This window comes from Taurulus bubalis (genome assembly GCF_910589615.1).
Source record: "Taurulus bubalis genome assembly, chromosome: 4".
Lineage (NCBI taxonomy): Eukaryota > Metazoa > Chordata > Actinopteri > Perciformes > Cottidae > Taurulus > Taurulus bubalis.
The window spans coordinates 23,743,776-23,887,954 of NC_136592.1; the positions used below are offsets into that span (position 1 = coordinate 23,743,776).

The window sequence follows — 144,179 nt, forward strand, 5'->3', positions numbered from 1 at the left end:
CGATGATTAAAGTTTCTCAATGTCTTGACGCACCTGACCTGATTTGCAAGTTAGTCAAACAGAAAGAATGAGATTCCTTGAGGGTGTGTTTGCTGTGAGAGGTTGTGTGATGACACTGTTGACAACATGGTATTTATCTTTTTCTGTTGTTTGTAAATTTCCTTTGACTCACTTTTGGGCAGGTCTAGAGAACAAAGCAGCAAAAGGACATGAATTTCCTCTTATATCAGACTCAAGGGACTTCAAAGACCAGAGCGGGGACTTTTCTGGAGCGGGGGAGCTTTTGCTTTGTCATCTAAAAGTTTTACAGCCCTTTTCAAACACAATGAAGAGGACAATTTTGTTCAGTGTTTTCCGAGAAATTCTGTGGTTATTTGGGACAAACAATCTTTTGTGTGGGCATGTTGATGCATTTTTCTTTTTTTATATATTCAGATTACTATCTGTGGTCACCAGGTTTGTGTAAATAGGTCCCATTTGAAGTGTGTTCTTTGTTACATTGGAACAGCAATTCTGACATAGATGAACAACCATAACATAATCAAATATATTTGGTAAACCTCAGTATGATATCAATTCTAATTAGTTACATTGTTTTTTGTGAACTCAGTGAAGCATTAATCTGTGAGAGGACTCACTTCACCACTAGAGGTCTATGCTTTCCTCTTAAACGCGGTGAGGTCAAAGAGTGGATAAGAGCCAGAAAAAGGGAACGAGGCTCAGAAATTGAAAAAAAAGAGCAAAATATCGTATTATTTTGTATGCACTTTGTTAGAACTTAATTGTGGTTAAAATGAGTTTGCACATCTGTCAGTTTTAGTAGCCGTACCTTTTTTTTAACTAACCTCAGGCAGGTTACAGTGAATGGGCCAGCAGATCTCTGTTTTCCTCAAGGTAATTTAGAGAGGTCACACGTCCTCCAGTGGGGATCGAACATGTGATCTGCCAGCGATGGTATCAACAACCAATCCTCTCTTTCACCAGCTGACATTAGGTGATGATGCTGCTGCTGATTCCCTTCTTGTCCTCTGATCCTGATCTCTGTGTTTCCTCAGGCCTTTCTGTGGGTTTTCTGTGTATCTTCCTACGTGTCTCCTTGTGTGTCTCCCTGTGTGTCTGTATCCATGTGTGTCTCCTGATTCTGTCGGTTTCTCTGTGTGTGTGTGTGTGTGGGGGGGGGGGGGGGGGCTTCTCCTGACCTCTGACAGCTGCCACACCTGAGTCGCATCATCTAATCAATTGCTCCAGGGTATAAACCCTGACTTTCCTCCCAGTCCTCGCCAGATGGTTCCGTCTTCGAACGTGAGCGGCGGTCTCAGGCCTTAGAAATGTTTGTGAAGTTTTGTGTTTTTTTGGTATCTGAGTTTAAGCTCTGTTTTCCTTGTGCTAAAATTAATCTCTGCCTGCCTGCCTGCTCGCTCTCAGCCGTCAAACCCAGCTCCTCGTTCCTGTCAATTCAGCCTCTGGACCAGCCCCAAGAACATTCACCTTCTGCCTATTGCCTACCAAACGTTATCTCCATTCTGAAAACCAAGTTTGCAATAAAACCTTTGACCAGAGTCGTGTACGCTGTGTTCTGGGTTCACACAAATACTGAACATAACAGTGCACTGACCTACAAGTTGTTTAAGTCCTGCAAAGCTCCTCTAATGTGTTTTTAGAAAACAAGTTTGACTTTCACACCAAATAGCAAGAACACATTTAATGTTTTTTTTTTTTTTATTCATGTTTAAAGGAGCATTGCACATATTGTACACATAAAAGGTCATTGAGTTGTGAGTACTTGGCCTGTGAAGACAGTTGTATTATGTCATCATTAGAGGTCATTTTTTGAAGTCTGAGAAAATGGCCCCTAATTATGTTTCAGGTTATTTTTACTTGGGCATAGTACGAACTTAGGGCGTTGGGAATTAAAGATGTGGGTTTAACAGGCACTTTGGGTTTAAGGAAAATATGCACTGCGGGAATTGTAGTATCCATGTTTTTAGAGCTTTGAAAAATATATAGATGGATATCTATTGAATGCTGACTATCTTTTGACCATTCTTTTTTATTAAGAATAAGACATAGTTTAGGGCAGTGATTCTCAACTGGTGGGACCCGTTTTCAGTGGGTCGCAGACTCACAGGCCTTTGCCTGAAAAAAAAAAAATGCCCCCAAAAAAATGTACCTTTTTTTTTTTTCATCCTGTGGTTTTATTTTTGAAGGGACTTTTGTATGCAGCAGAGTGTCATTACTTTGCCGGCTCTGGTTTCAACTTGTTTTGCACTTGTCCCTTCATGTTTTGAACAGCGTGTGCCAGGTTGGGCCAAACCATCCTGATTGGTGGGAGACTCTGGGTTTTCAATCGTTTTGGGTCTCAGAATTGAGAAGAATAATTGATTGCTGCTTAATTTTCTGTAAAGCACAATGTTTTTCAGTACTTACCTACTGATGAGGTAATCACAAGAAAACTTTTTAATTGCACTTTTTGTTTATTTTTGTGGAAAAGCTGCTCCTCAAGAAAGTGACTTGTTCCATAATAAAGTGTTTGTCATAGATTCAGTGAGTGTGTATTCTCAGTTAAAGTTAGATCGTGAGTCTTTTTTAAACTACTTTTTGTTTGTGCATGAAAGCTGTTGAGTTTGTTTAAAAATGGTCAACACGTTGGAAAGAGAGCTCGATGAGAAGATTGATACCAATCTGATATAATTACCCCCTGACCAAAACCACCAACGTGACTGATTACTAGTTAATTCACTTGTGTTGAGTTTTCCTGGAGGACAAAAAAATTAAAATACAGTCTGTCGAACCAAGAACAACATCAAAAGATAAATAGATGTGTGCATGTGTCGTCTTCTCTTCTTGTAACAGCTCTCTAACAGAACATATCTTCTTCATAAATCATGTGTTTGACACATTTTATCTCTCTCTCGTGTCCCGTCTGATTCAAGAAGCTGGAGATTTGGTCCAACAACAGCAGTAGACAAAAAGAACAAAGGCCAATTGAAGTAAATGAAGTACATTTCTCTAGATGTCCAATAAATAAGTTGATAGAATAACTACATAACTAACTTGAAGTGTGAGTGCAAATGGAGGCTAAAAGGGTGGGTAGTCTGTCTATTTTGTGTTTCTATGAGGAGTCAGAGGCATAAAACTGTATTTCTCCTCTTCTGGCTGCCAAAGTAATTCAACTGGAGTCACACCAAACCACCAGTAATATGTTTTCCTGGTCTGGAGAGCAGAATAGACTAGAGGGCATCTAATGAACCAGAAATGACAAATCACAGATTTTCCTGCTCATTTCAAAATGATTGTTGGCATGTTTATGCCTGGCGTGCATGTGGGCTAAATGGACGGGAAAGTAATAGCTTAATGCACCATTTGTGGCTAATTTTCCAGATCTGACCCACCCATGCATTTTCTGTCATTGCGGCAGTTTTCCAAAAAAAGCAAAACCTTTAGTTATTTTAGTTTTAGTAAATTTGAAGCATTATTCTGAAAGTAACTTGCCAGCAGGCAAATCATTCTTTTCCTTCACACGTTGAGAAATGACTCATGAGAGAAAATTATCATTACGACTGCCAACGACTGCCAACACAAAGCAACAAACCCATCTTTCCTTAAACTTTTTCGAAGTTCACGGGGAGGTTTTGTTTTCAGAAGAACGGCAAAATAATGTTTACAAGAAATCTTTAATAAAAGACAAGTGTTACACTCTTGAAGAGAAGATTGACACAGTTACATAATACACACACCATTGGTCTTATGTACAAACACATTATTCAAGCAAATCCCATACAAGCACATGTGTACACGTACACACACACACACACACACACACACACACACACACATACACAAAGAGAGAGAGAGAGAGAGAGAGAGAGAGAGAGAGAGAGAGAGAGAGAGAGAGAGACTGATAACTACTACTGAGTATCTTCCATATCCAACTATACCTAATGTATGTTTTTTTGGCCATTGGTACAGTACACTTTTGCACACAAAAGGGGTGACTGGGAATGCTATAATGCATACAACATGATACAGGCTGTCCCAGTGTGCAGCAATGATCCGCTGAGTGAAAAGAAAGTCTACAAAATAATCCCCTCGTTGAACCAAAGCAGCAGGATGTTACAGCCAGCTTCATGGAATTGGATGGAGAAGAAACAGGGCGACGAGAGCGAAAAGAAGGAGGAGGATGTGAGCGTTCAGGGGTGAGCAAGTGAAAAGAAAATGGAAGGAAGCAGGAGAGACCAGCAGGAGAAAGAGGAGAAAGAGCTAGAGGTGAAAGAGGTCAGGTGTGTAAGGTTAAAGCGTTCCCTCGTCCAGCAGTTTGTTGATGCCATTGCAGATCTTCCTCAGGGAGAGTCTGTACTCCTCTCTGTCCCCGTACAGCTCGGCCAGGAACTCCCCGTGGGCAAAATGATTGAAAACGTGGTCGATGCGTGCGTGCGAGCGAGCCGTCAGGTGCTGCTCGACCAGGTTGTGAAGGAGGTCCCTGCACTCCAGCAGGAGCTCTGACAGAATATTCCTGTCAAAGGTGTACTCCACCTCGTAGAACGACACCGCCGTCATAGCCGCCTGGTTCATCTTCTTCTTGAAGCGCTCCACCGTGTCCAGCTCGTCGGGGCTGAACTGGTGGTTGCGGTACAAGATGCCGATCTTCAGGGCGATCTTGATGACGTCCTTGATGATCTTGTGGGCCTCCTTCTTGCTCTTGGTGAACTCGCGGCTCGTCTTGTAGAGCTCGTCCAAGATCTCGCTGCTGGTGTCATCCGTCAGCATGTTGGCCACCACCATGGTAGCCATCTTGCTCAGGATCTTCTTCTGGGCCTGCAGGGCCAGGGAGCGAGAGTTGAAGCTCTCCTGTCCTGAAGAGAGAGATAAGAGGTCTAGGGTTAGTCCTGAAGGTCAGACATCCTCACTCCAACATAACCCTTTATAAAGAAACATTGGACTGAAAAAAAACAAAACAGTAAAATATTGATCCTGCTGATGTAGCTTGTCATGCACTGACTGTTTTAGATACTTGGTGGCAGCAGAACAAGCTGGAAACACAACACTGACATATTATTCACCCTTATGAAGTTGTTATGGTCAAGCAGACTTGTTGCCTTTCACATGTCAAGCAGAAACAGAGCAAATTGTGCATTTATTTGAAGTCTTGTTCGTTTCCTAGTCATTACATTTTTCGCTCTGTTTTGGCTTCAACCAACTCCTGAGGAAAATATTAAGCTCTTAAGCAGCTAAGCGCTCCATTGTGTTCACCAGATTGTCGCTAATTTTGTCCATTTGCTAGCATAGCCGATGCAAAACAAATGTGAATTCTGGCTGTAAGCAAATTTGTAATTCTGGAACTTTTCAAAGAGCATTTGGTAAATTAACAGATTGAGAGACAGCGTGATGTGGCTTTAAGAGAAACTGAATCGATTAAAGTTTTAGGAAATACAGAAGACCAGCAGTGATACTCAAATCCCAGCCCGCAGGGGTCCTGGGTGGCCTGCCGATCATTTTCTAAGTCACAATGAAAATAAATGGATTCACGATGGGATTTGTTTTATACTTTTAAAGTAAATAAGGTACCATAGTACATAAATAAATAAAATTATATTCATTTGGAAATAAATCATTTCAAAGAAAGAAGATGATTTAAAAATACTCCCCTGGCAAAGCTGAGTATCCCTGAACAAGGGATAAAGATAAAGCACTTGTGCTATAGCTCTTAGTACATGTTATTAAGATAATCCTTAACCACTGCTCTTAAACTTCTGTATGTTTACATGTAACAGCTGACATCCATCTGGACAAACAGGAAACTCTGTTGACCCATTGTAATAAAAATATGGGTCCTTCCCATCTCCGGTTTGCACGGACATTGCTTGTCCTTGCATTACCAATGATCTGTCCAAGAAGAAGTCAGATCTCATGTACAGATTTATTCTGAGGAAGACACTGACTTTTTCCTGTCTTCATTACACAAATCGCTGTTGTGTAACAAAATCATTGGAAGCCGTATTTAATGTGATCTCAGTAAATATGAAAGCAGAGCACCGGCGTAAAGTGCTCTCAGGGTTTTTCTTGGCATGAACAAAGACGCATCCTTGAATGTATTCCAAACTTGGACTTAAAGAACTGTAGCTGACTTCAAGTTTATTTGTCAGAAAACTATATTGTTCTTTGATTTTAAAGAAGTTACAGAACAGGGCTGCGTCCTTCCTGTCGGCTGACTATGGTACTAACGATGATCTGCTCTGGATAACATCAAACAGCGGCACAGCGATAAGAACCTCCTTGCACACTGTCTCTCCTCAGACTGATCACAGTTGTATACTGTGTCCCACTGCAGCCATGATTTATCATGAGGGAGAACATCAAAGGCTGCCTGTGTCATCATGCAGCGATTCCAGCAGCTTAACATGTGTCTGTGTGAATGTGAGGAGTGGGAGGGCGGAGAGGGTTTTATTTAGGTGCCACCCAGCTACAAATTACACAGACAACTCCTACTATGAATAAAGCCCAGGAAAGAGGCCTCACTTTTATCCTCTTGTTTCCTGGCCACTGTCAGCCTCGTCCTCCTCCACACGTATGTCCAGATAGAAAGAGAGAGTTTGTTCGCTGTTGGTATTGTTCCAACCAACGTTGAGGATTTTATTTTATTTGAATACTTTTCCACATTTTTTCAACAGCTTTGGAAATATGTACAGTTTTAGTCCGTGCCGGTAAAGCCATTTATATTGAATTGAGAAACAGAGAAAGAGGGAGAGAGAGAGAGAGAAAGAGAAAGAGAGAGAAGAAGAAGAAGACAAAGACGAAGATGGAGACAAAGACGGAGACAAAGACAGAGAGAGAGAGAGAGAGAGAAAGAGAGAGACAAAGACAGAGAGAGAGAGAGACACAGAATTAGAGAGAGAGATAGACAGAGATGGGGAGACAATAAAGACAGAGACAGTCAGACAGAGAGAGAGAGAGCGAGAGAGAGAGAGAAAGAGAGAGAAAGAGATTCAGAGATAGAGACAGACACAGTGAGGCAGAGAGTGGACGGAGGCGTCATTTCCCAGTGAGAGTTCAGCACATAACAGCAGATGAGCCCAAATTCAACAACACCTGCTTTGTTGTCCTTATAATTTGATCAAAACAGACAGCTATGGGAGCGTGCACAATTCACATCGTCATCTCCTGCGTGTGTGTCTATATATCGTATGTTTGTTATTTAGACACACACACAAGAGGTTGAACGCTCCACAACAACGGGGAGAAACCCTATCCGTGGCATTTCATGTGTGAATGTACAGAAGTGACATTTCATGTGTTGGTCTGAAGCTAAATGACATTTGGCGTACATATAATATGCCCATGACATTTATACAATAAGGCCAAAGTCTTTGTCTACAGTCATTTCAAAATACACAATATTTGATGTACTGCTCCTTTGTGCGGCTTCACTTCATGAGAGATTGGGTCAGTATGAAGATGTCAAACCTGCAGAAAAAAGTACAATCAAAGCCTTTGTTTCCTAGGAAAACAAGTTAAAAAGCAAACCAAAAGTGAATAAACTCCTGAATAAACGCTATCATTCCTTTTTTCCAGAATTGTATTTGAAGTGTTTTGGAAAACGAGCTGCAAACATGACACTGACATTTTCACACTTAGTTATCGCCAACATATTTGGCCAAATGGGTTTTCTGGTGACCTGGCGAATAGAAGTTTTCTCTTCTTCTAGCTCTGTTTTGGTCTCCACCAACTTCTGTCAGACATATATGGATCTTAAGCTGCTAAATGCTTCACTTTATCCACTTGCTGGCTGCCCGTCTGCCTTTTGGTTCTGGGCAGGTAGCTAAGAGTGGGTTTCATCCAAGCTTTTTCCTGTGAAAACAGCTGCTTGTAGCAGATGGAAACACGGTGGATGAGAGAAGTGAGACTGAACCAAAACCTTGAAGGTTAGGTCACAAAATCTAAATGACGAGCTGTAAGATGCTGAACATTTCTGTTGAGCTGAAGGAAATTGCAAAGTTTAAGGATGTGTTTCCCACAATGAGCAACTCCTTTTACATTTCTCATAGTCATTTAATCCATCGGTGATATACAAATAAAGCTTTAATTGAAATAGAATGACTGTAAGTAATCAAAAAGTACATGCACAGGTTTATACATTACTGTTCTCTGCTCTTTGTCATGTGGAAGGTTGCATTTTGCATTTAGGAAGGATGTGACACTATAATGTGACCACAACCAATATACAGCACTAAGCATAGCCTTCGATGACTCCATACAAATCCTGGACATTCTACAGTCAACAACATCTGGGAAAAAATAGGTTGTGTCTGATCCCTGCAGGCTGCTGTCCACCGACTGCTTTTAAAATACCAAATGTAAATGACCTGAGGTGTCAAATAGATAACATTCACAGACCGCAATACGGTGATTTCCATGATATTTGAAAAGCAACAGCAGGGCATATAACTGTGGCTCTCATTAGGCAGATCTGTGCCTCTCATCAACAGGCCCTCTTTGTCACTGTTATTTCCTGTTTCTCTGAAGCAGCTCTTTGTTCCAGCGAGCCTCTGATATTCACAAACCCAACTGGATAGATTTCTGAAACCCTGGCACACTGATAAAGGTGACAGCTTGCTCCATAAAGCCGGCCTTGTCAGACCAATGGTCGTGCAGACTATTTGGATTTGGTGAGACCAGTCATGTGAATTTCTCTTCCGTGCAATAAAGTAACCAAGATCTGTGATGCCCAATGCAAATATCAGTTTGACTAATTTGAATGAGTGCTGCATGAGAGGACGTGATTGGATCTTTTCTGTTGTTGGTGCAGAGCTAAAAGTAGACTAATTATTATCCTGCCACCCCGACACACGGCCTGGAGCCGGTTTCTGAGGACCAGCAGGGGGCCATCAAATCAGATGCCTTGACCCCTGTTTCAAGTTTGTTTGCACATCCCTGAGTGGCGAGGAATGTAAGCAAAAAGGAAAACTGAATTAGCGTGTGTGTGTGTGTGTGGGGGGGGAGGGTGGGGGTTGAAGAAATACCGTGAAGAATGGACACAAGGCTGTTTGAGGCATGAGTCAGAGTGCTGGGGAAGGCGGTGGGTGATTCAGAGTCTGGCTGGAGATTTGAGCAAATACAGAAAGTGAGCGTAGATGATTATAAAGAGCGCACATGGAGACAGTGAGAAGTCCACACACTCACATACAGCCTGTCACCCAGAAGCTGAGATGAGTGACATGCATGAGCCAGTGTCAGAACGAGTTAGAGAACAGCAGAGAGATGGTCAGAAAACTCTCCAGTGTTACTTATCGCTCTCTCCTGCCTGCTCATTATTTTCTCACTTGTCCTGATGTGTTAAATTTTCACAAAATAAAGTGAGTTATTCTGTGTAGCATGTGAGAATAAGTTACTGGAAACGAACTCGGAGCCGGAGCTGTCCACAGACGCAGGGCCAGAGTGCTTTTGGGAGTTGGTAAAGTTTACTTTTAACATCAGGATTAGTAAGGTGCTTGCTGCTCTCTGACCGTGGCTGTTGACTAGACAGTCTCTCTTTGTTCCGTCTGATGTTTTTAGAGCGCTGAGTCAACAGTTTCGCCTGCGCTGCGTCAGAACATACATACAGTGTGGAACATGGAGAACGGCCAAACCTGTCCTACTAAAGGTGGTACGCCGCAAAAAAAAATCTATCTGGGCCGATTTATTTTCATTTCAGTCAGACACTTATGTCAATGAAGAGGCCATTTACAGCAAATGACTCTACAGTACAGCGATCATAAAAACAAGGATTCATTCTAGAAAACTAATCCCCCCACTTCCAGGAATAATTTGACATTTTGGTAATTTTGCTGATTTAAATTATGGCGTATCTTGGAAAAACTACTTTTTTGCATGCCTCTACATTATTGTGTTTGTGGTGCGTTGAACTGTGACCTGATTTGCCCTGATTTTTGTTGTCGCAGATAATCACTGCGTCGACAACGGCTTGTACTAATGTGATGTCACAGAAATATGTCAAAGGACCACAAGCTCTAGCAGTGTATTGCTTGGTGGTAGCCTGTGTAAATCAAAAAATGTAACTTAGGTTTAGACAACAAAACCACTTAGTTTTTGAAGGAAAAACATTGTGGTTATATAGGCTACATACATAAATACATCTGGAACGATACTTTACAATAACTCAACAACACAAATATAGATCTCCTGCTGAAATCCTGTATGAGATCCACCTATCATTCACCCAACCCAATCTCAAAGAAATACATGAAATGACCAGGACTTTTCAGTGGCACAGGAGACCGATGTTCGTGTTTCAAAGTGTTGTTAAGTTTGGTTTTTAAGTTACGTTTGTGACGTGTTTACGTATCATACTTAGTTTACGTCTTCATCATAAGCCCAATCATGGTACTTTTTCCTAAACCTAAGTGGTTTGGTTGACTAAACCAAACACTAAAATGGTTTCTGTGGTGGCGGAAAATAATTTGACCTATTATGTGCCACCACCACGTAATATGTGTTCATTTCATGAGATCCCGTTGGACTGGAAACGGGGAGGCAGCAAGCCTAGCTCTGTGTGAAAGTAACAAAATCCGAAGGTAAAAATAAATACGCTTTCTTTGGAAGTTAGGTAAACTGACGCTGGACACTTAGCGATAAAACACAACACAAAATTAAATTACTCGCTAATCTGGACATTTTCCGCAGCGTGCAGGGCAGCTGGGCTGCGAGACGCGTGTCTTGAGGCTCGTGTTGGTCTCGTTCCAGGGAAACCAGAGGAATGAGCCACCAGCAGGCCGACTGGCCTTTACTGAGTCAACGCTGGAGGCACTTGTGGGCTTATCAGCTAGAACGCCGCAGAACACACCCGTCTGACTGAGGCATGTGAGTGTGTTGTGTGTCTTTCAGTGACTTTCAGTTTTTTGTGTTACGCTTCAGCAGAGAAATAACTTTAAAATAAACAAAGTACAGTCAGCCATCATCACAATTTAAGTTTGAAGTTGTCTGTCTCTGTCTGTCAGCCATGCGACAGTGTGGTGACCTGTCCATGGTGTGTGTGTGTGTGTGTGTGTGTGTGTGTGTGTGTGTGTGTATGTGTGTGTGTCCACACAACGTTAATAGGATGAAACTAAAAAGAAAGCTACGCGAGTAAATTGAATGAAAATAAAAATGTATACAAAATGTATCTAAATCATATCTAAAACAGCAACATGTATTCATATAACTACTGATAGCAAAACAAATTTAAATAAAAAATATCATGTATATAATATATGATGTTTATTATTTTTGGAAAATCTAAATAAAACTGCGTCAAACATGAAACTGAAATTGACAAGAAATTGAAAAAACTGAATTAACCCTCAGACCCTTCAGAGCAGGAAATACAACGCTCGATCAGTGCTTCCCTGTTTGTGGTTTTGAACAAAGAGGTTGCTAATGACAACATGCTCATGTTTAGTATTGGACAAAACCAGGTCACACTCCCTGCAGGTGCACGGGTGTTTATTTTCTTTCCAAGATAGACACGAAAACATATGTTCACCACACCTGCTCATGTGCTCACACAACAGACACAGGTGTTCATACGCAATCATTCTATTAATGTTGGATATTAGCACACACACTAAACACATGGCGTGTGATAAGAGGAGAGAAAAGGAAAAGGAAAAACATCTATTCGCCATACTGGCACTGCTTCCACTAAACATTATTAGTTTGCAAAGCCAAACATTAAAGGTTGCTGACAGACGACCTGGCTTAGAAAGATAAGAGAGGTTTAGAGTGTTTATAGTGAGTGACTAACAAAAAATGTCCTTGCAGACCCACTGTGCATTTACAGTCCATGTGCAAGCTATTACTTTAATGTATGTTATAACTGAATAGCCACTATATGCACCCTGAAATGAATGGTAGCCAGGCCAACCACTGCACCCTGTAAATGCAAAAATGCCAATAATTCTCCAGACATTTTTCTTTTCCGACATTTTATTTTATAAGTGGAACAGCAGTCCAGTTCTAATCCCCTTTTGCCTCATGCGTACTGGCTTTCCGCAGTAGTTGCATTCAAATATGACAGACTTTAACGTGCTCACACTGTTGCAAAAAGTCCAGGAAAAGCCCTCTGTAATAAAGTGTGTCATCCATCAGAACCAGACTGCCATTTCACAGAGCACAAACACAACACTAAGAATGTATCAACAGAAAGAAAATGTCAGGGAAAAGAGAAGTCAGAGTCGCACACAAAAGGTAACAGCTTGACTTCCTCTTCTTTTGCCTTGGCCTTCTGGGTTTCTTCTAGTGTTTCAATGAGGAGTTGCTGCAGACTCTCTCTGGCTGCATTTACGAAGCTCGAGGAAAACAATGGAGCAGGTCATTCAGCAGAATTAAAGAGGTTTTAATAGCCTGCAGGGTTAATGTTAAGCAAGCCTGAGAGGCCAGTGGACTGCAAAGGGTAAGAGAAGGAGTGTGTTGTGCCAGCTGGGACCAGAGCTCGACCAGCGGTGGTGGAAGAAGTATTTAGATGTTATTGCTGAAAGTTAATGCAAGAAACTTCGTGCGAACAAAAGTGGCAGTGTTTCAGAGCACCAGACTTCCTTTAGAAAACTTTTAATTTGACTGCACAAGTATAAAAGTATTAGCAACAAAAAGTATAATAAACCTGTCAGAGAAATGTAATTTCTACTCCTTGCAGTAGGAGTAGAAGTATAAATCAGCTTAACATGGGAATACTCAAGCACAAGTACATCATAATTGTGTGTATATGAACAGTACTTGAGTAAATGTACTTGTATATATATATATATGTGTATATATTTTACAGTGTCGTTCACACACACACACACACACACACAAACACACACACACACACACACACACACACACACACACACACACACACACACACACACACACACACACACACACACACACACACAAAGTGCGTAAAGATACATCTTGATGCAGGCCTTCATACGCAAAAAAGAAAAAAGCTGCTGTAGTATCCAGGCAGTTTAGTCTTTTCATGTCAATCCTCCACTTACTCTGGACCTGCAACATCTCCATTCTGGTGGTATGTTTGACCCCCACTGCTCTGTTTGGAAGATGACTCAAACACACCACCCCTGCTCACTGTCTGGTGTAATGCGTGTGTGTGTTTTTTGTATCAGATTCAGCTTCACGGGCCAAGTATGGACTTTTTTTGCATTTCTCTTGATGTATTTACACATAAATAGAAGTCACAGCTGGGAACAAAGAAAAACAAAGCTGGACAAATATAGGTAAAGAATAAACATATTATATAAATATACTGACCAAGCAAGTCAAGTCAAGTGTACAATGCATGTGTTCTCTAAGTTGCAAACAATGCAAATAATGCAAATAACTAAATACTGAATGGCTACACGTGGACTGTATAATTATGTGTGTGCCTGTTTACATGTCTATATACTATATATACAGCATGTAGGATTAATATTGACAGTGACATGATGTGTAGTTATTTAAAAATAAATTGTACATTAAAAACTGTAAAATTATAATCTATAAGGTCAGCAGTGGGTATTTTAGAGGGTTCTGAAAGTAACTGGATGTGATAAAGATTGTTTCCACTGAGAGAAAGAGAGTAAGATACAGTGCATTGATGTGCATTATTCATGACGTGTAAAATCTGACTGCGAGCCAGTTTCCAAAGGGCACTCTTGTGCTGCAAGAGGTCCTTCGCTGTGCTTTAACAGCTGCTCAGGATGTAGAGGGGCATTCACACCTTTAGGGTTAATAACTAACTCCCTTTTGAAACCTTAATGACTTTCATTTATGTGAAGTGGCAACAGAGTATAAAGTTCATTTCCTTTTGTAGATGTGGATCATTTAGTGTCTCTGGCTGAAACTGGAATGCACAGGTTACAACTAGCTTGTGCTTTACTGGAAGAAAGGGTAATAGCAGGAAATACAGATTAGTTTTCTTCTTCTTCACAGATCCCCAAGGCTTGTAAGAGGCACACTGCAAAATCTTTTTAGAATATATGACAAATGGACGTAGTTTTTTTGTCTGCTGTTAATGTTTTCTGCAGGTGTTACCTGCCTCTGCTTGAACCTATAGTTTGTGTTTGTCCCAAATTGGGAACTTGGATGAGGTGAGGCAGAAAATAAGCCACATCCTCGCAGAAAAACATAAGAGAAACATAAAGTTAAGTGCAAAACCATCTAAGAAAGCAAACACATGGATGTTAATATAGATTTGGATTAAAGCCGTATCCTTTGAGACAGCCTCACCGCAAGAGCGCCAATTGAACAAAACACGATACTTGAGCTGATAGATCTATTGGGCTGATACATAGGCCAATATTAGCTCATAGCAGATGTTTTGGTATCATGATATCATTTTATTTTAGCTGAGCTGAGTTTAACTGTAGCACAGAAAGGCCAAAGACACGTTTAAGGGAGGGTTTAGAAACGCTTTATCTGTAAGACATCCCACTCGGTTACAATTCTTCAATTACCAAAATGTATTGGATTTTTGTCAAAACTGTTTAAGTTACAGAATAAATATTGGCTGATATCAGATCTCTTTTAAAATCTCTCACATATTGACCTCCATTTAAAAGACCTAGTTATACACATGTTAATAGTTAATAAATAATATAATAGTTAATATATGTTGACGTTATATTGCATGTTCTGTTGATAATAATGTGGTGCAACGAGTACCATGCAAAGTAGGATTTACCTCTCTAGCTCTGATTTAAAAAAAAAGAGTGTGATCTTAAAGAGTCTGCGAGGTGTGAAAACTGATGGTGGAGCAGAAAAACTAAATCAAGTTGGCAATTGAGATTACTTTGGTCTGGATGAGATGTAACTTCTAACATGTTCCTGCCTGGTGGACTTGTGAGTGTGTCACTTCAAGTCAAAAATAAATATGCAGCTACCCCGTGTGTACAGGCTGAGTCCTTTACCACAGAGGCCGGGGTTTGAACCAGAATTTCCAATCAATTGGATTGTATCGCCCAATATCACAAATCACAGAGGGCTTTACAATCTCAACAACATACAACATTCTCCGCCCTCGCATCGGATATGGAAAAATTCCCTAGTGCAAAAAATGTCATGAACATAATCGAATTACAACATTAACTGTCAATCCAAGAAAATGCAAAAGCCCAACAAATACTCTTAAAAGAAAGATGGATTTAATTGAATGGAGCAGTCAAAACAAAGGCATAACAAGCAGTCTAAATAAAGGTGGAATACGATGACTCGGCCAGTAGGATGTGTTGGTCAGAATATATAGCAATGGGCAGCCAAACAAAATGGACAGTGGATAAAAATCACAAAAACAAACCTGTTGGGAGCGTTTTTCAATTAAAGCGAGTTGATGTACATTGACGTGACTGTAATGAGGAGGTCTGGTATACACTACGAGACTGAACCTACAAGTGTGTTTATCCTGGGACTGATCTAAGTGTCCCTAGTGTGACTAACAGTCCGGGGGAAAGCACTTAAGAGCCACTCTGAGGGACACGAGAACAGCCTTGTTTAACGCTCCATCTCTTTATTTGCCCCTCTCTGTCTCTTGGTTTAATGGCCATGTCCCTGTAGAGCTGAACCAATGAGATGAGGCGAAATGAAGCAGTGGCAGGAGATGTCTGATTGATTAACGTGCCGCTGGCTTGATTGCCTGTCGCAAGGATTGGGCAGGACGAGAGAGAGAGAGAGAGAAAGAGAGAGAGAGAGAGAGAGAGAGAGAGAGAGAGAGAGAGAGAGAGAGAGAGATATCAGTGATTTGACCTCCACCTTTATCTGTGTGCTTGGCTTTCTTCAAAGTCACTCCTCGTTACGAAGACCGGAGAAGCCGCTCGTGAACAGAGGATGAGAAGTGGTATCCAGGACATCCTGTTAAGGCCCTGTGAGATCCTCGCCCTCTGACCTCAAGCTAATGTCTTCGCCAGCTGTGGTTCGCTGACATCAGTCATTGTTTAAAAGCGAGTAAGGAGCCAGGCCACAGTTAGCTGGTGAGCCGGGCATGGGAACCAGCTGGAGGCTGTCTCCCCTCTCTGCTTCCCTCCTCGGGGAGCTTCTCTGGAAAGCTACTCCTCCAACGATCACAATCACCCACGTCAGGTGGGCGTGAATACATAAATGTCCACTGGTAGTTTCACAATGTAACACAAAATGTACAGCTCTAAACAGCGAGTGCTATTGAACTGCTTTGGCTCACAGGAAGTGATGCTTTTGACATGTTTTGTAAGAGACAACAGCAGTTTGGTTAGAATACATTGACGAGACACAGCAACTGCAAACAAAGACAAGAGTGCCAACTACAGCCAAGCTTTTCTGTGTAAATGTGAGACAGCACACAAAAAATGCAATTTGTTTTTTGTGATCGCGGTTTAATGCAGCCGAGTAGAAAAAAAAATCCTGTAGATAACCACCTCAATAATTTTTTTTGTATTCATAGAACACTCTATTTATAGAAAGTCGGGTACAAATGCGTGGTGTGTGTGTTTTTGTGTGAGCCATAATGATAGACTGTGAGACTGAGGCCTAATAAAAAACAGAGGAGGACAACATATTCAGGCGTTCCTTACTTTATCTGGCCAGGAAACCAGACAGAAGGTTCCCTCGGCTCTTTCCATCTGAAATAAAGAAACTAAGCTATTTACGGAGGAAGGAGGAAGGAGGAAGACGAGAGAAAGAGATGGCAATATATACACTTTCCTTTCTCACCATTCAGTCACTACTAATGAGCAGGAAAAAGTAGAAAAATGAGAGGAAGGAGGATATGTTTGCTTGAAAAAAAAGAGTGAAAGAAAAAAGGACGGAGGAGGTGTTAAAGAAAGAGAGGTGAAATCATACGTCCACATTTTGGTTGTCAAAATGCCTTTACGTCAGACACACAGACAACACAACATCAAAAAACATTGTCTCAGCCTCAATTTCCTTAACATCATCTGCAGCTGTATAAAGAGCCGTATATAGTGTGTGTCTTTGTCTTGCATTCATAAAGTCTCTCGTCTCTTTTTGTTTATCTCTTTCTCTCTCTGTTCATTTCTCATCAGATCTACACTGAGCCGAGCGTGAGTGGCAAGGAAGTAAGTCTTTTCCGGCTCTGGGTGAGTCGATCCTCTCATAGACCTCAGCCAAGTCTCAGCATGCCGTGGCATCATTTACAAAGAGACACACACACACACACACACACATACACACACACACACATGCACGCACACAACACACACATGCGCGATCATCCAGGTCTTGCCAGCTTTCCCCATAACTTTGGCCTCCTGGTTTGTTTACCAGTTCACCCACTATAACGGAGTAAAAGTGAGGCACTGGGAAGCTTTAAATCACTAGAGGCCCAGTCTGCTGTTGCCCTTATATAGAGCTGAAGCCCCGCCCCCTGCCCAGTGCTACCCTCTCTCACACTTGCATCCATAGCTTAGTGGTTTTAAATCACACGCAGAATCTTGAGTGGTACCAGACAGTAGAAATGTGGAATGTATCTTGATTGCTGACTTTTTTTTATAACTTAGCATTTGCTTTAATGAAATAATATTTCTTAATATAAGGAAACTCTATCTGCCATTGTGGCTTGTGACCTGGAATGCTTAATTGCCACAGGCTGCATTTACACGGTATTTGTCAGGTGGAAGGTGCGAGAGGGTGGACGCTGTGGATCGGGACAGTGCTCCTAGGAGTAACCGCCGTATGAAAGCAATGCAGTGCAGAGGCCATTTCATAGTCAGTGGGACGCACAAATAGGGACTAACATGCACATCTGTAAGCATAAATTATGAAAGCACAAAGAAGCTCAGATTACAACACACAGAGAGAGACAGCGTGACTTCTTTCTCTGCTCAGGGCGCTACTACGCCACTTGTTAGTTTTGCACCTTTAATACTGATTTTGTTGGCAGGCCACAACTACAGTTCCCATGAGAGTGTTTGACAGCATGCGAATGGTTCATTTGAATAATCACGGGGGATGATTTCACAGTGACGTTTTAAAAAAAAACAGTGGTAGAAGAAGTTGTTCAAATCCTCAAGTAACATTTGTACCTAAGTACAGCACTTGAGCAAATGTACTTGTATTTGAATTTGAGTCAGGACAGAAGACTTTCAGTGAGAAAACAACACAGTCATAAATGTTAGGGGAGCAAAGGTTAGTCAGGAGAAGGGGCGAGGCTTCAGATGCCCATGCTGCCTCAATTAAAAGGTTGCTGTCCCCTTTGATTTGAGTGATAAAATAGGATATACTTTGAGCTTTGGCCTTGAAGGCCCACACTGTGCATGATACGCTGTAGTGTAAAACCAAAGTGCTGCTCTCTTGGCTGCCAACCCACCACTAACTAATGACCAGGAAATAACTGTGGTACACACACACACACACACACACACACACACACACACACACACACACACACACACACACACATTTGTAGATTTGCTTCTGACTTTTAGTGACTGCATTCCTTCTCTCAACCTAACCCTGTGCACTACCAGCCAAAACCAAATCCTTCCATGAGTTAATTCAAATCATTCAAGCCTTCAAGGATAACGGAGTGTGGAAATAGCTGTTTCTCTCTTTTTGCCATTATTGCCCATGAAATGTCTAAACCCACAAACTGTATTGTCACATCTGTCTGTTCTGCTGCCTTCTACCTCCCAGAGGCAAACAGTTTAAAATCTACTCTAAAAGCAGCTTAATGTGACGTACTGCTACACTAACGGTTCAGATATACTATGCATGGGCATTACACTTTTTCCTTTCATCATCTCATAATGGTGATCTATAATCAGCACAGTTACTTCAGTTGTGCCAGAGTTAAGTGTGAAAAGCTTTTGTGTAATTGCCTCCCACTCTGCCTCATTTTCTGTTGCCTTTTTGGGGCATTGATTGTTACGGAGAGGAAAAGTCTCCATTTAACTTTAATGTTGAGGTTATAATAAGAATAGGTAGGTAAGTCAAAGTGCAGTGGCTTCCACTGAACCGTAAAGTCAAAGTTGAAACCAGAAACTATGCCCAAAATAAACTAATAATTTCCCCCAAAATGTCCTGCAAGAAATTACACAGATACAAGTTCCTGCAATAACAGAAGTGGGCTTAGTCACTGTGGAGTCCCTGAGTGGTTATTGGACTGAGTTTGGCATCTTGGTTTTTGGTCGTCGCCATCTTATTTTTCTGCAACCGGGCGTGACATGAGAAGGTGGAGCTAAGTACAACCTAACATTGAATAAGACATTTTTAGCAGACCCAAAACGTTTTGTCTTAGGTTTAGACTTCTATACAATTTGACTTCTTTTGGCAATCAAATGGGGTCGCCCCTGCTGGCCATTAGAAAGAATGTAAGTTCATGACACTTCCTCACTGGCTTCACTTTTCAGACCCGTAGGTTGCCGCCTGCCTGCATCACAGCTCCTGTGTGCACCACAGATCTAGATACCTGTAGCGGCTCACTGCTCCACCGACGCCCCTCCAGCCTTCCCTTAATACACAGTGGCCTCCCTCAAATAGCTCGCCTCTCACACCAGGCGTCACTAGCGACTGTTTGCTTTGCTTCAACTGGCCCTGCAGTGAAACCACAGCGTTCTCCTCCTCCTAAGTTTGTGTCTATGAGGCCTTGCCGAAATGCCTCTGCGGTCTAATTTTGTGTTTCAGTAATGGCTCCGCCGGGGTGAGACAATTCCCTCTCCAAATGTCCCACAGACACTAGGAAATGCCACAGTATTATTGTGTAAATAGAAGCATGTGCATACAAGGAAAAATGCCCACCGGCCAAAGACCTAGGTTTTCTTAGAGAATTTTAGGGTTTGTCTTTCGCTGCAGAGGAAATGAAAAAAAAATAAAACTTTCTCCTGAGTCGTCTTTTCCACTTACGGCTTTACTCCTGTTTCATTTTTTTTTTTCTCAGTTCATGTTACAATTTTCCAGAACCAGCTCCCGGTGTTTCGTGTGTGTGTGTGTGTGTGTGTGTGTGTGTGTGTGTGGAGGGAAAGGTTGCAGTAAGAACTCTCCATCTGTGGGCCAGATTAAAGGCAGAGGGAGAAAAAAAAGCAGGGATGCATGTGTTTGGAGACCAAGGGAATGAGCTAGAAGAGTGCGGGCATTTTCTCAGTGTGTGTGTGTGTGTGTGTGTGTGTGTGTGTGTGTGTGTGTGTGTGTGTGTGTGTGTGTGTGTGTGTGTGTGTTTGTGTGTATGGGAGTGTTACAGCGTACGCAGGGCTGGCCCACTCTGTCTGTCCCTCATGGGTAGAGCATGTGGCCCGTCTGCCAACATGGCAATCATGAGGCAGAAGCTCTCCTCTGATTGCAGGGTGCTCCTGGCCCGGTCTAATGCAGCACCGATCTTTGAAGTGTTTGTGGAAGTGTGGATTAGTGGCATTTAACACGACCACTACAATTATAGGGTTTGTTAGTATGTGACTGTGTGAGTGCTGCAGAAGATCACCTGGCCGAGAATTCAATTTCATCAAACAGCTGCAGCTTTTTTTGTTGACACAAACCACAGCAATAGCCCTCATGCCCTTATGGATCCCACAGCTGTTATTACAACAGCCAACTGTAGAAAATCTGAAGTCAACACAAATGGCTGGAAATATATCTTGGGACGGCAGATTGGGTGTTGGAGTGATTTGCATCAACATGATGATGAAGCCAAAAGTAGACCGTGGGAATGAATATTCAGCAACATAATGTCATAATAATATAATAACGAAAAACATTCAATTCAGAATCAGGAATGATCTTTGTTTAGTTAAATGAAAAGGTCTCTGTCGTGCACCCATCGTGTGTTGCGGACAACAGTCCACCAGCAGAACAGGTGTGTTGACAGCCAGATGCGCTTTGACTCATAATAAGGTGTGGTCATCTCCACTGCACCACAGGAAGGAAGCACAGGACTGCTGGATGAATCAGTTCGTGGCTACATGGCCAGTGGATGCTCATTGCATGACTGGATGATTATGGGAAAACTATGAGTCTTTGTGTGTGTATGTGTGTGTGTGTGTGTGTGTGTGTGTGTGTGTGTGTGTGTGTGTGTGTGTGTGTGTATGTGTGTGTGTGTGTGTGTGTGTGTGTGTGTGTGTGTGTGTGTGTGTGTGTGTATGTGTGTGTGTCTGAACCACAGTTATTTCCTGGTCATTCAGTTCAGTTCTTTTGTGATTTCAAGGATCAAAGTTTGATTATGTTGGCCAATAATAATCCAAGTCCAAGGACTTTTTTCTGTACAACAACCTACATTCACCTGAGAGAAAGCCCCTAGGAAGAGGAACAGATGATAACTTTCCCACTTGTTTAACGCGCTGCTCTTTGTTTCCCAGACACACTTTATCTAACTACATTTGAAGAGACGACTTTCAAGCTGTTCTCACTGTTTGTATCCATAACCTATGAAAAGTAATAATTCTATACTATTTAACGAATGCAATCAATTTGAATGTAATCCATGTAATGGTGAGCCAGGACATGTGACGTATACACAAAGTCTGAATAGGGAACGTGTCCTTATTTGGCAGATAACTTCTCATCGTCATTTTAATTTAAATCTTTTCCTAAACATAATCAAGTAGTTGTGTTGCCTAAACATTGCAAACACACTGGTCGCTCATGATTCTCAACATCATTCTATCTATTTCAGTTACCTAGCAACAATATTCTCCTTACTTAATCCAGTGTGTGCCAACCATTATATATTTTCTTGACTTCCCATGTTGAGAACACAGAGAACCTAGTTTCACTTGGAGGCAGCGTAACCTGCGGCTGAATGGACCAAGGTCAGGCATGTTCCCTGGGGCATTGTGGGAAATGGAGAACTGAAGAAAAATGTAAGATTAGTGATGGGAACATTGGCTTCAGCGAACATCACTAATTGCTAATAAAGACAGCATCTGACGCTGACTCTACGGGAACATTTCAGAATGTCAGTCTCACTCTCCACACTAAAAGTCATCAACAGCTCGAGGGCAAGAGAAGGCCACCTGAAACAAAATACATTCAATATTTCCGCAAAGGTTTTGTGCCAGAATACATTTTAAAGGCAGAGATCAATCACGCGTCCCTCATCCACAAATGCAGGAGGATTAAGGGTCATGTTTGTGTACGGAAACACTTTCAAAATACTTCTGTTTTCAAAACACATTTGCTCAGGGTTCGCTGGGGCACTTGACCTTATAAAATGAGCCAAACCTGTTTTTTTTTCGCTGACAGTTAGACAGACGAGTAGAAACTGCAGCACGGCCACAAAGCACGATGCATTTTGAGTATGAATCAGTTTCTCGCTGTCACCTTTCCCTTTTAACATTGCTTTGATGCCAAAAAGACCACAATAGTTTAATCCTCCTGTGTTACTTAGACTCTGTTACATTAAATTGCTGGAAGCTTTAGTGGATCACAGCATCTTTAGAAGAAGAAAAAAAGAACAATGTGTCCATGATTTCCCTCTGTCTCTGGAAGACAGTGAACATCTCTTCCACTAAAGTGAAATAAATAAAGCCTCTGTTTTATATGAGGGGTTGACGCTTTAACCTTGGACGGTCTGCGTAAAATCAGCAGACGATACAGATATATCATCGCCTACTTTCTGGCTCTCATATTAAAGGTTCCTCTATCTTTGCAGACAGACAGACGGACAAGGAGCCAGATGGACAGACAGATGGTCAGAGTTCAACAGAGCATCATCAACATACAAAGCCCTTCGTCGACAAATGAAGAGGCAAACAGCCACACCTTCCTCAAAATCATGACACGATCACTAAAAGATGCCACAAAATGCCCTCAAAGATATGATATGCCCTTCACTATGTATCTGCTTCCAGCACCCAGGGACAGTCCATACATGTGTAATTTGAAGCCTCAATCTGAGTTATTACAAGGACTATGAAAAAAATACTTGACTGACACATTTGATTCATGATCTTTGAACTCAAACTCAATCTCCAGAAGGCAGTTTTATCTCCTGGCTTCAATTCTCTAGTCTACAGGATCTCAGAAACACCCACTCGCCTGGAATACCGGGAAGTTGGGGACACTAAACTTCAAACGGTGAATAAAATCTTTGCCGTGCTTTCATTCACTCTGACACCATGAAACAACTTACAGTAAACTGGGAATCTAAACATGTTCATTCTCCCTGCTGGTGGTGAGATGCACCACAGAGAAGAAGAAGAAGAAGAGGAAGATTAAGAGGAAGAGGTGTCCAGGGAGACGGTGCTCTCTCTCTCTCTCTCTCTCTCTCTCTCTCTCTCTCTCTCTCTTTCTCTCTCTCTGTAGATGGATGTGTTGATGAGCGGGCTGGCTGCACGTGTCGGAGCTTGCCTGTTCCTGGTGGTGACTGAGCCGGCTTTCACCCGGACCCTCAACGGGGCTCGGGCCAGCCACCACCACCGTCACATCAGGGCTCACCGGCAGCTTGCCACTGATGCATCTCAGCAATGAGCCCCAGATAATGGACTGAAGTGACTCTTAAAAGTTGAAAATTGTGTTTGATTCTTGGTTTTGGACGGCATTGAAGAAGTATTCAGATGTGATCAGTGTAAGGATGGCTGCATTGTGAGAGATGGTACAGAGTTGAGCTCCTGGTGAGCAAATGTGTGCATGTTGAGGGTCCAGTACCTGAGAAAAAATTATGCAAGACATGCCCAAAGAACTCACTGACCCTCTGGATAAACTCATGCACTATGTGTAAAAGTCTGGTGACCACACCACGTTAGTCAACTGAAGCTGCAGTAAAGGTTGTGAGGCTTACCTGAAGACAGGTCTCCGTCACTCTGCTCTCCGGAGTCTGAATCCATTTTCCCCTGCAGGACACTCGGAGGCTGCAGAAGCTCAGATTCCTCTTTCTTCTTGTCCCCTTTCCTCTCAAGGGATCCTTCTGATTTCTTTACCCAGAGAGAAAAAAAATACTTAAAAAAAAAATACAATTTCTTGTTGTTTTTTTTGCTTTCTTCTCCTGATGAGCTCAACTTCCCCTCCCAGCCCGGATCACTGCAGCTGTGAGAGGAATGCTTTTGGACTGATTTGCTGATTCTCCTTTTTCCTTTTGCTCTCCTCTCTTCTCCAGACTCCCTCAGTTTCCCTCTTTCCTTCTCCTTCTCATCTACTTTCCCCGTGTCTGATGCTCCCTCCCCTTTCTCGCTCTCGGCCCGTCCCCCTCTCAGTTTCTCCCTCCCTTGTCCCTGCCACTTGGTCCCTCCTCCTCCTTCTCCTCCTTCTCCTCCTCCTCCTCTCAATCGGTGCTGTCACACTCAGCCTCTTCACGCTTTCTCCACTCAAACTCTTTCTCTACCTCTTTCTGTATGCTGTAAGTGCCGTCTCTTCCTCTCTCTCTCTGCCTCTCTCCCTCCCTCCCTCTCTCTGTCTATGGGTAAGAGTGCTGCCTGTGTTTGAGCAGAGCAATGGGAGAGACTCATTCATGGCAACTTGAAATTCATCTCCAGCAGGAAAAAATCCCATGAACCCCTTGTTACTGGCTGTTATAGAATCAGTCACTTACTGTCTGTGGCCGTGACATGAAGTCAGGCCAGGTTAATGTTCTACTTTCTGCAGTAATCACTGGAAAGAGCTGACAGGTTTTGGGGTCATTTAAATGGGAAAGGAAAGTCTTTGTTTGAGCAGTTTTAGATGATGATGCACATTAAGAAGAAAAATCCAACCTGCTTCAGTGGTCACTTCCATCCGTGTGTATTTAGATTGCTTTCTTTTCAACGCAAATATTTTCATTCGTTGCAGAGACTCGCTACTTGTTTGTAATAGATGTTAGAGGATGTTCCAGTATTTCATATTTGGTTGACAAACAGCAGCGTTTTTTTATTTTTTTTTATTACTTAGCTTATGAACGCCAACTCAGTGTTAGTGTGTCTTTGACTGAAGAGAGTTTTCAGGACACTTGCTGCTGTAAAAGGCAAATATATAACATGAAGAACTTTATGAGACTGTTACTTATCAGATTTAAGTCCTAATGATGGAAGACAATGGTTGGAGGCCCAATCTAGAAACTTTGGTGAACAAAAAAAAACGTATTTATAACTTATAACTTAAAATGCAAAGTTTGCATTTTTAATTTCCATAGTAAATTATTCCTATAAAGCATACAGAAGTACATCCATAGGTTGGCCAGAGACGTGACTAAATTAAGACAAACAAAGGTACAAAACACAGCACAGGAAGTGTGTCTAGGTATTTCTAGCACAGCTGTGTTTCATTTTCAGCAATCAATGTTGGCAACTCCAACAACAACAGATTCTTTGTTGACTCACCATTTTACACATTCAACAACCACGCAGAGAGAAATTCATTGTAGGAGGCAATATAACAGTTTCTCCACCCACCCACCGAAAAGTAGCAAGGCCCTTGTGTTTTGAGTTAAGGTTTTACTGGAACTCTCACTAGTCACACACATCTCTCTCTCTCTCTCTCCCTCTCTCACTCTCTCTCTCTCTCGGCTGAAAACAAGAAACACATAGAGGTATTCTGGGAAATACTGAAGGCCGATGAAATGTGTAAAACTATCTTTGAGTGGGTTTTTTATTCTAATCAACTGGACTTACCTCTTCCTCCAGTCTGTGAGACAGCATGGAGCCGTATGTGGGGGCAGGTGGGCGTGCAGTCGGTGGTCCGACAACAGTTCCAGGCGATATAATCCCAGGTGTGGAGCTGACTGTCGCTCAGCATGAACACTGGGCACCAGATGGCATGAGCCTGCCCGCCCACTGCCAAGGGCTCACTTATCTTTGACTCTGTGCATATTCACATGTGTACTCTCTTCTGCAATACTGCTGTGACAAAACAGATATGCCCATAATCGCAACAAGCTCAGCCACTTTGATCCGGGCAGTAAAGCTGTTTATTTCTCATACCGTGCATGAAAGTGAATACAACGTTACTGAGAACTCAAATATGATTTTAAAAACAGAATATTTTTTTAAAATCTTGAGCGCAGTTCAATGCATTGTGACCCCTTGAGTTTTATCTGAGCTTTGTGATGTGCCCACATCACAAAGGGCACATTTAGTTTGTGCGTCATTTTGCTTGTATAACTACAAGCTACTGTCAAATCTACTGTGTACCGCTGCGTGATCAGACAAGCCAACCACCACCACACTAATAGGAGACAATGACCGCTGCTGAAAGAAGGAGTCCCATCCAGTGGCACGATGTAAAAATACTCAAAATCATATAGTACAAGTATTATCAGCAAAATACTTCAACATCAAAAGTAGTTGTTAGCCAGAATGGCCCTATTTAGTGTGTTATACTAACAACACTAATAACAATGGTAATAACAATAATATACAATACTACTAATTATGATTACATAACAATAATATAAATATGAACACAAATGGGCGGTGGGAGGAAACCAGAGCTCCAATTATTTTGATCTGTTACATATTCAATAAACGTCTTCTCCGTTTACAGTATGTGGGAATATTAAATAGATGTGGTGCAATAAAGGTATAATATTTCCCTTTGATATTTAGTGGAGTAGAAGTAGTAAAGTAGTAAAGTAGCAACACATAGTGTGGTACGGCTGAACTGAGCCAGGGGGAGGAGACAAGGTTTTTTTCCGGAGTAATTTTTCAATTTGAGTAAAATTAACGGACAAATGTATTGTGCATAAAGTATTAAAGGTTGAGTAGAAGTATTAAGATAGTATTAAGTGTCGAAGTAGAATCAAATGTAAAAATAGTGTCTTCAAATTGTACTAAGAGAAAGTAAAGCTCCATCTTCAGCGAGCTGGGCGAATGCTTTTGGGAATGTTTCTAAATCCAGTCGAACACAAACTGTTGCTAACAGACAAATGGATGGGGAGAGAAAAGAAGATGTAAAGACTTACAGCTGTACCAAACTTAGCGGCCTCAAACCGAAACTTCCAGGCTGGCTGATGTTGAAAGCAGCCAGAAAAGGAGGACTGAAAGAAGAAGAAGCGCTTCCTGTGATGATGATGAGTGCCACCGCTGCCCTCTGATGTTCAATGGCACACAAATGAGCTGACGTTGCAAACTAGAAGGCTGAGAAGTGAGAGTTTCCCTGTGATCCGGTGCCTTTTACTGGCACAGAGCCCTCCCGTCTGGGCTTCTGCAGACGGACCGGCCTGATGAGGGAGATTCACGCTCGTTTCCATTATCATGATCAGATTATTATGGTTATTGAAAGCTCTGGAACATGCAGTTCATATGAGCCCACACACACACACAATAAAGCTAGCAAATGTCTCGCAGCATTACGGTGAAAACAGTGCCACGGCTAACTGTTGGATGTATCGACAATGTACCGACAATGTTGAGAGATGAGGTTATTGCCAGTATATGTTTCCATGGCAACCAGGGCTCTCTTTTAATGAAGCAGTGATCCAGCAGTGGACTGAAACAGAGACACAATATGGCCACTGGCATTTGAGCATTTGAGCCTGGCATAATGCGTGTGCGTGCCTGCATGCGTGCGTGTGTGCGTGCGTGTGTGCGTGCGTGTGTGCGTGCGTGCGTGCGTGCGTGTGTGCGTGTGTGTGTGTGTGTGCGTGTGAGCGGTAAACAGCATGGAATCAATCAGATTGTCAATCAGATCACGAAGCAGGACAGTCTAAACTTATTGCTGCGAGGCTCTTACATCTCAGTTATTTTAAAAGCTGTCTGGCGTTCTGGCTCAATAAATCTGTCATGGAGCAAGAGAAATAAATGGAACGAGAAGGAAAATGTACGTCATGTGACGAACAAAAGCCACAAATGAAGAACCCTGGACTTCCTTAAGAGTAGCAGCAGACTGAATATTTCAAAGAAGTTCATCAAATTCTGGGAGGAAAGCTGTACAGTGACGTACATTAAAATGCAGTTCTGTGTTGTGGATTTGCAATATTAATACTTAATTTGCATCTTTGAGGTGTCCTACCTTAGAGTGGTATAATTTCAAACTTTCAAAGACACTGGCATGATGAAACTGCTCTCGCTGTGACAGGCGCACAGGAGATCTTTCTACCAATAGCAGGCGATGCTGACACAGTTTGAAACCACAAGTATTATTCAAATCCCTTTTTAAAATATTTCCTGAACCATACACACACACACACACACACACACACACACACACACACACACACACACACACACACACACACACACACACACACACACACCACAGTCCCCAGCGGTAGACTTGAAGTGAAAGTTACCACACAGATCTATTTAGCAGATGCCCGGCATCCTGCAATTTAGAGCCTGAGGAATCATGATCACAGAATGTAACCTAATCTGTGTCCTAGAGCTCTGTACATTTCCTCCACCATGCATAGATAGATAGATAGATAGATAGATAGATAGATAGATAGGTAGATAGATAGATAGATAGATAGATAGATAGATAGATAGATAGATAGATAGATAGATAGATAGATAGATAGATAGATAGATAGATAGATAGATAGATAGATAGATAGGTAGATAGATAGATATTGATGGTGATTGAAATCGACAGTATTAGGTCGTTACACGAGGAGTGATAATTATGGCATATTTTCCCCCTGAAGCTGCTGTACACTGTAGTAAGTGTTAACAAATATGACAGATGTTGTTTCAGCCTTTGGCCATCCTCTCAGTTCAACTTTAACTCTCCTAACTCTCAATATAGAGGCATCAAGCTGAACAGAGGCGATGAAGAGCGTTGTGAAGATGAACGTTTTTCCTGAGCAATTTACAAGATGCATCTAACAAAGAGCAGTCAGAGCGATCGCCGTGTGCATGAGATGATTTGCATCCTGGTGGAATAAAACTGAGCTTAATGAGAATATATAGTGATTCATTTGCTTGATCCCAGAACAACTGCAAGGAACAGCCTGTGATAAACACACACACACACATACACATAAACACACACACACACACACACACACACACACACACACACACACACACACACACACACACACACACACACACACACACACACAGTGCTATTTACATGCACACACACAGACACACAGATGACATTTAAAAATATGACCAAGCTTCTCAATACAGTGCGCGCGCACACACACACACACACACACGCACACACACACACACACACACACACACACACACACACACACACACACACACACACACACACACACACACACACACACACACACACACACACAGAAGGAGAGACAGTAAACATGCAACATTACTGTTAGATTTAGGTCCTGAGCTGACCGGGTCTGTAGTGTGTAAACTCCTGCCTGAGGCTGTGGGTCACACACACATGCACACACGCTTACAGTTCACGGATACAGTAAGTAAACTTTGTTGAGCGGATGAAATGGTCTGTTGCTCAATTACAGATATTGGTGAGCATACCAAACTGTGTGTGTGTGTGTGTGTGTGTGTGTGTGTGTGTGTGTGTGTGTGTGTGTGTGTGTGTGTGTGTGTGTGTGTGTGTGTGTTGACATATTATCCTCATCTCAGTGTAATCAGCAAGCAGCTCCCAGGAGATGTTTCACTCTCTTGCATCACTGACAGCTGATGGTTGATCCCTTATCTACACGTATATTTCCTCTTACTTCCTTCCGAAAGGACCTTCATCTCTGTTCCTCTTCACACAATCAAACCAACATGTTTGCATGCGTGAGTGGTGCTGGTGCTCAGAGAGTGGAAGCAATACAAATTGAAACATCTGTCTGTGAAACCTCTTGCCACGTTTGCCCAGAGGCAGAGCAATTGAATATAATGTAATATAAATCGGTTGCTTTATTTAGACTGTGGCTCACTCAGATCGTTGTGTTATGTCTGATAGCGCCCTCTCCTGGTAAATAGTTGCAAATACAAAAAGAAAATGTGAGTGAGTTTACTCTTTGTACACAATTTAAAACAAAAATCTCTTTTCAGAATCAGAATCAGATTTATTTGCCAAGTATCTCTCTCTGGGAATTTGGCTTTGTGTTTTTCATTTCTCTTGATGTAAGAAAAAAGAACAAGGACAACAAAGCAAGACAAATATAGACAAAGAAAAGACAGGACCGTTATGTACACAAGTAGTGAAGAAAATAGTAGGTGTTTACATATTACAAAAGTAGGCCTATAAATAAAAAGCAAAAATGACCAACAATAGAATAAAAAACAAGATATGTGTTTTATATAGTGCAAAAAAGAAAGAAATTAATACTTGGTATACATGGACTGGATGATTATTTGCAGTGTGTGCATGTAAATATGTATGTATACTATATGTACAGTGTGTAGGATTTATATTGTGCATATATACATTATATGTATATAATCTCATGAAAAAAGAAGACAACATCATATTGGCACAATAATTTACATTTACTTCAGCATTAGCATGTTTAAACTTACATATCACAACATACATACAAGTTCAAGTAGAATACAATTTGTAATACATACCAAAATATAAAACATAGCTCTGTACAGTCATGCGATAATATAAACGTTATGGAGATCATATTTAAATGTGTGGCTACAACTAAAGGTCAGAGTCTCAGAGCGTCTGCCAGCTTCCTCTCTGTCTGGGTAGGAATCTCATGCTGAGATGTTCGGCCTCTTGCTGGTGCTCGACAGGCTGCTGGGAGAGGTTGTTGGTCTGTGGGAGGCAGTCCAGGGTCAAGCCCTCATGGGGGCAGACGGAGTACTGGGAGAGCAGCGTCACCAGGATGGATTTCATCATCACCATGGCGATGTGCTTGCCAACACAGGCGCGAGGGCCCGAACCGAACGGCTGGAAGTAACGACGAGGAGCCTGAGGAAGAACAGACGAGCGAGGACGTTAAAACAAGCTAAACATTTGGTTTCAAATCAAGTATTTGTCAATGTCATCAATATGTATGAACAAACGAAGAAAACAACCTTTGGAATTATTCTTAAAAGGTTTGACTCTCAAAACCCATTGGGACTTTGGGTATGGATGAGGTTTGATCAGATTCATCTGGCAGTGTAAATAGAAACAAGCAATCCGCAAGAGCTGTCTGATTCTGATTCGAATGTTGTTAAATCCTGATTGGTGCACAGAAGTATGTGATGTAATAATGTTCCCCTCCCACCTCAAACCAGTGAGAAAAGCAAAGAAGAAAAAGAGAAATGCATAAATCTAAAACATAAATTCTAATAAAAACATTTGAAACTAATAATTGTCTGTACACATCGCTCATAATAAGAAGCTGAATGAGAAAACAGGCTTTCAGGGTCTTTAAGAATTGATGTATTTGATTTATTCCCAGAGTTGCAGAAAAAACCTCAATTTGCTCCCAAAAATAAACTACTTACATTTTTCTCAAAGTTTTCCAGGCTGAATTCATTGGGTTTGAGGAAAAACTCCGTCCTGTGCATGCGGCCAGTGTTCAGGATAATATTTGTGCCCTTCGGTACCCTGTAGCCATCTATGACGTCATCGGACAGGGCTCGCCGCATGGTGAAGTCCACCACAGGGTGGAAGCGCAAGCATTCGTTGATGAAGCTCTCAAGCACCCGTAACCGCGGAAGGTCCCCGTTCTGCAGCGGCCTCTCTCCTGTCAAGAAACAACGGACGTAAGATACCATCACGCTTAAACACTTAACACATCTAGACGTGGCAGACGGCTCTTAATCATTACATTATTATCAGTACATTATCAGCCTTACCTACAACAGTGTCTATCTCATGGAGCAGCTTAAACTCCACATCTGGATTCTGTTTGAGGAGCAGCAGCATGAAGAAGAGGCTGATGGACAGAGTGTCTGGCGCTGCGATCACCATCTCCAACACACACTGCCTCACGTTTTCCGCAGACAGTTCACCATGGTTCTAAAAAAACACACACACACACAAGCTGATGTTAATACCGTACCGCAATTATTTCCCTATTAGAGGATTTCTGACATATAGGTTGGAGGAAGTGCTGAAAGTTTGAAAGAGGACCAAAGGAGAGTAGATTTTTCTTTGAAATAGAAAAAAACTAAATGGCAAAGATCACATTCTCAGACTGACCTGTGCAAATATGAGCTCTGCGGTGAAGTTGATGTTGTCCAGTTTATCCGCCTGCTCCACATCTCTCCTCTTCTGCTCCACGAGGCTCTCTATGGCATCTTGCAGCTCCTTGCTGTGAAACAACAGATGCATAACATTTAAAGAAAACATTTTAAACAAAGTCGATTGAAAAAGCACGAGTATATGCACAATATATATATATATAATATATACAATAATAGAGTGGCGGCTCGACTCACGCTGCTGTCTTGTGCCTTTGGTGAATCCAGGGAAATTTGAAGTAAACGTCTGGTTTGATCAGCACAGTCTGCCATGTGTCAAAATATTTCTGAATCTTCAGCAGCAGCTCTTTTTCTGGACACACAGGAATCAAAAACACTCAATCTTAACTGACCCAGGTCGTGACATATCTGATGTTGTTATTAACTTGCAAGACAACATTAATTAAGAGACGAATGAATGCTGACCATTGACGGGCACACCCAGAAAGAGTCTGTTGGAGATGTCGACCACGGTGCAGCGCAGCAAACTGAGAACATCCACACGACCCAAACCGTCCAGGTCGTCCAGGTGGGTCTGCGTGGAGGAGACGCTCACCTCCACCGTCTGCTGCAAGCCCGGACCTGTCAGGGCTGATATGAAAGAAAAAAAAAGAGGTTAAATCAAATATTTTGAATCTGCAATCACCGCACCAATCGGTTTGTCTGCAGGGCCGATTAAAGGCTGGAATGCTACCTTTGGTGTAGTAGGTGCGAATCTTTTTCCACAGAGTCACGTTGTTGTTAAATATGATGCCTCTCTCATTCATGCCGACACAGCTGAGTCCTTGCTTGCTCCCAAAACGTGAAGTATAATGTCCATTCTTCAGTACATGGTGCACCGCTGATGCCCTAAGAATAATAAGGGAACGGAAACAGATTATCAATTTGCACTCGTATTAATTGTGTGGTAACTTTATTCATCGGCATTAATGGAGACAACCGACCTGCTGAGTATGATGGTCTCCTCTCCATTGATCCAGACTCTGACGATGTCTCCATACTTGCTGTTGTAGTAGTTGCTGGCTGTGCCGATACCAGTCCAGATGAATCTCACATATGACAGAAGTGGGCCCAAGCCCAGACAGAAACTAGGACCTATAAATGAGAAAAACTGTGTGTTCAGCTTATTTGAAATTCAGTGATGAGTTCAAAAACAGTAACAGCATTGAACGAAGCTGCAAAGTGTCGAACCATTGAACCTACCCGGTGCAGACTTCTTGTCTGTGCGGTTCCACGCAGCCAGCAGCAGACAGACAAGCAGGATTAAGGTTCTGGTTGCCACGGAGAGGCCCGGCGATCCCACTGCGGTGGCGTTCGGGGACATGGAGACCAGGTCTGCTACTGTGGCGTCCAAACCTACAGGAGTCATCGTCCGGTCACAGGCAGAGATCAGATCCATAAGAAGGCTGGTTTTCATAAAACAGGTGCGACTGCACAAACCCAATGTTTGGCCCGAGTGACGAGAAGTGCCTCAACAATCGGAGCTTCCTCTTTATATGCAGTCTGAGCTGGTTGCGAGCCAGGTCAGGGTAATGCAAAAGCCACAACAGTGGAGGAAAATGGTAAACAATACACTCGTAACCTTGAGGCGGTGGATTTGCTCCTGTGTCCTTGAGCGTGCGGGACGCGGTTTGCTGGGTGCATGTTGTGGAGTCCGATCCAACGGGTTGGGTCGTACTTGACATTTTGGTGATAAGAAGTAAGTTTTGCTCCCTCTTTGAACATCAAAAGAATCTGACTGGACATGCTACAAAAGAGCACCTGGCCTATGAGATCAAGTGCAATGTTATTATTGTTAAAGCTTTATCTCTTTTGCAAACATTTTATTTTCATTTTTTTTTAGATAGACATACATACTTCATTGTGTCTATGAAAGGAAGAAGAAAGATACCATTTGTATATTCAGTGATTCAGTGTTAAAAGCATATTGTATACTGGAGTTTTTCATTACGATCAATTCAAATTACAGTATTTGTGATTACTTAGATTCCTCCATAAGACCACCAGTAGATGGTGAAGCAGAGCTGTGAGCCATCAAACCAGATTTTTAGATTTACTGCAACATGGAGTTATGAAAACAAAATCATATAACTGACTGTTATGAGAAGACTGTGATCAGAGGGGTGTCTCAAGGGGGGGGGGGGGGGGGGGTGCAGTACTAAAACACGTTTATAAAGCACATGTTTACTATTGATTACTTAATTTACAATTGAGGAATCCATCATTTATAAATGAAAATCCAATCATGAAATGCACAATAGTCAAGCTTATTAATCAGGAATAAAACATGTTTAAATGTGTTTATGAATTGCATACTAATGAATTACTAATGAGTGTTCATGTTGGAACAATGTTTTGTAAATGATGAATTAAGTGTTTAGTCATGCTTTACTAATGCTAAATAGTGTGTAGTTATTATAAAGTGTTACCGCCTTTTCTTAACATTTCTTACACATATCTGTGTCAATATATATTTACACACAGTTTTGGTGACAAATTAGTTTTCCCACTGGGGATTAATAAAGTTTTATAATCTAATCTACATGGTATATTAAGAGTTTCATACTGTTTGTTAACTTTATTAATTTAATAATATTGTTGTATTACTTTCTATGAACTATGAATTCTATGAACTATGTTTACAAACCTCGACTTCATTTTCAGCAAGTGATTATATATTTGATTTGATTTGATTTCGCAATTTGTAACAGAGCCAAATTCCGTTTGGCTTCTGCCTTTGTCCCATTTTCTCATTTTGCATAAAGGACTCTGTGAATTCACTCGCCGCCCACACTCGAGTCCAGGAATGCGCACAGTTCAAATGGCCGACTGTGTGCCGAAGCCCTGCCTCGATAGCGATGCCCTGTATGATGGCTTGGACCTAGATTGTTCTGCATGATTAAGCAGAATCATGTTTCTCCCAATAAACAGAAGTTAATGTAACCTTGTCTCTGTGCTCTGTGCTGTGGTCAACCACGTCTTTGTCTCCACCACATGTGTAGGGAGTTGTTCAGAAGTGAACAAACAAGATGGATAGAAAGCTGAAGCAAAGTGGTTAAATGTCACAACATGTATGATGTCTGGATTTATGAATTCCTCCTTGAAGTACGACATGCAGCAAAATGGATGTGAACTATGAGCTTCATTTTATGTGACCTGCCTGAACACCAGAGAAGAACTGATCACAGTTCAGATTTGAAGGGTCATTTTAAAGTTGAAGAGGAACCACCTCTCTCACGAGACACTGGTGATGTTTTACTCTGTACATCTTTGTATTCCTTTGCTTTCGTTGATGTTCTTGAGTATGACAATTTACTGATTTAATGAAAATTAATCCGTTCTATTATTCACAGTGATAAAAGTGTTAAGATGAACAAAAAAAGTTTCTTGGACGGAGAAAAGAGGAGGGTGGGCGGATGAAGCTTGAAGGGAGACGCGGCTGTCCTTGGCCTACAGCCGCAGGACGGACATGGACCTCTCAGCCTGGTGGTGAGAAGAGAGATAAGGCTTCCTCCTCCAGCAGCTGTGCCTCAGGAAGGAGGAAACAGAACCTCAAAAGATCAATGAGAGACGGAATCCGTGGGCATCATGTTTACACATCTGCACCTCAGGGGTCATTATAATAGAACCTCCCTTCATCCCAATCATTTCATTCCAGAGTTTGAATGTAAAATACTCATGAATCAAATATCCATGCAAGAAGTGGTTGCGTTCCTCTTCCTTTTTGTTCCCGGTTTAACTAACTGGTCGAGCCCACAGTGCAGTGGAGAAGAGGCAACAAAGGAGCAACCTCAGTCCTCTTAAGATTGTGTGTGTACAAATCTACACATCTGCTGGAGCAATAAGCTGTACAGCAGCTGGCCGTCAGTGACCCACAGCCTCAGGCAGGAGTTTACACACTACAGACCCGGTCAGCTCAGGACCTGAATCTAACAGTAATGTTGCATGTTTACTGTCTCTCCTTCTGTGTGTGTGTGTGTGTGTGTGTGTGTGTGTGTGTGTGTGTGTGTGTGTGTGTGTGTGTGTGTGTGTGTGTGTGTGTGTGTGTATGTGTGTGTAAAAGTAACATGAGGCAAACCATGGCTGCAAGAGCAAGTAGGTCAGCTATATATCTGGCACTGCTCCATGTCAGCAGAGAGGCATATTAACTGACTTATTGAAACAAACTGTATTGTTAGACTAAGTCCTTACTGAGGTGATTACAGAAAAGCTACACTAACACTTTAGTCAAAAGAGGCAGAGCAGCTCCCTTTCAAAGTGAAGAGTCCTTTAAAGTGGATTTCTTTCTCTCCCTCCTTCTCAGTGAAATGTCACTTTTCTGGCTGAGTTCAAAGCAGTGGAAATGGGTCATTGTTGCAGTTGGTGGATGGAAGCTGTGAGGATGTGACAGGGACGAGCGCCGGGGGAGAAATATAGGGAGGATACAGGAGCTGGGGAGGAGAGGACATGAGCCAACTTAATGCAAACTATATTGATGTTAATGCATTTTGATGCCATGGCTTTTTTCTACTTCTTCCATTTGATTGGTTCTGGTGTAGTAATACTAATAATAATATAAATATTCATAATAATAATAATAATAATGTTTAAATGTATGTCAACATCAATGACCAGTCAGTTTGTCTGGTGTAATGCATGCTGTCATGTGTTATGTATGTGAGTGCTTTTGTGCGTATATGTGCATGTGTGTGTGTGTGTGTGTGTGTGTGTGTGTGTGTGTGATGTCAGTCTGCCCACGGCGCTGCAGTAGAATGGGTTGTCCTGAATATAAATCAGGTGACTGAACAGGCGGGGGTTTCTTCCCAGACAAGCCCAGAAGATTGTGTAATGCCCACTCCTACATTACTGGTTTGCATGTGCACACACACACACACACACACACACACACACACACACACACACACACACACACACACACACACACACACACACAACCCCTTCTCTACTTGGCGAACAACACAACAAGCGCTTCACCAGTCTGCCCTCAGATAGACCACCCGGCTGGGCACTAAAGCTGACTGGACTCTATTTGGAGCTTTCAAATAATCTGGACAGGACCTTCAATTTTGGCTTTAGTTTGATTTGACTAGATTTGTGTGTGGCAGGACCTTCTTCCTTCCTGTTTGACCTCTTTTACATTCACTTCTGTGCTGGAATCTCATCCCCCTGTGAATGCTGAAGTCGGCGGGCGAGCCTCAGACAAGAGGAGGTGAAGTGGTGACCATGTGGATCCCGACCCCCAGCATGACTCTGCCTCAGCGTCTGGTGCTCTATGGGACGTGTGTCGTGGCGTTGATGAACTCTGTGGGCCTTCTGGTGCTCTTGGTCCAGCAGAATCAGCAACGCGTCTTGTTGGAGCAGACGGAGGCAAAGCTGACGGAGGTGGAGCAGAGCTCGGTGGTAGAGTTCCTCCAGGAGGTGCCGAGAGGAGCAGCGGGGCTGAGGGCGAGCGCTGGGGAACACCAGCAAAACCAGTATCAATACCAGTACTCCAGGAATAAGAGAAGTGAAGAGTTGGAGAAGGAGACGCAGCAGGAGATGCAGGAGCTCCACCAGGAGGAGGGACAGGAGCTCCATCAGCAGGAAGCCAGCCAGGAGGTGGGAGAGGAAGCAGAGAAGAAGATGAAGACGAAGCACAAGCACCGACACGGCCAGAGTTATCACAAAGCACACGTGCAGGATGACATGATGATGATGATGACTTACTCCATGGTCCCGGTGAGAGGAGATACCTGCTGCTGGATATGTATATGACAGACAAAGAGTGAGGGAGTGCTGGCAAATAGATTTATAAATATTCTTTATAAATAATAACATTATTTTGTCATTGCTGAGTAAATGCTGCATCATCAACTGGTTAAAATGGGTCCCGGGCCCTGTGACCATCAGGGAGTCTTAATGTTCCACGTCCAGCTTGCTCCTACTCCAGTATATTTGAGAGGGACATATTGTAAGTTGTATTTTACAATATTTGTTTGACAGCTATAGCTCGAGATTCTACATAGAAGACAGTTTAGGAAATATGACAGCATTTAACCTGTAAGCCCTAGCGTCCCCCAATCGGGGGACCCTTTTATATCAGAAAAATCAAGAAAAAATCATTGTATAAATCCCTCCCCCGCAAAAAAACAAACATGTTATGTATCAAATTAAACATAAAAATCAGGGCTACAATAATATATAATCCCGATGTACAACCTCTGAACACAACTCAAACAATAAATAGGATTAGGGGTTAGGGTTAGGGTTATTAGGGTTAGAGTAGCTAAATTATCAGGACAATAATATAACGATAATTATCCTGTAATGTAATATAATTAATTGGTATATAATATAATAGTGTATCATATAACACTTATCATGGACATTGAGCTGCATGAATATGTTTTCTTTTAATACATAAAGTATTTTTTGCTGTACATTTTGAGAGAGAGCGAGGGAGAGAGAGAGAGAGATAGAGAGAGAGAGAGAGAAAGAGAGAGCGAGAGAGATCACATGTAACAAAGGTCCCAAGGCTGAAATCGAACCCCCTTGGCACTCAGTGATGGAGTATTTATACAGTAGAGGTAACTGCTACTCTACTTTACTTTGTAAGGACCTGCATACTGATGGAATGAGGGGTCGATGGGTGCCCGATACTGTAATTGGTTAATCTGTTGCTAACTTTTATTGATTGGCAATATTTTAATCATATTTTGTTCTCTTTCTCTTCAGATCAAATTGTTGATCGACATTTGCAACAGCACCAAGGGAGTCTGCATCTCTGGTATGTCCGACTCATATACTTTTTAACAACCTACTCACATCCAAAATATCACTTTTCCTTGTCACAGTTCAAAAAATGCGCAATAGAAGCCAAAGGCACGACTCAGAAGGCCAAGAAGTAAGTGTAAGAGTCTAAACTGAAGAAAATGCAAGATCGGAAGACTGGAAATCGATGGCACGAGGCTCAAAGACAATGAACTGCTGTCTGCACGAGGGAGCTAATGAGGGAATGAGACCAGGTGAAGGGGTTAGAGCAGGTGAGGTGGTTATACTGGTCGAGGATTGGCTGGAGGGAAACGACAGCACAGTGAGAACAAAAACAAATGACAAGACACAATGAATGATCACCCAAATCATGACACATATTCATATTCACTCACATCCTAAAAACCTTCTGTTGCAGGACCGCCAGGACCGCCTGGTAAGTGAATTCTTCATTCTGCATCCACATTTAAAATCTAGCCATACTGTATGCCTCCATTGTGGTTAAGTGACCCGTATTCTTGCTGAATGTGTTTTCCATTCATACCCATGGTGAGGACTGGTTTTGTGTTACCGTAGGTTTGCCCGGTATGGACGGTCTTCCCGGCCACAATGGGACTGATGGCATCCATGGACTGAATGGACTGCCCGGGGCTGATGGGAAAAGAGGAAAAAAAGGTACGGAAAAATTGAGAGTCTATTCTGTTTCTACTCACCATCCATTTTTCTCAATGCCTCGAGCAACGCTGGCCATTTTAGTGAAGAGCTACGGGTACAATGCCACAGTCAAAGGGTTAAGTATAACCTGGGGTTAAGGATGCCAAAATACCAAGAAGCACACGCAGCCACTTAAAATCATGCATGCGCGCACGCACGCACACACACACGCACAAAAACTCAAAACATACCAACACACTGAGTTTCCTGATCCATCCGTGTATCATAATGACGTCTGATTTGATTCACACACTGAAACAGTTGCTTTTCTCTCACATTCTCAGCTGATATTATTCATCTCTGTGGTTTTGGGCCTCTGCTAATTGGACCGGAAAACTCCAACCCAGTATTCTCCCACTTCACTTCACTTCACTTCACTGTTCTCCTCCACAGCGGAGGGCATGGCTCATGGAAGTCAATGGAATTATTCATGGTTTTAACAATAGGGCAAAGTCTTTTGGGTTCATGAATGCGATCTTTGAACAATGTGTTGCCTGATTTCCTTCCTTCAGGTGAGAAAGGAGAACCGGGTGAACAAGGAGAGCGAGGAGAGGCTGGTCTGCCCGGAGAGAAGGGACAACCGTCCAACGACGTCATTATTGAAGGCAAGTCCAGCTTTACACTCACGGCTTTGTGACACTTGAACTGTTTTGCATCCCTAACTTTAAATTAAAATGATGTACAGATTTGCAAACACATTTTTCAAAATACCCAGATCTGGGACACCACTCAGAATACAATTACTTTCTTTTACATCCAGAGGGTTTAGATGTCGCCCTCTCCTCTTTGTACAGGTCCTCCTGGCCCTCCAGGTCCTCCTGGGCACCCAGGACCTCCTGGCCCTCAGGGGCCTTCCAGAACAAGGCACCACAGAGCCAACCTTCAGGCTGCTCATAGCCTGGGTAGGAGGCCTCTGTCGACCGTTATCAAACAAATACAAAGTTCATTCTCGACCTAGTTAATCTCACCATGTAGTTCTGGAGTTTTTTAACATTTCCCACAATCTACCAGTTTGCCAATTGGTCATATAAGTGTGTTTCTTTTTTTGAGCACTTTGAGGACTTCTCAAGTGAACCAAAACAAGTCATCCAAGCGTCTCACTACAACTCCATGAAAACTGTGTGGCTCCATCTGCCGAGGAAGATGGTGTGATATGATCAAAAGCTCCAGAACAGCTAATAAATGGTGAGAGCGGTCCTACGTGAACTGTCAGTGATTTCAAATGAAATTGTTTCTCACAGGGCTCTTACACGCAATTCCAAACGATGACACCTCATCTGTAAAGGATGCTGCAAAACTACACGAGAAGCCTGCTAAGAATAACGGTGCGTGTTCAGAGAAGTGTGTCAAATATGAGCCGTGTGGCAGAGCCTGTAAGCATCTGAGCTTGGTGTCATTTTGCCTCCCTTTTAGAGTGCCTGATTAAGTCTCTGATCAATCCCAGGAATGTGACGAAGATGGAGAGCACATTCGGCACGTGGATGAAAGACACCGCTCGGCTGAACGACGAGAGAATTTGGGTGGCAGAACACTTTTCTGGTAAATTGAACGTTGGATGTATGTTGGATTACAAAAGCTGTAATACACTAATTGACATTGTTCTCGTTCTTGCCCAGGTCGTGTGGTGAAGGAGTATCAAAGCATTACCTCGTTCCAGAACAGCAGCGTCAAAGTGGATGTTAGAAAGTTCTACCAAGGCTGCGGCCACACTGTTCACAACGGCTCCCTCTACTATCACATCGCCGGTACATCCAGCATCGCCAGGTGAGCCGGGAAAGAAAAAGACGGTGTGAAGCCGAGTTGGATGCTTTGCTATCGTTTCCCATTCCCTCTGGATAACAACTCTGTTTGTTCACAGATTTGACTTCCTCACCAAGAGGCTTCACACTCTCTCTATAGAGAACGCGTTGCACAACAACCTCGCCTACCTGCTCCACAACTCCAAAACCTACTTCAAACTGGCGGCAGACGAGAACGGCTTATGGCTGATCTTTGCCTCCAGCGTGGATGAGAGCATAACGGTGGCCCAGCTGGACCAGAAAACCTTCTCCGTCACCTCCTACGTAAACACCACCTACCCCCGCACCAAGGCCGGCAACGCCTTCATCGCCTGTGGGGTCCTGTACGTCACCGACACCAAGGACACCAGAGTCACTTTCGCTTTCGACCTGCTGAAGGGGAAGCCGGTCAATGTGACCTTTGACTTAAGGTCTCCAGGTGGCGTGCTGGCAATGCTCTCCTACAGCCCAATGGACAGACACCTGTATGTGTGGGACCACGGCTACGTCAGGCTCTACGTGGTCCACTTCCTCTCTGACGAGTGACGGCCTGATCACGTGCAGATATGACTGTTAAATAGTGAGAACTGGTGCTGACCAGTCGGCGCCCGACTGTTCGATCCCTCTCTGGGAACTGGTCATATTTAGTTTTTCGAGAGAGAAATATACACTTCAGTCTCAACTTTATCTTCCTGTAGAGCGTTCCTGTCAGAAATCAGTGCCTCTGACGAAAATCAGTTTTTGATCAATAATTATTGTCACATTGTTAGAAATAAATACTGCTGTATTTATATCCTTTTGTACATGTGAGATTTTGGTGTTACTAACGGTGTGAGTAAACTTTTTTTTTTTTTTAAATCATTTTGTATCAAACAGTTGTATCACACCTATTGAACTTCTAACTCTTACTTTTGTGGCCGTTTGTGTTGTAAGTTGTGACAGTGTTTATTGTATTTGCATGATATTTATGTATTTTCATATTGATGCACATGTTATCCCCCTCTGATGTTCTGTACACATAGGCTGTCCACCTGGCGTTTGTAATGAAGCAGCATGGTCCCTGCTGCTCGCTCATTCCTTCTCGACAGAACGTTACAAAAAACAACAGCGCCAAATCAGCCTGATGAAATAAAAAGAATTTATTCACTTTACAAAGGTAAAACTCTGACCATGACCTGTTCTCTCACACACCTCCAGGCTCAAGTGCCCTCGTAACATCTACCCATGGTATTGGCTTCTTTTGCATTACTTCATGCACACACACATACACACCAGACACCAGTAGGACCATTGTAAAACACTTAAGCTACATACAGTACACATAGTGGGTCGAAAGAGGGAGAGAAACACAAATCTCTTTAATAAATACCATACACACACTTAACAAAAGTTACAACTAATCCAGCTGGTATGATACAAACCAAAAATAAAGAAATGCTTTCATGTTTGTACAAGCTGTTGTGGTATTTCATATATATCAATATATATATATATATGTATATATATTTATATAATTTATATATTAAAACTATTTCAAACGTTTTACTACTAGGCCAAATAAAGCCAGACATTCATTTGTATATAACAGTTTCTTTTTCGATATCCTATTTATTTGAAATAAACTTTTAGTGTCTCCAGAATTTGAGTGCAAATATCTATTTCTTATGGATGAAACAGTAAAAACAACTAGCGAGGTAACACACACACTTACATACAGTAGACTGTGTTGCACGTCTCCCAGTTGGATACAGTAAAACCCCTCACATTCCTAAAATAAAAAGGCAATAAGTTAAATAGGAATGGTCAAGCAAAAAAATAAATAACACAACTAAATTAATTTAAAAACAAATTCAAGAATATCCTTGTGCAAAACCAGAAGTGAACCTTTGTGTTTCTGCTCTGGGAGGGTGGGCATTCGGGTTTGGACCAGACGGATGGAAACATTGAAATCACAGTCACAGGAGTAAAACACATCATCTTCCAAACGGGAATGTTCTAGCAGGGAGGTCGGCCACACAAACAGGCATTTGAGGGCAGGTGGGCGGGCGGGCGGGCAGATTGCAGACACAGCAGAGTGAACACACGCGCACACACACACCCTCGGGGAACCAGACCGAGCCGGATCAAGCCCGAACCAGGAGAGGGCCAGAGTGAGTGACGGGCAGCCAGTGAAGAGAGGGATGAGGGTCGGGGGGAGGAGAGCAATGCACCATCGACTCTTCCGTAAGGTCTGAGAAGAGCTGGGCAACAAGTCAGAGGGGGGTTTGGGGGCAAAACCATTGAAACAAAATGCAGATTCCAACAACTCGATTCACACCGGAAACCACTGACTTAATAACAAACCACAGTGCTGGTTACAGTAGATGCTAAGAGATTTCAGCTGTGGGCACAAAATGACGACAGTTACACACTTTTAAAATTTTTGCTTGAGCACTTTTACAGAGCACTATCAATAGACCTGTGATTGCACCGCGGAACGAGAACAGGACATGCATAGCTTCCCTATGGACACACTCTAGGAGTAGAGATTCTTCAATAAAATTACAATAAATTTAGCTTTAAAATCAAGTATGATACCTTTTTGCTTGTAACTTTGCCTTCAGCCTTTTTTGGGGGGAAAATGTTTGCAGCTCCGTTTTTCCCCATTTTGGATATGATTTACAACAACGGTAAACCCATAAACACTGCACACTCTGAAAGATGCCAAAATGCCTGGTGGTCTTTTGACTAACTCTTCCCCCATCAATTAAACTATTAATGCAGAGCAAGTGTAAGCTTTTTGTGTTTTTTCTTTCCGTCTTTTTCTTCTTTGGACCCTCAGAAGTGGAAGTAGGCGTTACAGGATGTCAACCAAGCTGCTGGGGAGATTGTAGCGGTCAGGGAGGACCCTCATCTTCAGGGTGCCGTCCGCTCCACAGGTGAAGATGCGGTTACCGGGCCGCGTTTCCACCTGCATGACACCAGCACCGATGTTGCGGAAGATGGACTGCTTGGTGTGCTCGGTGGTAAAAGAGTGCATGAGCCCGTGGCCGGCTAACTTCCACACCTGGAGACAGAGAAAGGAGAGAGAGAGAGAGATTGAGAGAGAGGATAAAACAGGTGTTAAGTTTCTTTTTTCCCTTTTTCAAACCAGCATACTGTTTTTTTTATAATTTGTTATTATGCGAAGCCACGCTGATTGTTCAAGTGCTGAATTAAATGAGTATTAAGAGGCCAGGGTAAGACTAAATCGTGTTTAGACAGCGAGTGTTTCAGATTACTTGCCGTTTATTTATTGATTCTATAATGTTTAATGTGTAAAGTGTCTTGAAAAGTGGTATAGCCTGCTAATCAAGTTTTCTTTGAAGTGTTTTTCAAACACTGGGGTAACATTCACCATCAAGTTCCACTTGTTTTTATCAATAATAGCAAACTAAATACTTGCAACAAACGCCCAGAAAGAACAAGAGTAATGCTTCTAATATTTGTTATACATTTTCATTAAACACTCTAAAACCAATAGCTTTTGTATTAGCAGAAAGACCAGAAATAACATTTAATTTGGTGAAAGCACATTGGTGAATCCGCTTGCATCTATCTAGAAATTAGTATGATAGATTAAAAGTAGATATGAGGGATGATTTTCAGATTTTATCAAGTAGGCCTGAACTTAGAATAAGACATTAATCCTCAGCGCACAATCAAAGTGACTGCAAATGTGTTGTGGCAGCTCAGTGAGCGAGTGAGTGATGGAGCAATGCGTCACCTTCATGTTGCCCTCTGCAGAGCCAGTGACGAAGAAGTCCTCGAAGGCATCCAGTGCAAGGGCCTTAATGGCTGAGTCATGGGCCTGGAAAGTGTGGAGCAGCTGCCTCTGGCGGATGTCGAACACGCACACAAAGCCCTTTCTGCCTCCGGTGATGAGCAGCTGCTGCTTGGAAGCGTACTGCAGCACAGTGGCCCCGTTCTCATGGCAGGGGAACGCTGAAGAGGTGGGTGGGAAAGAAATGAGGGATTGGATCACAACTTGATATACATCATTAAACTCGGCTTGTTTGATGCATTTTGGGATTTCTTACCGTGGACCATGGTATTGCTTGGTGAAATCAGAGTATCCCACAGGCAAACATTTCTGTCGACAAAGTAAACGATAAAGGACAACGTCAGTGAGTCGATGCCAAGAGAGGATGATTCGTGTCGGTTTAGTAGTGGTGTTGTTCTGTGCAAATGCTGACCTGTTATCATTGGACTGTCCGGCTGTGGCGATGAGGCTGGAGGAGGTGATGAAGGCAAAATCACCGCAGGTCTTAGTGTGGCACTGCCAACTCTGTAGGACAACAAACATCACATTATACATTTGACTGATTCATAGTTCAGTGTTTCATCTAATTGGTGTGTGTGTGTGTGTGTGTGTTGGGGTGGTGATGAAGGAGGTGAGGGAGGCGGGAGGAGACCTCACCAGGTAGGGTTTGGGGTTGGATGATGTCTGGTTGACCTGCCAGAGACTGAGGAAGCCCTCTCCGTCAGCAACTCCACACTGTAGCATAAGCACAGAGCAATCAGAGTAATCACACCGAATAGACAAAACACAGCCGCTGCTCTCTCTGTGCATGCGTGTGTGTGTGTGTGTGTGTGTGTGTGTGTACCTTATTGCCCTGGGAGTTGAAGTAGAGCCGGGTGACTCTTGCATTGCCTGCTTGTCTGAAGCAAATGAGCTGTTGAGGTCTGTTCCATTCAAACATTCTCACACTGCCGTCCTGAGCCCCTGTCATGTCTGACGCACCGAGAGAGAAAGAGGGACCCAGACAGGGAGAGAGGCAGACAGAAGGGAAGGGAGATAAAAAAAAAAGTAGGGAAAGTGAGAAGTTAATCAAAATGAAAAGATGAAATATGAAATACTGCTGATTGTACTCCTAAGCACAGGCTCTGCTGTGTAACCACTTACAATACTGATATATGGGATGGGATGTCATTCTCTTCACATTGTTCAGATTCCTCTTCATTATCTGGAAAAACAACATACCTTTATATTATGTAACGCATGATGTGCAGAGAATAAATTCTAGTTTTTAGGTTGAAAAACCCTAAAAAACTTTAATCTGTGATCTGTTCAGTTTATTGACAAATGCCTACTGGTGATTTTGGTAAATTGTCCAGAGGTTTGTCTTGTTTTAATATATCAAATACACTTCACTGCAAACTGGCGCAAAACAAAATCGTAAACATCTGAATAGTTTTCAACGACCACAATATCTCCCACACATTTCACAGAAATGAAGAGCCTGCGTTCAGCGTTTATGCCAGCGTGAACTTACTTAATTTTCTTTCTTTTGTAGCAACGTTTCTGTTATGATTTACCCAATTTAACCGGACCCCGCCGTACATTTAAGCAAGGCTCTTCGGTAATCCCCTGAACCTGCATGACACACTCTGTCCTGTCTTGCTTAGTGTATCACACACTACTGCCAACATTTATCAACACGGCTGGGACATGGAGAACCCTGGCTGCGTGTAAGAGTGACGCACATCTGTACCTTGGGTTACCGGCTGTGAGAGCTGCTGCTATCTGTGTTTATGTACGTCCATCTCTGCCATACATACACAAAGCCCCTCTCTGTATCAGCCTCCATAGACTCAGCAGGCCAGCTGTTTAGTCGGCACGACTCAGTTTGGCTTGACATTGATAAGAGTTAAAAATACAAACCTCTCCTGAAAATGTGCAGGGGCCCACAGGCTGCAGAATGAAATCTAAATAGTCAAGTTCCTTTTAAATTATAAAATCAGACATTTATGTCATGTTTAAATTTGGGTAAATAAAGCTAAAGCTTTACTGATGCATCTAATGCATGTTATAAAAAGAAAGACACTCTGCAGTCTTTCCTTTCATAAAGACTGCAGAGTTCTTTGAGGTCTATCGGCTTCAAAACGGAGCTTAGTTTCCCTCTCCTGGCTGTAACAGAGAACTGCATACTGCGCAGTGTGTATCTCTGTGTTCAAAGTGCATAAACTCGTACCACACTGGCTCCCATGCTGGTCTGCCCACTGCCGAGCCATGGCATGGTTGCAGAGACCGCCATCTGTGGTGGTGCAAAGGGGGCAGAGCTAGCCTGGGCAATGTTGGTATGAGAAGATCGATGGTCTATGTCGTCAGAGCTGCAAAACAAATCACAACCATAACCCGTCACTGAGAATGTTTTGTTGAGACGATTAAGACACGGACGATGCACAAAGTCTTAGTCAAGCTATTCACATATAAAACGTTTCAGTTACTGACCGGGTGTCTGCAGGCGACTTTTAAAATATATTTTTAATACCACATTTATTTTACAATCACAATGGCTAAATTATGAAAGTATGATGGAAAACCAGCCGGGACAATGTGTCTTATTATATTAATCTTCACCTAAATCACATTTTTCCATTACTTCCCGGCAGTATATAAAAGTAATCGCTGATATAATCAGTAGCATAGATGGATGAATCAATTACAAATGATGAATTCACTTCAATTAATTTAGTTTTTTGCAAAAAGGTTTTGCAGATACCCATTGTTAAAGGGCATCTGCCAATATCAAGTACTATCCAATAATTATATGTATTTGATAGGCTGTATTTCTGCAGATACCGATTCACTAAAATATGTATAGACTCTGAGGATCGGCTCGGGACATCCCTAGTTAGGGTTTTCCCTTTGGTTTTGAATGTTTGGAACAATAACATGCTACTTTTTGTATGTGTAATAAAAACCATCATGCCAAATATTGATCCGTAAATAAAAGCTAACTAACTTGAAATTGTGATTCAAATAGTTTCTTTGAGGACAGATAAATGTCACCACCTATGATTCTGAATCTCACCTCCGGGACTCCTTATCAAAGTCGTCCCCTATCCAGGTGTAGGGCTGCACAGCCACCAGAGAGGACACGTCCACTTCTTGGACATCATGAGTGGAGGCTAATACTATCTCGTTGGAGTTAGACTGAAAAAGGAGGGAAACAAGGCATCGAGGGACAAGGAGGGAGGAAAAGACAAGATTAAAAAAGATGGACTTGGCAGTCAGCTTCCTCTAATTTCCTAGAAAGTAAATGATAAGTAATTGCATATTCAGAGACAGGTTCCTAGAAAGGATTACATGATCTAGTACCATCTCAGAACGTTGTCTGTATCTGTGCCACACTATGTAGTTCTTTCCAGGAAAACACAATAATTAGGAAATGATAACTCATACAGACTTTTTATCACATCCTTACCTTATTGATGGCAAATGCCATTATTATATCAGACTCCTTATGAATGATTTTAGCCTTTCCTCCGGGGTAGCCCAGATCTGCCTCCACCTGGAGAAGAAAAACGATACATCAAGGTTCAAAGGTTAAAGCTACAGTAGGGGGGGCTTCAGGGCCAGTGATTGAAAATAAAATTGTTTAGAAACCTATTCTTCATAAATACAGTTTATGTTAACTTAATTTCCTTCTATGCCAAAAAATCCCACTTCTCGTGTTGATAGTGCAAAGTCCAACTACATTGATAAGTGGAGAGGAGTAATCACATGTGAAGGTCCACAATCAAATATTGACAATTCTATTATTCTATTGATTTTGTGATTCCCTGGTGGCAACACCCTCTATGATCAGCAAGCCTTTCACAGCCCCGACAGTGAGCATGCAAGTTAGTACGTCTACGTATGTGCCAACTCTATTAAGAGGAGATTTGTTTGTTTGCTTTTTAGGGCCAGCAGAATCAGTCCAGCTACGGAGGAGAAAGGAGTGAGAAACACAGGGACGCGTGTTACTGGTCCGGATCGGATGTGAGTGGATGCCATAGGTGTCTCAGTGAGACGGAAAGATAAGTTGTTAGATCTGAGGCTGAAAGCCTGATTTTATGCCAGAAATATTGCCAGAACAGTCACCATCATGCCAAGCTGAGGAGGAGGCGTGGGGTTGTATTTGGTACTTATTCATAGTTAGTGTATTTTTTGCAGGAGATGGTGGTCAGCAAGCCCCCAGTTTGGATGGGGGCAGCAGAAAAACACATTTCAGCCACTGAAAAGAAAGGCTTCAAAAAGTGTACCGTATATTTAGACTTTCACCGCTTTCACCGCTGTCCGATAACCCTTACCGACTGGGAACTGAAGCCGGCAAGCCTCGATCAGTTAGCGTTAAAGTGTGACTCTGGTGAATCTGAACTAACCAAAGTCAGACTAACTAACCGATGGCCGAGGTAGACCAACAACTCCTTTGTTCTGCAAGGTCAAACTATAATGTTTTGTCAATACAGTCATGTGGCTATGAAGAGAGCAAAGATGGATATAACTGCTTCAGTTCCTCGTCGGAAGTAAAACGGTGAAAGTATAAATAAAGCGTACACTTAAACTGTAATGTTGTTTTCGGTGTCTGGCAGTACATTGCTCAGCTTTATGCTGGTACTCATTTCTGTTTCTCCGAAATGGGGGCGTAGCCAAACGCCGTCTACTGCAGTTAGTAATACACAGAGTATGGATAAGTATCTAATACAACTCCACTCAAAAAAATCCAAAATATCGCTTTCCCCCAGTTTGCTACCTCTAACCACCTCATGCACACCGTGTGGTGCACGATACTTCTTTTAAAGTTAACTTGACTTTCACTCTCCTTCAAGCTTAGCTTTACAGTGACTCTCCCAAACAGACAGACGGACAGACATAGCTGGGGCCTTGGCCGGTACAGTAAATGATACTACCTTATAGGGACCGCTAGCTCCTGCTATGCAGTTTGGGTTTATACGGTCCATGTGGTTCTCTACAGACTTCACAACACACACAGAGGCAATATAGACACAGAACACACCACGACACAAAACACATGCACAAACACAGAAAAATAAAACATGAAATGAAAAGAAAATGTAAAATGGGTCGACAGGAACTTTGATGTACACTTGGTGATGCAATGCAAACAACTGGAAACACAGTCTGTCGCCTGAGCATGAAGCTACAGTCATGCAACAGGGTGAATGAAGATATGAGCTCTGGAGCTGCGCGCCACAGTTTCATTTGAAGTTCTCTAGTTAACTAGCGAGCAAATCTGGGATCAAAATCACTGGGACTTTAGTCTAATTTTGGACTGGCAGCTACGGTAGCAGTCAGTCATCAACGTGATAATAATGAATAGTTCCAGACATCGCAGAAGGCAGTGAACTGTCCCGTACGCGGTTCACAACGTCAAAGGAGGCCAGGCAATGATAATGACTACAACAAAAACACAGATAAACGCTGAGTGAGCATTTCTCTGTGTAATACAACAAAGTGATGGTTTTATTTACTTAGGTAGGACCTTGGTATCACGGCACAGTCAGACATCTATTGAGGCAAATGCTCAAAGCTTTTAAGGCCGATGATAAAGACCTTCTTCTGTCCTTGCTACTGCCGTGCACCTGATACTGTTCCTGATTTGAAGCTGTGCTTGCTGCCACTTTCTGTTATATATCTGATAAACGCCTCCATAAATCATCGTCTCCAATCTTAGCTGTCTTGGAAAGAAAAAGGCTATGTGGGAAGTGTGTACATTCTGTTTTCCATGCGTGTGGGCAACCCTCTGCACACATGCTCTGCAAAAATATAATGAAAGTGAAATTAAAATATATACTGAATGGGCCCATATATAAATTATGTCACCTGTAAGATTTAAATTCAAACAGGAAATGTACATTATTGTTTAGGTATTTCAACAAATAACACCTTAAATAATACACATTACTAGTCCTGTGTTTTAGTCACATACTTTTCATAGAAGCAGAAATATTTTATATATATATATATATTTTATATAGCATTATATTTGGGCCAATGCAGTGATTGTGTTGGGGAACGTGAAAACAATACAAAAGTAAAATTCAAACATTTTGGTTTAAACTAACATGAATAAGTAATTATAATTAATTAAGTTAAATAAAACAATATGTGTCTAATTATGATAGCTAATGAACACTAAACTGACTATTGCGATACACAGATATTGTGTTATGCATGTGGGCTGCTGACCTCACTCTGCTTCCTTTTCTTTGTAAAGATGTAACGTATCAAAGTCTCCTGAAGAACTTCCTGTTTGACCAGGAAATGCCAAAGACGTCGGGCTGGAAAGGACTGATGGTTCTTTGTCCTGAGAGAAAATGTATGGACAAAAATAAGTTGGTCAAATATGAGTACATCCACTAACGGGGTCTTATGTTCAATTCCATGATATACGATATGATCTTCTGCGACATGCGTGAGGGAAATTTGTTCTGTGTGAAACACATAATAAGCATTTTTGATATGGAAAGGGAACATAAAGCCCTTAAATGGTTTTAATATTATAGTTTTTCTTATTATCAAATGTATAAATATTTGTAGTGGACTTAAATAACTTGTGATAGCGGGTCGGTATACCAATATGAAATCAAATTAAACAAGTATTTAAATAATAAAAACAATATATAAATAAACACAGCAAACATTGCCAGACATTGCATTTTTTTTATTTCTTTTTATTCAAAACGTATCTTGAGATTCACTACTGTTGGCTAAAGGGCGTTTGGTGTTACTACTAAACAATGTACTTCTGTCAAGAGAAGACTCATATTTCTCAAAGTAAAATCGTTGCGAGGGTGAAATATTATTTTCGGAGCAGTGCACTTTAGAAAAGATCTGTTTGGGATCCTGAGCTATGAGTTAGTTTGTGTTAGTGTCTGCACTGCAGTGGTAGTATGTCTTAGTCATTAAATGTTAATGTTCGGAATGACCTGATTAATTCTGAATAATAAAACAAATGGAAATGTTGTGTGTGAGAGTGTCTCCATATTTTAGCATATGATTCGATACTCACTTGAAGGGTGTGTTGTCTGGCTCCAGCATGGCCTTGTGTCGGAGTATTGCTGGGCCACCTCCTGCGCTGAGGTCAGTGGGGAAAGTGTTGATGTAGTTGGGAGGCGGGCCGTCAAACTTGTTCATTCTGTCCAGCAGAAGCTGCTCCCAGTTCTCCAAAGTCTTCAACACAGCATGGCTGAGAGGGGAGATGACTGGCAGGTCTGTGACACAAACACATAAATACAGAGTAAATAATCTGTACAGGCAGCAGCATCACTCGTAAAAGGTTTGTTTATATAAATGATTTTCAACACAATAAAACAATTCAGTGAGTGTGAGTGTACCTGCGATGTCGAGGCCAGTGATGGGGAGGAAGTTCTTGACGTTGTGATGAGCCAGTTTCACCATCGCCAGGCGGATCAGAGCCCAGCTGCGTACCACACACAGACAGACATGCTGCAAGTTTAACTCACGCCTGAAGCAAAGACTTTGAATTAGTTATAAAAAAAATCAAATAAATAAGCGAGGGTGAGCACTACCTGTAGGAGTTGGGGTCAGAGTGCTCTGTTATCTGTGTGTCAGAAAGGAAGGCGTCGTCATCATCATCTTCATTATCCTCTGCACCGCTTTCGTCTGAGTCACACAGAGCATTGCTGTCCGACAGCGGCAGGAAGGGCTGAGAGGGCGGAAATAATGATGGAGGAGAAAAAGCAAATGAATAAGGCAGATAGGGAGAGATAACTTTTTAATGACCTGAAGCCTATGAGTCACAGATCTCAGTACTCGATTCAACATATGTGGGATTTAATGCATTACTTTGGCCACAAAGTAGTCCCACATGCTCAGCTCTGGGGGAATGAACTTCTCCCTGTATGCGGGTCTCTCTGTGGGCACAGGAGGGGGGGCGGCTGGCGTCTCCTTCACAGGGCGTCCAGGAACGAGCATTCTCATGTTGAACCTGCGTCTGTATCGGTCCACATCCTCTGCTGGGGTCTGAGGGGGAGCCACTGGGGGAGGGGGAGGAAAGCGAAGAGATGGTCCCTTTTAAAACACAATGAACTCTGCAGGCTGCTGCAAACTGACCTTATCAGTGTGCTGCAGTTTTGTCTAAATGACGAGGATGAGCTGAGACTCAGCACCACGTTAAAGCCAAAAGAAGGTCAAGAAGTAGAAAAGGAGGAAAACCCAACATCCTTGATGCAGCTGAATTATAAACTTTGAACATTAACCTTAATCCTGCCTAAAATGTGGTTCCAGTCTACAAAATATCTTCTACGACCTAGGAGACATTTAGCACACAAAAGAAAAGCGATACACTTGGAACAGAGACACAAATGCACACGCACACACACACACAAACATTGAGGATGAAAACACAGGGCAAGACACACCAGGCTGTGCACAAACCTGCCCCATTATCCTGGGTGACTATCTCTGGCATTGCACCAGACAAAACAAGACACAAACCAGAGTAGACAGTGCAGTTAGACACACGGATACTACACAGACCATTGCATAATTTAATCAGTGTATATTTGATGTAGTGCGGGGCACAGAGTACACAGAAAACACATCAAACAACGATGGCAAATTCAGTTGAGCAGTCATTTCTTGTACCCACAGCACTTGAGGGAGGCAAACACAATGATTTTGATGACTGCAACATGTTCATTTTGTTTTTAAATGAGTGTTAATTGGACCATGGTAAATGTGTAACATGTGCATATGATTGTGTGTTGAGACATGCATGTCATTTTGCAGGGGCACTCAAAAGGGCAGAGTTTTAACATTTGGCGTAGTGATTCCTATCAACCCGGCTGGCATTTAAGATCCCCCCTAACAAGCCCTTCAAAAGGCTCTTGGCTTTGCTGAGAGCTATCTCAGACTCTACACTGGTATTGAGTCTAAATGCCAGCCCATCTCATCCTCCACCGCAAATACAATGTGAGCACAGATTACTTTGGCCTAATGAATATGAATGAACAGTCAAGTTCAGTCATCAGACTCAGACTTAAACAGTACAGCTACTCGGGGAAATGGCTCACTTTCTACAAATCTAAAAAAGAAAATGTAATGCAGACAAACACCAGAATCAAGTCACACAACAGCTATCTATGATGTGGGTATTACCATGTAATGTGGGTCAATTCACATTCTCTTTTTAAACAGCTAAAAAGGGATAAAATAGATATAGATGTGCAGCTCCAGCTCGACAGTAGTTTTTTCAGTGTCTGACAACCTTTTAAGGTATACCTGGTTTAGTCTCAGATTTAGTCTGAGAGGGCGGCTCAGCCTTGGCCTCTGAACACTCCTTGCTAGGCCCAGCTGTTGCTTCGGTGGCACAATAGGAATGACACAATGAGATGAGCATAGAGGATGTCACAACATGTACATGCAATGCCGTACACACGCGCACACACACACACACACACACACACACACACACACACACACACACACACACACACACACACAGCTGTTAGCTTATCATAACACTGAACACCGATGACAATGTCTTCATAGCACTAGTGAGTGTTTTTGTTTGTTATGGGCATTCAGAAGTAGCTGCACGAGAGAGGGGTAAGTCAAGCATCTGCAACAATGCAAACCTGTACAATTACCATGCACTGCAATCCTGCAAACCAGCACTGCAATCCACCAGCCCAGTTACTCACAGCTGGTCTTAGTTGCTGGTGCCACAGTGCCAAACCCCTCTCCCCTTGAAACGGGAGGAGGGGGTCGTTTGGGGCACTGGGTTTCAGTGGGGATGGGAGTGGGATTTGGGGTGAGTCTGCTTTGCTCAGGTCTTCCTGCCTCTTGAGAGTCCTCTGGCCTGGCTGCCTCAAAGTCAGCTGGCACTGGGACACAAGGCAGAGGGCACACTCACACAAGACACCACACAGCAGCAGCATCTTAGGAGCATCAACTGGACAGGACTAAGTGTATGTCTATGTCAATATGTAGCCGGGCCTGAGGGATGGAAGCATTGCCTCAAGTTCAGAGATAAGTCAGGATGTGGAAAGTCAACAGATGAAGCCGAAGAGGACAACGACAAGAAAAGAGTGTAGGGACAGGGACATCAATGATGGTGATGATGGAAAGAAATGAATTAGTAATCAACAAAATAGAAACAAACTAATTATTCTACCTGGTGGGGCCTCGGGCCTCTTTGGCTTAATAACGACTTTGGCCCCTCCCCCAAAGACAGCGGCCCACATGCGGTTATTGAGGGGGTGTGCTGCCAGACGGAAGAGTTCATTGCTGCTGTGGGTGCCCAGGCCGTGAATGAGCAGTGCAAGATAAACAGCCATGACCCCTTCACACAGCAGCACGTTGAGCCTCGGCTGGTCCGCTTCTCTGGCAGACGTCAACAGAGAAATCAGGGACGACACACCTGCAGAGAGAGGACACACACGCACACACAACATGGCGTCAGAGATTAACCTTCCACAGCAGAATAAAACCCTATCTTTGCACAATACAAAACCAACCCATTTATGAAACATTTGCATGATGGCGTGATCAGTCTCCGTCTTTCTATTTCCTTCCCAGAGGACATGAAGCTCCTATTATAGAACACCATCTGCCTCTCTGCATAAACACAGACGGCCTGCTTAGCTCTGCCTCTCCTGCTGCTTTTCATATCTCTCTGAATCACGTCTTTGATGCTCACACATATGCCGTCTTCCTTTTCTATGCATTCTGCGAGGATTCTGGAATATGATCTAACTCAGCTTTAATCTCATTAAAACCATTATTGACAGTATTGAGACCAAAACGTTAATGAAGAGCCGTCCCCTGATAGCAAAGTTGTCCTTTCAGGAAAAAAGATGATATATATTTATAATTATCTGCCTTTAGTTAAGACTCTAACTCAATATAACCCCAAACATGCAGGTGGATTGTAAAGAAAGGACTTTGTTACCTGGCCACTGTGCAGGCGCGGAATTGGGAGTTATATGTTCTTCAATGCTTTCTGTGCGAAGTCGCTTCCTCTCGCTGAGCAGCAGGCCCTGGTACACCATCCCTGTAAACTGGTTGGCCTCTGTCTGGCTGCTGCAAAGCCAACAACAGAAAGGTAGACCGTAAGCCTAAACCATATAAGACATGTACAGTAGGTTCAACATTTTGGGTCATTGGCTTACTTTCCTAGAATGAAATAAGAAGATACATTTAAATATTTAATTTGTGTCTCCTGACTGAGCTCAAGTCAGTGTTTGGTTAGCTAAGCTTAGTATCAAGAGCAAATTATCCAGCATGTTTACGACTAATATAACTTACAATTATTTAGAAGGGGGGGGGGGACAAGCAGTGAGAGTGAAACAAACACACGTAAAAAAAAAAGCACTTATTGCTCTGTAAAGGCATTTTGGTTTTCAGGAAGGCAAATCAGATCTTGCAGAGACCGTTGGATCGAGGGCACAGTTACCTGTAGCTGTGGCTGTCACACAGTGCTTGATAGAGGCAAGCAGACAGAGATGCTGCTAGTGTGTGCAGAGCATTCACCTGAGGGTGAAAAACAGACACATTTAACTTATTATACAATTCAAACGTAACTGCAGATGACTGAAATAGGCTGTAGACTCTATACTAAGTGGCTTTTGGTTCTGACCCGATCATCGATGATGTCAGGATGCGGCGTGGTCTCCATGAGGGTGATGGTGTGGAGGATGTCGTGAATGTGGTTGCTGAGGTGGAGAACTGGATTGGCTATGACCGTCTTGGTGGGGGCAATGCATGCTGACAGCAGAGGCAGCGTAGTAGGCAGAGGCAGAGGAGACTGCAGCTGCTTAACCGTGGTCTCCTACGGAGCGACAAAGGAAGATGTGCATTTGTTTTTGCTGCAGAGAGATTGTTTCACATTCATTCAGTGGACGTGTGTTCGTGAGCGTGTATGTGTACCTGCTGGCTCTCCTGCAGAAGGAACAGAAGCTCCATGCGAACAGAGGTGACTCCTCCTCCCTTGGCTCCATGAAGGCTACAGTAGGACAGAAACACCCTCAGCAGGGCCTGGTTCTTCCTCAGCCACGCCTTGCGCCTCTCAGAGTGCTGTTGCTTGGCCTGAAGACGACGTCGCTCCATCTGGTGACGCTCGTAGGCCCCGGCGTCCGTGCGCTCCAGGGTGTCGTCTGATATGTCCACTGATGCCGTGCGGTCTCTCCAGCGCTCCACCTCTGAATCTTCCTCCTTCCCCTCCACCTTTGTGTGAACAAAATGTACGTTAAATAACAATGGTCCACAGAGAAGAAACATTCTTGTCTTGAAAGACATTTAGTAAAGCAAATACCTTGTAGTTGCAGATCGTATGCATGGCTGCTATCTCCTTCTCCAGCCAACTGTAGAGCTGAAAGCGGAGCTTCCCTCCATCCACCTCAAAGCCTGTGGCCAGCGTACGCAGCTCTGTCATCAGGATCTTCAGACAGGCGCGAAACTTCAGCTGCTCTGCTATCACGTCCACCTCTGACTCACTCTGAAATACACGAGAGAGAGTTACAGGAAAAGGGCCGACCTTACGGGAGCATTCCTGTGAAGCCTGGAGTGTTTTGGGATTTTCCACTTTCTACAGGCTTCCATGAATCAGTTCTGGATACAGACTTCACCAAAATATATATATATATATATATATATATATATATATATATATATATATATATGAAAATGTAATCATCATCAAAGTTCTGTTGTAAAAGGAATATATATATATATATATATATATATATATATATATATATATATATATATATATATATATATATATATATATATATATATATATATATATATATATATATGGTGGATAACAGTCGTCAGTGTCGGTCATATCTATTGAACTCTTACAGCAAGTCTCATCTCCTAACACATTTTAACCCACTTTGGCGGGTTTTCATACCAGTTCAGCTACTTGTCTGAAATGTTAAATCAAATGGGTTTCATTTGAATGCAAAACGTCTGGTTGTGAATCATATAATATAACTTCTGGTTGTGAATCATGTAATATAACTTCTGGTTGTGAATCATGTAATATAACTTCTGTTTGTGAATTATATAATGTAGTATAATATATTACATATCTCAGTTAAGTCAGCCTAGAAACGGTTCTAGGCCAATAATTGTCTTTACATGACATCAAAAGGACTGTCAGTGTGTTTGCTGTTCTGGTTCAGTCAAAACATTCCCATTTCCAATAACTTAGATATTACACAATTAAGTATTATTTAAAATACTTAATTATGTTTTAAGTATGTAAAATCATACTAAAAACATTACAGATGTATTATTCCTACCTGTGAGTCGTCTCTCTGCACTTTGGGGTCACCATTCTCAGGGCCTCCGTCTGCTTTGTTCTCAGCCTCTGGTTTCTTCATGGTCAGGCCATCATCATCATCATCATCATCATCCTCATCATCATCTTCCTTGTCCTGTTCCCAGTCCAGCTTCAGCTCGTCTTCTTCCAGCTTGACCAGAGGTTGGCTCCAGTCCAACCCACCCATACTATCGTTTCCTCCCCAGGCATGCACGGAGGCTGCAGGGGCGCCGCATTCGACGCCTCCCCGGGTGCCATTTTCCAGGGGTTTGCTCGAGTTTACTTTGGCTTTGGATGATGAGGAACCAGATTTCTTGGTAACTTTCGGAATCTTGGAGAGAACTTCCAGAGCCAGAACTGGGCAGCCCACCTACAGAAGATTTAAACACTTAATATATAACTAATATTTTCACTTTTGCTTTTGTGATTAACATTTTTGTGTCTGTAAAACAACTATAAAAGGAGCGCTAGATAGAGGAAAAAAAGCATTATCTTAAGAACTGGATTGGAGTGAGTGGTCATATTATTGATGAGCCCACCTTGAAGTGTGCATTGGCAGTGGTGAAGAACAGTTTCCGCTCTATGAGGTTGATCTCATCTGCGCCGCTCTTCTCGGCCGTGCGGCTCACAGTTGCCGCTGTGCCCTCTGGATTTCCAAAATGGCGACGGATGATCAAAGGGTGTGTCCTTAGGTAGTTATAGAAACTAAACACCACAGGGTTGCAAGCTTTCACGGCCACATCTAATACGGAGAGATGATGAAGAAAAGGAGAAAAAGGACAAAGCCTGTAAGCAGAGGTTTTTGGGGGATCATGCTGTGTAATACTGACACGTCTGCAACCAACTGACCAGGGTTTTCATCATCCTCTTTGGGGATTCGTTCCAACAGTGTGTCCAGAGCTCGCGTGTAATCCTTCATGATCCAGTATGATATGCTACGGAGGAATGGGTCGGGGTGAAGTCTGGAACAGTGGTAACCACTTCCGTCCCTTTTACAGCCCAGGACTTTCTCATGAAGGAGGCCTTGGCAGGTGGATGAATTCTCAAAGTCAGCCTCATACAGCCTTGCTACTATCATGGCTAACTGGATATCCTCCATCTTCTCTATCAACACCTACACATATAGAACAGCAAAGGAGAGGTGGGAGTCAGTCAAAACTGCAGTTTAGTAAGAAAATGTAAGTACGCAAACATAAAGTGCAGAAAATTAAGGCATTTTGAGGTTGTAATTTCCCTTGCAATCAATACACGGTGCTAAACAATACAAAACTCACGCTTCTTTTTCTTTTTGGGCTATCTGTATATTTTGACTATGCGGTATGAAAACCCTGGCCAAGGAAAAGCATGCAGGCTTTTTCCTGCATCTTATCACTGTAATTTAGACTTCTCTCATGTGATTAAAAGGCTGCAGAATATACAACTCTCCAAGCAACAGATATCTGCTATACAAGTGATGTAGTGATTGGACTCTCATACAAACACACTCTATATTGTATTTCCATAAAATAAGGCTATACCAAGTTTCCACTGTGAGGAAAATGACAATAGAGTGTTGGAGCAGACTCAACAGTAAAAAGCTGTGTCTGTGTTGAGTGTGTGTGTGTGTTGTTCACACCTCAATGGCATCTTTGAGTGATCCAGCCAGAAGGAAAAAGGCAGCGGACTGTTCAAAGCGCTGCTTCCCCAGCAGGGAGAAAGCATTTTTCAGAGCTGCCTTTCGCCAGCGGTCTTCAGTGAAGTTGTTCTTGAAGAACTGAGTCATCTTCTCATCATGCTGAGACCTGAGAGAATACAACCACACAGCTCAGACTCCCATAAAGGTTTTGTGAGAAACTTAACTGAAATGAAAACAGTAAGTACATTTTAAATAGTTACAATGTCCCACCTGAAGAGCCCCCACAGGACAGCTTTCTTCTTCATGGCCAAGAAGAACAGCGCAGCATCTAAAGGATCGTTGTGTCTCTGGAACGCAGCTTTACCGATCTGATTACACACAAATATCACGGTTATTAAATCAAGAATCCAAGTCTTTCCAAGTCACTGTTTTGCTGGAGTGATGTCAAGTACACATCAAAGACAACACAGAAATAAAAATATAACCCTCGCTGCAGATAGTCACATTGCAGTACAAAGACCTATGTCCATAAACTATTAGCTGTGCTCTTTACAATAACCCTAGATGCTTATCATTATAACTGTATACTTCCCATAGAAAATAAAATTCAGTTGGTTAGTACAGAGAACAATGCACATTTCCTGACACAATAACTGTCACACTGCCTTTGAATTTTGCAGTCGGGACAGGTTTGATGACTGAAATACAGGGGGTATATAAATAACAGGAACACCTGACCTGAAGGATCTATTTTTTGAATCTAACTAAAATCTTTTTAAATGTCTTTGTTTTGGTTCAACTGTGGTATTTCCAGAAGGTCGACCAACATTTCCCCAATGCAGAACATTCTGTAAATGGTCTAAAATATCATATTGAGCGATGGTATCCGATGGAGCCCTTATTTCCTTTTCTAGTTAATTGTTTGCATCACTGTACTAATGTTAGAAACTGTCAATTCTGTCTGAATATGTCCTAGTACCTTCTCTACAATTTTCCGCAGAGTGTTGATGTTGCGAATCCACCAACCCACTCCGACAGCTCTGAGCTCAGACCACTGTGGGTCGCCTCTCTGCATGGCTGGGATCATGTTCAGCAGCTCCTCTTCGGCCTCTGAGTGGAAGGCCCATGCAAAGTGGCATGTAGATAGGCCTGCCACAGAGAGAGAGAGAGTCACAGCCGAAGTTCATTGCCAAAGATCAAACGCACTTCTCATTACCACACAATATAGTGGTATTATTGTCATACAAAACAATGTTTTCTGTATGTTTCACAGCAGCAGTATAATTACCCTGGTGGAGCAGCTGCATGCGGTAGAGGGGGGGCAGGGAGGTGAGCAGGCAGGTGTGAAGACGCATGGCCAGCAGGTACCTCAGTCCACACTCGTCCAGAGCCTCGCCACCTGAATAAACACAGCACCAGGGAGCGGTCAGCTTTGTCGACGTTATTCCAGCGACCCCTTTACTAAAATAGCAGCCACAGAGCAAAGCCCTTTAAAACTCCAGTATCACTTGAGTTCATGCGTTCAGAGACTGTTTCTCTTGTCCCTGAACCTTCATACCCTCGCTGTGCTTACTTAGCCTTGGAACAACATGTCTTCCCCTCAAAAGACTAAATAAAAATGATGGAAAATTGGTGCGGTGTCTGTATATATACAGTTAAAGAGGAAAAGTATAAGCACTGTTGTTTATGTTAATAAAGATTTTATGGCTGGAGATTAACTATATCCATGAACACACAATCAAGAGAAATGATGCTTAGCGTTTATGTCTATAACCTTTAGTCAACTTGAGTATCTCCTACCACGGGTAACGGTTAATGGACTGGTAGACATTAAGGCCATTCTGCAGGTATGAGTGCATCCTGTATCTTATATACAAAGTACAAAGTAAAGCAATACTTTATTCATTCGCAAAGGAAATATTCTCTTGTCATTTGTCTCCTCCCTGACCGATCAGAGCGTTGGGACAGCTACAGAATCAAGACCGTGGAGGCGGTCCGTCTCTTGAAGTTAGGGACTAAAGGACACTTCAATGGGGAGGACTCTTGAACATGAAAGAACTCCAAAACATAAGGGCTTGGATTCCCACCGGTGACTGTCCACTGACCACATGGATGGGAGCATGAAAGTCAACAATTGAAAACGGCAAAATAGCTTAAAAACGAAACAATAAACAAAATTTAAAAGAGGTCAGTTAACGACTTTTGTTAGATCACTACTAAAAATTCTAAGAGTAAGAACTATTTTGCTAGTTGAAAAGGCATATAATACAACTGTGAGGAGAAGTAACCAAAAGATACTGTGGATGGTGAAGCCTATTTGAGTGCTGTGTTACAATATAAGGCATGAGTGTTGTGGTTTGACATTGTGTACATTAATCTGGTCATGACTTCTGTTCAAGGAATACAGACACAGCAGTCCCTACCCCCAGTATACCCTGGTGGTGCAGTAAGTTATATTTACTCTATGTTATAAAATATACTGTATCACAAATGTGATCGTGACCTATATACACCAACATATATGCTGACCTGTGTACTTCTGATCAGCGGAGCTGGTGACCTCAGCACTGGTGGTTGCAACAGTATCGGCCAAGGCCACCAAGAACATCTGCTCCAGTCTGGTCAGTCCTGGTAGGCTTGAGTGCATGAGGTGACTGGACAACACCTGGACACATCAGGATGACAGAGAGCAAAGAGAAACTCAGAACGACAGATAAAAAGGTTTTCAAACATGATGTCGTACTGATGGAATTTACAATGTAAGCCATTACTGTACATTTTGTTTTTATAGATATGTGCAGACTGGCCTATTATTACTATATTATTGCTCTATTTCCTCCCTTTTTATCCCCTTTTTCTTAACAACCTAATGGCAATTCAACTGAGGATTTAAAATATTATTCATTTTTGGATGTTACTGTAAATAGCCTACATTAATAGTGCAATTTTAGTTAAAAAAAAAAAAAATGTAATTAATAGTGCAATTTTCATAAAAAAAAAGGAACACTCTTCTAAAAAAAAACAAACCCAGCAATACCTGAGCATGCTCCGGGCCAAAGTAGGTCGGTCCATATTGAGAGAGGTTGATAACTCGAGACTTCTTCTCTGGTTTGTCGATGGCAAAGTTCAGAAAATCATCTGTGGTAACGGCTTGGACCTGTCAACACAGGAGAGGAGCCAAAAGGTATTAGTGGACAAAACCTCCAACAACAACATCAGAGCTCACTTAACTCTTCGTACCTGGAAGAGGTCAGAATACTGGTCCTCTCCTGACTTCTGGGTTCCATCACCGTCTGTCCCCTTGGCTCCCTTAGCGGCCTCTTCCGCTCCCTTGTACGACGTGTCTAGGTCAGCCAACATGAGGGAATACAGGGGCAAGGGAGGGATGGAGTTGATCTCTGTGTAGTCCCTGCCCCCATCGCGGCCGGCCACAATGGTGTCTTTTGCTGTGCTGCCGGTAACGCTGATAGTACGGGACAGATGTCTCCTGGCTCCGCCCTCACCTGCCTCCACATCCCTCACCACAGCGACTTCCCCGGCAATACACTTCACCAGGTGAGCGAGAATGGCCTGATAGAGAGAAGGTTAAAAAGCCCATGCAATAATGAGGATTAGATGTGCCAGATCACCACGTATCCCTGTTTATCTAGAGTAAACAGTGTCTCTTGGCATCCGTCCTTTTGGTTCGTCGAATCCAAAAAGGTTGGGTCTCATTGTACTTTAGTTAGTTACTAGATATTTTGATGTTGTTGTTGTTGTTAAATAAACAAATGAGAGCCTTAAATAATATTTGAGCATATTTTAGAATCACTGACGAGGCAGAAACAAGCTCACCTTGGCACGGCGAACCTTGCCCAGGTCCATGAGTTCCAACAGCTGAGTGGGATGGTACTGGGGTAAAGTCGGTGACAGAGAGTGAGCGGCTTCAAACAGCCCCCCCTCCTGAAGTCCCGCCGGGGCACGAAGGGCCTCATCCACTGCAACACTTCCTTCAAACATACTCTTAGACCTGGCTCTGCCCTCCAAAACCGAGGTGGAACCTGCGGTTTGACCACCAGCAATGTCTGCGGATGATAGGTTGCCATCCTCTCCCTCCCCGGGTTTCTTGTCCTGATGCCACTGGGCATACACGTGCATCTCACAGTCCATGCCCACCACCAGGATGCCATCCCTCACCCAGGACAGGGAGACCGGCAGACACGGCGTGCCGTCCACAGAGGACAGGAGGTCCACGGACCGAAGCAGGATCCAGCGTGAGCGGATGCCCTGTTTGATACTGCCCCCTAGAGGAAGGGTGATGACAGCCACCCCGTCCTTGCTGCTAGTCGGCTCATTGACCACGCCAGAGATACGGCCGTACATGAGAATGTTGGATCCCACTCCCACTGTGAGGATGTGAGATCCGTCCTCTTTTGACAGCCAGTCCAAGTGAACGTAGTGCTTAATGTTGGGGGAGCTGTGGTCTCTGGTCATGTACAGGTCAGACCTGGCATGGAGAAAATGATTAACTTAGCACACCCATACTGGTAAACATAAAGCGGCCGCCAGAATATGATTCAAACACACAAGCCCTGCTGACCTGCTGTACACAAAGAGGTTCGAGTCCACACTGACTCGTGGATCCAGAGTTGACGAGGGTCTGGTGAAGTCGTCCAGGTGGAGAGTTTGCTCCAAAACCCACTCTGAGCCACCAGTAGATTCACACTCATAGATGGACACATGCATGGAGAAGTCCTCTCCAGAACCCTGCAACTGAGGACAAGAAAAACATCAGATTTACGTTAAATCTGAAGACACTGTTGGCACTAGTCCAGCCAACCGGACATCCTGTAAATACAATACAACAGAGTGATGGAATAATACAAATACTGGTGCCCACACAGACCTCTATCCTGTATCACATCCTAAAGTGCACTGACAACCGAGGCTCATAACCCAGACTGCTGTTCATAAACCTCAACTCAGTTTCAGTTTAATGACATCAAGCCAAACACACTTTAAATACAGAGTAGCGACAGGATATGGAATTAGATCCTCAGATAGTCGGGTTTTTTTGGTTCCTTTTCACTAATGGCTAAGGACCGTTCGCTCAAATTGCAGTGTATAATGCGCTTTATCTTATCTACTTCCTCCATTACGTTAAATAAGTATTCACATACTAATATATAGAATTGTTATCTATTTTTGGAGGATCCAGGCTATGCCGCCAAATTGTGTTTCTTTTCTGCATTTACATTTAATACAATTGTCAAACTCAAGGTGATCGCCACAGTTAAATTAGGTTTTTGGTGGAATACATCGAAAACAAAGCCAAATTCTAATTTCCTACCTGCCCTTGTCGTGGCTTTTTAAAGGCCATGGCCAGCCTGCCGATGTAGGAGCACGACACCGCAACGGGCCGTCCAGACACACACACAGCACTGTTGTTGTCTTTCTCCTCATTCATCAGGGCCCAGGGCTCCCAGCGGTAAGAGCGGTTGTCCAGATCATCCTCGCTGTACCCGTCATCACCCTCCACAGCACAGCGCCAGAACCGCACGCGAGAGTCAGAGCAGGTAGTGACAATCAGATACGGAGCCAGGCACACAGGGTAGATAGAAGAGGAACTCAGATGACCTGGCAGAAAGAGGACGCAGTACACAAACAGAGACAATTTCAAGCATGTTTTGCATTTTCTTGCGTTAACCTGATTATTTGGTTTCTACAGAAAATATAGTAAAAAGATTTTCCAGGCACTCCTTCGAATCTGCCTGACCTGAATAAAGGTGTGACTCTGTCACCCAGTCAACATTGAGAAAAAAAGGGGTTTTACACATCCCTATTAATTTGGCAACAACAACATGGTGTGAGTCATATGTGTGCCAACTGTGCGCTCATCCCTACCTGCGGAGGGGGTGGCCCTGGTAACCTCCACCCCATGGGGCAGGTCGAGTCGCTTGCTGTACACCAGCTTGGAGCTGAGGATGAGTTTGCTGGCTGATTGCAAGTTGGCTGTAGAGGCTGACCGAGGCAGGGGCCTGATAGGTGAGGTCTCTGGAGATGAGTCAGCATTCACAGCTTGATTAGGAACCATCAGCTGGCTCTGGAAGCTGAAATCTGGGCTCTTCTCGTCTGGAGACAAAGACGCAGGAATATTAAAGCTGGCCTACGCCTCAGGAAAGGAAGGCTTCATATTTAAGATTCGTGCTTAAAAATGTCCAGTAAACTGCTCAGCTGTGTGTACCCTACACTTACCAACACACGCCTGCACAGATTTCAGGTGCAGGTGCCACATCTGCAGGACAGAGTTCATGTTGAGATCCTTTTCAATCACCACCAGGAAGAACTTCTCAGAGAACGGGGCAGGCTGGTAATCTGGATATAGTAAAATGACATTATTGTCTTCCAATGACAAAGCATCAGGAAGCCGATCGACACAAAATGTGACAGTGTGCAATACCTTCGCCACATGGAAAGGCCGGTGTGTATGCTTCTGGTTCTGTCTGAGGCTTGTAACCAAGAATGAAGTCCTCTTGGAAGACATGGAGCAGCTGGGTGTTGGCGCCACACTGGATGCACATGGAAAAAGCATCACGCAACAGGTTTGTCTATTGATTAGAAGGTTTCAGGATTCCAGACGCTGAATTTCTGTACACCACTGATCTGAGGTGGGTGTGAAAAACAGAGCAGCTGCTAACCTGATTTGTAATGACGTCCAACTCTATGATACATCCAGGTCTGGCAGTGGACTGCTGGCTGACAATGTTGAACACTTCGCCCACCAGTTTCTAAACGGACACAGACACACATGGAAATTGCTAATCTATCCATTTAGTGGACTGCATTTGAAGCCACTAATATGGTGGAAAAATATTGCAGAAAAGGATTTAAGGTACAGGTGGTTGTTATGAAGTAAGATATCTGAGAAAACATAGATCTTTATTCCAGATTTAGACAGAGAATTGTTTTTTTTGCTTGTTTTGGGAACATATACATAAAGTCAGTATCAAAAGGAAATGAAAATCTCACAGCCTGCCTAAAAGAACACTAATAGTTGTGAATGATGTGGTTATATAATATTTGTGATTTTTCATGGTTGATGTATACCCAATATCGACCGACAAGCCTGCTTTGGACTCGATTCTCAGTTCTTTGTGACAAAAACTAAAATTCACTGAACAGAGACACTGAACAGAGACTCTAAACAGAGACGATCACATCCCAATGAGCAATAACATTATTGTTTTTGTGTGCAGCGACGAGTCAGCGTGTCCACTCACAGACGTGTCAGGGTCTGACAGCTCATCCAGCAATTTTCTTGCATCCACAACAGCTTGATAGAGACGCAGGTTTTTACCATCTGATGCCACGAAGCAGGCGCTCGCGCTGTTACAGTAAGTTCCTGAGGGACGAGACACAAAATCAGTTGGAAAAGTCCCACAGTGAGACTGGAAAAGGCATGTTGTTGCTTTTAAGGCACAGTCATGAATACATGTTTATTTATATCTTGGCACGCAATAAGAAGGTACGGAAAAAATATTTCACTTTTTAGTGCAAATCAGCTTTAGCTTGATTAATTCATAGCATTGGAGGTATGCACTTTAATAACATGAACGACATTATATAATGTGCATACATTTGGGGCAATTTTTTTCTGACAAAGAGTGAATCAAATACTAAAAGCAGAAGTTCAGATGCTTCAGCAACAGTGAAACTTCCACTTGTACATTCAAGTTCTTAGTAATGATTTACTCATAACAGGAAACACTGGGGTTTCAATTAACATAAATATAAAACTAAATGCATGCTGTGTTTACCGAGTACAGAGCTGGGTACTAGTGTAGGTAGCCAGGCAACATTGCTGAAGGCTGAGGTGTGCAGAGAGTTGATGCGGGCCAGCTCAGAGACCCCTCCAGTGCAGGACAGGGGTCCAATGTGGTCTACCCTCCACAGGATAAGTTCACTGTAGATGGCATTGGGGTCATGGAAGGTCCTTGTAGCTGCATTACGAAGCTGCTTCCTGCCACTGATAAAGAAATGCGTCGTTAGAACTTTTCACGCAGAGGACAACAAGACCATCATCATCTATCATTTGCACATTATTTCTTATCCTCATCTGCTTGCCTTCCCTATCGTGCTATACCTGGGAGGTCCCTTTGGTAGAGGAAACGTAGGAGGCTGTTCTTCTTCCAGGCTGCTAGGGGCCGAGGGAGGGGTGAGCAGAGCGTTATGGTGAGAGGAGGTCAGCAGCAGTGGCAGCACTGTGTGGCAGGCCTGGTCGTTCAGATGGAAGCGATGGCCGCAGTACCGGAACTTGTGCGACACGGTCATTACATTGGAGAAGGCAGAGCGCTCAGCAAATGTCACTGCCCACTGCAGACAGAGGGAACACAAAAAAATGACTGAGTACAGTAATCTGCCTTTAACATAAAATGGCGGTGTCGGTGTGAAATTCAAGAAAGGTTTTAAGAAAGAAACGGCTAAAAGCTCAAAATTGTGTCCGTAACAAACGGTTACCTGGTTGAGAGATCCATCAACATGCTTGGATACCATCATGACAGCAGGACTGATGCCAGGGCGAGGGTTTAGAGAGGCGGCCAGTGAAGGTGAACCAAAGCCAGCTGAGGCTGAAGCAGATTGGGAGACACGTTGAACCATCCTCCCCTGCTCCCCGGCACTCTCACCCTCAGTCAAAGTGCAGGCATACATCAGGATGTTTTTACTCAGTGAGTTGGCATCCCCTGTAGGAAATGCCACTGGAATACGGGAGGAGAAGGACACCTAATCGGAGAGATGGAGGGAAACATTTAACCATTAGGACCACATGCACATAATCTTTACAGTCCTAGTGAGCAATTAATACCAACGTGACGCCAGCTCTCTCGTTCATCAGAATCAACATTAACAATACAAAATATGGCTTTCTAGTTTACATACATACATACACTACCACTTTCTACATATGGATTTAATGTGTACATATCATTATAAAGCTCTTAGGCCAACATGTGTTCTATTATTATGACCATAAAGACCGATGGCTGTGTGTCCGCATACTGTATCATGCAAAGTAATCACAATAAGCAAGGGCCTGTTAAGTGCCATGTGAACTTATTTGTAGTTGCTAAGATAGAGCTGCTCAGCTTCCAATCCTTTAATTACTGTTCTCTAATTTGTTTTGACCTCCTCAGCCAACTTGTGTTGCAGCTCCACTCTCCTTCGGGACAGCCGTGCTCTACAGTGTGATAATCTCGCTGCATGAGTTCACACACAGATTGGCAGAACACAGATTCGCTAAACTCCAACGCTAATTAATCTGTTATCTCTCCTTCTTTCTCTTTAGCAAAGAGCTCAGCATGTAAAGAACATTCAGGTAGCAGCTTCTTATTTTAGTCAATTGGATTATTATAGATTCATTAAGCTTGTTAATTATACACATTATACTTCCTAATATAAAATAATTATTACTCAAGAAAGTGACAAGATTTCATTAGCCCACATGCAGAGGAGAAAAAAAAGGAATATTAGGAGTCTTACATAAGGATGGAGGAGTGCTGAGTCACCTTACATTTGAAACAAAGTTTAAGTACAGCTTAACTGCTGCCACTATGTGTGCATGAGTGAGTGAATGAGCAAGGGAATCACTATTGAATTTAAAGCCGTAGAGTTACTCATATGGAAAAATGTTCCGCTCACCTGAACCTGTCTGAAGATTCCCTGATTGAATTCGTCCAAGTACTTCACATGCCAAACCAGGAACGATCCATCAGTAGGATGGATGGTGAACAACATGTCTGGGCTCTTGTTCCACTCTGTGATCAGAGTCTCCATCTTCCTCTCCAGCAGCATGGAGGGCAAAGGCATGCTGGAATTGGATCCTGGGGAGGACGCCTTGGTGCTTCCTTGCTCCCCCGGCTCCCCATCTTCACCTTGCTCAGAGGACGCTTTGTCAGACATCTCGTCCAGATCTAGAACCCCAAAAAACGACATGCTTTTACAAAATAATGTGGCTTCTAAGCTAATGAGTTTGAAGGAATACATAATTGGTTGTGGGCCATACCAAAGTCAAACTTCATAGGGGATCCTTCGGGGTCCAGGGGGTCCATAGTGCTCTGTTCCAGGTGCTGTTCAGATAATTTACGGAGCTGCAGCATGAAGAGCTCCATGGAGGCAGTGAAGCTGAGGTCCTTATTGTTGAGCCAGTGAACGACAAAGCCTCCACCACCGGAGCCATCGTCTGGGTTGAACACTGCCGAGTCAGCCAGCGCTGATGGGATGTCTGACAGAGGGAGAGGGAGGCAGAAAGAGATAAATGGATAAATGTAATAAAAAGGGAAAAGGCTAAATAAAATATTACCCAAGCTTCGACTAAAGTTTCACAGCTGCATTGAATATGTTGCATTTATTTCACTATTTCATAAGTCACGGAAGCCCTTTCTGCTGTATCACTCGCTCTTGCACAACGCACATCATATGCAAAACAAAAAACAATAAAGCCATTTATTTAATTAATTCTGTTTTAAAACAAACACAATTGTAAGCTATAATAAAATGAATTTCCAAATAATCAACATCCATGACCTTTTCAATTAAGTAATGCAGCAACTTAAATATCTTGTGCATTTTAAATGGAATCACTATTACAGAGGAAGGAGACCTAAAGATCATAGAACATGGTCAATATGTATGCATCTACTATATGGTAAAAAAACACCCTACCTGTGTTGGGGTTAATACTGGCTGAGATATGGAAGTGACACAGGGCATTGGCGTGATGAGCGATGTGGCGGTGAGTGTGTGCGTCCTGCGTGCCAAGCTGAGAGGGCAGCAGCTCACTGTGTGCCACCAAAGCAGAGGATCGCCGGCGGCCTCGGCGCAGATGCTTCAGGTGATGGATTGACTAATCGAGCAAAGCACAGGAAGAAAACTAAGAGAAGATGTGCACGCTAAGCAGAAATCGTACACATTTTATATTTTCTTTTTAGCAATTCATTCTGATCAGATCTGAGTGAGTAAGTAAGTGTACCTCCAAAGCATGCTGGATCTTGTCCTTATTTCCTGCCAGGCCTGGCAGGCTGGAGCTGAAGGAGTGTGTGTTCTCAGAGATCTGTCCCCCGAGCAGGCTGTCTTCCGGTAGCAGGGTCTCTGACCACAACCTACACACACCATCCTCGCAGGACGTCAGCAACACATTGCACACCGACCCCCTAGAAAGCAACGAGATGATGCAACTCTTACATAATACATGAATGACTTTTGAAGGGAAGGCTCAAATGAAATATAAGGAGAGACCCCATAATTGAACAGACAGGATAAAAAACAATGTAGTTATTATTAGCATTGTACACAATACATTTGACTCCCTGGTCGATTAGCAAATACTCAAAAGAGGCTAAATCTATTTTTTGATCGAAGAAATTATGTCATGCTTTAGAGGAAAAAAAGCATGTACTAAAAGATGTAAACAATAAACATGTCACTGGCCACCCTGGCCATGTGATCGTGTGTGTGCTTTCTTACTTGGGCATGTACTTGCTGGTCTTCCTCCAGGACATACCGGTGAGGGAGCGCGGATGGGCCAGGTAAACAAAGGAGAAGTTAACAGGAGGAGACCTTTTATCGGAGGGGTCGTGGACCACCACTGCAGAGCGCCAGCCCGTGGTGGGATACCACACCTTGAGTAAACAGTCATCCTGCGTATGCACACACGGGCATGAATAAAAATAAAAAAAACACATCAGCTCGGGCCATGAGATCAGAAACAATCAACAATCTGTTGTTTTGTTTTACAATGTGTTTACGTGAAACATATACCTTCCCAACTGTTGCAAAGTACTCCCCATCAGTAGACCACTTGGCAATATGAATAGATGCTGCAGTCCTAGACAGAAACACAGACATAAACAGTGGTATCAGCTATATTCACTTCTCCACAGGAGACCCACCACAGAAATAACACACAAGCGGTTCTCCCGTCAGCAGTCGATGAGTATCTGTGGTTATTTGTGGTTATTTTGTGCATGAGATCCATTGCTGGTCATTTCAGAGCTTGCACTTCCCTGTTTTAGTGGCTTTCCTGGGCATCACATGTGTCATCAGTTAACAATTACTTGCATAGCATTATATGTCTGTTTACACAGCTTAAAACACAAGCTACACACTCAAAAGAGTAGGGGTGGGGAAAAATGGATTCACCTACAGGTTTATATGTTGCTTTTTTTTTTTTAAATGACTGAATAAATATAATTTACTACATTGTCTTCATTTGAGTCTATGGAGAGTTAGAAAGAAGTTAAAACTTCTATTGTTGTAGTCCGAGTCATATCCAAAAACAAAGCAGAAACGAGAAAAGAGAAGAAAGAAAGAGGGTCCAAGATCAGCGGGGATACGACCTGCACTCTCACATTCTAAATCAAAGTGTGGTAAACACTGCGCATAAAAAAAAAGACTTGGGGTTTCACATATTGAAGGGAAAAGCAGCACTAGACATGCATAAAGTTCAGAGGAGGTCATCAGGGCCTTCTCTGCGGGCGCTTTTAAGACAGTCTGAACAACTTAACCAAAAGGAGCCAACAAACAATGGAGCTCGCTGGTCGACATATAATGTGTCTGGTTCAGTGAAAGATGAGAGGGGAGAGAGACCAGCGTTGACACTGAGAAGGTCAGGAGGAATCAGGATATACATTTAAGCATCTCATTGACCGTGGCGTGTTGGAGACAGCATGGACACAAAGACATTGATTCATCGAATCGTGGGAAATTACTTGCAGCCACTTTCATTGTTGTCAGAATATGATGCCGACCCCGTGCTATCACTTGGCCACGAGAGCAAATATACAAAACCAAGTTCGTAGCGATTGTGGTCGGCGAGAGCGCGGATATCAGCAACGCTGCAAAAATGGCACTCGTCCTCGGGGATGTGAATGATGAAGGTGTGGAGGAGAAGATGGAGCTTCAGCTTCAGGTGAGTGGGCACGGTATGTGAGGGGGGAAAAAAAAGGCCTGAGTAGCTGGAACCGTTCCAACACATTACCGAGCACTCCCGTGACTTTGACGCTGACTCCATCTATCGCGCAACGGGCCGTGGCGCACAGCCCAAAAGTTCTGACTCCTGTTTTCTGATTCTTACTTTCAAAACATATTTAATGCGTACACATCAAAACCTACAGTAAAAAACACTGGCGTCATCTCAATAAGAGAGGTAGCTTCTTCTTTAAATGGAAAAAAGAGGAGATGTCGATATATTTTGTGACTGATGAGTTCTGCTGTATTGTTTATTGATCAATAGAGTTAATTAAGATGTGTTTGCCGCTATGAGATATTTGGCCCAATTTCAAACTTTCAAAATCAGTCACACCATTATTGTTGGTGTTATGTTTATGGCTTGCGACCCAATGCGTGTGACGTTTATGCTGTTATTTGGTAGTGTTTATTTTGCCCAAGAGGAGGTGCTCTTGGTCAACTGTTGTAGTTTACGAGGACAATCCGCGAGTAGCCGAGAGAGCTTTGCATAGTTGAGCTGGTGGTTTGAGCGCATTAATTAACTGTTTGTAATTTACTTAATTATGTGGTCCTATGGGACCCTCTGGGTCATTGATCTGACCATTGAAGGCCCAGTGCAGTTACTTCGAGCTACTCCGACATGCAAACCGTCATGGACAGGTAGCGGGTCACGTGTGGCCAAATCAGCCGACGCGGCACGTGCACCAGACAAATGTAAGTTAATATTTTGTCTGCACAGGGCAAGAATTAACTTTTTACTGCATGTCTGAATAGAAAACTACCAACAGACAAAAACGTTATGCTCCCGTTTCACCTTCAACTAGCAAAATGAAAAAACAGTGCCAAAACAGGATATTCGCTTCATCAAAACAGCACTACAAGCCCATTGACTTGTAAAGCAACTCTGTATGACTGTACTTGGCTCTATACCAAATTATCTTTGGAATGTGGTTCTGCCGTTGACCTCATGCACATAACCCGGAAGCAGAAAGTTTCTTTTCAATGTCAATCACATCGGATGCTTTTACAGTATGTGTAAAAGCAAAAAACTTAAACATAAACATACTTGCACTGCCAGACACAGTTCCAGTCATTGAGGACAGGGTGGGGCTTGTCCTCATTCAACTGTCCATCCTCCTCCTCGATCAGGGCGTCTGCCAGTGGAGGAGCCCACAGCTGGAGCCGCTCGGTTGCTGCTAGGATACGGTTCCCTGTGGACACAAAAGCACTATGTTACACACCCCATCCCACGCGGACTACTACAATACACAGAGCCACATGCACGCTGTCACTCTTATATAACACATGTCGCCCCAGACAAACCACAGGGGGCTGTAACAGGAGCCTGTGCGGAGTGTGGATTCATTCAGTCAGTCAGTGAATCTGTTAAACACAGAAAGCATTTGGCGTACCTTGTGGGTCCCAGGCCAGGTTGTAGGTGATGGCATCGAGGAAGAACTGTCCTGTCTTTTGCCACTGATAGTTAAGCTGCTGTTAGTGACAGGAGAGCGACACACACACACACCATGCAATGTTATTGGCACACAAGTGTGATTGCGCTCACTCAATATCGATTTGAACCACTAATATATGTCTGAAATCCAGACAGCCATGCTCACCTTGTGGCGTTTGTTTGGGTTGGTAGAAAGAGGTTCGAAGATGCAGACTGTGTTTCCGTAGGATGCAGCGATCTAAAAATAAAGAGCTGCGTTCATCATCACAACATTACTCAACCCATCAGTGCTTCTGCACAGCCATTCCCACAGGAGAGGGGTAGGTGGGGAGTGTTGCGGGAGAGCAGAATAGCAAGGAGAGGAGAGCATGGGCAGTGCAAGACGAGAGCAAAACGCAGGGCTAAATGCACTTCTTTTTGCTCGGCATAATTGATACACGGAAAGAAACGAAAACTGCGTGTGGGAGTGTGTCTGAGTGTGCAGTCAACACTTACCCTGCCAAGTTGGTGTGAGCACTCCACACAGCCCACCTGTATGTTTCCATTCTGAGCTCCCGGGATAATCTGTACACAGTCGAAGTCACTGGCCAAGATCACAACATCACAACCTGAGCCGTAAGCCTGATGAAGACAAAGGGGCACAGGAAGAGAAACCAAATCAGATGTATTGCGCCACAATAAAACAAATTGTAACTATTACTGCAAAATGCATTAATGCTTTGAATAATATGTCTGGAAAACAATGAGTTTCATGTATTAAGAAACTTAATATTTCTTATAGTTTACTGCTTTGCAACTCCATCCAGTAGGTTTCTTATTGCTTTGAATTTCCATCTGAATACATTTAAATTAAATATACAATAAATGTCATATTCATTATTAATACCATCATAGCACTAATATAAACTATGCATTAGCAGGGACTTTTTACATCAGGATTAGCACCCCGAGCATTGGCAGGATAAAACTAGCACAGCAGCCACATAACAGGACAGTAAAACACACGACAACACCTACTCATGTGCAATAAGTAGACAAATGCCAACGCTAAATGGGCAAAACACACGCTAAGATTTGGATCATGGGCAGCAAGGTAAACTGATACAATGGTGTTCGCTGCGTTTGGCAACCATGTGGAGAGTGGCAGCAACAGCAGCAGCACCTGGGAGAGAGGTAAGATGGTAAGCCACAGTACAGTCACGATGAGGGCTTGTGTCTTCCATTATTCAGGAGAACAGGAGGAGAGGCTGGGAACCACTGGGTCACACAGCGGGACACCATTACAGCCAGCTGTATAACATAACGTGACAGCCGAGGACAAAATTATAGTGAAGAATGCAAGATCTGATCATAGTTTAAATACTATAACGGGATACGTGAAAGAAGGGAGGCCCGTTCTGCGCTTTACTATTACTGCGGCATTTGTCCTGCACATTACAGCTGGAATTAAAAGCGGTCACCGTCACGCACTGTCTAGGACTGCTTTGTACTCTCTCACTCACACTCACACACACACCCACGTAAGATAATATGCAAGTCCCTTCTACACTATTTGTCAGCAAGGTACTCTGGACCTGGTGGGTGGGCCCTTGCGCCAGGTTGGCTCTGTGAGCGAGAGTGTGTTTGGCTTAAACAGGATGACCTATCATCACTGCTTTGTTCTTTTGGTTTTGTGTGTCCTGTATTTCTTTCAACATCCACAAATCTATATGCACACGCACACACACAAAGAACAAGTGCAGAGGGACGGCAGTACAAAGTTGGATGATTCACTAACAGTAGCAGCGAAATACATCATGGCATCGTCGTGGTAAACATTGACCCAACTTATTACAGATGGGAGATTTAACAGCATAAGCAGTACGGACTAAAATACTGTTGGTGTCTTCCTCAACTAAGAAATATGTTTGTAGATCAGTTAGTTTTTATGTTTGTTTTGGGGTCTTTTAACAGGGAATGAAATCTCCGAATTCTATAATAATGGCACAATTTGGTCTTTTATTAAACACTAGATGTTAACGGATCTGTCTGCAAGACTGCATGTATCTACTGAGAGGTAATACTATTGGAGAGCCAGTCTGATACATCTATAAAGTAAGTCAACTAAGAGACGAGAACTCTTATGACTATTATTCAACAAAGAATGTATTTAAATTAAAAAGGCAAATAACATGAAGACACGAACACCTGCTGGATGCCCTTCTAATAAATGTAATGTTTAGCTAGCTGTCAGGATATGTATTTAATTCAGCAGCAGACAGCATGAAGAGGCCACTGATTCTGTCTATGAATATACTTCTACTACCCTGAAGCTGCACGGCTTCTCTCCCATCAGTCATGTAAGCTGCCTACATCAAGAACGTTGCCGCCCCTGGATAAATATTACCTCTCTGTCACACATTAACAACGCGGTTACAACTTCGGTGAACAGGGAAACGACTGCAATTTAATTGCATTGTTTTGTGAGTGACCTAATTTAACTACCGTCAAGTGGGGTCATGTGACAGTTTTCTTGATTTGCTTTTTTCATTGTTGGGAGGATGCTACCACTATGAAGCTCTTCAGATGTCCCAATGCTGCATTTTAAAGTTAGGTAGAGATGGGTCTACACAGTATGTGAGAAAATGGACGTTACTGTCTGATTTGTAAAAATAAAAATAAAGAAAACATCTTTCACTGAGTCACTAATCTGGGCGGTTTTCTTTAACCCAACTCTGGGAAACCCCTGTATTATTCTTTAAAGAGCTTAGGCTTTTGTAATGCAACATTGTCATCCACATGCCATGTTTTTATTACTGATGAGATCGACAGAAATCCATCTTGCGAGAGCAACTTAAATACTATTTGAATAATGGCAACCACCGTGAGTGAGGCAGGGATTTAGGTGCTTTTTTTTTAGCTATAATTTAGAAGTAAGGAGTGAATGCAGTCACACGTTTTGATAATGAAAGTAGATAAGAGGAAGAGAGTGAGACATCACTTCTGCCTTTCTACCTAATTCCACTCATTCCCTTTGTCTTATGCAATCATGCGAGCATGTTCCACAGCTGCGCCCATTTGTACCATTTTCATGTTTTTCCAAGCTATAGTAAAAAGCCTTGGCTGCAAATATTTAAAAACATGAATTGATCCATTCTGGCCACTAGTAACCTCTGTCAGTCTGTAGTGTATATTCAATGCAAAGCCCATCACACAGACCTGTACTTTGATCCGACTGTCTACAGGCCTATCATGTAGTATGGGCCTTGTTATTCTCTGCAGCATGACTGAAGCAGTGGGCATTAAAAGGAAAAACAACACCAAGTCCAGCTTTGATCCATCTCCATTCTGCCTGTTGGTCATAACATATTCAACTTAATCAATGTATCCAGCTGGACTGGAGGCAATTGTAGAAACGTAATGGATCTCAAAACACAGGCATGGGTTTGTCAATATATGATCAGCAGGATATGAAAAAAATACAACAGATTTCTATGAAATCTTGTGAACAATTACACTAGAGCTAAGGACGAGCTTTTGGCTTGGAAACATGGAAACAACTACATCATGTCATCATGTAAATTCTTGATGTGTAAGACACGGAAGTCTTTGCTATAATTTCTTGGTTTTGCTCACATTTCTGCCAGATGTTTGGTTATTTTGAACCATGTTAGGTTATATAATTGAAAAAAAAGGTTATTCATGGTCATTCATGTTTTGATGTAAGACAAATGCGGTATCTCCCTGAAGCAATCTAACAAGAATCTTGCCCAATACACAAAAACTAGAAAACTCCCAGACAGGAAATGAAACAATCCCGTACGCCTTTAGCCAGTCGACATCTCTATCTTACATTATGTGACGATGTCTGTATTCTGATCTAGATGCAGATACAAACATTTCCATCAGTAAAATATCATTTGGAAGAATATGGAGCCTCGATGAGTGTGTGTTCTCTCTCTCTCTCTACTTCTGCTTTGTAGTTCACACGTGCTGTTCTATTTTTAGTGGATCACACATATGCAGCTCTGCATATCAAACCCACTCGGCTGTTTGAACATTTACAACATTAAACACAGGTCAAAAAGCACTGTAATAGACACAAAAATAGTCTTCCTTATATTATCATCTAGTATTCAAGTTCCACAATGTAACAGACACGAATTATACTAAATACACAGAAATGATTTGTTTAACGCTGTCAAAAATTACAGTTTTGTCACATCACTCAACAGAATATCCATGTTGAACAATCAAACATTTCAAACAGATGTATATGTATGTGTATTGCTCATACTGAAAATCAACCAACATTTTATTGTGAAAGAGAAAACTTCTTACTTCTTGTTCTTCATATTCCTACTCATTGGTTGAACTATTCCAACAGTGTGTCCACCATCCACTGGCCCACTGTACTGGCAGCGGCAGGGCACATGTGTTTTACTGTCATTTCAACTCCTTTTTAACATGTCTTTCCATTTTTGTCAATATGCAACAAAGTTGAGCATGCAACATTGTGAAGGCCATCATGGAGGTCAGAACCAAACAGCATGTAGATGGAATCAAGCTCTAGCTTCATGCTTGCTCATTTGAACTGGTGCATGCATGGCAGATGTACTTGAGGTCTGTGTGTTTGTCTGTCAGGGTCTGGCCTATGAGCCCTTGGGGTCAATGTGAGTGTAACTGCATTGGACGTGATGTGTAGTGTTCTTCAAATACCCTCTCAGACACAGAAAGAAAACACCAGGCACAGAGAACGGCACCCTGTGGCAACCTGCAAGGCTTGAGCTTCACAACCGATTCTGTCTTGTGTTGTTGAACAGATACAGTATGACCCTCGGTACAAATCTGCTTGTTTACATTCATCCAGTGTTGATCTGGGGTCGGGGTCAGGACAGATAGGAAACAAATTCTCTCTATAGTTTAACAGAAATTAACAGAAGGAACTGCCGCACTATAGTCCAGGGAAACGAGGGAGTGACGAGAGTGTCTGTATTTCCAGAATAAATAAAACCACCTCAAAACACCACTTGACTAATAGGCAGCAGGAACAGTCCAAGCCAAGATTTGGCAGCCTCAGTCTCAAAATGTTTTTCAGCATGAGGTGAGCAACATGGCTGCTCAAACATTTACTTTGAGCATGCATTGGCAGAATTTAGCTAATGCATTCACACTACTTTTGGTATGAACTTGGGTTATAAGGACTACATTAATATGGCCCTTGTGATTGACACGATGGCTAAAACATATATAGTAATCAACAGGGTAAAGATAATGTGTGTTTCCATATTGATCCAGTCTTAAAATAAAAAGGTAATCTTGTCTGCTTCAGTTACATGTTATTCTAGAGAATCTCTGGATTTTGAGGAGTTTGTATCATTGGATGTTATGGAACGATCATCCAGCTATCAATAAAGTCATCATCATTCATCTTCTGCTCTCAATACAAGAGCTGACTCAGGACACTACCGTTTCAATTTCTACTACACTCTACCCTTAATTCAACTGATCCATTTTAGGAAAAGAGCTACAACATTTGTTGGGGTTGTCAACTATTGTTTCCCTATTTGCCATCGCAAAACAGGATGTCATTTGCTGAGGTTGCCAGAACTCCGGCAGATAAAGAAAATGCATAGCCCAAAGAAGTCAATAAACAGTCACAAGATTTGGTTCAAAGGTAAAGGTGTTTGGTCAGCATACAAATGGCGTGTGATATACACTGATGAAAGTCCAACAAGCTGTCCGTGTATTCTAAGTCACCTGGATATATTCGTAACTAGATTGCATTCGTACAACAAATGTTTTTCACCTGTGAAAGTTGTACGATTGCATGATGACGGATGGCACTGATGACGGATGGCACCACTTTTTGTTTCTTACATGATATTTTCAACACCAAATCACTGCCATTCAGCCCTCCAGCTCATGTGTCCATATATGGCTCGCTACGTCATAGCTGGCGCAGCTGATGCTGGGACAGCGAGCTAATGATCCGTGAGGAGGATTTAACGCCAAATGGTAGCGAGCTTAGCTAGTTCCTGCAACCAGGCACAACACAGCTTCTTTCTCCTCTCTTTTTAATATACTGTAGCGGTGCGCACTTTCTTTTTTTGTGTGTCAAAATCAAGCCATCTGAAATGTGCACTGCGAAATCTCCTCGGAGCGTGTCCCGTTGCGTGTATTTCCCAATAATGTTGTGGCTGCGCAAAAAAGGGATTCCCTTGCAGTAATGCCAACGTAACGAGATGCAGCTAAAGGTCATTTGAGTGGCTAGCGGTAAACTGACCGTCTCGGGTTTATGAATAACACAACGTTGTCCCGAAAAGATAGTTAGGTGCACAGACGTTACAGCTGCTCGAGGATGTTAGCTTGTCAACGTCAGACTGACTGTCAAGGTAAATGAAAGAGAGAGAGAGAGTGTGTGTGTGTGTGTGTGTGTGTGTGTGTGTGTGTGTGTGTGTGTATGGGGGGGAGAGAGGAGGGAGGGAGGTGTGTGTGTGTCTGTCTGTGTGGGAGCGACTCACTATTTGTGAATCTGTCCGTGCGGCAGCTTGGCTAGCAAACTACCCAGCTAGCCAGTGCTTTAGCTAGCTAGCACATCCCCCGTTGACAACCACCAGCTAGCCAGCCAGCCGCTAGCTTCACAGGGTGTCATCTTGAGCACATAATATCAAAATAAAACCTCACCGTGAAAGGAATGTCATTCACGCTTCCCACCGAATAGCAGCAATCTCCAGGGTTTACAGCTCCCGTCAGCACCTGATGCAGATGCATTTTTCCCTTCTTTCTTGTTTTTAAATATATATATTTTAGCAGCAGATGGGGTGTTTTATTTATTTATTTTTAAATTATTAATAACCAAGTCCACCCTTTCGGTTTCTCCATCTAGCAGCGTTTGGGAATTCCATCAGTTAACGCTCACGTCGTCCTCGGGCCTGGCGGCAGCGGCGTCGTCTTTTCTCCCGCAAACGGTCCGGCGGCGGCGGTGTGTTTAGTGTGCGGTCCGTACACATGTAATTTCACCCGGTCCCGTCATGTATTTAAACGCGTAAAAACCGGCCGCCCCCGTCGCCTCTCGCTGTCAACACACCAGCCTCACGATTAATCGTGAGAGCCGAGGCAGCGGGATCTCTGCAGCTAAACCTGACATGCGCGTTCCCGACGTTGTCCAGGCACGACTGAATGGTCATAGAAATGCGCGACCTAGAGTGGGAATGACACCTCCTGGGTTTTACTTAGTGCTTCAGCGGGGTTATTTTTTTAATATGAAGCACACCGGTGATTATATTATCATGTATATTCCCTAGAAATGACCTCACAACGAATTGTAATGATGCACCGTGATTCTTTCTGTGGTGCTGTACAGCTGCTCTATTACTGCGTTTCTACATGTAAGGCGCACCAGTTTTTTTGGAGCCTCCCCTCTTTCGGCGATTTGAGTTCATTGATCATAAATGTAGGGTCTGGGGTAAAAACATTTTATCAGTGACTGAAAATAGTTTACTGAATGAGAGAAAACTGTTGACATATAATAGTGTTAAACTACAGCAGAGAGCAGCCATCATCTAAACAGAAACAACACATGTATGGAGCTTTAGTATACTTTCTTTTGTGTGATAGTGGTCTAGTAAGGTCACATGTAACGTGTTATTTTTTTATATGTAACACACTGCTTTTAACCTACACAGAGTTTATATTATTTTATTTTTTAAACAATTAACTACATTGCATCTTTGCTAAATGCCATGGGTCCAGTCACTCTGATGTAATGCTTTGCTGTGTTTCATTCCTGTGCATTACAGTAAATGAAATATACCTTTTGACTTATGGACTGTTCCTCAAACAAAACAAGCAATCTGAATGAGTCACCGATCTGGGAGATAATAGGCATGTTTCTAATGCCATGGGAAGCAGCTGTGTCAGGACACACAATATGAAATGCTGTGGCATTGGTGTCCTCAACAAAGATCAGAGCATTGTAGTTCATTGTAACCATAACTGTCCCTCGGCTCCTTATCTACCCTCATTCATCTCACTGATGAGATTTATAGGCGCTTGTTACCACACTGCAGTTTATCCACTTTCCCTTTTGGACCCTTTTTTACATATTCATTTTCAATCTCTCCTTCATTGTCTCGAGATAAAGGAGGAGAGGACCGACAGGGATCCATGGTGGTGATACACAAGCAACCATCATAGCATTGTCCTAGTTATTTAAGCCACACTGACATCATCATGCAGGGCCTGCCTGCCAGCCACCATGACACACGGGACAGCAGAAGAGAAAATTGGGAGGCAGAAGCCCAGAGAGAATGTGACACATACGCATAAAGAGTGTCAACAACAATGATGGGGCACACTCATCCTGTAGCATGTGTAATACTGTGTCTGTCCATTTAGCATTTGGTGACTACCATATTTTTTAACTGCAAGTGTCAGACGTTACAGCTGTTCTGGGCCTTATGACTGACGCAAAGCAATAGGTCTTATAGGACAGTAGCTGTGCGGCTTTGAAGGGGAGAAATGGATAGACTCGAGATCGCTCAAGATATTGTTTCTAATACTTTAGTAATTAAGATCACAGGATAACCTAAAGACCAGTGTAATGTTTAGACTCTACAACCAGTTATTTGTAAGCTGTTATGACATGGCTTAATTAGCAGCAAACTCCCAGGATGACTAGCATTATGTAACCCGGATATCCAGCAAATTGAAAGTCATTACAAATATTGCTATAAATCTGCCTCTTTCAAGTCCTTTGCCGTTGAATAATTTTAAAGGCCAGACCGCTCTCAGGGCATGTGACCCAACGGAAGTCGTTACCTTAAAGCACCTCTCCCTGACTGAGGAAATAATCTGGCTAAGATATCTCAAATGATTTTAGGGCAGTTTCTACTCCTCACCTCTTTCATCAACCTGGAGAAAAAAATAGATGGCATGCCTATTTATGTGTGCCTGTGATTATTCTGGCGATGACGGAGGATATCCACTTTAGATTATTAAGAAACCGGGGATTCATCTCTTAAGTGCCAGCGGGATTCTGCAGTTGGCCAAGAGTGCTGAGATCACTGCAGAGAAAACGGAGCCTACAGAGACGTATGTAAGGGATAATCTATTGCTACAGCACGAGGAGAAGTGTATTTAGAGCAGGAAATGAGTTTGTGCACTGTAAGTGTGTGTGTGTGAGAGAGTGAGAGAATCACACACACGTTGACACTGTGAGTACCAGCGACTGTATGTCTGGATATTGCAGTATGGGGCTGGAAGAAGGTTGATGCAGGGTTTGTAGTCCCCACGGTGCTGTTGGGAGACAGAGCCTTGATCTACAGAGAGCAGAATTAAATGCATTATAGATTTTCTCATTTCATGGATGGCTGCTTGCTGGAGGGAGCTCCGGTCCGGCCCTGGGGTGCAAGACATTTTGCTCCCCAGGACAAAAAATGTAATGAGCATCTTCCCAATCTTAAATAATTAAATCAGTGCATATTGGTCAAATGTAACTGTCATGAAGTTATCAATATCTGCAGTGTGAGTGTCTTCGTTTTCTGCCAAAGTAGCACACATTCTTTGTCTGTTCACAGCAAATGAGGAAAAGGGGATTTCAATTGCATCAATGTAAATAGTATATGAGGAATCTTTTTTTTTTTTTTTGCAATCCAATTTTACGACCATTTTTTTGGCTATTTGTGATTACTGTCGTGTGTACTTTTTCAACTTTTTCAAAAGAAATGGACCATAGCCGGCAGGAGGCAAAGAATAACCAATATAATTATTCACAGTGAAGGTTTGGTAGTTTCAAATTTTGTTTTGTAAGAGATGATGAAATAAACTCATTGTGATGTTTGCAAATGATGCCATCAGGGCCCAGGAGATCAACGCAGGACCTATTATGGTGATTTGTGCTTTGAAATGTTGAAGTAATGTGAAGAGAGCATGGGGGAACAGAAGATTGAAGATAGCTTTCAGAACTACTACTAAATTACCCTGTTAGCTCAACAAAAAGACACACTGGCGGCTGCTATCAGTTAGAATAACAACATCAAAATATTCCTAGTGTCTTCTTATGAAACCAGATCATCTGATCAGGGGACCTTTTGTTCATTAAAAGCATTTTCAAGTCTTCCGGTTTCTTCATAAATTCGGAAAATTGAACACCCAACATGAGTGACCTGTACACATATGTATTGTGATGCATGAGCAAAATGCAAGAAGGACGACGCTTAATCTTCTACATATTATCTTTTATACGTGTATTAATTCATTTCCTCATTATCTGCTTTAAAAGGAGATGAAATGGTTCGTGTTAATGGCGGAAAAGCAATGTGGCATTCTAAAGAATACCACTCTTGGACACGATTGGGCACAAATCTCCGCTCATGAGGAGTTATCGAGGGCCCTGAATGAGACGGAACAAGTGAGAGATTTGGCAGCAGGCTTAAAAACAGGCCACTGAAGTGTTCTTCTGTCTCCCTATTCATGAACAGATGTGCAGTGCATGCCTCCAGTCTCAGGCCATGCTGCATGCGGTCTCTGTATCTCTGGCTTTATCGTCTTCCCTCGAACATTTCACAGAGCTGAGAGATAACAACTCATGCCAATGAAATACAATTCGTGAATAATTTAATAAGGCACAATCCACGAATCTGCAAAGAGGCACCAAAGAAGATTTAAAATGCAGGATTGAAAGCAACTTTCACTAACTTGTCTTCCTGTCCATCTATTATATGGATCAACCCCATAACTAGTCAATTATTATATTTAATGATGATGTGTGAACACAGGAGTAAAACAGGTCGGGTTTTCCAAATATAAGCAGTTGAATAATAAACACAATTCTTATTATTCATCTATTTTCATTCTTTAAGTCGAACTATTCTACTGAAACTGTGTATTGCCTTTAAAACAACAAGCTTAAGTAACACTTCATAACATTGTCATTAAAGGTTCAGAACAGGCGCATTAATTAGCATTGAACTTTTTAGATCTATACACTCGATGGACACTTTTTAACCTCGTTAGCTTTTTGTATCCGCGTGAAAGAATACAAAAGTTACAGCGTCACTGCAATCGGTCAGCAGACAGCATACTTAGATGAGCACATTTTGAGTCACATGGTTAGAGTAACGCACATTGGTCCTTTGGTCCGTAATATGTCACACCTTATTTACTGGACTACCATAATGTAATGTTTATAACACCGCATAATGCTGCTGTGACAATTTGAACTCTAGCATGACTCACATCGCTCCAGTGCTTGCCCCCCTAAATTGCTTCCCCACTGAGAGCAGAATTGGGTTTAATGACCTCTTAAACTCAAGGCCACCATTTCAGGTCCCCGCTTGAACATGTGCCCCAAATTAATAGACTATATTTCTGTGTATATATATATATATATATATATATATATATATATATATATATATATATATATATATATATATATATATATATTGTAGAGGTGTAAACATCAGTATGTTACCGGGTATAGTATAGATAAAAGGAACACAGCATAATTTTTTCATTTGTATTTTCTTTTATACTTTTAACACATTTAATTGAATTTTCAAGCCGCTGGCCTTGAAAAATCAGTCAATCAGACCTCTAGGCATGTTTCTATTCAAATAAAACCATAGCCCATTTGACAAGCTCAGGCCCATATTTAAAGAAATTGAGGAAGTGCATCATGAGCTTTTAGCTGAGCTTCTTGCCGTTATGAGGTTGTGCAGGATGAAAATGTTGGTGCGTGTTTGAAATGCCCTCCATGGTGTTTGATGCATGTCTTGCAGCTGCCTCTGATGCCGAGGGCGCTCGGGTTCAAGAACATTATTTTGTTCAAAGCGAAAGCTGATGGGAGCATGTATCTCAGAGCAGAAATGTCTCATTTCTTCAGGTAGTTCCAAAGCATCCTGTGAGGCCATCATGTTCTTATATTGTTGTTCCCAAACTCTGCCGACATCTGTGATTACAAATTCAACCAGAAGCATAATGTCCATAGTTCGACTCTCAGCTGGGGGACCTTTGTGTTGTCCCCTTTTCACTCCCCGTGTTCTGTCTTTATCACCACACGGAAAGAAATGAAGGCAAAAAAAACAATGTTGCTGTTGTGTTCTGTGCTCCTGGTACATTATAATGTTTAATAATACCTGTCTGCAGCACATGAATAATGCCACCTTTACATGTATTAGAGGTGTTCTTTTAGTGTAACAACATCTGCTTTAAAATATTTAATTTCTGCTTTGTATCGCACATGGTTATAGTCTTGAAAGTTAAAATCATTAACAAAATTAGGCTATTTTTGAATTGTGGTGCGATTGATGCTTTGGTCTATGTGGCGACGTTTTAGAGCGAGGGCTGATGAATAAATAATATATGAATTCATATTTTGGAAATGTTGAAAATCCTGTCTGTATCATCTTCAGTTTCGGATCTACAGAGCAGCCAGGGCATGGAAGGATGCTACTGTTTTATTCTACTGCGGACGAAAGATTGCAGCTGCTCACAAGTTGTGATTCCCATAGCAGGTTCATTTGTTCTTTTATCAGTAGGTGTTTTCTATCAGTGGCTGAGTGTAATCTCCTCTCTCCTCATCCCTGCGACCTCAGTCATTTCTTCCCCAAAATCGCCGAATTTGATTTTGGTGTGAATGCTTTTTAACCTCATACGCGCCCGCTTCACTTTTACAGTTAGTCTCATCTGTGGTCGCTTTCTCTCTCCTGCCCTCTCTATCTCTGTCGGGCAGACACAGGAATCCTGCTCACACTCAGAGATTTCTGTGTCTGCAGAGATACTGAAGATTGATGACAGCTATTCCAGAGCATCGTCTCTGTCTTTGACACCGCCCCTTCTTTTCTCTCTCTCTCTCTCTCTCTCTCTTTACTCACTTTCTCCTCCTCCTCCCGCTCTGAGGAAGGTCAGCCTCTCTTACTGTGGTTAAACTAGTCCATCTGTCTCTCCTGCTTTCCTGTCCAGCCAGCCTTGGGCTCACTGAGGAATCGCTCACACCTGCAGTTGTTTCAGGGATGATTCACTGCCGCTGTGCGTGTGTGAATTATTTCCTTTCCTATTCACAGATTCAGAATCCTATTCAGGTCTGACCCTGTGATCCATAATATGCAATCTAATTGTGTGTGTGTGTGTGTGTGTGTGTGTGTGTGTGTGTGTGTGTGTGTGTGTGTGTGGTTTGGGGGGGATTTGCTCACATGAGTGTATTTGTGTTGCAAAGTTTCCTTTGCCCCTTTTGTGCTATACCGGGTTTACCTGTTTTTTAATCTCCACATTATTGAGCTTTATTTTGTTTCTCTGTCTCATTCACATTTGGACCACATCCTAAACCATTCTATTTTTGGCCGCAGGTGCCGGTGTTCACAGTGTGTGTGTGAGTGTGCATGTGTCTATTTTTCAAATACCTTTGCATGTGAGTGATATATATATATATATATATATATATATATATATATATATATATATATATATATATATATATATACACGTGTATATATATATATATATATATATATATATATATATATATATATATATATACACGTGTATATATATATATATATACATGTATATATATATATAAATATATATACACGTGTATATATATATATATATATATATATATATATTTGTCAGACACGACTATGACTTATTCTATCCAGAGTACAGTATATGATAGAGGAGCAGATGGTGGGCGTTAGCAGATTTTGGAGATTGCTCTGAAGTGTGAAGAGAAGATCAAGGGCTTGGCACACACACACACACACACACACACACACACGCACACACACGCACACACACGCACACACACGCACAGACCCCAAAGCCCATAATCCCAGCTGAGTTGCAACAGGTCTCTGAATCCCTGTGACAGAAAGCAAAGAACTCCTGAAAGAAAATAGAAGTCATGTTAGAGAGAGAGAAGCAGTTGTATGGTCATTTGGTTTTTCATGGTGCATTGACTTTATACACATGAACATTAAGTGACTTTACTTGTTGGTGCACACAAATATGCAAATGTCCATTTATTTTTCAGCAAATTCAAACATTTGCATAGAAAGAGGTTCACACATCTGCTATTCATATATGCATCATGGGGCTTCAGCTTACTGCGTTATGCTATAGCTCATGTTACTGTATCAATATTATAGATTAGGTAAAACCCGGAGTAGATGGTGAGGTCTTTTTTTTTTTCTTGCAGGTGCTCCAGTGTTATAAGAGCGGACATGCATCTGTTGAATAATAGACAGAGAGACTGTGAGATCCCTAATCAGCCAGAGTTTGCATATCAGGGTCAAAGGTCGGAGCAGGTGGAGTCAGGCTGAAGCCGCAGTAGAAAAGATTGGCTACCTACTCTGATACAGGAGCAGCTGTGCATTGGAGTTTATGAAAATATCCTCTCTCAAAGCAATGTTCTGAAATACCATGGAGAACAACAGTATGAACACATTACTGTGACCGTAATCTCTGAAAACATAAATGTTGACTATTTGTGCACAGAAGATTGGCCTGAGGGATCATCACTTTCAGTGTGGCGTCAGATGTAATGGTCAGTCAGAATACACAGGCAGAGATTAACTCAGTTGTGCACTGTTTTCTTTTTGTCTGAGAGTCAATACAAATGTCTTACAGATCTAAGGTGGGCCAACATATCAGCTGCAATATCCAAGTTCGAATCCCACGAGAAACCTTTTGTCCAGTGTCATTTCTCTCGATATTTCCTCAAGATCAAGTTTCACTTTACTCTCCCACATTGTAGGAAGATTTGGATTGGACTTCTTCCCACGCAGCATCATAAAACACTATCCATTACAGGAAAGACAAAGGTAAAACAACAACAGGAAACAAGAAGGATATCCAAGAACATAATAATACAAAATACACTGATAGAAAAAAAACTATAAAAACCGCTGGCCCTGGAAAATAGTCAATGAATTAGTATAAATCAAGCTTTGTTGGTTTCCATCTCTCTCCTGACAAAGGCAACATGACAACACATGAAACAGACATGAATATTTCCTCTATTCAGAATTAACCATATACATTTCATAAGGTTTTCTACAAGCAAATTAGTTCTATTAAATAATGTTTTCCTGCCATTTCATAATTTCCTGTAATAGTAAATCACACATAACTATTTTGACCAGACATCAAACCTGATGTTCGGGCTCTGTATCTATAATAAAAAAAGAAAATGGTTTTAAATAATATCTTTGTTTAATCAAGTTTCGACGTTTTGTTTTTGAAAGAGAGGTTTATGCGTGGTGATGTAAACCCTGAACTGACTCTGGTCAATAGTGGTGACGTCTTCTCAAGAAATGTATTGAAAGTGGGACAGTTTTCCGTTTAAGGTGCAGATGTCAAAAGTAGACAAGACTAATTACAAACTCCATTTAAAAAAAATAGGGGCAAACAACTATTCTGGTTAGGTTGTGACGTATTTTACGTAATCTGCTATTTTGGTTCCTCAGTTTTGATCCTTCAGTGTGGCCAAACATTTAATCTAGGTCAACAAAAATCTAACCATGTCGCTGGAAATATTATATTTATGTTAAGTTTAATATTTGATTACATATTTATATAATGGTGTATAGGGTATGTAACATGTATGGGATTTGTTTTAGCTTGCTGCCACTAAAACTGGTTTGGTGCAATCCAACATGTCTGCCAGAAGAGGACACTGTTTACTAACTCACCTGTTTTAGCACAGATATGAGCCAAGAAATAAGATGCAGAATTTGCTGCTTCAGGGGCCTGCCCTGTGTTTTTTGGTGGAGGAATAAACTGAGGATGTGAGTTATTTCCTTATTGTGATTTGTGGGGCCTGGCAACAGACCATTCCAGGAGTAGTAGTTGTAGAAGATGAAATATGTCTTTGTCTACGCTTGTGAAATGTATTCCTGCTGCCAAACGTGCTTATAAGTGATTTTACTATGTGTGTGAGTCTGAGGGCATCTGGTTTGTGTGTATTTTGCTCGCATGCACATATGCAGTGTACATTTACGCGTGTGTGTTGCATAGGCAGACGAGCTAGCCCCAGGAATGTAGTAGCCTATAGAGCAGGAGGAAATTATTATACCACATGGTGCCACTGCTGCTGCTGGGCAGCTTTACCTCTCCGTCTCCTCAGTTTACATCCGGCTCTGTTGGCTCAATAACCTACAGGGAGATTATCAGGATTATATCATGACATCCAGCTTCAGTGCAAAACATCCAGCTTCAGTATCGGGAATATGGCACCGATTTAGTCCTTTTAATACCTGCTTCGTAGTTATTTTATAGTCCACATTGTGTGCTCAACAGTATTCAACAGAAACAAATTTAGTTAGGAATACTCAGGTTTTAAAAGGTTTTGTTTTCTTCTTCTTCAAATGGAGATTAGATTCAAGAGAAAATTGCTGCAATAATCAATGGTGTTTTCTCAATAGAGCCTGATTTAAAAGTTGACTGTTGTAAATGGGTCTGTCTGTGCATGTCTTTGTGCTCTGGCTGGTCATTAATCTGAACTATCAGGCTGATAAGATGCTTTTAAAGAGAGAGGCAACTGAAAGATCATTCTCAGACAGATAGGTGTGCTGTGTCAGTGAGAGAAAGGGAGCGTGTAAGGCCGTAACACTTGAAAAGACCTTGAGTTTGATGATGCCCATGCTGCAGCCCTTGTAAATTGTAAAGGAAGCTCATAATAGACTTCTTATCTGAGGAGACAATGAAGCCTGTGAAGAGAGAGGAACAAATAAAGGGAACAGGTCTATGAGGTGGAAAAAAGGGGGAAGACTATTCCATACCTGTTCAAACAAGAGCCATTAGGCTGTGGCAGGGAGACGAGAGAGTTGAGATGAGATTCAATCCCAGCTGCAAAGAGATGCAGAGAACACTTTGATCCCTTTTAACCTGCCCCTTGTTTTCCAAATCATTATTAATTAATTTTCTAAATAATTCTGCTTAAAATAGTCAAAACGGTTAATTGTAGTCAATTTAAAATTAGGTTGTCTTTTAAAAAACACATTTTCCAACGTTGTACTGCTTCCTCTGAAGAAGACATGCCTTTAGTTACATTTTATTTCAATGCAAACATGCACACAGTAAACTAATATGTAGAAAGAGATGTGCTTTTATTGTTTATGGAATGGAGCGTAATTTTACGTAAGACCGAACTTTTTAAAATGACACACTTTGGCCAACAAAACGTAACTACGCTGCAATAAAGCAATTGATGTTTTGAATATAGCCGGAAGAAAGGCAAACAGGCTGAAGGTTAACCGTGATACACGTCATCGCCATCTCTAGTTTAAAAACACATTTCTGTCTGTGTCAGTCATCCTTCATTATCCCCTTGTTCATTTTGCATGACGCTTAGTGATTGGTGGGACTGATAAGTTGAAAACACTAGGCTTAGTCAGATAATTTCCCTCGACAGTCGATGATATGAAATGAGGGCACTCAGCAGGCAGCCTTGGAGACCGCACCATTCAGCTGATTCAGATGTGTCACATTCACATGTTCCTCCCTTCTCTTTGTATGTATGCCACCACTGCATTTTACCAAACTTTGTGTGACTGTTTTAAAAAACAAATTCTAAAAATAATATTCCATTCAGGGGTTAATCTTTCCCACTACAATCCCTGTAACCAGAATATGTATCATTTAAACCACTAGGGGGCAGGAGAGGCCAGGGGAACTACAAATGACTGGAGTGCCATTTTAGGGTTCACCTGAGATTTCTCTAAAAATCATTTATGCCATTTATGGAGAGAACAACATTCAGCGCTTTAAAAAACACAAACTCTTGAGTATTTTTTGGTATTTCAGTCACATGGAGATGAGCTCTAAATGTCTAAAAATGTCTAACTCAACCAATAAAACAGTGACCTCAGACAGGCTGTGTGTGAGAAGGAAGGTTGGGATCTCATTCAGCTTTTTTTTTTGTTCTCATGTGGATTGAATGACACTCTCATGATTGTCTTTAATGGATTCTGCCAGTGATATATAAGGGAGGGCTTTAGCTGCAGCTGCCCCAGACTCGTCTCCACTTGGCCTAATATCACTGCTAACCTCTAAATGGCTGCTGTCAGAGATGTTATTGTGTGTGTGTGTGTGTGTGTGTGTGTGTGTGTGTGTGTGTGTGTGTGTGTGTGTGTGTGTGTGTGTGTGTGTGTGTGTGTGTTGTATATAACATAATAGTTTCTGCATGTGTGTTTGACGATGTGTGTAATTCCAGATGTTAACAAGAGCATGCATTGCCCTCTCAGAGGCTGGCAGTCGTTTGTTTCTGTGATTAGACTGTGCTCTTATGTGATTCCTTCCATAATCACCTCATAAAGCCCCCCCGCCCTCCACCAAGTCACCCCTTTCCTCTGGTGTTCACCCTCCCCTTACCTCCCCCCCCCTCCTTTTGTTCCCCTGCATCTCTTTCCTTCCCTATCACGGCACCCGCTTGCCTCTTGTCTCTTAATGTAGTGCATCCTCTCAACCTCCCGCCCCCAGTATGGAATGTGAATGCACCTGGCCAATAAGAATGAGCAATGAGTGAGAGGAAACTGTGGAGCGTGTGGTGGCTCAGGGCACACGGTAGCCATTATGGGGCTAAAGCACCGCCAGCGTGCTTGATGAGGGGGAACAACGGAGACTCGCCCTGGGACACTCCATTAAACTCCCCCTCTTTGTCTTTCTGTCTCCAGCTTATACGAACACACACCGAAACACACATACAATTCCATATGGGTCTCCGGTGTGTTCCTGTAAATGACCAAAAGCCATGTCTTTCATATCATTTTATAGGATAGCCCATCACCTGGACAATGGTGTCAGCAGCGCTAGCATTGCTCCGTCCTCCCTGATGCTCTTTCCTCACCCCAATATGTTTTCTCATAAGCACCTCTCAAGAGGCAATATATTTTAAAACCTTTCTAATATGCAACAGGGGAAGACACAGCCTTGAGCTATTTGACGTTATTGAGGATCAAATCTAACAAAAGTGCCAAGTCTGTATTTCAAAGACAGACTTAAACGCAAAGAAACATTTAGGGGACTGTTTGCAGGGTTTGACACTCAGCTATACGTATAAAAAAGACGAGATAAAAATCAATTGAGCTTCTGAGAAAGGCCTGGAGGATCACCTTTCATAGCTGTGGATATTGATCATGAATAATGCTTGTTTGCAAACAGTAAAGCCGAGATTGCTTAATGCGGCTCCTTCATTACACTGACTATATCATTTTTCAGAAGCAAGTTAGACATGTTTCCCCTTAATTTTATTTAATTAATGATGTCTTAACTATTCAAAACACATTCCTTGCAACTAAAATGACCAGGTGGGCTGAACACTTGTCTCCCCATGTGTTTTGTTATTCGTCTGGCGTTATTAGCATGCTAATGGGTTAATAAAAGTCTTCTGGTCCTACATTGCCTCTGAAATATGACAATGCTCTTTTTAATGAGGATGTGCTGGTGTTATTGCTTTTTATTGGACTCATCTTTCATTGTAAAACTTTTATTGAAAAACTTTTGCAGAGGATTTCTCTATCTCTTCCTGAGTCGAATAATTGAGTTCGACCAAAGAGTAATCATAGATTAACATTTTACTTCGAGGGAAAACCTAAAGAGAGACAGCGGGGCAGAATCTTTAACACAGGTTCTCAACACAGAATTAGAGGGTGGGGGTTTGGCTGAACTGCAGTGTAATTTATCATTCATGCTTTAATTACTTAGGTTATTCAAAATGTTACACCATGAGACCTAAGGCTTATAATAATAATAATAATACATTGTATTTGTATAGCGCTTTAATAGGTACTCAAAGCCACTTTACATGGTAAAAAGAGAAACAATGAAAGCAATTACAAGAGATATGACACAACAGTAAGAAACAAAACAAAAACATGCATAACTAGCAAGCAGATTTAAATAGATGAGTTTTAATGAATTGATATTTTAATGCACAGCCCTGCTCTACCATCGGTCTTCCGAGTTATTATGGCTGACCAAATAGCTGCATGTATACTCATCAAGCGGTTAACATTATGAATCCCTGCATGGATATATTTTGAAGGACTGTTACTGGCTTTTTCAAACCACAATGTTGGGTATGAGGTCAGGGTTTGCATTCACAATTGGACAGGGCCAGAAGTTTGTTAATATTGCAAAAAAGTACAACAATACAATACAATTAATAGCCTTACTCAGGTATCTCAAAAGAAAAAGGTAACATCTCCCTCAATCAATACATTAAATTCACCATCCATTCTGCATGTCAAATGCCAAAATGGAAAACACACCCATGTGGGATCAACAGGTGCATTCTGAGTCTAGTTGAAAGGATTTCTTTGACAACATTTTTTTGACAATAATCCCTGTGCACAGTTGTGACTGCAGGGCACTCTTTTCAGCTCTGAAGTTGTACAGAACGTTGAGGAGCGCATGTGGGACAGAGATGATGATCAAAAACTGGTTATATTATACATTGAGGATGAAGGGGTAGAGAAGATGAACCTCGAGCAGCTTGAGAAAGACTTGGCGGTGCCCGACTCACAGAATGACGTTCTGACAGGTTAGTACAACAGCAATGACGATTCCAACTCTCTCTCCAGGTGAGAAAGTCAACAGCGACTGAACAACAGCCTTTTGTGAGTGTGTGTGCTACACGCAGTGCAGGCTCTTTTTACTTCAATGTGTGTGCTTGTGGACCGTAGTAGCTGCTGTGTGTAGCCTACAGTATGTTGTCTACACCTCTGTGCTGGTTGGCTTGGTGACTCAGTTGTTTAAGTGACAGGCTATGTATTAATCTATGCTTGTTGCAGCTGACACTGCATCGTTAGATATTTTATATTTCATGTCTCTTTTCTGGTAAAGCCAGTTGCGTGTTTATAATTGATAATCTGTTGCACATACTGGCTGCAAATGTTCATTTACAGATTATTTATTTATTGGGCTATTGGTCTTGGTTTGGACATCAGGGCTTAGTGGTGCGGTTCACACGGCGTGACGTGGATCCTTTAGTCTGCAAGTTGACATAATGCATTTTCATCATCAGACTACATTTAAATTTGTACTTTTATAACTTTCTTTAAAGTAACAGTACTTTCAGTTGAGTATAATGCCGTTTAGCTGTTTCCATCCCTTAACGCTGCGCAAACCTCCAGAAAATATCATTCCGTTCATTTTTTATACTCACCCTTTTACATTCCACAGTCATTTGATTCAATGGCATTTTTTTTATCGCAAAGTTTTAATTTTCTGCCATCAAAATGATCAGTCAGGCACTGCTGCTTGGTTATTTGAGGCAACACCAGCCACTCAAAGTGTTTCTGTCTGAGTAAAGGTGTCGGTCCCCACTGTACGAGTACATTACAGATGAGGTAGAAGTAATAAGCCAAACACCTGTCAACTCTCATGAGGAATCTACTACACGCACTGTAAGCAGAGTTTGTTTGTGCACTATGTCTCACCTGCAAAGGCCTCAAGGTCATGAAAATAATGAATATCTGATCATTTTGCTGCCAATTTACTGGAGCTAAGAGTTCTGTATTTCTTCTGGATAGCGGGTACAGAATACCCTGAATTCACCACAGTGGCACGAAAGACTGCGTTGCCTTTACAATCCATATGTTGTGTGCCAAGATTATGTTACAGATACTCTATTTATAACTCATATTTGAACAAATCACACCAAGCTATGACTGCTTCAGTTGTCAACACAGAACATTGCCAGCACCTATCAGAGACCATCATAAAACAACTTCACACAGGGGTTTTATGTTTACTTTGTCATACACTCAATTTATTTTTCATATTCTCCGTGTGTACTGGCATTGATATTATACTCTAGGATTCAGTGAAAAAAAAGAAAAGAAAAAGATAATGATCGCCTTCCTTTCAGCACGTAAAAGGCATCTAAAATGCAAATGGAATTGACTCATATTCAAATGCTTCTCTGCAAACCACAAAACAGATGAGACGTGAAGGCTGAAACAAATTCTCAATTCAATATGCTGGACAGCTCACATTTCTCTTAGGTTGACATCCCCAATATGATACTCATACATCTGTGATCCTCACAGCATTTGGCACGGAGAAATGACTTTTCATGAAAGTCTGTGAGATCTGTGTGGACTAGAAAGTAACATATCCAGAACAAAAATAGCCTAGCGGGCAGAAATATGTGCTTTCTTTGTGTGGTTAATCATCATCGGATTGGCTTATTGATTTGATGTTGGAACAGTGTTTGGTGTGTTTGAGTGGGCCAGTGTGTGTGTGTGTGTGTGTGTGTGTGTGTGTGTGTGTGTGTGTGTGTGTGTGTGTGTGTGTGTGTGTAAAAGCTTATATGCCTGTGCTTACATTGGGGCTGTGCACTAATTGTGTGTGATAAGGAGATAAACTTGTGTTCTGGGAGAGCTGTGAGAACGTAGAGGACATCAGAGGACATCAGTGTGTCCTCGCAGGCCTTATCATCACACTATGTTTCATTCTAAGCCAACAATGCAGGAAGAAAATTGCTGCCATCTACCAACAAAAGCTCTTTCATAAATAATAAAAAAGCAAGCTGATTGTCGATAAACCAGCCTTCTTTAAGTTGCCGAGTATGAACTGGATTGTATAAAACATGAGAAATATGTGTAGAGGAGCAGGCCAAAGGGTAAATGTTCTTCCTTTGACACTCGCTGAACTTTATGTAAAATCGCTATGCCCCAGGGAAAACGCGTGATGCAATATCTGAACATAACTCAGCAATATAACCACAATTAAAGAGCAGAAGAACCGTCTGAGTTCCTCCTCCCTGTGATACACGTTCACTGACGCTCCTTTTCTATTCACATCTAAATAATTCTCTGTCATGAGTGCACCTGAGTGAGGACGGGTTGCTTCGGCAGCGCCCATCTTGACTCGAGAGTTTCTCCCCTCATGAAATATTAACTCCAGGTTAAGAGCTACAGAACCGTTGATCCTGACCACGGCTTTGAGAGTGCAGCATTTCAAGCAGATCTGCTGGGAAGCATGACATGACAGGCATGTTAGCTAGGTCCTACATAAAGGGACGAGGTGGAATTTGCATCGCAAAGGGCTGCTAGTCGTTGTCTTCCAAATAAAGGGGAATGAATCTGTGTTTGGCACATCAAACTAACCGCCCGAGGTGAGACACACACATTCCTGTACTGTGTGTGTGTGTGTTGCGTGTGTGGTGAGGGGAGATGGGCCAGAGAGTTGCCCCCCTCAGCATCTACTGGCTCATAAGCCGCTCAGGCCTCTAATGAGGGTCTCCACCACAGAGCTCTTCACACCCGCATGCTAAAGAGTAAAAAAAGTGATGGAATGGCTGCTGTATAGTTTATGCCATGACTTTGTCTTTGATCTAGTGTGTGTGTGTGTGTGTGTGTGTGTGTGTGTGTGTGTGTGTGTGTGTGTGTGTGTGTGTGTGTGTGTGTGTGTGTGTGTGTGACAAGGAAGGGAAACAAATTCCTTGTTGAAGCCATGATTACAACAGACAGATTGTGTGTACCCTGATGTAAGACAGGACAAACAGTTTGGATGTGAGGATTGTCTGGCTAATTGGGATCGTGTAACATGACAGCTCAGAGCGCTCGTCACCTAACACCTTCTTTCAAAAATATCAACTTTGCTTGGCAGTTGATATTTTTTCCCACTCTGACCTGTACATTCTCAAGACTAAACATTAAATGAGTGGGCAGTATGAATAGTAGAACATTATGTGTCTGACGATAAGATAAGATAATACATTAGTAGTATTACAGCATCAAAGGGAATCAACAAGAGACATCAGCGAAACAAGTATTGGAAATAAGTAACAGGAGATGTGTAGTAAATAAGTAAAAAGTGAAGAACTAAATATAAAATATAATTGTAGACAGGCTGAATGGTTGAGTTTCCTTTATTGCACATATGAAATAAGAAATAAGACATTTTGATATTGCACAGAATGTCATTATTGTACACATTGATATTGATATTGCACATGACTGAATGAATGAAAGAATAATGTGTTTTGGTGTGTGGTCTATTGGGAGCAGTGTTGATGATAGATGCAGCGAGTGCAAAATATGAAGGAAATAGAAACCTCTTTGGGCTTATTATTCTAATTTTAATAATTTCAGAGGGTCTTCCCTTTTGCCAAGACAGATTTATACAAATGTCAACTAATTTGCAATCTTCAAGCTGTTGTACACAAGTATGCTTTCGTCAAAGAAGTACAACAACATCATGTTATGTTCTGCATGGCTCCAGTTTAAATGTTTTCCCTTCATCTAAACTTGTACATCGTACATGAAACGTAGTTCACGAGTCACACTCGCATGCTCAGTTGGAATAAAACTCACCCCGGCTTGTTCCTTATCTGTTCGCCTCATTAGCCAAGAATTCACTGCAGGTTAATGGTTGTGAGACTGTTTATCTTTTCTCGGGACTGTTTAACTTTAAAGTTGCACTGATTAACTGCGTCTGTCATCTGCCATCGCATGTGGAGCAGCTTCACGTCTGTGACTAATAGACTATCCTGTATCATCTTTCTTTCTTCTTCGCATCAAGTTACTGTGGCCCCTCAAGGACCAAACACACCCAAGAGCAAAAAACACACATCAAGCAAATATGTTAAAAATGCTGCGAATACTAAAATACATACAACGCAACATCAAAAGAAATCCACTCTAAATTCAGAAATATAGCAAATAACAAAATACAGAAAAATGAACATACAGTAATTAATTTATATTTGAACATTATCTCCACTATTTTTGATGACTGATTTGAATTAAGCACAAAGAGGCAGGTTATAGAGCAGCTAATGGGGTTCGAGGCACTTGCTGTAAATCACAGCCTCAAGTGGCTTATTGCTTTCATAAAACGGTTAACACATATACCCGGCAATGTTTCATAAAATAAACACACAGCAACAAGAAAATTATCATTCTTCTGCTGAGCAATGTTGTTCTTCAGTGACCATTAGCAAAACAGTTGCCAAGCAACACACAGATGAAGCAGCACAGAGAAGCAGTGGAGAACATGCTTAAAGGCTGATTATTAACTGAAAAAGTAATTAGCGAAGTAGTGTTCAATCATAGTAGCACTCCATTCTGCTGGTACGTGGGGTGTCTGGACAAAAAGAAAGAAGCATGTGAGGGTGGACGATGGGACCTAACATTAAATAAGGATTTTTGAGTTGTGAGTGAACTATATTCTTTTATATATTTCTAATGTTGTTTTATTATATAAAAAAATGTCACCTCCACCAATTTCTTCATCTTTGAAAAAAAACTAAAAGCTGACTTTTCCACCCACATTAGGAAAGTGTTTAAAAATACACAGCGGAGGCGCAGCTGGACCGGCACCGTATAAAAGAAACGTAGACTGTGAGCAGCGCGGCCCTCAAATAATCTGATGAGCAGACAAGTACGGGTATGAGAAAAGGAGAAAGGACAAAATCTGACATTTTGAAGTGACTGTGCACTTTATTTATGTAGTTGTAAATGTAATATGTTCCTATTTTGTGCACTGTGTTTATTGCTTACATGTTACCACAAATTCCTTGTATTTAAAAACATACGTGGCAATAAATGGTTCTGATTCTGTAATTGCCGCCTAATACCAAAGTAATGCGGTCACAGATCTGTGTTTATAGAGTATTTTGCTACGGCTTTGAACGCCGCTCAGCCAATTCAAATCAAGGACCGAAAGTATTGATTTAATAATAGCTGAATTAAAGCATGTTTCTTGTTTCATGCCCGAACAGACACAATCTGTTGTCATCCTCTTTAGCTATTAATATCTTCCTGAGTTGAGCAGTTTTGTTTTAAATTAGTTGATGAACAAATTGATTGACGGTCAGCATCCTGAAATAAGAGAGCAACGTTACAGTCAGTTAGCTTGAAGAACCCACATGTTTCCATTCTTCAATGAAGCGTGTTTAGTGATTTATTTTAGCTCTTACAGCAACGTCTATATGTCAGTAATGAGCTCCAATGAGGCCTGCTGTCATAACATTCATGGTGAATTCATTTCTGTACTGAATTATGGGTAAATAAGAATCTGATAACTTTGAATTCCACACTTATTGGACTGTTATTTAGTGTTTGTGAATGTGAGGCTAGAGGTTTTTATTATGTCTGTGTGTGAGTGTGTTGGTGTAACCCAGAAACATGAAGCCTCGCAGTAGTTCGTCTCTCTGTGCTCTCCTTCCTCTGAACACAACCGCACTCACTAGTGTGTAGACATACACACACAAGTGTGACACACACTCTCCTTACAGAGGGGTATCAGTCAAATGCGGCCAAAAGTGTTCCATTGTGTTTTTCTCCCTGATCTGAACCAGCTGGTAATTGTAAAGACGTCTGCTGGAACCAGAGCGGAGTGGCTTGGAGAGAATTTACAACTTGTGTATTAGACATGGCTAAACACGCCAGAGTGTAGATGTGAGCTGAAGCCCGCTGGATGAATAATGACTGCAGGCTATTCTTAGATGGGTTAGGAAACAATCATTTTTGTGGCAGTTAATGTCTTAGCAGAAACAGAGCAGGTCGGGGTCACAGGGCCCCAATTTCCACCCTTTAAGTCAAACTCTAGGAATCAGAACCAAACGGTAACAGAAAGCGCTAAGAGAGGCATCAGAGGTGAAATAGTTTGGAGACTGTTAATAGAATCAGCAGATGTTGTCCTGACATTTTAATAGAGCAATTTCCTAAGGTTATAATTTGCTCTCGTTGTGTAGTCTATTCATTTACCACAGATATTTCTATTACATTTGTAACCTTATCTTAAGGCAGCATTAACAGACTGGAAAATGAACTCGCTACGTGAGATGACATTTGAATGTACAGTATGGGTGATTTAGCATCTACCAATTAAATGGACAACATTATTTTGATTATTATTGTTAGTGCCATTAGCAGCAGTGGTGTGTGTCTCATACTGTTATTGCCATTACAGTATAGCATCGGGTGTCGCAGTAGACATTTGCTCCAATAAATCATTTCACTCTATGCTGAGCCTGAATGATGTTTGTGTGTAGAGTTCATTCTTTTATGTCTGGATGAAAAATAAACATGGAAGTTTATTGAAATGTATTATTTTTAGTTAACAATACATAAATCAGGTTAAAACATATAAGCTGAGCCCCACATGACTGAAAAGGTCCTTGTTTAATATAAATTGTGTTCTTCTTTACACTTACAATCAGTTATGAATATTTCAAAAAGCTAACTTTTTACTAAAACACATTACAAGAACATGTCAAATTCACCCATCTTTTTAGTAGATTAAATGATAAAGGTCACTATCCTTTCATCTCTCCAGGTCGGGGATCATATCATTGATAGGAATGTATCTTAAATGGGCCACGGTGCGTTAAGTAGCGGTTTATTGTGATGAAACAGCTTTTGGTTTAACAAATGATCTGCTCAGTGACAAAACAGAATAAAAGTACGCCCGCCTTCACCTCTCTCACCTCAATTATTTTCCCTACTAACCTCCTGAGTGTGTCGGCTCCCAACACACACACGTGCAGACACACTCCAATTAGTTCCTCCAACACATTTTCTAGTGCCCCTTGACCCCTTTCCGTCCTCCCTAATAAGAGTGGCGTGACCCAGCAGAGGTATAAAATCTGATGTAATCAGAGGTTGGGGAGCAAAACAGTCGAGTGTGTGCGTGAGGAGTTTTACAGAGAGAGCAGCGAGAACTATTTAATCAGCAAAACTAAATTGAGGCCGAGAGAATACAGAATGAAATATATACAGAGCCCCATTTAATTTCTCATGACGTGGTGGACACACTTTGCAAAAGATAAGCTTTGCAAGATGTTTTTCTTGTATTCACACTTAGCAAACTTAAATCAAAATGTTTAAATGTAAAATATCACACTGCATTTGCAGTTTTTGCCTGATTTAAGAAATTTCACGTATTTCATCATAGCTCGACTTAAAAAAAGAAAAAAAAGGTGGAGCATCTGCAAAGCCAGAAAACTGCTTTTTTCTCAAGAGAGAGTTTCACTTGTTTTGGATATACATCCCTTAAAAAACAAATGCAAGTAATGAGACAGAGACTTGTTTTGAAACAGTGATTTTTTTGTTTAGTTAGGCTGTTTTATTCTTTGTTATCTGAGACTGTTTCAGTTACATGGCTCTTCACTCTGTTGAGGAGAGATCATCCTCAGTCCTGCTGAGATTCACTCCCAGCTGTGTGCTGACAGGCCAAGTGCACAGTCAAACAGCTGAAAGGTGTTTTCCCTCCAGATGCACTGTGGAAGTTGCAAATTACACTCTTTCATTCTTTGCCTCTGTCTCTATGCAGCTGCCCAAGTGGAAAATAGAAGTCATCCTTGTGCAATATTCATACACTGTAAAACCATACACACTGCTGGGGTCAGACCCGTTTGAGCATACACACATATGAGAGGTCTTCCCCACAAACGCAAACACGCAAACATTTTCTGATTGCATGTTTACGCGGTAAAACATGTTTACATGGCAAAACATGTTTACACGGTAAAACCTGTTTACATGGTAAAACAACAACAACAACAACAAAGAGGGACATGTTATGGAAGTATGGCCAGTAGAACATCAAGAAGAAGTAATGCTTTCATGTTATATTATGAATAACAAATGTAACAGTGTAAGCAGCAAACTCAATTATTTATCAAACTGAATGCCTTGAAAATGGAGCTAAAGAGGCAGAGGTTAATTTTAGCTCACTATAATTTGCTGTGTAAATAGGAGGTTTCCAAACAGCCAAACCTCATTAGGAAACACCATCGTGACAGTGTGGAAAGAGAGAGAGCCACAGAGACAGAGATGGAAATATAAATTGGTGCTATCCTATAATTGTACTGGTGTACCTTCTGCTGCATAGAAACGATTAATGGCGGCCTTCGAGGGCGAATTACATTTTTATTTCAACAGCTTTCCTTAACAATGTGCTTCTGCAAGGGGAGCTATCACACTTTGATGGTCATCAAAATGTAGCTTCAGGCACTGACACACTGTGAACAGCAGCAGGGAAGCATAGTAACACTAATAATAATCCTGCCATCAAGTGATACAGTACATGAGGAATTTATACAAAAGTAACTACTTTATTCAATAAAAAAGCTCATAGTACAATTAGCTGCGATAGATCGATGATTGACAACGGTCAATAATGGTCAGGAGTGTAAGCTCTATGCATTATGCACATGGACACCCATAGGTGATCATAGGAGACAGGATTGTTCTAGACAGAATGTTTTGGTCCAGCCCATTTGGATTATACCATGTAATTACCTTCCTAAAAATAATGGCCTATGTCATTTTTTGACAAAAATGATTTTCTTGCCTAAATTATCTCCTCATGATACTGGCCACCTCTGGTAAAATCGCCTACATCCTCAGTTGAACAGATCATGCGATTCTACCCCTGTAGTATAATGTCAAGAGTGTGACTTAGGCCATTTTATTTTGCCTAAGTCAAAAGACAATGTGACTTAGGCAATTTTACAAGCTTTTCATTTTGAAGCTAGCATTTAAGCTAGCAATTTAGTTAGCATTTTTGCAAGCATTCTTGTCAATGAAAATCTCACTCGAACATAATATTAGTAATCATAACATAATTTGACCGTTATTACAGTATGGCTGTTGTGCAGTGTCTAGAGGCAGCTTGTGCATCCCTATTACATTTGGTCAAGTTTTTTGTGTTTTCTGAAAAACCTGAAAAAAATTACTTGGGCCATTACTTTAGCAAGGGGATGATGTGTGTGTACCTTGCAGAGGGTTTGGGCCCAGAGAGGCTCCAGTAATAACCAACAATAACAAATGATTTTAGACTCTAATATTGTTAAATGCAGATAGAACCAATCGTACACTTTGTGAATGCTTTGACCCTGTCTATACAAGTGAGATTATAATAAAGCAAACTGGGAACTGTGAAGTGTATTTTCTCCTCAGTACAGCATTGGGCTGGATGGAGAATTTCAGCCCACTGATCACACTTGAATTTTAGAAGTTACAATCTCTGTCCAAGAAATACATTTTGTCATGCATAATTACAAAAAAAAGAAAGATGTATTTATTACAACTATTGGTTAACAGTTTTTAAAAGCCACCAATAATCAGTGTGTTCATACACACCAACATGTATGAACATATTGATCCATGTCAGTCACGCGGTAAAGGTTCAGCCAGGAAAGATGCTATTGGGGATGCATTATGGGCAATATCCATTGGTATGAATGGGGCGCCATGTTGAAAGACCTTATCTAAATCTCATATTACATCCATTATTTGGAAAGTAGTTAAGAATAGATACTTCCTGGAGGGTATTAAATTATGGAGTAACTGACTCACTGTTGTCATTGGCTGGTGCTTCATCACACTATTATAGTTTGGAGAAAGTTGAAGACTGCCAGCTTGGAGTTTTTAGTGTTACATCTCCCAGAGCAACCTGGTGTTGTGTGCATGCATGCAATGTTGGTGCACATCCAATAATAATTAATTCTACCCTCCAAGTCAAGAGAATGTGTTTTCTGCACAGACGATCTCTGTAAAAATGGGAGGTATTAGATGAATGTCTCACAGCCAACAAGTCCCCATAGCTAAAGGAATAACAGGTTGATAGTGGAATCCAAAGCAACCCATAAACCTGATCCAAAAAAAGGTTAATGAGTAGGATTTTAACCATGTAGAATGGTTCTAGGAATAGCAAATCTCAAGATGTTAGTTAGTCAGTCTGTCTGTTGGTTAGTTGGTCAGTCAGTCTTCCACTTTAGCCCAGAAATATGTTTACTATAGGATGCATTGCCATTACATTTTGCACTGACGTTCATGATCCACAGATGATGCACCCAAACAACCTGACCTTTCCCCTTGTGCCACCATCAGGTCAAATATGTCATGTGTCCAATTCAATTTGTTTATGATCAAATACTTGTGGTGACTTTCTCAACATCCTCAGGTAAACTTTGCATTGTGTGCTATTTAGCACACGCTAGCAGCCTCACAGCATGGCTGGAGGCTTTCCTGCTACCTTGGTTCATTTTTGGCAAAGAATATTCACTCATTTAGGGTTGCAAATCTCTGCCTGGTACACCACATCCTCCTGCCAGATCTCCTCCCTTAGACTTGCTGTGGTGGTATATCAACATCATGATACTTTAACTTATTCTGCTTGAAGAATGCAGACATTATTTCCCCAACAAAAGGTCACATCTCATTAAAATTTAAACAAAAGTCATTTTAAGCTTTTAAACAAAACACCAAGACTGACGTTTTTTTCCTCATAGCAATGGCTGTCATGTTATCGTGTTCTTAAATCACAAAACTGTGACACTTAAGAGTGGGCTCAGCATTCTGCTCGGTTCCCACCCGGCTGACAATTTGGTGACTACGGTTGATCCGTAACTGTTGAGGCTCTGCTCAAAAGGAAAGAAATACATTTTATGTTCCCAGTGGTGCACACCAGCACACTCACATCCATTGTGCCCACACATGTGTGAAATTAAAGCTATCACGATCTTATATCTGACTGAGAATGCTATTTCTCCTGATAAAACATTTCGGTTGCAGAAGTATCAGTGAAGACACATTTTCTTGCTTTGATGGTCCGCAAGTCACAAGGGTAATAGCGACAAGATGCATCTACATGTACTGTAGGGGGTGTCAACAGACTGTGTGTGTGTGTGTGTGTGTAGGTGTGTGTGTGTGTGTGTGTGTGTGTGTGTGTGTGTGTGTCTGACAGACAGCTGTTTGTCTGAGAGAATGAAAGGGATGGCAGAAAAACCGTGTTGTCTTCTTGGCAGCACAAAACTGGAATAAAAAAGCAGTAGTGAGAGACTGTGTGTGTGTGTGTGTGTGTGTGTGTGTGTGTGTGTGTGTGTGTGTGTGTGTGTGTGTGTGTGTGTGTCGGCACATGTACACCAGCTAGCCTATATGTGTGTATGTATATCCATATTCATTAGAAGTGCAGAGGAGAATCCAATAATGATTGTGTCAGTTGAGATTAAAGAGATTGACCTTTGGTGACTTCAAGTAGAGCAGATGTGTGCGTGTGTGAGAGAGAGAGAGAGAGAGAGAGAGAGAGAGAGAGAGAGAGAGAGGGGGGGGCGGGGGGGGGGAAAGGGAGTCTGACGATGAAGTAGGGGAGGAAAGAAAAAAGAAGGAGGCAAGGAGTCGAAAAGGGACCTAGGAATGTCCCCTCAGAGATAGACTTTGCCTCTCTTCCAGCGTGGCGTATCCCAGGTAACACTGGCTTGTTTCCTTTCAGCAGGTGCAATGCAAGCTGTTCTGTTGACAACTGTGGAACACACTGGGAACATCCTCGCATTTATTCTGAGGTGGCGTGTCAAATTAACAGAGAAATTGAACGAAAGGAACTCGACAAGACAGAAACATTTACAAATGAAAGCAAACGTTATTTGCTTGTAAAGCAGAAAACATTGAATGCTGCATTAATTGATTGTTTTTGGCCACCTGGGGGTTTCGGAACAGGCTGTAAACACAACGTTGTTATCACCTCATAAAGTTGTTATGGAGAAAGTGTTTAAGAACACATTGCTTTACGCGTCTCCCAGACATGAAGCATTATTAGCATTCATTTTGAGTCGTGTTTCTGTCCTCCTGATTGATCTACGTCCAATATCGACTTTACTTAAAGCTCTGTTTTGACCTCAAACAACTCTTGAGGGAAATATCTGACTCTTTCATGTTTACCAGCTTGTCGCTAACGTTGTCAGTCTGGCATACAGCGGCTTTATCAGAGACTTTTCACTCAATATAGCTGCCTGCTGCAGCTGGAAAGGAAGTTGATGATAGAGGTGTCTGAAAACAAAACAATGAGCTGAAAGAAGTTGAAACACTCCGACAACCTTAACTACAGAGTTGTGTATAGTAATTGGGATCATTATGGAGAGCAACCACTTTCACATTGCATGATTAGTTCAGCCATAAACAAATTAAATGCTAAACCTTTTCATGATTTGCTTTTACTGGTAGATATTCTTTCTTGTATCATTCGTGCACATCTGTTCTGTTTACACTGGTCAACATTATCACTATTCCTTATTGATTTATCTGTTTATAAATTATATAGCTGCAGCTGAAACATTGATTTTCAACTTTCATTCTGCTCCATAAACACGGCTGGGCATGCTGAAAGTGAGTCTATTCTGAGAGAGTTGATGTAGTTTCAGCTTGGATCACACGCAGAGAATGTCGGAATGACATTTTTCTTCCAGAGAAAAAAAAACTGTTGAGCGCTCTGCTGAGGCCCGAATTGGCACTCAGGTAATCAAGTGGTCTCTGTGTTTGTCTGAGTCAGTTAAGAGGGTGGAACAGACCGGTCATTATTTGTGGTCGCACAACGAGAGGAGGCAGAGGGAAAGAGAGACAGATGCCAATGGGAAAGCTGCCTCTTTGTAGGATGATTTTAGTGAGGTACTGTAGTAAATGTGAGCCCTCGCACACATGTACACACACACACACACACACACACACACACACACACACACACACACACACAAGGACACACCTTGACAGTGCAATAAGATCGTATGTCTGCTTGTGAGATGATTTGCTGTTTCTTTGTATCCATGATGTGGATGGCCTTTTGGATACAATGCACATACACACTGTGGTATCTGTGCTGCTGCGTGTGTATTGAGCTTGAGCTGACTGTACTGTGACCTTTACCTGCCCGGCTCCACTATTGCAGAGTGAAAGTGACTGGGTAGAATCAATGGTCTCCTCTCATCAGTCACACACATACATAGAAACCGACACACACTCTCTGTGCCGCGACCATCATGCTGATGTAGGTGGGGACATGGAGTCAGCGCTTGTCCCTTGGCGTCCCTCCAGCAGCCGGTGTGTCCTTTGTCAGACAGCCTGACATTCAGCACAGCAGTAACTCATCGATCCACATACAACGGGAGTGATGGAGAGAGAGAGAGAGAGAGAGAGAGAGAGAGAGAGAGAGAGAGAGAGAGAGAGAGAGAGAGAGAGAGAGAGAGAGAGAGAGAGAGAGAGAGACCACTGGGGAGACGTGGAGTCAAGGAGGTTGTGGAGGAGGGAGAAGATCCGCTGCAGGGCTGATGGAATGATAGCTAGCTAAAGCAATAGATAGGATCAGAGAGTTGATAGAGCGCTATCAGGAGGAAAGTGGGGGCGAAGAGGCCCGCTGTAAAGCTGACTGAGTGATAGACTGGTGAAAGTGGGATAGCCTGCCACTGGGCTGACAGGAACGCTGTCAGCTCTGAACAAAGTACCTTGCTGTTTTGATCAGAACTACTGGGCACTCCGAAATGGTTAGGGCTTTTTTTAAACCTCTGTGATGCCTTCTGTCTCTGGTCACACTGTGTGTAAGCATGCCAGGCATCTAAATCTCTGATGTAGTGTGTAGGTTACAATGGGTTAGACTTCAATCTAGTAGTTGCCTTGTAAACAAACTCAAGTATATGTTTAAAGGCAGTGTTACGCAGCAAAAGGGACTGTAACCACACTTTAGCACTGAATGTCTTGAATGCAATTTTTTTTGCTAATACCATTTTTTAAAGGTGCTTGAAGTTAAGTACTTTTAAATCGAGTATGATCAGTTATCATGGAGATAGCTTAGTTGTCATTATGTAACCTAAGAATGAAACATAGGTCATGTGCTAACAGGTCGTCAAAAAAAAACATGATGTACATACTGTAGTACCACCAGAAGTCAAAACCTCCACAGGGTACCTGTACGTTCACATGATGCTGATGGGGAACAATGTTTGATTTGTAATTTGTGCCACTATACTAAAACTTTCGACATTTCTATAATACACACTACACACAAGATGGTAAGATAGATATCCATCATATCTTATCATGTGTGTAGATGCATAAATTTGCCTAAAACTGGCACCTCAGTGATGGTTGGGTGAATACCTGTGGGTGCAGCCAGCAGTGAGACCAAGCAATGACACGTATCTATTCCAACTGGCAGTTGCACTTATTCTGCATTAAGTATTGTACTTATAGCTAATGCTGTGTATATATACGTCAATGTCCTGGACACTCTCTTTCAAACTCTTATCTTTCTCCCTCATGCACACGTCTTCAACTACATCACCGCACTCACATCTCCTCTGATGTTTCCTCCCAGTATTAGGACTATTTTATTTTATTTCCCTTGATATTTTATATATCTCATTGTTGTTACAGTGTTTTTCATCATGCTGGTTTCTGTTACAATTCACACTGCGTGATTCACGCAGTCGTGTTTTTGCTTGTCGCCTTGATCTTTTTTGTTGTTGTTTTGTCTGTTCGTTGTGTGCTGTGATATGTTTTTCGACTCTCTTTGGGTTTCTGACTCCCACACACTTATTATTGATTACATCTCTCCCCTCAACGGTTTTTACCAGCATGATTTAGCACTCTTTTTCTGGTCCTGTCATTTCTCAAATATGCAACAACATTACAAAAGATGCATTCAATTATTTATTTTTACACCCGCCTGCTCAATTAACAAATAACTGTTACAGAACAAAACATGTAGAATATAATGGATGGTCATTTAAAAACACAATTTTGTGTTTTTAAATCTTGCCGGCTCATCAGACGGCATATCTTTCCAATTGATGTGGAGCAAGAACTTGTTCTTGTCATCCTTTTCTTGGTTTGGCTCCAGACAGAGGGCTGCTAATGACTGCTGCCGGTTCCTTTCACATTCCTCGTGGATGATTAGGACTGTGACCTTTAGCAAAGCCCGATAATTCAGAGCTTAGTGATTTTTATCCCTCTCTAAATTCTGACAGAAAGAGATAGAGAGAAAGAGAGGGGCATATTGGGGCTTATCAGAAAGGAAGAGGGAGCAGATCAGAGAAACAAGGTGTAGAGGAGAGGATGAGGACAGAAACAAAGAGGGTGTGGAGGCACAGACGAAGGGGGGAGGATGACACTGTGCCACTCACCCTGGAGGCACTGACATTATCTATGAGAGACCAGCATCAGGGAGAGAGAAGGCGATGAAAGGGGGGGTGGACTAAAAGAGAGTAAAATGTAAGATCTGACGGTCTTCAAAAACACCTGACATTTACTTGTTTTTCATGGGTTTTGGGCGAGACAATTGGAGTCCAGTAAAGGCCACATGCTCTCTCTTTCTCTCTCTCTCTCTCTCTCTCTCTCTCTTTCTCTCTCTCTCTCTGCTGCAGGAATGTTGCCTGTCTGCTCCATTCACACCATTTTCATCAGTGCTGAAAACAGCCTATACAAAATACTGTGCAGATTAATCACTGACCAGGATGGAAGAATGTGTTGTTTGTCAGGTTCAGAGGAATCAATTCCTAATGCCAACAATTTATGTTAATTCATGTAAAGTATTGTGGGATTTAGATTAGCTGAAGACCAGAAGGGTCTCATGAGAGGTACAGATGAAAGTGGCACTTCATAAAGTGTGATATGTTACTTCCTATTGAAGACTGGTTGCTGACTGGTTGCTGAATGTGAAAACACATTTGAAAAGGAATATATAGAATAAAGAAAAGTCAGTATTGTATGTCAACCTTTTAAGTGTGCTTCATGAACCTGAAGTAAAATGGATTTCCCAAAAGTTGAGGGTTAGTTAGTGCATAATCCCCCCCACCCCTCCACCATCATTATAATGTTTTTAATCCTTTGCTCATCCAGCTACTGATGTGAAAAAACCTGTTGGCTTTGCAATAATTTGTACCTGTCCATTATAGTAAATTGCATCATTACAAACCAAACGCAAGCAGCAAAGTTACCACAACTCATGCAAAGGTGGATCATTAATTGCATGATTAAGTTGAGAGACAGCCACCCACTGACCTCCATATCAGTGGCAATACAGCGCAAATTCAAATAACCCTATATTATAAACATCCGTTGTCTATCCCTTAATTAACCGTCTAGGTCTGCTGAATCAGCACTCTGAAAGGATCTGTGGAGGAGAGCAGCTTTACCTCAACTTGCTGGGGCAAACATCATTTCATCATGATTAAAACTCAATGGTTTGAGACCTTGTCAGATGCCACACAATTAGCCTATATGGCAAACTGCCAAACCCGCAGGGTGTGTGTGTGTGTGTGCGTGTGTGTCGGGTTGGGCACATGTACAATTGTGCATGAATGTGTATGTGTCTCCTATCAGGAGAGCCTGCAGTCTCCAGATAAATGTTGATTATCGATCTCGGCTGTCGCTGAGAGAAGCAAAATGTAGAAACGAGGGCAACTGGTGGGAAGGAATCAAGAAATAAGAGGCGTTGAAATGCAATTTGGTATATTCTGTAGCTACTGTACACCGGACCAGCTGTTCCCAGCAACATTAATTGGCAAAGGCGTAAGGAATTGAATGCAGTTAAGTTCCCTTGCACAAGTGGCATCTTGACATACAAACCTTTGGGCGAATCATTTTGCATAAAGCACAAGCGAAAGTTATCATGTAGGCAACATTTTGTCTGACAGAAAAGAGAAAATAATAAATATGAATAATGGAGATACATTTCGAATGCAAAATTATGTTGTATAATGTTGATGGATTCTATGAATGCAGTGAGGAGACACCAGGAATTGGAAAACTTAAAAACACAAAAACACAACATCACAAAGATATAAATATTAAAGGGAAAAAGACAGCTTCAAGCATTTGAAATAAACATTTAAAGGGCCATACAATACATGTGAGAATGATCGGCTTATATTGGCAATCATAGGGAATTGAAACAACATCCATAACGCTGTTTTGCTTTGATATAACTCTTTTGCACAGGCCAAATCCCTCCAGTCCCCCTGAGTCACAGAGTCCTGTATTTGACACAAACAACACAGTTACAAAGCAGAAAAGAGAGCTTGTTAATTGGAAAACACACAGCAATGTCTTAGGAGAATTAAATATATTACAGTGCAAAACAGCAAAAGTTTCCCTCGTTTGGCTTGAAAGTAAAATGCAGCTTACTAATAACTGTGCTTTGTTAGCAGACACGTCTTCTTCATCTTCAATCTACAAAGTGTTGCAGTGTCTTTTAAGTGAATGTGAAGACTATGTTTGGGCACATTCAACACATAGCTAAACTACTACTGAAATACTTACATGACTCAAAGTATGTACACAATACCATGTAAATAACTGAAATTATCCAAAATAACAGTTTTATACAACTATAGAGCTGTTGCATAGCCATTTTACCTATTAAACGTAAAAGGTTTACTTTTTTATCCATAGGGATAAACTGTGTGTGTGTGTGTGTGTGTGTGTGTGTGTGTGTGTGTGTGTGTGTGTGTGTGTGTGTGTGTGTGTACACAACCTCAACAGCAAGTTCATTGTATTCTGGCGAGGTACGTTTCAAAAGAGAAGCCAGAAGAGATGAGAGTCAAATATCTGAGTTGACCTGTGAATGTGTGGGATCTGTCTCACGTCTCTGAGTGCTGGCCATCTGCCAGGTGTAGCAGCCCACACAGCGAAATCCTATGAACGCTGTGAGTCCCCGCGTGGATATCGCCATTTCAATAATTTATGGATTATATAGTCAAAATCAATCCCTATTGACCTGCCAGGTGCAGCAAAGGGAAGTCAGTGCAGAGTGAAATGATGTAATCAAACTTTGCAAACTACATTGTGGGAGAGAAGTATTAGTTTGTGACTTCCTTTCTGAGTGAAGAATCCACTACTGCCCTGAATCCCTGTACCACTTTCACAGTTCTCCAGCCACCCCTGTAAATTGGATGGAATGTTAAAGGGTCAAATGGCACAAATTACAAAATACATGTTTTCTTATTTATTCCTTGTGGCATCTAGTCGTGCAGATGGGGAATCTATCATTCATAAAGTATGAGAAACCCATTAATGAAACGCATCATAGTCAAGCTTATTAATCAAGAATAAAACATTTATAACTGTGTTTTGCATACTAATGAATTACTAATGAGTGTTCATGTTGGAACAATGCTTTATAAATGATGAACTAAGTGTTTACTCATGCTTTACTAATGCTAAATAGTGTGTAGTTATTACAACGTTCTACCTTTGGATTTTACTGACACAAACACAATTCCATGCATCCTCATTGATTTAGGGTGGCGGCAGAAATGTCAGTATCTTTTTTGGGCAAATAAAACCAAAACGACCTGGCTGTGGTGAAAATACAGGTCAGCGTTCCTCGTAGTTCAGAGGAACTCACCCTTTAAATAAACACTGAGTCTGAACTTTCCTTGAGAAATGGAACAACACAAACGTTCCATAAAACCATCATTCTGCTTTGACATACATTGTCTTGACAGTTTAGCACTGCATATTTAGTTACTACATAAAAATAATGATCCCATCATACCAATGAATTCTTGGGAGACGCCTGCTCAATTACCACGGTGAAATTAGAGCAGTCGTACATATGTTGAATACATAAATGCTGGGAGGTACAACTGCTAATATAAACACTTTTTTGTTTTACATCTAAGAGCAACCTTATAGTCTGTGTGTGTGTGTGTGTGTGTGTGTGTGTGTGTGTGTGTGTGTGTGTGTGTGTGTGTGTGTGTGTGTGTGTGTGTGTGTCCACGGGATAGAGTGAGAGAGAGTGGAGAGATTGATGCAATTGACACCATTGGTATGGCTTTGTCTGGGATCCAAGGACATGTGGTTCATTAACCTCTGACACATGATTGGTTAAAGATGTCTGTCGGCTGGTTCACTACAACCAAGTCTCCCCCAATCAGAAGCTGTTAGCCTTCCTCCCAGCAACGAGTTAGCTGTCATGGTGAGATTTCACCGCTCTCTGCTCTGATCCCAAACCTTCCCAATTACTGATAATTTGGACTATTAGTTAGGGAGTGCCATCTGGGTACTGTAATTATCCTCTTATGTTTCCCAGCGTCTCGGTGCCATTCCCTGTTCGCGCCTAGACTTCTTTTCCTCTCATTCTCTGGCATAGTTGTAGGCAGAGGAGTGGATCTGACGAGAGATAAAAGTGCTGAAGATGAGAGACAGAGAGACATATTAAAAGTGATACAGGGCGGTAGAAGAAATCAGATTTGAGGAATTCCAAATGAGAAGATGAAACTGATCTTTTTTACTCTTTACCTTGTTTCCCCAGGCTGCCTGCTCTGTTTGCTTATCGCTTCTCAGATGATATCAAGGGAACCCACACATCAAACTACATGGTACATAGAGAGCAGGCACTGTACATTACAACCTGTTTAATTAAAAGTGGTCCTTTAAGCATTATACTATGTTTTTTTAAATCAAGAATTGGTTTCACTTTCAGTGAATACATACTGTATCTCTTTCAGATGTTTTCAGTGATGCTCGAAATATCACACACACCCACACACACACACACACACACACACACACACACACACACACACACACACACACACACACACACAATCAAGCAAATTAGCGTGTATCTGTAACCCTCTCTCAAAAGACAGCTGACTGAATCATCATGAGAGAGCAAACCATTCATTATATGTTAAGTATGAAACAAATAGTAAGGAGTAATGATTTTAACGGGTGATGATGTCAGGGGTGCTGAGTATATGATGCAAACTGCTGAGTATATGATACATGCAACATTTCAGATCTTCTGTTAAATTGCTTTCATTCAACAAGAGAGAATACAATTGGATTAGTTCATCTCAGATGGGAATTTTAAATCATATATGGATACTTTTGAAACCACTTCTGTACCACAACTTCTGTCAATGCTCAGGGTCTAGTCTACAACAACCCTAACATACACTAGATGTTCAGCAGTACAGGCATAAATACAGTACTGTTAAAGAAGATCTTCAGTCATCAGTCATATTATAATTCAGAGCTGAACACAAAGAATAGCGCATTCTAAATAAGTCTGGTTTAAAGTGGTACATTTTTTTTGGGGCCTTTTGGGGCCAGCGGAAAAAAATTGTAAACACCACACAGGTCTTTTTCACAGCAGACATTTTGACTAAAATAGGAAAGCACAGGCATTAATAATACCATTAACAATGGCTCGGTTCTATTCAGTTGTCCCAATAGGCCGTGCCAGTGAGCTAACAATACCAGTATCCTCAAACTGAACGAGCTAAATGCAATTCAGCCAACATTTATTGTAATATTTACACCTGTGCTTCTGATACTGTGATGTGTCAAAATGCCTTCTGTGCAAAATATGTATGCATTATAATCTTATAAAGTTTATAAGGCGTACATGCCAACACAACACAGTTTCCTATTACACATCCAGCTGGCACAAAGCAACATAAACATTACGTTGGAATTGCGTTTGGTCTGCCCATCTGACAAATGTGTGTTCAATATTAGCTCTACTTTTAGCTGGCTTATGTTTGACTCTCCAATAACTCTTGAGGGAAATACTTGGCTCTATAGAAGCTTGATGGTCTTGTCTATGTTCAACTGCTCGTTGCTGACTTTGTCTGTTTGCTGTTTGAAGTGTACTTTGAGCTAAATAGAGCTTCTTTGCTGTAAACCAGTGCCTGCTGCAGCTGAAAATTAGGGTTTTTAAGAGTGATACCTAACCAAAACTGTAAAAAAACAAAACAATAACCTCAGACAATAAAATGCTCCATAGAGCCAAGAGGAACTTCAGAGTCAATGGTCATTATGTGTGGGTTTATCACTACAAGCAACCCCTTTCAGATTACACAAGGTTATTTGTATCTAATTGTTGAAATATTGATAAGTGTAACTTTATGTAAGGTAACGTTTAGAAATGTACTGTTGAATTGAATTCTATATAGAATTCTATTTAGAATTCTATTTAGAGTTGAATCCAATTCTATATAGAATTGACAAATTTACTGAATAGGCTGAAAATTATTGCTGATACCGGTCCAAACACATGCCAACATGTGAATAAAGGGAGTCCAGACACTTATTTTGTAATACTTCTAGCACTGGATGCAGAGAAAAAAAAACAGTTATACTGATTACAAATCCAGGTAACAAGCGTGAGCGTACCAGGGGTGTCAGCTTTCTTGGCGTTTCTCTTTGTGCCAATTGTCTGCTTCACACCAAATGGATTGGGTGGAAAGGAACACTGTTGGATCAATGTGCTGTCTGACACACACACACACACACACACACACGCACGCACGCACGCACACACACACACACACACACACACACACACACACACACACACACACACACACACACAGTCATTCTCTCAGGTTACAGTCTCACATGCCTGACTGCAAGACTTGCTGTTCTTTTCAATCACTCACACGGCTTGACGTACCGACACACAAACACACACAAACACACACACACACACACACACACACACACACACACACACACACACACACACACACACACACACACACACACACAGATGCGGTTTCCGTCTTGGTTTGAGCTGTTCTGTCAGTCTCTCACTACTGTTTTTTTATTCCAGTTTTGTGCTGCCAAGAAGACAACACAGTTTTTCTGCCATCCCTTTCATTCTCTCAGACAAACAGCTGTCTGTCAGACACACACACACACACACACACACACACACACACACACACACACACACACACACACACACACACCGCCGTCAAAATACACTGATGAATTCCCTTGGTTGAATTATTGCATCTGCCAATCAAAGTCCCTATTATTCTTGTGAGTTTTGCATCCTGCCACCAGAGGATTTGTGTTGTGTGGGTGGACAAAGCAGTAATGTTGCTATTTCTTCTCTTTCTTCTTTCTTTCTTTCTTCTTTATGTTACTGATTTACTATAGCCTCAACCCCTCCAATCTATACGTCTTCTCGTCCTCGTCGAAGGTATAAGCTTCTTTCTTTAGCTTGCAACCCTGCAGGCAATGACTATGACGAGGGAACACTTACCTGTCTGCCCAGTGTGAAAGGGTCGTGTACAGTTATGAATTCTGTCGTGCCCGAATGTCTCTTCTCACACTGCCGTCAGATTTCACCTCTCAGTACTCTTTGCCTTTCTGCATTGTGACACTGGTGACAGCCCCACAAGACCTTCCATGTCAGAGCTGCTTCTATCTCTGCAGATCGTTACATTATTGAAGCTTTTTTTTTTTTTTCAAAGGAGCAGGCCATAACAGTTTAAACTTGCCCTTGGATCCTGAAAGCGAGACTGACAGTCACACACTCCTGCTCGCTCTTTATCTCTCTCACACATGCCCTCGGCGGCTCTGCTATATTATACAGGCAAAGGAGTGAGGCGTAGGGAGTATCGAGCAGGTGAAGAAGACAGAAAGTGCAGTGGAAAGGCAGTTCTGAGCGCAAAAGAGCAGCCGTGTCCACTGATCCACAAGGCAGGACAACACAGAGAAATAGAGGAATGTCGTTGGCAAATAAAAGTGTGCGTCTGTTTTTTTTAGCGTTTGGCAGCTTTAGAGCATCTCTGTGTACCTTACAGGACTCATCTACTCCCTCTGCTGGGATTATTTTTACAGAATGGGACCACATGGCACTTCCATGGGGGGTTGGCTGCAATTGTTTATTTACACTGAGATGAACAGGGGAGTGGACTGGCTGAGTAGCTGATACTTGGGTCTTGATCAAAGAGGCCATGCGTTTTCTTTTGGGATAAATATACGTACGCATTTGAGGCCAGGGGCTATTTCTACTGCAAACCAGAGCCCTGGTGAACTCCTGGGGCCATACTGGTGTGTGGGGTGATCTCGGGATTGAGAAGGACGGGAGAGGGGGGATTTAAGACAACAGAGGTTTGGATGAGGTAAAGAGAGCAAACAAGCTTCCTGGCTGACTAGTGTGGGGATGTGACAAGGTGGTGGGGGGTGTGACTCAGTGAAGCTGTGGTGGTGTGTTGCTTATACAAAATGGGGGTTGTGAGCTAAATGTGTGTGCAGACCAGCAGATAGAGCAATATCACAGGGTTCCAGCTTAAAGAGAGGCGCATGTTTCAATCATTGGCTCCATCGCACTGCCAAAATGCACAGCTGTTGGCGTGTAGGTGTTTGGGAGATTGTATGCCTTTTGTGTATGCAACGCATGTGTGTGTTTTTTTGTGTCAGCGTGACTGTCTGTATTTTTGGCAGAATGTGTATTTGGGTCTGGCAGACACATGTGGCTAACCATACGCGGTTATTGAGATTCAAAGCATCTCTTGAGCAGGGTCATGAAAACAAAGCTGCTCGTCTGAGGGCGGCGTTAAGAGACTGATTCTGTTTGTTTCCTGCAGTTCCATGGTTGTACAGTATCTGTAGCAGAAATGTAATCAGGGTTATGTGTGTCCTCTGGGGCTCTAAGTGAGGGATGTTGTCATTCTATACATAGCAGAGAGGGCTGGTTCTGCCTGAGATGGCCTGATCATTTACATTGACACTGATGACGCCATTAGCCAGCTGCTCGGAAGCCTGTCAGACATGTTTCACTAGGCAGAGTTGTACCAGTGAGTCTCAGGCTCTAATACTCAACTCTTCTCCTATTTGTTCTGTCTATCTTTAATGTTAGTTTATTTAACAATTTAAAGGTCACCATTCAATGAGCTTAGATGTGCCGTAAGAAAGGCATGGCATTATGACAGCAGATGCGTCATTTACAAAATGCCAGAAGAGATTGGTGATCATCACTGCTGGAGGCGTCTCCAGCTGAGAGTGTATCTGTTTACCTACTACTGGCAGACAAAAGCTTGGGTAATTGTTTTGTGGTCATAATGAAACAGTAATAGAGTAGTGCACTGTATTTGTGTTGGCCAATCCGTAAGTTGGCATCATACTGGTTACCTCAACTAAAAGCCAAAGGGATATTTCCTTTGGATTTTGGATTATTGCAGAAAATAAGCTCTGTGGCAAACAAACGTTTATGATACTTGCACATTTTGTTCAGAGAGATAATCTTCCAATGAACACCACTTAGATGATTTGTTTAACCGTGAATGGAATTGCCAGTGAAAACTGAGAATGTTTATAAGTCTCATTTAGCTACTTGTTCTAAGACACATAAAAGCTACACAATTCACAAGATGGGTATCCACAGACTTATTTTGTGTTATAGACAAAAACGTTAATACCTCTTTAGCTTTGTTAAGAACAGACCTTATTTCAGCCATCCATCAACCAAAAACACATTTTCGCAGATTTTAGGAATCATTCCTGCAGAAACCTATAGCTTTCTCCAACACTTCAAGCAGAAAATATGTGACTGAAAAACAGCTGAAGTACTCGTTGACTTCATCTTATAAAAGAAAAAGCTACATTCAAATCCAACAGTGCAGAATCATAAAAACTTAACATCAAAGGGTCTTTTCCCATCTTAAATGACAACTATCTTAAAGGCTGTCTACCCAGATCTCCACACCATCTACTGAACGTCAGCTTGCATCTCAAAATGCAAACATGCAGATATAAGGACTAAACTTAAACTTACAATTTGTTTTGAGGATACACATGCTCACATAAATCCACACACCCACACCAAATATTCCAACAGTACTTTAGGGGTACAGGTATATAACAAAGCAGCCAAGCACTTGACAGGAAGGGAGATTACTGGATGATATGCGCGTCTTAATATATGTGCGTTTAGGTTTCGGGTGAAGAGATAAAGATAAGAGGAGAAACATTCATTCAGGCACTTTCGAGGAATCTCATTTTGATTACCTTCTTTTGATATATGTGACAAGACGGTGAGAATCTTTCAGAAGTGGTGAAGCGGCTGGGTGACTGATGTCGGGAAAGTTCAGCTGCTTTGTCTCACACATTTCCTGATTAAATCAGCTGCAGAAGTAGAATTTGGTGGATGGGCGAATTTGTCAAATAGTAAGACTGGCAGTGTAGTTGAGACAAAATAAAAGTACTGTGGCCGTTTGTGTTTGCAAAAGCAAAATTGTGAATTTATACTCAAAGGTGCAGCATTTGGTCGTGATTGCTGGGCTAGGTGCTAGGCTGACACAAACAGACTCATTCACTGGCCTGACCTGCAGTTGATCAACAATATGGTTGTTTCTTGTTTGTTATAATATCCATGTAAAGCGTGTCTTTTGAGCTACATGTATTTGGATAATTTCATGACATTAAGAGCTTGATATTTACACACTACAGTACAACTCATAAGATCCCCGTCTGACAAAGACATCATATAATGGTAGGTTGTTGGTTTGATCCCTGGCTCCTACTCTCTGCACGTCAAAGTATCCTTGAGTGAGAAACTGAACTTTTTTCAGCAGCCCACTGCTCTTAGTTGCTTGGGATTGGTTGAATGCAGAGGTCAAATTGCATGTACTGTATGTACCTATAGGTTATGGTAGCTCTTGAGCCAAAGGGAGTGAACTGGCTCACACATTTATACTATAGCTGTGTGAGGGCCTTTGTGCCAATTGAGAGTTTCTTCAGAGCAGACTGGAGTCTTGAGTCAGTGACTGAATACACAATGTGAGGATGGCTGAATCCCTTTGAGATGTGACATATTTCATATGGTGAGGCAAAAGTGAGACAAAGAAGTCTGTGCAGTGAAGAAGAACGACAATCAATAGGATGTAGGGAATGTTCGAACCACATATAATTACAGTCACAGACATTCCTACCGAGGTCTCTACAAATGTGCAATTCTCAAACAAATAGGCAAACATGCTTTAATGATCAGATATTGCTCTGTGCGTTTTTTACTTTGTTTAGTTCAAAGTTGATGCTTTAACATTAAACACAAAAATCCAGAAAAATTATATTTTTTAGTAACGTTCAAGTATAAACCTACATTTTCACTGGTTCACATGATACATAAATTGTAAAATGTTATTATCGACATTAACAGAGTTTGTGCTCCTTAAATGAAACCCCTTTAAAGGATAAGTTTGACATCTTGGGAAACGTGTTTTTCTGCATTATTGTAGAGCGTTAGATGACGTCAATACAGTAAATATGAAGCTGCTGTACCACCAGCAGCTGTTTAGTTTAGCTTAGCATAAATACTGGAAATGGGGAAAACGCTCGCCTTGCCCTTTCCAAAGGTAATACAATGCACTGACCAGCACCTCTAAAACTCACCGATTAACAGGCTGTATTCTCTTTGCTATCTATACAAAAACCAAAGTGTCAAAATAACAATTAGCCGATGTGCTGGACTATTTCCTGTCTTGGACCAGTTACCAGGCAACTAGCAGAGCCCCTGGGAAATTACTGGTCAAGAAATAGTTCATACTTAGCATATAGATGTGATTGTTATCAATCTTCTCATCTTGCTCTCTGCAAGAAACTGAATAAGCCTAGCTCCCAAAACATCGCACTTTAAGATGTATTAATGCATTTACAATGGTTAGTTACCTGGAATGGGTACTTTTTCTCATTGAGCTGTTATGAAAGTCGCAACGTAATTTCCATTCCCTTTAAGTCACTTACTTCTTTTGTGAAGTTAATGTCAGTCACCTCCCCAACACGGCAAATAACCACTCTTTTAATTGGAAACACCACAACCTTTGTGGGAGGATTTGTGTATGGGGGAGTTTAATTTTGTAGAGATGAGTCATACAGCGTTTCATTAGAAAAAAAAGGGTAACTATGAGCATGAAGCTGACATAGGCTGGATTTAAAAGTAATGGTTTGTCATAGCTCAGCAGCAGAGCTTAATGTGTCATCAGTTGTCGGCTTCAAAAGGGATTGATATAAGTCTGAGGTTTATCATAGTGGGTCAAAAATAACTATGGAAACAGTCTTTAATAATCAAATATGAGAGCTCAAATGTATTCTTGGTTACACTTAATGCATGAGAAAGTGTGTTAACTTATTTGTAACTGCTTTACAGCCTCATCTTTTTAACCGTTGGTCAAGATCAACATTTATTGCGCGACTGCATTGTGGCCATTTAAATTGCCATCAGCTAATGCGTGAGGTGATGTCTTCTTTACCGCAAACAAATGGACAATCAGGATACACAGTATTTTTCTACATGTATTATGCATGCTGGTTGACCTCATATTACTACAGGTCTTACTCCTATGGGATGCTCACTTCCTATTCTCATCCGCTATAGCAGCCTTAGTGAATGTAAATGCAGACACAGCCCAACTCTGTCCATAAGGGCACGGGGGAGATTGTCCTGCTCTCCAGCCCATTAAAGAGGACTCCATTATCTGCACTCTGTACTACAGTCACACACACACACAAACACACACACACACACACACACACACACACACACACACACACACACACACACACACACACACACACACACACACACAATGACAGCAATGCAGACTATGGGCACATAAAGTAGTCCACCTTAAGTAGCTCCCTTCCACGCCACTCCATGCATATTTTATAACAGCCGGCATTAAAAGCCAAAGGAATAAGGAATGCCTGGCTAGGCAGCTGGGTTAGCTCTGCGCCCTACTTCTTTTCTAGTTCAGCCGCTTTTGTTTTGGTTGCAAACACACAGGGAACTGGACAGAGGAAGTGTCGAGAGAGCGAAACCGATGTAGAAGTAGCCGATGTTGGATCAGAGAGGCTTTAGTATCTCTTTTCCCTGCATTTTATTTTCCTTCATTTACAACCTGTCCCCCATTTGGCTGCTTTCGCGAGTTGTCATACCAACAGAAAGTGGAGGCAAGGTCAACCCCGGAGATATGTTAACGGCCCTCCAGCTGAGAGATGGCGTACTGCTGCGCCGGTGAACCAGGACGACGCCCAAGATTGTCCTTTAGTTGGAACTAGTGGACTGAGACCCAAAAATACAAATCCATCACTGTAGAGCTGATAATAGCAGTCAGCTGGGTGGCATCTTCGGGGTTGGGTGGTTTTTGTTTGAGTACGCATATATTTGTGTTCGTCAGCATTTGATTGGGTGATTATAGCTCGGTATTTACTGGTGTTTACTTGTTTGCATGCGCACATCAGGCAAGATGTAACACCCTGGTAAGTCAACATCCCCCGCCTGCCATCGCTGGCTGTGTTATGCATTCTGCCTCACACTGGGTCACACAGGTAGGTTGTTCTGTCAGTGTAACACTGGAGTGCGGCATTCATCTTTCTTTCTTTTTTTGTCCCTCCTCTCTCGATGGCGGTGAGCGGAGGATTCTGAGGTCAGCTGCGAGTCAGTTCTGTCACACGCACTCACTCTGTCTATCCTTCCATTGAACTTTTTCCCTGCACTGCTCTCCCTCATCTCTGAGAATAAATATTTAACTTTGACCCTTGAACTTGTGTATCTTTGTGTATGTACTTGCTCGTATAAGACTGTCTGTATGTATTACCCATTCAATGTAAATGTGCTCATGTATCTGCATTGTGTGTGATGATGAATGTGTTGAGCTGTTGGCTGCTGGAAACGCATAGAAGAAGTATATTTGGATTTGTCGCTGAGATGTAACTTTCAATATTTTAGGCATCAACCAATGAGACTTAAAATCCATTAGTTGTGAATAGCAACTCTTTGAAATGTACCTTCTTGTTTCCTAACATCTAACATCTTAAATCTGCCCATTAATTATCAGCAAAATTTACTGATTGATCAAATATTCAACTTTTAACAACATATGTACATACCAGTAACCTAGCTAATATGTAGATTTGAGGAGCAGTGCAGCCTTCATTCCAATGAAAACAATTTTTTTCTCCATAGATAATATACAGCCAGCTCAGTCGCCAGGACAAGTAAACAAACAAACACATGACTTTCACCCAGGAGATCGCTGTTAGTGTCCCTTGTAACACCAAAAGTCTTGCTACATAACGTTACTTAAAACAATCGGAGAATCTGAGTTGTTATTTATGATCGTGACGGTTTATTACGTTACGTTTTTACATTATTTGATTACAAACCATTATATTTGTTGCCTAAACCTACAACATTAACCACATGACATTGTGTTTCTGCAAGCGTGACCAGGCTGAGAAGAAACATATTTTGGAATCAGAAATGTTGAAATTCAAGAAATCTCGTGGTTTGCAGAAACGTACAATGCAACATTTTTCTTCTTCTGCCGACTGAGCTGCACCGAGCCGGAAATGAAAAAGTAAAAATGGTGAATGGAGATGGAGAAAGACGTATTCCTGACAACCATGAGGATCGGTTTAGGCACACATACAACTTGCTTATGTTAAGGGAAAGATCATGGTGTGGGTGAGAATAGCTGGAGCGGTTTCCTCCACCACCCCACGCAGCTCACGCAGCTCACACCGGACAGTGCTGCGGGGGGACAAAAATAGACAATAACACAACGCTTTTTCACTTTTAAGCCATTGATGCCTGTGTTTTATTTATTATTTATTTATTTTTATTTACATTTTTATTTATGTCTTGTTTTACATTAGAATTTCCTGTCTTAATGTTTCTATGCATGTTTTTACCTGTTACTGCTGCACTGACTGAGTTGCCAACTTAATTTTAATGTTTTTTCAATGACAATAAACATCCTTACCTCCTTAGTTAGGAGACCTTTGTGGCCCTGTTGACAATAATAACCACTTGCTTCACATGAATGCAAACAAATGTTTTGGTCATTTCCCACAACAACTGATGCTCTCTAGATTTTCTTGAGAGAACAGTCTCCATTTTACTTTTCTTTCTTTTCAAACACTGACACATGCAGACATTATTCATTTAATTAGATGTCCTCCATCCAAAACTAACTTCCTCCACGCTGTAGAGTATTGTGGTAGTATTGGCTTTTTGTCTTGTTGGCCTTCAATGTAAAGGAGCGGAAAAAGCCTCATTTCCAGTTTGATAAGGTTCTGTTGAGATCAGGGAGGCAGTTTGGCGTCTTCGGAAACCACACTGTCCAATAGAGCTGTAAACTGGCAGCATGCAGCTCCAGGATGCAAGGCCCTGACTCCAGGTTGGCTCTGGCTGTGTGTGTGTGTGTGTGTGTGTGTGTGTGTGTGTGTGTGTGTGTGTGTGTGTGTGTGTGTGTGTGTGTGTGTGTGTGTGTGTGTGTGTGTGTGTGTGTGTGTGTATGGCTGGCATGTTTGGTCGCCATCTGCAAGACATAGGGGTTCTGGCCAAGGTGCGCACACAGGAACGCACACACACACACACACACACACACACACACACACACACACACACACACACACACACACACACACACACACACACACACACACACAGAAACACACAGGGAGTCACCCACATGCAAGCATATGGACACTTTCTCCTCCACACTCTCATCGCTGCTGCGACTTGTCAAAGTTTTTTTGTCCAGGCATGTGTGAACCAAGTGAAATATAACCACTCTTAATGCAAAGATCAAAATCCTATTTCCACGAAGAAGAAAAAAGGCAGCTCTGAGCTGAACAAAGCCCCAAGCAAAAAATTCTCTCAAGCACCCACACACACACATACACACACACACCACACCGACATAGCGCCTTGCGATATTAAGGAATGTGATTAACATCACTGTAGGCAAATCAGTTATATTGACCAGCACAGATCTAAGATGTTGTATTATTCACATCCTCTGACTCCTGCGATCGGCTGGAAGAATATATAAAACATGAAATATGTCTGGGATGTGAATGTGAACAGTTGGTGTTTCCAAGGGGACATAAAAGTTCATTACGGACGTTTAAGTGATTTGGCAGACATCAATACAAGGATACTCCATTGCCAATGTTATTGTTTGAAAAGTCCAGATTAGCTCCTTAATTCTGCAGGTCTATTGATTGTGATTATGAGCTTAACTGAACAAAGAGATTGGTGATCATACACATTTAGGTGAAAACAGGACAGTCAATCAAAGCCATGATCATGCAGCTTTATGTTAATCTTCTGGTGCATTGCTGCTGAAGATACTTGGAGTCAGTACATAACACCAATCAAAACAGCAACATGCCAGCCCCAGCTCCACTCTTGGTTTGTAAGAGTGTCTGTTTGTTTGCACAGATGCAAAGTGAAGCAGTTATAGATCATATTTGTTGAATACACTGAAGCTGATTAGTGAGGAAGAATTGAAGGCCCAAAGCTGCTTTTCCTAATCCCGAGATTAGTAAAATAACAAGAGGCCTGTCTTCTTGCTCACACACTCACACATAGACAAAATGCTGGTTTTGGCTCAGTCCTGCAAACAGAGCTGGTATCTCCACTCTCTCAGAACAGTCCCTTGGCCACAGTAGTGACAGCCCTAACTGGGAGAGCTACAGCAAGCCAGTAAGGCGTATTGCCAGACCAGTGTTTCCAGTGTGAGAAGTGCCGAGGAACCTGCTAGCGTGTTGGGTAATGTAGACCGATGCTGGGTTGAAGATTAACCTACTAACACAATTGAAAAAGTTCCAGGCTTTTTTTCTTTCAGAAGCTGCTGGGTTTATTGGGTTGCAGTGTCTTCTTTGTCTACTATGGTTCACTTGTTCAATTATGCCTGGAAGCCTGCACACAAACAGGCACATTAGTACGCACACACCGAGACTTTCAAAGCCTCCTCGTTAACCTCAGGGGGAACTTTTTTATATCATGAAAACAAAAGCTAGAAGAATTTACAAAGGTTACATGATTAGTTAGTGATGCAACTACATTTCCTCCTGAATAAGTCTGAAAATGCATCATATGGATGAGAAGGAAAGCTTAACAAGAGCTCCGCTAGCATACTTTACTCTGAGCAATACGATTTATTAGACGTTTTATTTATTCTACCATGCCTGGGATTAAGAAGATGATTTCAGATGACGAACACAGATATAAAACCAATGCACATTCATAAGCAAAGGGGGAAGCAAAGCAGAGCAAATAGAAAATACAATTATCCGTGTCTGTTTGACCCCGGGGAATTCACAGTATAATGCCACTGGATCTAATTCACTTGCAAAAGAGTTGAACAGGATATAAAGCTTGATTCACAGTGGACTCAGACCATGAAAAAGCCTCTTTTCCTCCAACCTTTCACACAGACAAAGAGCTGCCGCATCTCCACTCCATGTGATAATCACAGCTTTGAATCTGCATGTGGGACAGAGGCACCCGGGCTAAAAACAAACACTCACTATGAATGAATATATACGTTTGCTTTATACTGATTGTCCATTCAAGCAAACACCGTGAAAGAGGGCCGGCTAGCATACGGTTGTGAGGACCGGCTACTCATCTGACATTAGAGGGAGATCAGGGAGTGCAACTATTAATGTATTCTTTAAAAAAAAGACTACTCAGTGGACCGTGAATCGAGCCCTTTCATAGGAGCCCATCTCATACTGGTGTGAAATGAGGTGAAAATAAGCAGACTTAAAAGAGACTGCTTTGGAGGAAGTCTTCCCCGAATGTCTGTGGAGGTCTGCTGAGGTGACCCAAACAAATCAGCTTTTGAAGGGAGTCAAGGATGAATCTAGCGCACTGGGAAACAAACACGCACGCAGGCTTGGCTCACTGTCAGCGGATATGCATGTCAGAGCTAGCGCTGTCATTTTCTCAGTGCAAGGCTTTCATCACGTGGTTTGCTTTCTTCTGAGCCCTGCGCTTGCAGGACTATGCTTGTCCCTGGACTGCCAACCAAAATCACAACATACTACAGCCTCTCAGACTGATTGCCCTGCATTCAAAGGCACAGACACACACACACACACACACACACACACACACACACACACACACACACACACACACACACACACACACAGAAGGAATACCAACAAACACCGTTGAACTTTTAGTTCTAAACTCAAAATATTCACGACAATTAACACATTTTGTGGAACATAATAAACTAAATGGCACCTCTATCTGCAGCATAGATCTGTTGCATGGAAGGGCATCTGTGCGCTGCATATTTATCAAAATGACAGCGGGCGTCAGGCATACAGGGGCTCCAACATAAGCACTTACTCACTAATGGCTTACACAGCCACGGATCATTATCCCTCCCAGCATAGCCCAGCACAGCACCACACAGCACAACACAACGCTGCACAGCACCACGCTGCACGGCAAAACCCCTCAGTCATTGCATTGGCTTGACTGCAGGGTGAAGTGTGTAGGAGGTTGATTATTTATTTCTTCAGCATCAACATGTTCACATGAGTAGTTTGATAGTCCTGCTGTATATAAAAGTGTTTCATTTCTGAAATGCCATAATTAAACGATTCATAGTTTTGGGAATCATCGGTTTAACTTTCACTCATCAAAGTAATTAGTAAGTCAAACAGGTTAATAGGTTTAAGTGGTCAGATGATCAGTCAAGTTGTAAACAAGCCAACATTAAGTTAGATTATCTCACGTCATTGCAAAGGAAAAATATGTGCATGTACAACTATGGCAAGTAAGGAGGGTCAACGTCCATCTGTCAGCTGATAGTTATTTTACCATTTAACAAATGTTCTCTTCCAAATCAGTTTGGCTGAACAGAGGCTTTGTTTACAAAATCATCTGACTGCTTCTGTTTCTTACCCTGTCACATTTCGGTTTGGCAAGCTCCGTCTCATCTCAGCAATTCGCTTGGCAAGTATACGATACCGTTACTGTTAGGAATAGACCATGTTGTCCTCTCACAGGTGGAAATACCATTAATGATGGATGCATTCCATTTATGGTGAGCCAAATCTACAAGATAACATGCTGTTATAAACAAGATTTTGTTCATGTAAAAAAATGTAATTTCATCACAGACAATATTATTCAGAGAATCCAGCTCCTGATCTAAAATAGTGTCTGTATGTAGTAACAACGAGATGAACAGATGGAAATCTTTCTGGTTAAAATGCAGCAGTTTCTGAAGAATATGTTTCTTATTGTTTCTTCATTAAAAAATGCATCACTCCAGATTGTCTCTCACTCTTACTGTACACAAACAGCTCACACTTTACAATACAGACCACACACACACACACACACACACACACACACACACACACACACACACGTCAAAGCCGACACTTGGTTCTACATCAGAATATTGTCTTTATTGAGCGCGATAGTATTTTTTGTGTTTGTTTGGTGGCCTCTGAGCAAAGCATTCAATTACAACAGCAATAACACTTAATGCATCCTGACAAGAAAGAACTGTGCTTTTCATCGGAAACAAGATGGTAAGCAGTAAAGGTGATTGAAACCCTTTTTAGCTGCCTATGCAACCGTTAATAGTCTCTCTTGGCGGACATAAAAATGCTAAATATGTTAGCCAAACTAAACTTGATCCATAACATCATTAGGGAGGATTCTGTACTGTGGGTCTCTGCCATGATGATTTAGAGTCCAAATGAAAATGTAATATTTAGCTTAACTGTTGTTCTTTTTTTGTTTTGTTTGTTTTGTTTGTGGTTGAAAGGAAGAGTCAGCTTGTGAGTGAAGCGGACTGTCATGGACACTGACAGTGAGATTGGCCCAGTAAAAGCCTTTTGATTTGTTGGAACAGGTTGACAGGATGGGCCATACAGGTAGATGGATTGATGATGAGGCGGTAGTGACAGCGTTAGATGTATAGGGACGTAAAAATGGAGAGAGACTGGCAATGCCCCATCTGTTTGCTACAGGCGAGGGAAATAATGATGGATTCATTGTTCAGTCAATTAGAATTCAAAGAGACAGCGGGCGGAGGGTGGGGGGGGGGCGGGAAAGAGCGAGGGAGTGTGGCGTGTTGAAGAGCCCCTGTGAAGAGAGTGTGATTTCACAGGCCAAGTGTGAATGGCTAACACGGCTGAGTGAGGGAGGTGAGAGCAGAGCCTGAGGTGAGGGATGGTTTGTTGGAGGGAAAAGGTTGATGGAGGATCCGGGCTGAGGAGATCAGTACGGCCCACGACGGCATCCATGTTATACGGCTGTCCTGAGTAACTATGTTTTAGGGGTTTGAAGCGTCAGTGAGAAATATACATTATTCAACTGTATCAATTTCTCATACGCATAATGCACAATGGTGTTCACACACACACACACACACACACACACACACACACACACACACACACACACACACACACACACACAGGTAAAGAGAGAGAACCTCTTTATGAGCAGTGTCAGTCGTCTCTTACCCTTCACTCAGTCAGTCAGTCAGTATGAGAAACAGGTCTCAGTTATATAGCTGCAAAATATATTTGGGACAACAACAACACAAGCTGTCAAACTCTCCTCAAACTATTGCACTTTACTTTATTATTATCCAATGGATTTTCTTTTTTATCAAAACAAAAACAGCTACAAAATGTGAAATAATTACATCAAATAAATTAAAGCTATATCACATGTAGGCTTATAAAGAAATCACGACAAAAATATACTGTAGTTGCAAACATATAAATCATGTGATTGTTTAAGCTGTCTGTCTATTAAAACACTCTGTCTCAGTGCCTTAAACAACACCGCAACAACTTGACCGGACTATTTTGCGACATTTTTCATCAAGCCAGGACCTGAGTCATGAAAGATGATGCAAAACATGGAGAGATAGAGTACTTTTGTACCATGGGAACTTTTACAAGAACCTTTTAAAGAACGATCCGCAATATCCTTGTTTCAGTTTTGGGCTCCACTGGACTGTAGTTCCTGCTCCGCAAAATGTAATTTCCCTTGTGCAAGACTTTCCCAATGGCCAGTTCAATGCTTTTAATGTGAACTGGCAGCAGGAGGAAATGTTCGGTTTGTATTAGCAGCAACTTAATACGTCCCTGATATGGTTGTAAGAATGAACAGTGAGAAGAGGTTTGCCTTCAGGGCTTCCTGCTAAAAGGGGTTTATTTTAACCCAAAACCTCATCTTTCCTAAACCTAACCAAGATTTGCCCAAACCTAAGACGTTCCTGCAGAAAGGACTGTCTGGCAGAAATCCCTGAAGGCAAACCTCTCCCTGTGTGGATTTCACTTGTGTATGTAGGCAATTTAAATCCAAATCCATAATGAGAACGATGGACTAAACCACTAAGAATGAAAACCAATAGATTGAGATATAATTACAAAATGTAAATACATTGAATTACCGCTGCTGAAAGAATACTGACCAAAAATAGTATTAAAAGGTGTGTTTTTCTCCATAAAAATCATGTGAAAAGGGGTTGAGACTTTAATGTGTTTGACATTTAAAACACAATTACATGGACAACTCACCGACGACTCTAAAAATATGTAAGACGCACAGTTTGCTACTGAAAGAACGCCAGCCAGACAGTAATTGCAAGCATTTTGCCTGTCTGGCATCTTCAATCTGCATTTTCACCTCTGTACAGCTTCCTGTACACTCAGTTGTACAATAACAACAAAAGGACTACGCGCTCTCATCACCAATGTCACCACAAATACGCCTCAGTCTGATTAATTTCAAGTTTACTTTCAGGGTCTTGAAGTATTTGGGCACAGAGGCTCAGTGGTACTCTATGTGGACTGAAAGAAGATCTACCCAAAGGAACAGGGACAAGAGGTGAGCAAAGGAGTGTGAGAAGACAACAAGTGTTTCTGCAGGAAAGGTGCTTGTAAAGAGTGAGAATGGCAATGGCACGTTAAAACAGAGAGAAGTAACAGCCCAGCCCTGTTTCTGACAGCTTTGCCCTCCCAAACGACCACAGGAGGAACATAACGATATATGCCTCCCTGCGGGTCGAATGTTTACTCTTACTGCTGCCCTGCTCTGCAACAGTGGAGCCATATTGCTGGCACAGCACTTCTCCGCTGAGACTCTCAGTGCTAATTCAATTAACCAGGCACTTTGTTAGGGCTCTGCATCACACATCTGTATGCAAATCGACTCATATAACTTAAGAGATCTAAATGATTACATTTTGCATGCTGTTGCACCACATATGGGTTTCCCTGATATAAACATAATCTGGTTGTAGCATTCAAATTTAATGCTTATTAATTTGTCGTAGTCTAAACCACAGAGGAAAGTATTGAAACACTGAGTTGTTGCCACACCAGGCAAGCAAGAAAAGGCAGATATATGTGTCTCACCTTCTCTTCCCTTCATTGCTCCACTCAAACAGGGAATAAAGTTACTCTGTCCTTAAGGGTCTTTAAGGTCCCAGACTGGTGGGCAGTGAGAGATTCCTTTCTCTGACCAATGAGCCTTGAAGAATAGAGAAAATGACCTCTGAGAGCTGCTGAGACATCGATGGAGGACAGCGAGGGGGATGCAGTAGGAGAGAAGGGGAATTAAAGTTGCAGAGCGAGGAACTAGAAATAATCTGAACAGTTTCAACGCCATCTCTGAGGGGAGGAGATATGACACACATTGAGTCTCTAATGAGACTCGGCTGAAGGGGATTGGGAAAAAGATATTTCAATATGTTCTTAAATATTTGAAATGGCTGACATGCATCTGGTCAAGCAAACGGCGTGCACATTTTCAATCCTTTTTCATGAATTAGTCACCAGGGTATTATAACACGCGCTTTGCAGCAGTTTGAGCTGCCTTCCTTCTGTAAGCGGCGATGTGATGTACCGCAGGTCATCATACACCTGTCTTCCTGGATGCACTGGTGGTGCACATCAGACCTCCAACCGGTTTGTCTCCTGATGTTGTGCAGCTACACCTGGACCTGAGGAACCAAGGCAAAGAAACAACGTGTCTGTTAGTTTTGAATAATAAATAGTTCACAAGTTGAAGTCAAGATGAGCACCAGAAAAGCTTGCATTTAGCAGGTGGATGTGATGGAGGGGTTTGTGCCAACAGCTTGATTACCATGCCAACTTTCCAAGCTGTGCTGCTCTTGGGAAATTGCAGCTGAGAATGTCACACACAATGAATTATAGGCACTGTGGGACATGTAGTTTTAATTAACAACATGCTGCAGACCATCAGCCCAGATGGACGTCCTCATAATTGTGGTGACGGCTTCCTTTAATCTTGTCAAACACAAACAAGCGTTTCCCCCGGAATAATAGAATATTTTCTTTCGGCATTTGCTGCCTTGAGGATGTTTTTGTCTGCATTATTAAGATGGGGTATTGTGAGGGTTCTGCGCCAGAAAATGTGTCACTGTATCATTGTAACATAACTTTTATTTGGTTAATTTAATCATGATTTCTTTTTTTTGTACCCTTCGTTTTTGGAAGTGTTCTGTAAAATTCTCGGATCACTTTGTAGGTATATGTAAATAATTGATCATTCATAATTAGATTATATTGAATTGACCAGGTGACTGATTCCACAGTTGATAAGAAAGCCTAAATAATGTATCTTGTTTATCTGATATTGATCAGGTCCCTGAAATAATGACAGGCTGGATTGTTCCCAGTCTTATCTTGTGGTTTACTGGTTAGTTTAAGTGACATAAAGAAAGACGGACAGACAAGGACAGAGACAACAATAGACCGAGACACTGGAGAAGGAAAGATGGAGCCACAGTGGGGGTGTTGTCACTCGGCTCCGCTGCCCTTGCATGAGGCTGAAAGACTGCCTGTATCCAGTAGCAACAGATGAGGAGAAGCACTGATATTCTTCATCCTTTGCACCCATTCTATCATCTGCACTCACTCGCATACGGTACAGGCTTCGTCATCATCCCACAGACATGAAACGCGCATTTGATCAGCTTAATATTCTTTTGGTCCACTCACAGCCTCTGTACTAGCAAGATCTTTCCGACACAATCCCCATGGTGACCACCATGGCAACCAAGGTCAAAGTGGCCATGCTTGATGTAGATGTACACACACTCACACACGTTTATCTGCCTGCAGTAACACACATACAAATGCATGCATGAATATAGGTATGGAGAAAAAAAAACACCTTCATGGATGCATGCAGAAAAACATACAACACACACACACACACACGCACACACACACACACACACACACACACACACACACACACACACACACACACACACACACACACACACAGAGAGAGAGAGAGAGACAGGGCATCTGTTTATCTGGTGACCAATCTTAATTGGAGCTGCTATTTCTGTCCGATGGGTCCTCCTCCTGTCTCAGCCCTCCCCTCCTCTTCTTCTTCTTCCTCCTCCTCCGTCTTCCAAACACTTATGCCTCCTCTTTTGTCCTCTACCTTCCTCCTCTGTGTTTCTATTTTGGCTGAGTTTAGCCGACCTCTCTCTCTCTTTCTCTTTGTCTATCTGCAGGATATCCAGAGTTCTCATCAAACATGACCTCTCAGCATGGCCTCTCCCTGTTCTCGCCCTCTCTTCCCTCACTTTCTTCTCTCTCCTCCTCTCCTCTGTCTGTCCTTCTCCGGCTCGCCTTTGTTCTCCTCTACATCAAGTGAGAGGGACAGAGGGTTGGGACCTGCAGCAGGGAGTGCTGCTGAGAGGAGGCTTTGATCAGACGGAAAGCCAAGAAAGGTCGCTGGCAGACTGTTAGAGCTCATCCTCTGCGGCCTGAAGACGTGAACTGTAGCTCAATCCATTAAACACACACACACACACACACACACAGACAGCGGAGAGTGTGCGTTATCAAGAGAACAACTTGCTTGTGTTGTTAGCTGTATTACTCATATTTTGATAATGATACACAGTAGCTCTGTTTTCTTTGATATGCCTATCTCCCCCTTTCATACTTCCTCTATAGTCGAATTGTTCAGAGCGGCTCTCTTGCTTTGTTTGTTGAAATGACTGTGTTTCTGGTTTGCCACAGACAGAATGTTTGAATGTAATTGTCCTAACTTTTGAAAACAGCAAAACAAAAAAATAGAATCTTGTTACTCGGTTCCACATAATTTCGAGGGTATATTGTGCAAATGATAATGTTAGCTCATTCCAGAGAGACTGTTTCCAAGCAGATGAATATACTTTTATAACTAAACAACTACACAACAGAATTGCACAATTTGGTGAGAGAACAAACTAAGTTTCTCAGCTGAAGGTTTTTGAGAAAATAACTGACTGCTGTCAGAAACGGCACTTTTCATTCACAAATCGTATGCTGTTTGATTTCTTTTTCAATCCATAAATCCCCATGGATTAATTAACTTTTGATTTGATATTGTGAATAATGTAACACAATGGTTGATAAAGTAGCAGTGGTATTTTAGTTAACCGTTTGATAAAGCCATTTGAACATTCAAAACAGTTATTTAGAGGCAAACTTTCATTAACACGAGAATCTTTAAACAAGCTGTTACAGCCTCCCCAACTTAATTAGTAGCTTAATTAAGATGCGTGTGCATGAGCTGGGATCATTGCCTCTCTCAACATGAAGCTGCAAAAGTAACAGGTGTATTTTATTATGCTTATTTAAGCTTCCAAGAGTAGAGGATGTTCGGCCTCAAGAATATCTCCAGAATTAAGCAGGTTTTTGTTTTTTTTACACCCTGGTGATTTGGAAGAAGCCAATGATCTTTTCTCCTTCAAGTCTTTGAATAGCAGCCTCAGTCACAAGTTTCTGTCTGTGTCCTAAATGCAACAGTTTTGTGATCATATAGACATCACTGGTTCTGCACAAAACATACAGCTTTAGTGAGGATGCAGTTTAAAGTCCAGGGCTACTTTCCTCTTGGCTCTTCAGAAATATAGATTACAAAGAAGATGCTGAGTTAAGGCCTTTGGGACTCCCGGACTTTAGAACTACCAACCAAGTTGTATATCAGCTGTAACTGTGAATAACTTCTCACAGGAGCATTAAATAATCCCTTTATTGTCCTCAGTGCGCTGAATGACCATAATGTTGTACATCTGCAGTAGTTGAAATGGGTACTTAATCAATACAAGCAACAAATGTGTCCTGCCTCCTCAAGTCAATGCCAAGAATAAAGCAGAATTTTGTTTTTACATCATTAGTAATGACCTTTGCACTTTGAGGTTCAATATCTGAGACAATGTTGCTATAGCCAGAATTGTGTTAATTCTGGGGTCAGGAGTGTTTGTTTGTTGATTTATTAGTGTATACATATATTTGGTTGCGTCATTTAAAGGTACAATAAACGGGATTGAGAGCATTAATATAGCAGCAAACAACTATTTACTATGTAAAAATACAGAATTTATAGAATAGAATATCGAACAATATAGAAACGTCAACCTGAGCGAAGAATTCATTCACTCTCCATCTTTGTGTGTTGTAATCCGAGTTTACCCTGGCTGACTTTCTACAGCCAGGCTAGGCGGCCTTGTAGTGCACGTTAGCATGCTGTACTTGCTAGCTCACAGCTTCCACTCTGCACTGCGCTCATATGGCAGTTACAGCACAACGATTTACAATTAAAAACGTATTTTCAGCATATTATAGGATCTTTATACTCAATATTTATATTTAAAGGTATATATAACTGTCACTGTGTGGTGACCACAAATATGACTATACACACACACACACACACACACACACACACACACACACACACACAAAAATAAAAGAAAAAGGGAATTGTATGTGGTCCGCAGAGAGCAACATACAGCATTTATTTAGGCCTTCTGGTTTCTGTTTTGCCGCCTGAATGTGAGGGGTCGACAGGACAGGCTGCCAAATGAGTATCTAACATCCAAGATGAGGCAGAATACAGGAGTTGACATTCTTCTGCTCACATACAGAGCAGCATGGACTCCACACAGCTCGAACAGCTCAGAGGTTATCTGTACATCATATCCAGAAATACATAATGCTGTGTGTGCTTTGTTTGTGAGTGTGTGTGTTTGTACCAACATTATAAGTGCTGACTCCAACAAAGGAGGCCTGTTGAGACCTGTATAAGTTGGTTAAAGGGTGGGGAAATGAGGATGCCAAGAAAAGCATCAGGAGCACGAGAGAAAAGGAGAAAAGATGGCGAACATTTGGTACGTGACAGAAAGGAGAGGAGGGCAGCTTGTGTGAGAACTGTTGTGGAGAGTTTCTCTCCCATAAGGCAGCAGGGGCTGAGTCAGGATGGAGAGCAGGTGATTGCTGGCCCAGGTGAAGCTGTAATTTCCTGTCCGTAGCGTGTGTGGGCTTTGCACCTGCAGAGAGACATCCTGAAACACAGCTGCTCACCCTCAATGAGGCACAGGGCAGTTAGGTAATAAAGATGCTAACAGTCTGACTAACTCACATATTTAACTTCAATCTGTGCTTTTCATCTGAACTGTAAAACCACCCTGTTTCCCGCTTGTGCTTTGCTTTACATTATACTGCTAATGGGCTGTTCATTGCAGGAGGCTGGGAAGGAGGAAGAGAAGGAGGTGCCAGATTAAATGTTGCATTTATATTAAATAAAAGAGTCACATTGGCCTTTTGGTGAACATTAAGCAAATGCTTTGAACAGGCAGTGTAAAATAAACCAATCACAGACGTTGGCCTGGAGCGAATACTAATGACTTGGCTTGACCATTTGAGCATCAAAAAACGATCGAGCGATGCCTTTAGGAATCAAATAAAAGGATACTTGAAGCCGAATAGCCAAAGAGTGGGCTTTCAGTGCTTTTGGTTAATTAGAATGGGCTGGGTAACTTACATCATTAAAACATTTAAGATTTCTTTCTCAGTCTCTCAATTACCTTTTGCATATATAAATGGAACATATGTTTAGCCAGTAGCTGTATCTTTTAATGTGCTGTAATACTGAATCGCTGATGTATTGGCCTCATAAAATGATTATTATGTTTAGTTCCGTCTAGAGTATGCTAATCACCACGCAATGTTTTACAACATCTGGAGGAGAATATCAAATTATATCACTGCACACCCCACTTTGATCCGCTTTCACTAGTGTGAATATTAAAACAGACACATCCACATGATAAAATAGTGATGATTGAGGGGGGCTGTTGGATGTGGCTGGTGTCAGGATTGTCAGTTGTGCGTTGGGGTAAGTTTGTAGGAACATCAATAGACAATGGCCCGAGGTGGGACTGAATAATTCACCGAGTGCTGAAGAGACGTGTACTGTTTTCTCTCTCCCATTAGGGAGGCACACAATGTGGCAGTGCATTGACTTTGATCATTTCCTGTTTCTGAAGAGAAAACAATTTAAACAATCAATTAACATGAAGTCTGTCCACTGGAGTGATTTGTGCAATTCATTCCTGTCGGAGATGTTGAATGCAATTGCGATTATGCGCTCAGAGTGAAACCCACGGCCGGAGATTAGCCGGACAAATTAGACACTTCAAGATTTACAGTGATGACAGCATTCAATATACAGTGTATGGACACACACCCTGAAGGGGGAGAAATAAACTTGTTTTTTTGTATTTAGACAGGTCTTTGAAAATCATCACAACCCACTTCTGGAAACAGGCGTCAGAGAAGAGGATGACGCTGTTTTCCTCACATTGTGGCTGTTCTATTTTTTGATGACAGAAGTTTGTGTTTGCATAAGGTCAGCATTTTGTTCTACTGCCGGCTGCATGAAGCCAACATTTCTCTACCACTTCAGGCAGAGAACGCCATTGTTTGATCTGCTTTAAAACGGCCCAGTTTCCCTCACCCAGAACACTAGAGACAATCCCCAGCCATTGGCTCCCGTAAACAGTGGCCTGTGAGGGATGGCAGATGCACACACAAAAACTTTTAGAGGAAAGTGCTCTCCTTGGAGAATTTGAGTACTTTTTAATTCAATGTCTGTTTTTGTGGCCTTTCAAGTGTATTCATTCCTTTGGGTTCCTGTAAAAATGTTGACCCTAACTTACACTCAAAATACACATGCACAAACTCACGAGCATCCTCGACACACACGTGCAAAAATAAGCGTAATGAATGAAGACTAACTGGAGAGGTGACAGACTGGGGATAAAAGAAAAACGAGGAGGAGGAGGAGGCTTCACAGTAAGTGGCGCCAGAAGAGGTGGGGGAAAGAGGTCAGGAGAGGGTTAAGTGAGGTAATTGGCACAGGATGCAGGTGCAGGTGTTTTTTCAGCTTCTCAACTTGAAAGTTTAGACACGCACACACGTGCACACCAACTTGACTATGGTCTTGTAAAAAGCAAAATCCTGCCTACGCCAATTAGCTGGTGGTGAAGGTCAGTGAAGGTCAGTGTGTGTTCGAGAGAGATAAGTTTCCCATTAATGGCCGAGTACTTGTACTTGACTGTATGGGGTCTGAGTCACTTTTAGTCACACACAGACATGCACACTTACCGTAGGTAGTTATCCTAAAATAAACCTTCTCTTCTTCAGCCAGAGCACTGGTTTTGTTTGTTGACTTGCTCAAGAAGAAAGTCACAAATGGAAAGATCTCTGAGACGAAGTGAGTCAGACTATAGTTTCACTTCGAAATATCAACAAGGAGTGAACCATCAAATCTCATAATAGTATATTTCCACTGCTCTCTATACCATGATGGAAATAATGTTGCTGCACATTGGAATAATTTACCTTCACATCCAATTTAAGGAACCATAACGTCATAACACAATCGGGGGAGGAGAAAATAAACGGAAAGTCTTCTTCAATCCAGTCGAGCCTGGTTGGTTTTTATGTGTTCTTTGCAATGTTCTGCATCGTTCATAGCCTCTAATGACATACTGTAAGGACATAGTTGGGTATGAACATTGTTCCAGACTGTGGCTTGATTTTATTAATATTTACAAAAGATTTAAGTGGTTTTGTGTTTTTTAGCTGCAGCTATAATGTTAATGCATAGCAGATATGGCAAATTAAGTAGATGGGTCCTGACCCTATAGTCTGAATTTAACAATTGTAGGTTCTTGATTTTCATTCTCTCTCTATGAATACTTGTTATGTTCTTGTGTCCCAACTATATGGAATGTGAAGATTACATGAAATACATTAACTACAATCATAGTCTGGGATCAACCTCAGTGGTATCTTGATACTTATACTGTAAGACCATGGATACTTGTATGTTGGTGTATGTTTCTGTAGTTGGTTTAGATTATATTTTTACATGGAAGAGGATGGTATTGTAACTTTCATCAAAATGGGTTCCTGTTTTTTTGGAGTTTAACACAAATTGAATTATATGGATCACATAAATAAGCTAAAATGATCCATAACATAAAAGTGTAACTATTTTTTTTATTGTACATGAGTCATATGTACAATGAGAGCTATGTGAAACCGGAGTAAAAATGCCATGTATGTGTAGACACACTGAAAAACATTTCTGCAGATACAACGTACCACACAAGCATACACACTCACATCTCTCACTCACAAGCTTCCTGCTTTCCCACTCCTTTACAAATAGTTCCCACCTAATCACACTCGTTTGCCACCAATCCTGCTGCTCCCCCTCCTTGTTACGTCCTGTCATGTCTCCCTTCATCTCTCTCTCTCTCCCACCCTCCAATGTATAACAAGTTTGCAACGCCTGGTCAGTGAGGAGGGAGAAAACAGGAAGGGAGTGCTTGAATCAATAGACTCTTTACTCTGCCTTGTGGCAGGGCTAGAAATCAATGGCAACGGGAAATTAAGCCGTAGTCTTTGAATAACTTGACGACACTGGAGCGTGCAACAAAACAGCTTGGTGCAAAAAAAGAGTAAACCTGGTCAGATTAAAATGTAAAGGATGTTTGTTCGGCTGCGCTCCGGAAATACCTTGAGTCACAAGAACTCTATTTTCTTCTGCATGCTGTCTTAGGGGAGATACTAAGGCCTTTGTAATGCTGGTGTCCTGGAATAAAATGATAACCAGTGCAGTCACTTTCCAAAGAGGAACGAGCTGAAAGAATCTAATGTACTTTATAGGAACATGAGGCCATATTTGACAATACAGGTAATATATGCCAGCCAAGAGAGGGATTTGTGCAGAGAAGAGGCTTGATAAAGACGACAGCATTGTGTTGGGATTGAGCTGTTTCTCACCTATTTTACTGGCAATTCAGACTCCCTTTATATACAAAAAAAAGAACAAGACAAAATAACTCCCTCTGGGATGTATATTATGATGGAGGTGCCGCTTGTCATCTCTTCAAGAGCAGAACACAACAATTTAAATAAATGAGAAACTCTTATTCAGTAAATATTGACTTGTTATGTGTGAAGAACAAAGATTCAGGTCAAAGATCTAATCAGAAAAGCAAGGAAGCATGGATGTGTTTTAAAAATGTGAAATAAACTTCATGTAGTATTTTACTGAAGCAGTCATGACAGGAAATGGAGCATTAAGGATTTTTGGGGTGATATTTCCCTTTGCTAATTAAAAGATAACTGTAACCTACTGAAAGGCGTGATTAACAGGACTTTACCCATCCTCTAAAAGTCTGCACCATCATCAATAATTCATTCCAACCCTGGCAGTTTATTCAAATCAATTAGCTTGGAAAAACAACATAAACAAAAAAGGGGGAATGAGAGAGACAGAGGGAAAGACAACAAGAGAGTAGGGGATTGACAGAATATAAATAGAAAGAGCACAACAGAGAGACAGAAAACGATGAGACAGAGAAAGAGAGAAAGTCAAAGAGAGGGTCTGACAGCACGTTGAGTGAGACAGAAAGAGTTAGAGAGAGGTAAGCTCTGTTATTTCTCTGAGGACCTGTGTGAAGTAGCTCATACTAAGGCCTCTGGCACCACATCACTCCAACCAGCCTAATTGCAGTCCAACGGGAGTGGAAAAAGCCTTGTACAGACCCAAAGGAGTTCTGCATAAAAACAGCACCAGAAACCAGCAACCTTGCGTTGCATAACCAAGTCAAACTTGAATAGTTTCCTGGGTTTCAATTTTTTTTTCTGCCCTGTATTTTTTCAAAGTGATACTGCCATTATTTAGCTCAGGTGGCTGAGGTTATGACAGAATACAATTACCAAAGCTGAAACCAGAATTTATGGATGGAGGTTAGGGCTCATGGAGGACAGTTGTCTTGGAGGCAATGGCCCAATCTCAATCTCCACCCTTACGGATTTCCATCCGTGATGGTTTAGTTCTGTACCACTGTCACATCGTCAAGTGTTTGAGGGCTCTCTGGCAGACATTTTGAGCCCTTTATGAACCCTTTCCGTAAGTAAGCATTAAATGCCGACTTTGCCTAAGGGAATTACCCACAACTCATTGCAATGTGACGTTAAACACGCAGTTATCAATGGAGACGTACAAAAAAAAGGTAAACAAAGAGGCACGTGTTTGTTCAGCCCGATAAATAACACAACAAAATTAAAGATGACAAATTTTAATTAAAGATGGAACATAAAAACACATGAAATCAGAGGAATGCAAGCAGAAATTATATATAATATTTTTTTGACACAGATTTATTTATCAAACATTTCGTTTTGTTATTGAATCATTTGAATTATTTGACTTTTTATCTCGTGAGGAAAGAGCCTGGAAGATGTTCAAATCAGGGAATAAAACGTGTAAAATAAATACCCACAATTGTACACAATATCTTTTTTATGTAGTCATGGTCACGTGATATGTTGCAGCAAAGTGCTGTCCCATTCATATTTACACCATGTCAAGCCCTCACAGCCTCTCACACTCGACCGCCAGTAAGTTGCTGAGGGTTCAGGGTTTGAGGGCTTAAGGACCAATGACCCAGAAGGCGCTTGGACTCCCAACTTCAAACTTTGTAAGATCCTAACATTTTTACATAATTACCATTCAAAGTGAGATCACTGCAACATTGGCAATTAGTATCAGCCTTTAAATTCTCAAAGCGCCGAGAACCACGACTTCAGAAAACTCTGTGTTTCAGTCTGTTGTTTTTGTTGGTAATAACAGCAAAAGCCATTTACTCGACAGTGACGCAAATGATCGGGAAATCCTTCCTGCTTGATGACTCTGGCGCCCCAGAGGGACCAAAGGTTGCCATCTGGAGAAAAAGGATGGGGATTGGCTTAGAGACAGGGGGAAAGGGGGTGGAGGGTAAGATTCGGATATGAGGCAGAATGGCTAACATATCACTCCAGTTACTCAATATGCATTACTGTCATCGCCCCACATACAGACATCTGTGACCTGTGGACTTGTGGTCGCCAGCCAAGGTCTGTGTGTGTGTGTGTGTGTGTGTGTGTGTGTGTGTGTGTGTGTGTGTGTGTGTGTGTGTGTGTGTGTGTGTGCGTGTTTGTGTGTGTGTGTGTGTGTGTGTGGCTCACGTGGTTTGATGGATAGCTGGGCTCGAGGTTGGGCGTCTGGGAGAGTGAAGGTGTCTGAGAGGGGAAGTGGAGGCATAGTACACGAGCATGGATGTCATCATCTGTGCACTGTGAATTCAATTACAGAATAATGAGCCAATACAGCTTCATCACTACAGCGTCACTCTGTGTCATCAACATCTGTAAGACACAGGTCAGCATGTGTACCAGCTGGGGTGTTTACGAGGTGTGACATTTAAGACGGTGGACGTCTTACTGTAAAAATCATGGAGCAGATGCCTGGAGTTATCTAACATCCATTTTGAGCTTCTCTCCGCCCACAGTATGATACGATTTAGAAAAATGTGAGACAGTGGGTGTGAAGAACGGAAGAGAGGAGGGGGTCTGAGACTGGGCCATGTTGAAGAGAGAATAAACCCTTTGCCGACTGTACACACCATCTAAAATTGACATTCATAGTGGTGGAGGCCATGATTTTCTTCCCATGTGAGGAATCTTAAGGCAGTTGAATCTAGCAGTTAAATCAAGATAAAACAGAAGTAATTGTTTTTGGTCCCAAGGACGAACGATTGAAAGTCTGCGCTCAGCTTCAATCACTAATGTTAAAAACCTCAAACCAAGCCAGAAATCTAGGTGTAGTTATGGATTCAGACCTCAACCTGAACAGCCATATCAAGACAATTACAAAATCAGCCTACTACCACCTGAAGAATATATCAAGGGTTAGAGGACTTATGTCTCAACAGGATCTGGAGAAACTTGTCCATGCATTTATCTTCAGTAGACTTGACTACTGTAACGGTGTGTTCACAGGCCTCTGTACAAAGTCAATCAGAAAGCTGCAGCTGATTCAGAACGCTGCAGCTCGAGTCCTCACTAAGACCAGGAAAGTGGATCACATCACTCCAGTTCTGAGGTCTTTGCACTGGCTCCCTGTCAAATAAAGAATTGACTTTAAAATCCTGCTGCTGGTTTATAAAGCACTGAATGGTTTAGGGCCTAAGTATGTTTGTGATCTGCTGCTACCTTATGAACCATCCCGGCCACTAAGGTCGTCTGGGACGGGTCTACTTTCTGTTCCAAGAGTCAGAACTAAACATGGAGAAGCAGCGTTCAGCTT

The 144,179-nt window shown here is 41.9% G+C and overlaps 4 protein-coding genes across 4 annotated transcripts; 1 reads left to right on the forward strand and 3 right to left on the reverse strand.

Moving 5' to 3' along the window:
* Nucleotides 1-4,290: 4,290 nt before the first annotated feature.
* Nucleotides 4,291-23,809, reverse strand: tnfaip8l3 (tumor necrosis factor, alpha-induced protein 8-like 3; the record flags this gene model as incomplete). The annotated part of the gene is made up of 2 exons (XM_079216421.1): nt 23,711-23,809; nt 4,291-4,853 (listed from the first exon to the last, which is right to left on the reverse strand). Exons 1-2 carry the CDS (start codon nt 23,754-23,756, stop codon nt 4,291-4,293), a joined length of 609 nt encoding a protein of 202 aa, XP_079072547.1. The 5' UTR covers nt 23,757-23,809.
* Nucleotides 23,810-30,435: 6,626 nt separating this feature from the next.
* Nucleotides 30,436-33,357, reverse strand: cyp19a1a (cytochrome P450, family 19, subfamily A, polypeptide 1a; the record flags this gene model as incomplete). Its single annotated transcript, XM_079216624.1, has 9 exons — nt 30,436-30,693; nt 31,218-31,459; nt 31,572-31,734; nt 31,918-32,029; nt 32,157-32,271; nt 32,385-32,549; nt 32,653-32,807; nt 32,903-33,053; nt 33,162-33,357. 9 exons carry the CDS (start codon nt 33,355-33,357, stop codon nt 30,436-30,438), a joined length of 1,557 nt encoding a protein of 518 aa, XP_079072750.1.
* Nucleotides 33,358-37,092: 3,735 nt separating this feature from the next.
* Nucleotides 37,093-42,214, forward strand: gldn (gliomedin). Its single transcript, XM_079216734.1, has 10 exons — nt 37,093-37,676; nt 38,673-38,724; nt 39,127-39,144; nt 39,285-39,383; nt 39,935-40,027; nt 40,217-40,324; nt 40,664-40,747; nt 40,836-40,961; nt 41,039-41,186; nt 41,281-42,214. Exons 1-10 carry the CDS (start codon nt 37,131-37,133, stop codon nt 41,744-41,746), a joined length of 1,740 nt encoding a protein of 579 aa, XP_079072860.1. The 5' UTR covers nt 37,093-37,130; the 3' UTR covers nt 41,747-42,214.
* A 106-nt stretch (nt 42,215-42,320) lies between these two features.
* Nucleotides 42,321-81,107, reverse strand: dmxl2 (Dmx-like 2; the record flags this gene model as incomplete). The annotated part of the gene is made up of 55 exons (XM_079217303.1): nt 42,321-44,246; nt 44,946-45,163; nt 45,259-45,311; nt 45,415-45,506; nt 45,639-45,716; nt 45,826-45,953; nt 46,125-46,185; nt 47,194-47,332; nt 48,037-48,158; nt 48,430-48,516; nt 49,898-49,963; nt 51,198-51,315; nt 52,021-52,222; nt 52,346-52,431; nt 52,541-52,677; nt 52,818-53,008; nt 54,677-54,859; nt 55,150-55,395; nt 55,927-56,057; nt 56,431-56,507; nt 56,614-56,805; nt 56,904-57,200; nt 57,289-57,471; nt 58,286-58,675; nt 58,845-59,047; nt 59,155-59,419; nt 59,921-60,086; nt 60,191-60,288; nt 60,900-61,069; nt 61,209-61,319; nt 62,450-62,585; nt 62,958-63,077; nt 63,161-63,490; nt 63,755-64,406; nt 64,500-64,672; nt 65,250-65,536; nt 65,804-66,031; nt 66,155-66,274; nt 66,360-66,468; nt 66,598-66,687; nt 67,180-67,301; nt 67,717-67,925; nt 68,043-68,272; nt 68,417-68,680; nt 69,596-69,867; nt 69,960-70,178; nt 70,619-70,799; nt 70,926-71,106; nt 71,420-71,592; nt 71,714-71,780; nt 73,968-74,112; nt 74,314-74,392; nt 74,521-74,592; nt 74,850-74,975; nt 81,021-81,107. The coding sequence occupies 55 exons, from the start codon at nt 81,105-81,107 to the stop codon at nt 44,037-44,039; spliced, it is 9,372 nt and encodes a 3,123-aa protein (XP_079073429.1). The 3' UTR covers nt 42,321-44,036.
* Nucleotides 81,108-144,179: the final 63,072 nt, after the last annotated feature.

Bases quoted from the DNA above. Each gene is read 5' to 3' on its own strand.
- gldn (XM_079216734.1), top strand. From the start codon at position 37,131: ATGCTGAAGTCGGCGGGCGAGCCTCAGACAAGAGGAGGTGAAGTGGTG. The intron at 39,384-39,934 runs GTACGGAAAAAT...TCCTTCCTTCAG, and splicing joins TGGGAAAAGAGGAAAAAAAG to GTGAGAAAGGAGAACCGGGT. The intron at 40,325-40,663 runs GTAGGAGGCCTC...TGTTTCTCACAG, and splicing joins TCAGGCTGCTCATAGCCTGG to GGCTCTTACACGCAATTCCA.